General features: G+C 51.2%; 1 protein-coding gene across 5 annotated transcripts; it reads right to left on the bottom strand.

Moving 5' to 3' along the window:
* Window positions 1–980: 980 nt before the first annotated feature.
* Window positions 981–75,754, bottom strand: LOC140732498 (alanine aminotransferase 2-like). Of its 5 annotated transcripts, none has more exons than XM_073055264.1 (11): window positions 75,583–75,754; window positions 56,711–56,803; window positions 45,458–45,566; window positions 38,409–38,542; window positions 33,922–34,165; window positions 33,531–33,610; window positions 32,835–32,971; window positions 23,991–24,165; window positions 16,061–16,216; window positions 7,122–7,234; window positions 981–1,193 (listed from the first exon to the last, which is right to left on the bottom strand). In XM_073055264.1, the coding sequence occupies exons 1-11, from the start codon at window positions 75,631–75,633 to the stop codon at window positions 1,103–1,105; spliced, it is 1,383 nt and encodes a 460-aa protein (XP_072911365.1). In that variant the 5' UTR covers window positions 75,634–75,754; the 3' UTR covers window positions 981–1,102. The 5 variants fall into 5 exon arrangements, with proteins under 5 accessions (XP_072911365.1, XP_072911367.1, XP_072911366.1 ...); XM_073055266.1 differs by having other exon boundaries at window positions 16,061–16,174; XM_073055265.1 differs by having other exon boundaries at window positions 56,711–56,800; window positions 75,583–75,753.
* Window positions 75,755–121,896: the final 46,142 nt, after the last annotated feature.

Raw genomic sequence — 121,896 nt, 5'->3', positions numbered from 1 at the left:
AAAAATTGACAAAGGTGTTGCTGGGACTGGAGGACCTGAATTTTAGGGAAAGATTGAATAGGTTGGGTCTTTATTCCTCAAAACGGAGAAGATTGAGGGGAGATTTGATGGAGGTACACAAAATTATGAGGGTAAATGCAAGCAGGGTTTTCCCATAGAGGTCAGGTGGGACTACAACCGGAGGTCATGGGTTAAGGGTGAAAGGTGAATTTTTTAAGGGGAAACTTCTTTACTCAGAGGGTGGTGAGAGTGTGGGATGAGCTGTTAGTGGAAGTGTGATTGTTTGCAACATATATATTCATTCATTCTTTTGTTTTCCTGTTTATTTACTTATTTTCTTAGCAATAGTACATGGTAAACAGTTCCTTCCAGTCTACTGAAGCCACACAGCCCAATTACACTCGTGAACAATTAACCTGCTAACGTGCATGTTGCTAGAATGTGGAAGGAAACTGAAGCACCCGGAGGAAAGCCATGCGGTCATTGGAAGAACAAACCAATTCCTTACAGATGGAGATGGGAATTGAATCCAGTTTGGTGGCACTGTAAGGCGTTACAGTAACCGCAAAGCCACCATGCCACCCTACGCTCCAAAGTTTGGACAAATATATAGATGGGAGGGGTATGGAAGGCTATGGCCCAGTTGTGGGTACGAGACAGACTAAGAGTTTCAAAAAAGCTGGATGAACTCAGCAGGCCGGGCAGCATCCGTTGAAACGAGCAGTCAACGTTTCGGGCCGAGACCCTTCGTTAGAACTCGACCTGAAACGTTGACTGCTCATTTCAATGGATGCTGCCCGGCTGCTGAGTTCATTCAGCTTTTTTGTACGTCTTGATTTGACCACAGCATCTGCAGTGTACTTTGTGGAGACTAAGAGTTTGGCAGGAACTCGATAGACCGAAAGGCCTGTTTCTGTGCTAGGCTGTTCTATGACTCTAAATGGGGCTGTGTTGGTAATGCTGTAGTGAAAACCACCAACAACGTGTAAATAGTTTATTGCAGGTAGGTGTGGGCAGTCAGTGCGCTGGGCAGGGTCAGAGACATGCAAGTCCCATTCCCAGGTTGGCTGGTGGTTTTGACGCCCGTTCCCAGTCCTGGCGTTCAGGAGAACTCGGCTATGAACCTCTGGTGGAAATCCGCGATCTTCTCCAGGGCAAGCGTCAGTTCCTCGATGGGAAGGGCAAAGGTCATTCTGGATGGACAAGAGAGAGATGGACAACATTGGGTTACACAATGCTGGAGGAACTTACAGGTGGAGGGTTAAAGTTTTGTTTTAGATTAAAGATAGAGGGGAGATGGCCAGCATAAAGATTAGCATTGAATTGAATTGACTTTATTACATACATTCTTCATACACATGAGGAGTAAAAATCTTTACTATAATTGCACATTTGAAAGGAGATGTAATTTATAATAAATTTTATGTACAACAGGTTAGCCAATGTAACATAGAAATACAATTGTATCAGCATGAATTAATCAGTCTGATGGCCTGGTGGAAGAAGCTGTTTCGGAGCCTGTTGGCCCTGGACTTTATGCTGTGGTACCGTTTCCCGGATGGTAGCAGCTGGAACAGTTTGAGGTTGGGGTGACTCAGGTCCCCAATGATCCTTCAGGCCCTTTTTACACACCTGACTCTGTAAATGTCCTGAATAGTGGTAAGTTCACATCTACAGATGCGCTGGGCTGTCCGCTCCACTCTCTGTAGAGTCCTGTGATTAAGGGAGGTACAGTTCCCATACCAGACAGTGATGCAGCCAGTCAGGATGCTCTCAATTGTGTCCCTGTAGCAAGTTCTTAGGATTTCGAAGCCTATACCAAACTTGTTCAACCATCTGAGGTGAAAGACGGTTTTTCACCACACAGCCGGTATGTACAGACCACGTGAGATCCTCAGTGATGTGGATGCTGAGGAATTTAAAGCTGTTCACCCTCTCAACCCCAGATCCATTGATGTCAATAGGGATTAGCCTGTCTCCATTCCTCCTGTAATCCACAACCAGCTCCTTTGTTTTTGTGACATTGAGGGAGAGGTTGTTTTCTTGACACCACTGTGTCAGGGTGATGATTTCTTCCCTGTAGGCCACCTTGTTACTGTTTGAGATTAGGCCAATCAGTGTAGTGTCGTCAGCAAATTTAATTAGGAGATTGGAGTTGTGGGTGGTGGCACAGTCATGGGTATACAGGGAGTAAAGGAGGGGGCTTAGGATACAGCCCTGAGGAGCTCCTGTGTTGAGGGGCAGAGGGGCAGAGGTGAGGGAGCCCACTCTTACCACCTGCCGGCAATCTGACAGGAAGTCCATGATCCAGCTACACAGGGCAGGATGAAGGCCGAGACTGACGGTGGGAGGGAGATGGCCAGCATAAAGATTAGATTAGTTTTAGACTGACGGTGGGAGGGAGATGGCCAGCATAAAGATTAGATTAGTTTTAGACTGACGGTGGGAGGGAGATGGCCAGCATAAAGATTAGATTAGTTTTAGACTGACAGTGGGAGGGAGATGGCCAGCATAAAGATTAGATTAGTTTTAGACTGACGGTGGGAGGGAGATGGCCAGCATAAAGATTAGATTAGCATTAGACTGATGGTGGGAGGGAGATGGCCAGCATAAAGATTAGATTAGCTTTAAACTGACGGTGGGAGGGAGATGGCCAGCATAAAGATGAGATTAGTTTTAGACTGACAGTGGGAGGGAGATGGCCAGCATAAAGATTAGATTAGTTTTAGACTGACGGTGGGAGGGAGATGGCCAGCATAAAGATTAGATTAGTTTTAGACTGACGGTGGGAGGGAGATGGCCAGCATAAAGATTAGATTAGCATTAGACTGACGGTGGGAGGGAGATGGCCAGCATAAAGATTAGATTAGCATTAGACTGACGGTGGGAGGGAGATGGCCAGCATAAAGATTAGATTAGCATTAGACTGACGGTGGGAGGGAGATGGCCAGCATAAAGATTAGATTAGTTTTAGACTGACGGTGGGAGGGAGATGGCCAGCATAAAGATTAGATTAGTTTTAGACTGACGGTGGGAGGGAGATGGCCAGCATAAAGATTAGATTAGTTTTAGACTGACGGTGGGAAGGAGATGGCCAGCATAAAGATTAGATTAGTTTTAGACTGACGGTGGGAGGGAGATGGCCAGCATAAAGATTAGATTAGTTTTAGACTGACGGTGGGAGGGAGATGGCCAGCATAAAGATTAGATTAGTTTTAGACTGACGGTGGGAGGGAGATGGCCAGCATAAAGATTAGATTAGTTTTAGACTGACGGTGGGAGGGAGATGGCCAGCATAAAGATTAGATTAGCATTAGACTCAACACGAGGAAATCTGCAGATGCTGGAAATTCAAACAACACACACAAAATGCTGGTGGAACACAGCAGGCCAGGCAGCATCTATAGGGAGAAGTGTTGTTGACGTTCTGACAAAGGGTCTCGGCCTGTGTTCTACCAGCATTTTGTGTGTGTTATTAGCATTAGACTGACAGTGGGAGGGAGGTGGCCAGCATAAAGATTAGATTAGCATTAGACTGACAGGAGGGAGGTGGCCAGTATAAAGATTAGATTAGCATTAGACTGACAGGAGGGAGGTGGCCAGTATAAAGATTAGATTAGCATTAGACTGATGGGAGGGAGATGGCCAGCATAAAGATTAGATTAGCATTAGACTGACAGGAGGGAGGTGGCCAGCATAAAGATTAGATTAGCATTAGACTGACGGTGGGAGGGAGATGGCCAGCATAAAGATTAGATTAGCATTAGACTGACGGTGGGAGGGAGATGGCCAGCATAAAGATTAGATTAGCATTAGACTGACGGTGGGAGGGAGATGGCCAGCATAAAGATTAGATTAGTTTTAGACTGACGGTGGGAGGGAGATGGCCAGCATAAAGATTAGATTAGTTTTAGACTGACGGTGGGAGGGAGATGGCCAGCATAAAGATTAGATTAGCATTAGACTGACGGTGGGAGGGAGATGGCCAGCATAAAGATTAGATTAGTTTTAGACTGACGGTGGGAGGGAGATGGCCAGCATAAAGATTAGATTAGTTTTAGACTGACGGTGGGAGGGAGATGGCCAGCATAAAGATTAGATTAGCATTAGACTGACGGTGGGAGGGAGATGGCCAGCATAAAGATGAGATTAGTTTTAGACTGACGGTGGGAGGGAGATGGCCAGCATAAAGATTAGATTAGCATTAGACTGACGGTGGGAGGGAGATGGCCAGCATAAAGATTAGATTAGCATTAGACTGATGGTGGGAGGGAGATGGCCAGCATAAAGATTAGATTAGCATTAGACTGACGGTGGGAGGGAGATGGCCAGCATAAAGATTAGATTAGTTTTAGACTGACGGTGGGAGGGAGATGGCCAGCATAAAGATTAGATTAGTTTTAGACTGACGGTGGGAGGGAGATGGCCAGCATAAAGATTAGATTAGCATTAGACTGACGGTGGGAGGGAGATGGCCAGCATAAAGATGAGATTAGTTTTAGACTGACGGTGGGAGGGAGATGGCCAGCATAAAGATTAGATTAGCATTAGACTGACGGTGGGAGGGAGATGGCCAGCATAAAGATTAGATTAGCATTAGACTGACGGTGGGAGGGAGATGGCCAGCATAAAGATTAGATTAGCATTAGACTGACGGTGGGAGGGAGATGGCCAGCATAAAGATTAGATTAGCATTAGACTGACGGTGGGAGGGAGATGGCCAGCATAAAGATTAGATTAGCATTAGACTGACGGTGGGAGGGAGATGGCCAGCATAAAGATTAGATTAGCATTAGACTGACGGTGGGAGGGAGATGGCCAGCATAAAGATTAGATTAGCATTAGACTGACAGGAGGGAGGTGGCCAGCATAAAGATTAGATTAGCATTAGACTGACGGTGGGAGGGAGATGGCCAGCATAAAGATTAGATTAGCATTAGACTGACGGTGGGAGGGAGATGGCCAGCATAAAGATTAGATTAGCATTAGACTGACGGTGGGAGGGAGATGGCCAGCATAAAGATTAGATTAGCATTAGACTGACGGTGGGAGGGAGATGGCCAGCATAAAGATTAGATTAGCATTAGACTGACAGGAGGGAGGTGGCCAGCATAAAGATTAGATTAGCATTAGACTGACGGTGGGAGGGAGATGGCCAGCATAAAGATTAGATTAGCATTAGACTGACGGTGGGAGGGAGATGGCCAGCATAAAGATTAGATTAGCTTTATTTGTCACAGTTACATTGAAACATGCAATAAAGTACGTAGTTTGCATCAATGACCAGCACAGTCCGAAGATTACACTGGGGCAGTCGTATCTCCATCCTATTGGTGCTCACAAGTTATTAACCCTAACAGGCATGTCCATGCAATATGGGAGGAAACCTAAATGTTTGGAGGAAACCATAAACACAAGATTGTGCAGATGATGGAAATCCAGAGCAACACACAAAATGCTGGAGGAGCTTAGCGGTCAGGCAGCACCACTGGAAATGAATGAACAGTCGAAGTCTCAGGTGGAGACCTTCCCTCAGGACTGGAAAGGAAGAGGGAAGATGCCAGAACACGAAGGAGGGGGAGGGGAAGGAGGACAAGCTAGAAGGCGATTGGTGAAGCCAAGTGGGTGAGGAAGGAAACTCGGTGGTTAATGGCGGGAACATACAAACTCCTTACAGACAGTAGCAGCAACTGAACACAGATATTCCTATCAGTGGCACTGTAAAGCATCGTGATAACCACCTTCAGGGTGAGAGAACTGGCTGGTGACCGATGGATCCGGGGGGGGAAGGTGATAGACTGCACTAACGGGGGTGTGGTGCATGAAGTTTGAGATGTGCGTGTTTGAGAATGCCGTTGCATTGCAGATACCCAGGGAGGGGGTTATAAGGTGTCATACTCAAGGTTCAGTTCAGATTATTCCCAACTCTAACAGCACACCCCACTACTGCCCTGCCTGGCCTCCCAGCAGCACCAATTTCCGTGTTATTCTGGACATCAGGATAACACCAAGACCCAGAGAAGCAACCAACCAACACTCCAGACAAAGTATCTTCCAACATCTGAGGTCTGACTGCACACTCTCGTAGCTCCCTCCACCGTCCCATCACTCTCCCTCCACCGTCCCATCACTCTCCCTCCACCATCCCATCACTCTCCCTCCACACCGTCCTATCACTCTCCCTCCACCGTCCCATCACTCTCCCTCCACCATCCCATCACTCTCCCTCCACACCTTCCCATCACTCACTCCCTCCACACCGTCCCATCACACACTCCCGGGGTCAGACACATAGTGAAACTCCCTCCACACCGTCCCATCACTCACTCCTAGGGTCAGACAGAGTGAAACTCCCTCCACACCATCTCATCACACACTCCCGGGGTGAGACACAGGGTGAAACTCCCTCCACACAGTCCCATCACACACTCCCGGGGTGAGACACAGGGTGAAACTCCCTCCACACCATCCCATCACACACTCCCGGGGTGAGACACAGGGTGAAGCTCCCTCCACACCGTCCCATCACACACTCCCGGGGTGAGACACAGGGTGAAGCTCCCTCCACACCGTCCCATCACACACTCCCGGGGTCAGACACAGAGTGAAGCTCCCTCCACACCGTCCCATCACACATTCCCGGGGTCAGACACAGAGTGAAGCTCCCTCCACACCGTCCCATCACACACTCCCGGGGTCAGACACAGAGTGAAACTCCCTCCACAGCGTCCCATCACACACTCCCGGGGTCAGACACAGAGTGAAACTCCCTCCACACCGTCCCATCACACACTCCCGGGGTCAGACACAGAGTGAAACTCCCTCCACACCGTCCCATCACACACTCCCGGGGTCAGACACAGAGTGAAACTCCCTCCACACCGTCCCATCACACACTCCCGGGGTCAGACACAGAGTGAAACTCCCTCCACACCGTCCCATCACACACTCCCGGGGTCAGATACAGAGTGAAACTCCCTCCACCCGTCCCATCACACACTCCCATGGTCAGACACAGAGTGAAACTCCTTCCAAATGGATTAGTGTTGGTGTGCCAGGAGGGATGTGGTGAAGGAAAGGGACAATTTCTCAGCAGTACGGCGGTAAGACTGTGGAGGTACCTGAAGTGTGCAGTGCCGTCCTTTTGACCAAATTCCTCACCGGGACCCAACATGTAACCTGTGTCCTGCAACAGGCGGAGGCAGTAGAAGACATCGGGTGGTTGGCCCAAGGCCTGTGGGAACAATACGTTACACCGAGAGAAGAGTCAGGAGTTACATGGGAGTGAGGGCATCAGGGAATACACTGGCAACAAAGAAAGGGTCAGAGGATATACCAGGAAAAACCAGATGACTCATTTTGGAAGTAATGGGTCATCCCAACAACTACACCTTCATGGGGTGGGGGTGGGGGGGGATGTTTGACCAGAAGACAGAGGAGCTGAATTAGGCCATTCGGCCCATTGCATCTGCTCCACCATTCCATCATGGCTGATTTTTTAAAACCACTCTCAACACTATCCTCCTGCCTTCTCCCCATAACCTTTGACCCTCTGACTAATCAAGACGCTATCAACCTCTACTTCAAATACACCCTGTGACCTGGGCGCCACAAATTCACCACACTCTGGCTCCTCACCTCTGCTCAAAATGGACATCCCTCTAGTCTGAGGCTGTGCCCTCTGGTCCGAGATTCTCGCACTGTCGGAGTTGGAGAGAGCTTGGAGCAGAGTGGTTTCGGAGTCCATAGCGAGATAGGATCCATCTAATCACTGGGCCGATTTGGAAGCATCGAGTACAGGCGAGGACAGAGCGTATCGCTGCAGTGGGGCCCGGGTCCTAGTGCGGGGGGCAACCCGGTGCTGAGACGATTTAAACACCAGGACAGATGGACTGAAAAGGCAGGGTGTGAGGCGAGGGTTGGGGCCTGATTTACTCTGCTCTCCTTGGCACTGAGACCAAGGCCGTGTCGAGCAGTGGTCGCTCCAGGCTTGAGTGTCAGTGAGTTCCGCAGTGATTAGCTCCACTGTGGAACCAACTGAGACCGAGGCTATGGGCCTACTCTGGCTGTTTGGGGTTTTGGTTTATGGACTCAATTTCGTTCCCAATGCTGATGCTTCTGTTGTTTGCATGATTTCCCCCTCTCCCCCTCTCCTCTCCCCCTCTCCCTCTCCCCCTCTCCCCCCCCCCCTCTCCCCTCTCCCCTCCCCATTGAGTTTTGGTCTCTTTTTCAAAATCAGGTTCTTTTGGGTGTCGTGTGGCTGCCTGCAAGCAGATGGGTTCAAGGTTGTATAGTTTATGCATAGTTTGATAGTAAATATACTGTGAACCTCCTCTGGATCTTCTCACATGCCAGCGCATCCTTTCTTAGACAAAGGGACTCAGATTGCTCACAATACTCTAAATGCCGTTTAAATAGGAGCGTGCGTTTTTCTCATCTACTCCACGAGTACAGACGTACACTCTCCAGTTGCTCTCGTTGAGACACCAGAGACAATTGCTGAGGACACGTTAACCTCCCGCCCCAACCCCACGTCTGCACCGGCGATAGGCATCAAACTGGGCCGTCTGGGTTCAGGCCTGAGCAACTGACGTGAAAGCTGTGACACAGCACAAGAACACAAGACCCAGGAGCAGAATGAGGCCATTTGGCCCACTAACTCTGCTCCACCATTTCATCATGGCCGATCTATTTACCCCTTGGCCCCAATCTCCTGCCTTCTCCCTGTATCCCTCCATGCTCCAGTCAATCGAGAATCTATCAACCTCTGCCTAAAATTTATATACAAGCTTGGCCTCAAATTCCACAGATTCACCACTCTCTGGCTAAAGAAATTCCTCCTCATCTCTGTTCTACAAATATGCCCCTATATTCTGAGGCTGTGTCCTCTGGTCTTATGCACCCCCACCATAAGAAACATCTTTTCCACATCCACTCTATCAAGGCCTCTCACCATTCAATATATTTCAATGAGTCACCCTCATTCTTCTGAATTCTAGTGAATACAGGCCCAGAGCCATCAAACACTCTTCAAATGACAAGCCATTTCAATCCGGGAATCATTTTCATGAACCTCCTTTGACCCCTCTCCAGTTTCAGCACATCCTTTCGAAAGAAAGGGACCCGTAACTGCTCACAAGTGAGGCCTCCCCATGCTTTATAAAGTCTCAACATTACATCCTTTTATATCCCGTGTTGTGGCCCCATTTCAAAGCACACCACATTCCACAATCCCAGGAAGAAGTCTGGGACTGCTGCGCACACATCCCCAGACGCTGGCAAGAGATAGGCACAGACCAAAGCCCTGGCCTGTATCTCTGCTTTTCTTGTCCTTTTGGTGTCAGAATCATCCTGCTGGTGCTCAGAACTGGTTTGTGTATTATCAGTAACGAAGGCCCAGATGCAACTGGGGTTGATTCTCCCCTACCAACAGGTTCAGCTAACTTTCAAGCTAACAGCCCATCAAGGTGCTGCCAGCACATGGGCAGAAAGTGCCAGGCTTCTCACATGTGCCAACGATGAGTCCTGGCACACTCCCTCATAATGGATAGGTACAATTGCTCTGCCCAAGACGCTAGAAACTGCAGAGTGTGGACAACGCAGGAACTAGCCTCCCCTCTGTGCATTCTGTTTATGCTTCCCCCTGCCTCAGGAGAACGTCCACCTGCCCCGGCCGTTCTCCCTTCCCCTCCGACAGAAGTTATGAAAGCCTGAAAACACGTCCCATTAGGCTGAAGGACTGTTTCTGTCTCACTGGGAGAGTCCAAGACCAGAGGACACAGCCACAGAATAGAGGTGCGTCCTTTCAGAATGGAGATGAGGAGGAATTTCATTAGCCAGAGAGTGGTGAATCTGTGAATTCTTTGCCACAGGCAGCTGTGGAGGTCAAGTCTTCATGTATATTTAAGGCAGATAGATTCTTGATTGTTTAGGGCATGAAGGGATATGGGGAGAAGACATGATATTGGGGCTGAAAGGAAAATTTGATCAACCATGATGAAATGGCAGAGGAAACTCGATGGGTCAATGACTTAATTCTGCTCCTATTCTGCTTGAATGATCCTCTAGTATGATAAGACAGACTTTTAATCTCACCATCTACCTTGTTATGATTGTGCACCTTATTGTCTGTGTTTTCTCTGTACAGTGTGTATATAAAAAATTCAACCCCCCCAACATTTTCAGGTTTTATTGTTTTACAACATTGAATCACTGTGGATTTAATTTGGCTCTGTTGACACTGATCAACAAAAAAGTCTCTTCATGTCAAAGTGAAAACAAACTTCTACAAATTGGTCTAAATATACTACAGTTATTTTGTGTTTAATAACTGAATGCATAATTACTCATCCCTTCCAAGTCAGTATTTAGTAGATGCACCTTTGGCAGCAATTACAGCCTTGAGTCTGTGTGGATCGGTCTCGATCAGCTTTGCACACCTGGACACTGCAATTTTTCCCCATTCTTCTTTATAAAACTGATCAAGTTCTATCAGATTTCATGAGGATCATGAGTGAACAGCATTTTTCAAGTTCAGCCTCAAATTCTCAATCCGATTGAGGATTCTGACTCTGACTTGGCCACTCCAGGACATTAACTTTGTTTTTTTAAGCTATTCCTGTGTAACTTTGGCTTTATGCTTGGGATCATTGTCTTGCTGGAAAACAAATCTTCTCCCAAGTCACAGTTTTCTTGCAGACTGCATCAGGTTTTCGTCCAGGATTTCCCTGTATTTTGCTGCATTCATTTTACCCTCTGCCTTTACAAGCCTTCTGGGGCCTGAAGCAATGAAGCATCCCCACAGCATGATGCAGCCACCACCATGCTTCACGGTAGGGATGGTGTGTTTTTGATGATTATAGAAATCTACAGCATATTACACCACACCTCTCACTTCTGATACCCCCTTGTACCTACTTCCTTATGTTAAAGCTATGCCCCTCATGTTAGCCATTTCTGCCCTGGGAAAAGGCCTCTGGCTATCCACATGATCAATTCCTCTCATCATCTTGTACACCTCTATCAGGTCACCTCTCATCCTCCGTCATTCCAAGGAGAAAAGGCCGAGTTCACTCAACCTATTCTCATAAGGCATGCTCTCCAATCCAGGCAACATCCTTGTAAATCTCCTCTATTCTTTCCATAGTATCCACATCCTTCCTGTAGTGAGGTGACCAGAACTGAACACAGTACTCCACGTGGGGTCTAACCAAGATCTTATATAGCTGTAACATTAGCTCACAGCTCTCGAACTAAATTCCACGATTGATGAAAGCCAATACACCATACACCTTCTTATCCACAGAGTCAACCTGCGCAGCTGTTTTGAGTGTCTTATGGACTTGGACCCCAAGATCCCTCTGATCCTCCACACTGCAAAAGGTCTTACCATTAATATTATATTCTGTCTTCAAATTTGACTTACAGAAATGAACCACTTCACACTTAATCTGGGTTAAACTCCATCTGTCACTTCTCAGCTCAGTTCTACATCCTATCGATGTCCTGCTGTAACCTCTGACAGCCCTCCACACTATCCACAACACCCCCAACCTTTGTGTCATCATTAAACCCAGTAACCCACACTTCTAACTTCCTCATCCAGGTCTTGTGATATGTGGATTTCACTTATGCCAAACATAGCGTTTAGTCTGATGGCCAATAAGCTCAGTTTTGGTTTCTTCAGACCATAGAACATTCTTCCAGCTGACTTCAGAGAGGTTTCATCTCACTCTATTTTCCCCCAAAAGTGACTTCCTCTTTGCCACTCTCCCGTAAAGCTGCATCTGGTGAAGCACACAGGCCACAGTTGTCTGCAGTCTCTCCCATCTCAGCCGCTGAAGCTTGTAGCTCCTCCAGAGTTGTCGTAGGTCTCTTGGTGGCCTCTCTCACTAATCTCCTTCTTGCACGCTCACTCAGTTTTTGAGGATGGCCTACTCTAGGCAGATTTACAGCTGTGCCATATTCTTTCCATTTCTTCATGATCGACCTAACTATGGTCCAAGGAATATTCAGTGACTTGGAAATTTTCTTGTATTCATCTCCTGACTTGTGCTTTTCAATAACCTTTTTGCGGAGTTGCTTGGAGTGTTCTTTTGTCTTCATGGTGTAGCTTTTCCAGGCTAGTGACTCACCAACAGTTACAGATACAGGTGTATTTCAAAGGTATCATTTAAGGTCAGAGAAATGTATACAATATACATCCTGAAATGCTTTTTCTTCACAACAGAGGAGTGCCCCAAAGAATGAATGACAGTTACATGGTAGAACCCCAAAGTCTCCCCCAGCTCCCCCCTCCCGCATGTAAGCGGGAGACAAGCAACAATTCCGCCCTCCCTCCCCCCCATCAGTAAGAAAAAGGCATCAGCACCACCACTGAGCACTCAGCCACGAGCAAAGCAACAGCAAAGACACAGACCTTGCGGTTTCCCCAAAGACTTCATGTTTCACCCGGCATTCAGCATACCGCAGGCTCTCTCTCTCGCTCCCTGAGAAGGGAGAAGGAGGTGTCTCCATTTTCCCAGCGAGCGGGGAGACATAACAAACAACTCGCTGGTCTACGATGTTAAAAGTCCGTTACGTCGCTTTTTTGAGCTCTGTGCCTGAAGACCGCAAAGATCCTGGGTCCCCAGGCACACAGCAGATATCCCGACTCCCCCAGCGACACACGGGTCTCCTGTCGTGACACTGGCCCTCGATCCAGCCGTCTCCAGAGCCCAGAGATCATAGGCTTTTGAATCCGAGCCTTTGGTGTGCAGAACAACGGCCAGTCCTGAAACCCTGAGAATGGGTCCCATTCCCACAAAGAACCGAAGTCAGTGTGCAACTCCGGGCCAGGGTCTTCGAAAGGGAAATTAAAGATGGAAGCCGAGCTGTTTCTGAAGATGCAAACAAAGGAGTCGCCATCTGGTACCATTAACCCTCCTAAGCTCCAGCTTCAATTTTACTACAATCAGCTGAAACACCTCGACTGTACACAGGTCTCCAAAAGCAGATCCCCATTTAACTGATTGACTCCTAAAACCAATTGTCTGTACCACTGCTGATTTAGTGTGTCACATTCAAGGGGGAGGGGTGAATACTTATGCAATCGATTATTTTGTGTTTCATATTTGTAATTTAGATCACTTCGTAGAAATCTGTTTTCACTTTGACACAAGAGTTTTTTTTCTGTTGATCAGTGTCAAAAGAAACCCTGCCAAAGGGTCTCGGCCCAAATCGTCGACTGTACTTTTTTCCAATGATGCTGCCTGGCCTGCTGAGCTCCCCCAGCATGTTGTGTGTGTCGCTGGGATTTCCAGCATCTGCAGATTTTCTCTTGTTTCCAAATTAACGTTGTGATTCAATGTTATAAAACATGAAAACTTCTGGGGGCGGGGGAATACTTTTTATTGTCATTGTATCTGTTACTCTGTTACTGTTTTACCTTGTACGCCCCCAATGCACTGTGGAAGTGACGGAATGGACGGCATACAGAGCAGGGTTTATATTTCGAAAAACTCATAATTCCCACACCCCGCACCACTTGCTTTTACCTCCTCCCCAAGATCCATAAGCCTGACTGTCCTGGTAGGCCCATAGTTTCAGCCTGCTCCTGTCCCACCGAACTTGTATCTGCCTACCTCGACTCCATTTTGTCACCCATAGTTCAGTCCCTCCCTACCTACATCCGGGATACATCCCATGCCCTCCACCTCTTCAATAACTTCCAGCTCCCCAGTCCCGACCTCTTCATTTTCACCATGGATGTCCAATCCTTACACACTTCCATTCCCCATCAAGAAGGCTTCAAAGCCCTCCGCTACGTTCTAAACAATAGACCTCACCAGTTCCCCAACACCACCACACTCCTCAGGTTGGCGGAACTGGTACTCACACTTAATAACTTCTTCAGACCTAGGGTGTAGCTATGGGCACTCGCATGGGTCCCAGCTATGCCTGCCTCTTCGTAGGTAATGTGGGACAGTCTATGCTCCAAATCTATACTGGTACCGCTCCCCAACTTTTCCTTCGATACATTGATGACTATATTGGTGCTGCTTCCTGCACCCATGCTGAGCTCATCAATTTCATCGACTTTGCCTCTAACTTTCACCCTGCCCTCCAATTTACTTGGTCCATCTCGAACACTTCTCTCCCCTTTCTCGATCTCTCGGTCTCCATCTCTGGAGACAGACTGTCCACTGACATCTTCAATAAACCCACTGACTCCCATAACTACCTTGATTATACCTCTTCCCACCCTGACAAATGCAAAAATTCTATTCCCAGTTCCTCTGTCTCTGCCGCATCTGCTCCCAGGACGAGGCTTTCAGTTCCAGGACATCTCAAATGTCCTCTTTCTTTAAGGATCGTGGTTTCCCTTCTGCCGTCATCGATGCCCTCACCCGCGTCTCCTCCATTTCCCGCACTTCGGCCCTCACCCCATCCTCCCGTCACCACAACAGGGATCGAGTTCCGCTTATCCTCACCTACCACTCCACCAGTCTCCAGATCCAGCATATTATCCTCTGCAACTTCCTCCACCTTCAACAGGACCCCACCACCAAGCACATCTTTCTCTCTCTACCCCTTTCCACTTTCCGCAGGGATCGTTCCCTCTGCGACTGCCTGGTCCACACGTCCCTCCCCACAGATCTCCCACCTGGCACTTATCCCTGCAAGCGTAAGTGCTACACCTGTCCCTACACCTCCTCTCTTACCCCCATTCAGGGCCCCGGACAGTCCTTCCAGGTGAGGCAACACTTCACTTGTGAGTCTGTCGGGGTAATCTGTTGCATCCGGTGCGGCCTCCTCTACATCGGCGAGACCCGACGCAGATTGGGGGACCGCTTCGTCGAGCACCCCCACTCCATCCGCCACAACAGACAGGATCTCCCGGTTGCCACCCACTTCAACTCTCCCTCTCATTCCCATTCGGATATGTCCATACATGGCCTCCTCTACTGCCATGATGAGACCAAACTCAGGTTGGAGGAGCAACACCCCATATACCGTCTGGGTAGTCTCCAGCCCCTTGGCATGAACATCGAATTCTCCAACTTCTGGTAATTCCCTCCCTCTCCCTTCCCCATCCCACCTTCACTCTGTCTCCTCTTCTAGCTGCCTATCACCTCTCGTGACTCTGCCTTCTTCTACTACCCATAGTGCTTTCCCCTATAGATTCCTTCTTCACCTCTCCTGCCTATCCCCTCCCTCACCCCTTGATCTTTCCTCTGATTGGTTTTTCACCTGGCACATTCCACCCTCCCCCCACGTTTTTATAGGGCCCCTGCCCCCTCCTCCTTTAGTCCTGACGAAGGGTCTCGGCCCGAAACGTTGACTGCTCCTTTCAACGGATGCTGACCGACCTGAGTTCATCCAGCTTTTTGTCCGTCAGGGTTTATACTGGTACATGTGGACCGCTCGAAAACTCTCATCTGAAACCCCCGCTGCCTGGCGGTTTTACCCATCCATGGAGAAGGCTTCGGGGGTTACATCGAGGAAATCTGAAGTTGTCATCCCCCAGGCTGATTGGCAACCCACGTGACGTAGTTGGAGGCAATCTGTATCAATTTCTGCCGTTCTTTGGATTTGCTATTCGTGTGGAGAGGGGAATCCCGCTGCTCGCTCTCCATATGGGACTGCTCAGGCTTCAGTATACAACGTATTTATTTTATTTCGAGAAAACCCGTGGATTTCTCCTTCTACCCCAGCATTCCCCGACTCGAACCCTAACTATAAACGGGACAATATGTTTTTGGACTGTGGGAGGCAACCAGGGCAGCGGGGAAAACCAACGCATTCCACGCAGAGGGGTTACAGACGAAGGGCTTGAAGTCCTAAGCCTGTCGCGCTCACCGTGGTGTCCTGGACAGGAACGTAATATCCATGGTCGACCCAGGTCAACGGAGGGCCTCGGTACAACCGATTTACTAGAACCTCGCTACTGCTTCTGAGCTCAGCTCCTTCCCACACCCCCACCAAGGTCCCTCCCACCCACCTGCTCAGATCAGGAGTGGCACAGCGAGATACCTCCACCCCTGCAGCCTGCCCCAGACACTGGTGAGGTGGGACTTACCGCAGACACTTCTCTGGCTCTGGCCGGGAGCTCGATCCTCGGGAAGGCATAAATGCCGCTGCGGATGGGGGTACAGTGCACTCCGGGGATGCGGTTCAGCATTTCTTCTGTCAGCTGGGATTTAGCGGACAACTTTGTCACAGACTCCTGCTTCTCCTATCAAAGTTATAACCATATAACCATATAACAATCACAGCACGGAAACAGGCCATTCCAGCCCTCCTAGTCCGTGCCGAACTCTTAATCTCACCTAGTCCCACCTACCCGCACTCAGCCCATAACCCTCCACTCCTTTCCTGTCCATATACCTATCCAATTTTACCTTAAATGACACAACTGAACTGGCCTCTACTACTTCTACAGGAAGCTCATTCCACACAGCTATCACTCTCTGAGTAAAGAAATACCCCCTCGTGTTTCCCTTAAACTTTTGCCCCCTAACTCTCAAATCATGTCCTCTCGTTTGAATCTCCCCTACTCTCAATGGAAACAGCCTATTCACGTCAACTCTATCTATCCCTCTCAACATTTTAAATACCTCGATCAAATCCCCCCTCAACCTTCTACGCTCCAATGAATAGAGACCTAACTTGTTCAACCTTTCTCTGTAACTTAAGTGCTGAAACCCAGGTAACATCCTAGTAAATCGTCTCTGCACTCTCTCTAATTTATTGATATCTTTCCTATAATTCGGTGACCAGAACTGTACACAATAGTTAAATATGGAAAGTCCTGCAAATAACTCAGTGAGCCATCATAACACATAATTTTAAACATTCCAACTATCTGATCCATCCACCTTAACATCCCACCGAATACATCACGCAATTTAAATATCCTCCAGATCTCAAACCCCGCCCTCACATATCAAACCCCGCCCACACTGATCAAACCCCGCCCACACTGATCAAACCCCGCCCTCTCTGATCAAACCCCGCCCTCACTGATCAAACCCCGCCCTCACTGATCAAACCCCGCCCTCTCTGATCAAACCCCGCCCTCTGATCCATCCACCTTTTCAGTTTAATTTAGCAATTCACCAACAATCAGCATAAAGTTCATTGTCACTGTTATCTGTAACTTTTTTGCTTTGTGACTGTAGTAGAGTTTGAAATACAAAATGGCAGAAATAACTAGCGGGTAAATGAACAGTGCGGTCGTACTCGCGGCGGGAGCACTGAACTGGGATTCATGGATTCTTGGACCGTCCAGTAATCTGATGGAGAAGAGGACGAGGCTGTTCCTGAACCGTTGAGCGAGGGGCTTCAGGCTCCTGAGGCCGGTAACGAGAGGCATTCCGTGCTCCAGTCCCTCCTTTACAACAAATCCACCTTAACGTTTCTTTATAACACCTGAACTCTGCAATTCGTAGAATTTAGCAGCAGTCTACCTTAACGGACTGTCACAGCACATTTACTCATTTAAGGAAAGAGCGCGAATTTACAGCGAGCACCTACGCTCCATTCCTCCAGCATTGTGTGTGTGTTGCGCGGAGCAGAATCTTCCAGCCCAACGAGGCGCTCCACCCAGCGACCAACATATTCAATCCTCGCCTATGTGTGAGTGAGGCCTCGCATGGATATTGCGGTCCGAACTGTCGAGATACGCAAGCCTGGGCAGTACGATACGGAGAGCCAGCTGTTGCCCGCGTAGCAAGCTCCCCCTCTCCACACAGCTGATAAGCCCAAAGGAACGGCAGAGACCGATACAGTTTGGTACTATAAGACCATATGATATAGGAGCAGAAGTAGGCCATTTGGCCCATCGAGTTTGTCCTGTCATTCAATCATGGACTGATTCAATTCTTCCAGTCATCCCCACTCCCCTGCCTCTCGTGGCAACAAATTCCACAAATTTACCATCCTTTGACTAAAGTAATTTCTCTGCATCTGTTCAATCCTGAAGTCATGCCCTCTTGTCCTAGAATCCTCTACCATGGGAAATAACTTTGCCATATCTAATCAGTTCAGACCTTTTAACATTCAGAATGTTTCTATGAGATACCCCCCTCATTCTCCTGAACTCCAGGGAATACAGCCCAAGAGCTGCCAGACATTCCTCACACATTCCTGGAATCATTCTCGTGAATCTTCTCTGAACCTTCTCCAATGTCAGTATATCCTTTCTAAAATAAGGAGCCCAAAACTGCACACAACACTCCAGGTCTGGTCTCACGAGTGCCTTATAGAGCCTCAACATCACATCCCTGCTCTTATATTCTGTGCCTCTAGAAATGAATGCCAACATTGCTTTCGACTTCTTCATAACCAAATCAACCTGGAGGTTAACCTTTAGTATATAGAACATAGAATAGTACAGCACATTACAGGCCCTTCGGCCCACAATGTTGTGCTGACCCTCAAACCCTGCCTCCCATATAACCCCCCACCTTAAATTCCTCCATATACCTGTCTAGCAGTCTTTTAAATTTCACTAGTGTATCTGCCTCCACCACTGACTCAGGCAGTGCATTCCATGCACCAACCACTCTGTGAGTGAAAAACCTTCCTCTAATATCCCCCTTGAACTTCCCTCCCCTTACCTTAAAGCCATGTCCTCCTGTACTGAGCAGTGGTGTCCTGGGGAAGAGGCGCTGGCTGTCCACTCTATCTATTCCTCTTGATGTCTTGTACACCTCTATCATGTCTCCTCTCATCCTCCTTCTCTCCAGTGAGTAAAGCCCTAGCTCCCTTAATCTCTGATCATAATGCATACTCTCTAAACCAGGCAGCATCCTGGTAAATCTCCTCTGTACCCTTTCCAATGCTTCCACATCCTCCCTATAGTGAGGCGACCAAAACTGGACACAGTACTCCAAGTGTGGCCTAACTAGAGTTTTATAGAGCTGTAACATTACATCGCATCTCTTAAACTCTATCCCTTGACTTATGAAAGCTAACACCCCATAAGCTTTCTTAACTACCCTATCTACCTGTGAGGCAACTTTCAGGGATCTGTGGACATGTACCCCCAGATCCCTCTGCTCCTCTACACTCCCAAGTATCCTGCCATTTACTTTGTACTCTGCCTTGGAGTTTGTCCTTCCAAAGTGTACGACCTCACACTTCTCCGGGTTGAACTCCATCTGCCACTTCTCAGCCCACTTCTGCATCCTATCAATGTCTCTCTGCAATCTTTGACAATCCTCTACACTATCTACAACACCACCAACCATTGTGTCATCTGCAAACTTGCCAACCTACCCTTCTACCCCCACATCCAGGTCGTTAATAAAAATCACGAAAAGTAGAGGTCCCAGAACCGATCCTTGTGGGACACCACTAGTCACAACCCTCCAATCTGAATGTACTCCCTCCACCACGACCCTCTGCTTTCTGCAGGCAAGCCAATTCTGAACCCACCTGGCCAAACTTCCCTTGATCCCATGCCTTCTGACTTTCTGAATAAGCCTACCGTGTGGTACCTTGTCAAATGCCTTACTAAAATCCATGTAGATCACATCCACAGCACTACCCTCATCTATATGCCTGGTCACCTCCTCAAAGAACTCTATCAGGCTTGTTAGACACGATCTGCCCTTCACAAAGCCATGCTGACTGTCCCTGATCAGACCATGATTCTCTAAATGCCCATAGATCCTATCTCTAAGAATCTTTTCCAACAGCTTTTCCACCACAGACGTAAGACTCACTGGTCTATAATTACCCAGACTATCCCTGCTACCTTTTTTGAACAAGGGGACAACATTTGCCTCCCTCCAATCCTCTGGTACCATTCCCGTGGACAACGAGGACATAAAGATCCTAGCCAGAGGCTCATCAATCTCTTCCCTCGCCGTGTGGAGCAGCCTGGGGAATATTCCATCAGGCCCCGGAGATTTATCCATCCTAATGTATTTTAACAACTCCAACGCCTCCTCTCCCTTAATATCAACATGCACAAGGACTTAATATCTTAATATCTTGCACAAGGACTCCCAAGTTCCTTTGCATCTCTGCATTTTGAATTCTCTCCCTATCTAAATAATTGTCTGCCCATTTATTTCTTCCACCAAGATGCATGACCATACACTTTCCAACATTGTATTTCATTTACCACTTCTTTGCCCATTCCCCTAAACTATCTAAGTCTCTCTGCAGACTCTGTTTCCTCAACACTACCGGCCCCTCCACCGATCTTTGTATCATCAGCAATTTTAGTCACAAATCAATTAATCCCATAGTCCAAATCATTGACGAACATCGTAAAAAGCAGTGGTCCCAACACCGACCCCTGTGGAACTCCACTGGTAACTGGCAGCCAGCCAGAATAGGATCCCTTTATTCCCACTCTGTTTTCTGCCGATCAGCTGATGCTCCACCCATGCCAGTAATTTCCCAGTAATTCCATGGGCTCTTATCTTGCTAAGCAGCCTCATGTGCGGCACCTTGTCAAAGACCTTCTGAAAATCCAAGTACACCACATCTACTGCATCTCCTTTGTCTACCCTGCTTGTCATCACCTCAAAGAATTGCAGTAGGTTTGTCAGGCAGGATTTTCCTTTCAGGAAACCATGCTGGCTTTGGCCTATCTTGTCATGTGCCTCCAGGTACTCCATAATCTCATCCCTAACTATCGATTCCAACGACTCCTGTCAGTAGAAACAGTTCTGTTGGGTTTAGTAGCTGAGCCACACGTGAAGGCCAGGAGCTGGACTTGGTTGTCAGAGGCTGTTTGAGGTGCATGCCATTGGGAGCGTTTAATAGGCAGTGAGAGCTTGTCCCCATTACCACCCCCGGCTGTAACAACCTTAAGCATCGCTAGTCTAACCACAGGACAATTTACAATGACCAATTGACCTACGAACTGCAACGTCTTTGGATGGTGGGAGGAAACCGGAGCACCCAGAGGACACTTGTGCGGTCACAGGGGAGAATGGACAGCAGTGGAATCGAACTCCAAACTCAGAGCTGTTACAGCATCGCGCAAACCGCTGTTCTCACCCACATCAAATTCACGTTATCTCGGTTGTCCGCCCTAATTCACAATATTTGCTCCTGTAGTGATTTAACAGTACAGTTCTTTCTGATAGCCTGCACACAGGGTACAATCTGCCCTAACTCCACATTCCACCAGAACAGTCTACTTTAACCTGTTAATCATCAGTAACTCATCAGCCTTCCTCACGGCAACAATCACAAGAAAGGAGAAATTGGGCTGATCCACTGCCCTTGCCCATGGCCACACTATCTAGGCAGGAAGTGGGGGGCTCCGGCGGAGGGAGGGGCTCGATTGATCTCAGAGTTACACACCCGAGGGCTGTCGTGTTCAGTGTTTGTTTAATTACAGTAATGCTGATGCACTAACAAGTTGGACAGAGCAATCACAGATGGAACAAAATGCTGTGAACTGTGATTTGGGCATGTTACACCCTGTTGGACCCCGGAGGGCATTTACACCATACCAGGGGGTAAAAGCCCATAGAAGTGGCACAGAACAGGTAGATAAGGTGATGAAGACATCTGTCTTCCTGAAATCACACAACCCGCTTCCTCGGGAAGTGAAAGAAATTCACACATGCTCGTGGACCCTTGCCAGCTATCCAGATACGTCAGGGCTCCGTTCAACAACTGCTCTGCCCGTGACCATGAGAAACTGCAGAGAGGTGCGAAAACAGCTCAGCTCAGCACAGAAATCGGTCCCCCTCCCTCCACACACCGTCTATACTCGTGACTGCCTTTGTTAAGCACTAACACACCTCCCAGCGGGCAAAAGATACAAAAGCCTGAGGGCACAGGCTGAAAGACAGCTGCTACCCCACTCCCACTGTTATACGGCCATTGAATGCAGGGGTTTTATGCCGCGGACCCCCTACCATTTACCAAGGGGTCTGCGGACTGCAGGTTGGCAACCCCTGAGTTAAATGGACTCTTCACCTATGTGATCTTGCCTGCACTGCACTTTCTCTGTGGCTGTGACACTTTATTCTGCACTCTGTTACTGTTTCACTGCTCTGCGGATGTGACAGCTGCAGAGAAACCCTCCTCACCATCGAGGATACCTTCAAGGGGCTGTGCCTCCAGAAGGCGGTATCCACCCCTCTCCCCACCACCCAGGACATGCCCTCTTCTTATTGATACAATCAGGAGCCTGAAGACACACGTACAACGTTTCAGGAACAGCTTCCTTCCTTCCGCCATCAGATTTTTCTGTCAAAACAACCATTTTCACAATACAGTGTATGTCGGTGATAATAAACCTGATCTTGACTCTCATGGTCCTCAGACTCCAGCACGGATGGCCCCAAATCCGAGGCTGCCAGAGGAGGAGGGTTGGGCGTGGGGCTAGCAGCTACATCCCTCAAAACTCAGAGCTGCACAAATGCCAGCAGACGTTCCAAAGAGCTCATCGCTTGGAGAGGGAAGGGCACAGCAAGAAGATGGGCTACAGCCGGCGACTACCTGAAAGGCTCGCCAGACGGAGGACTCTGTCGAGCTGCTTTTGGCGGCCTATGGCCCAGTACAGGCGAAGGGCTCTGCTCCTGAAGAAACCTCTCCCCCCTTCCCATTGTCACAGAGAACGCAGACGGCCCTTCAGCCCAGGATAGGCAAGACAGCCTGTACAGAGTCACCATGTCTAATACCAGAAGGCCTAGGGTGAGAGGTGGTACTTTCAAAGGGCAGCAATGAAAGTCCTCCATCTCTCTGTCCTTGGTCACACACAGATGTAGAAGGATTCTTCATTGCTGTTTCTCTAACAATAATTTTGACCAGTCAGGGTTGTTAGCTGAACCCCCGAACCTGGAGGACTGGTGGACCACTCTTAGTCTGGCCTCTGCCCTTTCACCTGTCCGGCATGGGTGACCCTACCAACAGTCAAAGCATAAATTCTGACCCCAGCCAACTCCAGGTCATTGAGGCATGCAAGCCTCCAAATCCCATGATGAGGTTATGGTCCTCTTGGAGGACAGAGTAGTGGGTGCCTGGCGTGCACTGCCTGGGGTGTTAAAGAGGCTCTTTGGTGAGAGCATGAAATGCAGGAAATGCAGGGATACAGTCATTGTGCAGGACCAAGGATCAAAGGTCAACGTTATATGGGTGCAGAGTGGAGATATGCTTCTACCAAAGACCCTCCTTCCCTCCGCTATCCTGCAGGTCACCCATGGACAAGGTGTAGCACCTGCTTAGCCCCCAAGCTGGGTCACGAGAGGCCATAGGAGCAGGTGGTGGACGGTCGTATGAGCATCCGGTGCAGATCACAAGTCCTGGTCATGTGACCACCGACACCAGGCAGACAATCTCTGAAGAGTATTGATAATGGCTGGGGGTCACCCGTCTTGTAAAGACACTGCCCCAGAAGAAGGCAATGGCAAAGCACTTCTGTGGAAAACTTGCCGAGAACTGTTTTGGGAAGACCATGATCACATACATCATACGACATGGCACATAATGATAATGCTTTACATGTATTGAGAGCTTTTGCAATATTCAAAAATATTAAACAATTCTTAAGAATAGCTAATGAACTAAAATAATGTTGGAAACCCAGATATGGAATAAAATGTATATAGCACATAAATACCAGCATGGGCTTACAGTGTAAAGAACTTTATAAACAGTGGTCAAAGTGCTCAGTCTTGGGCAGCGAATGAGGTGATAGTTAGAGGAGGGTGTGGGGGGAGCTAAGCAGAATGGTTAACTGTCTGTGGGAAGAAACCTTGATGATGGCATGAAGTCTTTGTTTTAATATCCTGAAAACACTTTTTAGAAGGGAGATTTAGGAAAAGACAGTTTGCTGGTCTGCAATGAATTTTCCCGTCTGCTTATTTATCCTGCACACATATAGGCAGAAGCGAGTAGTTTAGTGAGGTGTTTGATCATGAGTCGAATTAGTTTGGCTGAACATGGTGGGCCGGAGGCCTAACCCAGCGCTGCAGTGCTCTCTGCTTCCTGCATGGACTTCTCTCTCTCTCTCAGATTGTTAGACTCACAGCCTGGAAGAGCGGGTACGAGGGGTCTCCAGGATCAGGTGGGTTGGTGGCCACCTCCATGGCGATCTGAGACGGCAGCGAGCACGAGACAAATGTGCCCACCATCTGTCTGAAGTAATACTGCACGGCAGGGTCCATGTTCAGCACCTCCACGAAACAACCCCGTACACCCGACCTGTCAGCACAGAGAGAGGGGGAACTGATTAACGTCACAGCTTATTCCTGATAGAGCAGTTAACAGGTCACGTGATGTGCATGCCCTTCTGAGTTAAAGGAATGAGACCCAAAGTCAGGAAATGATGTTACAGCTTTATAAACATCTGACAGGCCGTATTACAAACAGTTCTGGTCACTCTATCATAGGAAGGATGTCGGGGCTTTGGAGAGGGAGCAGAAGGGGTTCACCAGGATGCTGCTTGGATTAGAGGGCGTGAGCTATAACAAGAGGTTGGACAAACTTGGGTTGTTTTCATTGGAGGCTGAGGGAAGATCTGATGGAGGTTTATATGACTATGAGAAGCATAGAGAGAAAGGACAGACAGTATCTTCTCCCCAGAGTTGAAATGACTCAGGCCAGAAGGCGTGCATTGAAGGTTGGAGGTCACAGAGAAGGAGATGTACAGGGCAAGTCCATTTACTCAGATTGGTGAGCTTCTGGGTGGAGCTGGACACAGATACATTAGGGATTTCTAAAAATGATGATAGGCACAAGAATATGAGGAAAATGGAAAGGCATGGGCAGTGTGCAGGCAGAAGGGATGAGTTAGCCATTTCATGACTGATTTAAATGGTTCGGTATGGTATGGTAGGATGAATAGACTGTACCTGTGCTATACTGGGTTAAGATCTATGAATCACCCAAAAGCCGGGGCCAAAGTCAGAGGCAGGTTAATATTCATCTGCACAATTCCATGTGGTACTGGTGCAATGAAAAAACTTCTATGCAGCAGCATCAGTGGCACAGAGCATCAGATCAACAGCGCCACAACACTGATCATCAGATAATCAGCATCATCACAGGAATAGAGCATCAGATAATCATCATCATCACAGGAATAGAGCATCAGATAATCAGCATCATCATCACAGGCACAGAGCATCAGATGATCAGCATCATCATCACAGGCACAGAGCATCAGATGATCAGCATCATCATCACAGGCACAGAGCATCAGATCATCAGCATCATCATCACAGGCACAGAGCATCAGATCATCAGCATCATCATCACAGGCACAGAGCATCAGATCATCAGCATCATCATCACAGGCACAGAGCATCAGCATCATCATTACAGGCACAGAGCATCAGATGATCAGCATCATCATCACAGGCACAGAGCATCAGCATCATCATCACAGGCACAGAGCATCAGCATCATCATCACAGGCACAGAGCATCAGATCATCAGCATCATCATCATCATCACAGGCAGCAGTTAATAAGTATTTATGAGAGAACTACTGATAAATTCAAAATTATGCACAAATTGAAGGAAAGTATGAGTAGAAGAAAAAAATTGAAATCAGTTTTATTGGAAAGTGGTCACAGTCCTGCCATGTGCAGAAGTTCGCTGATGACACGGCCATAGTGGGGTGTGTCAGGAATGGACAGGAGGAGGAGTATAGGAAACTGATACAGGACTTTGTGATATGGTGCAACTCAAACTACCTGCGTCTCAATATCACCAAGACCAAGGAGATGGTGGTGGACTTTAGGAGATCTAGGCCTCATATGGAGCCAGTGATCATTAATGGAGAATGTGTGGAGCAGGTTAAGACCTACAAGTATCTGGGAGTACAGTTAGACGAGAAGCTAGACTGGACTGCCAACACAGATGCCTTGTGCAGGAAGGCACAGAGTCGACTGTACTTCCTAAGAAGGTTGGCGTCATTCAATGTCTGTAGTGAGATGCTGAAGATGTTCTATAGGTCAGTTGTGGAGAGCGCCCTCTTCTTTGTGGTGGCGTGTTGGGGAGGAAGCATTAAGAAGAGGGACGCCTCACGTCTTAATAAGCTGGTAAGGAAGGCGGGCTCTGTCGTGGGCAAAGTACTGGAGAGTTTAACATCGGTAGCTGAGCGAAGGGCGCTGAGTAGGCTACGGTCAATTATGGATAACTCTGAACATCCTCTACATAGCACCATCCAGAGACAGAGAAGCAGTTTCAGCGACAGAAGGTTACTATCGATGCAATGCTCCTCAGACAGGATGAAGAGGTCAATACTCCCCAGTGCCATTAGGCTTTACAATTCTACCGCCAGGACTTAGAACTTTTTAAAAGCTATTATTAATGCTTTTTGAGATAGTGATTTAGATGCATATCATATTTTTTTTTTACTGAGTTAAGTATTGTATGTAATTAGTTTTGCTACAACAAGTGTATGGGACATTGGAAAAAAGTTGAATTTCCCCATGGGGATGAATAAAGTATCTATCTATCTATCTATCTATCTATCAGTGTCGTAATTCTCAGTTGGTGATTTGGTTTGTGCTGTTTGGTTCAGGAACCGGATGGTTGAAGGAAACTACCTGTTCCTGAAACAGGTGCTGCGGGTCGTCTGCCTTCATTACCCCCGCCCAGGGTGGAGCTCAGTACCTGGGGGTGTGGGATGTCCAGTCTCAGGACCTGGTGGTGTCGGATGTCCAGTATCAGTACCTGGTGGTGTCGGATGTCAGGTCTCAGGATCTGGTGGTGTGGGACGGATGTCCGGTCTCAGGACCTGGTGGTGTGGGACGGATGTCCGGTCTCAGGACCTGGTGGTGTGGGACGGATGTCCGGTCTCAGGACCTGGTGGTGTGGGACGGATGTCCATTCTCAGGACCTGGTGGTGTGGGACGGATGTCCGGTCTCAGGACCTGGTGGTGTGGGACGGATGTCCGGTCTCAGGACCTGGTGGTGTGGGACGGATGTCCGGTCTCAGGACCTGGTGGTGTGGGACGGATGTCCATTCTCAGGACCTGGTGATGTGGGACGGATGTCCGGTCTCAGGACCTGGTGGTGTGGGACGGATGTCCGGTCTCAGTACCGGGGGGTGTGGGATGTCCAGTCTCAGTACCTGGTGGTGTGGGACGGATGTCCGGTCTCAGTACCTGGTGGTGTGGGATGTCCGGTCTCAGTACCTGGTGGTGTGGGACGGATGTCCGGTCTCAGGACCTGGTGGTGTGGGACGGATGTCCGGTCTCAGTACCTGGTGGTGTGGGACGGATGTCCGGTCTCAGGACCTGGTGGTGTGGGACGGATGTCCGTCAGTACCTGGTGGTGTGGGACGAATGTCCGGTCTCAGTACCTGGTGGTGTGGGACGGATGTCCAGTCTCATTACCTGGTGGTGTGGGATGTCCATTCTCAGGAGCTGGTGGTGTGGGACGGATGTCCGGTCTCAGTACCTGGTGGTGTGGGACGGATGTCCGGTCTCAGTACCTGGTGGTGTGGGATGTCCAGTCTCAGTACCTGGTGGTGTGGGACGGATGTCCGGTCTCAGTACCTGGTGGTGTGGGACGGATGTCCGGTCTCAGTACCTGGTGGTGTGGGACGGATGTCCGGTCTCAGTACCTGGTTTTGTGGGACGGATGTCCGGTCGCAGGACCTGGTGGTGTGGGACGGATGTCCGGTCTCAGTACCTGGTGGTGTGGGACGGATGTCCGGTCTCAGTACCCTGGTGGTGTGGGGACGGATGTCCGGTCTCAGTACCTGGTTTTGTGGGACGGATGTCCGGTCGCAGGACCTGGGTGGTGTGGGATGTCCGGTCTCAGTACCTGGGGGTGTGGGACGGATGTCCGGTCTCAGTACCTGGGGGTGTGGGACGGATGTGGGATGGATGTCCGGTCTCAGTACCTGGTTTTGTGGGACGGATGTCCGGTCTCAGTACCTGGTGGTGTGGGACGGATGTCCGGTCTCAGTACCTGGTTTTGTGGGACGGATGTCGGTCTCAGTACCTGGGGGTGTGGGACGGATGTGGGATGGATGTTCCGGTCTCAGTACCTGGTTTTGTGGGGACGGATGTCCGGGTCTCACTACCTGGTGATGTGGGATGTCCATTCTCAGTATCTGGGGGTGTGGGATGTCCAGTCTCAGTACCTGGTGGTGGTGGGACGGATGTCCGGTCTCAGTACCTGGTGGTGTGGGGACGGATGTCCATTCTCAGGACCTGGTGGTGTGGGACAGATGTCCATTCTCAGGACCTGGTGTGTGGGATGGATGTCCAGTCTCAGTACCTGGTGGTGTGGGATGTCCGGTCTCAGTACCTGGGGTGTGGGATGTCCAGTCTCAGGACCTGGTGGTGTGGGACGGATGTCATTCTCAGGACCTGGTGGTGTGGGACGGATGTCCTGTCTCTTGACCTGGTGGTGTTGGACGGATGTCCGGTCTCAGGACCTGGTGGTGTGGGATGTCCAGTCTCAGTACCTGGGTGGTGTGGGACGGATGTCCGGTCTCAGGACCTGGTGGTGTGGGATGTCCGGATCTCAGTACCTGGTGGTGTGGGACGGATGTCCAGTCTTGGACCTGGTGGTGTGGGACGGATGTCTGGTCTCAGTACCTGGTTTTGTGGGACGGGAATGTCCGGGTCGCAGGACCTGGTGGTGTGGGACGGATTGTCCGGTCTCAGTACCTGGTGGTGTGGGACGGATGTCCCGGTCTCAGTACCTGGTGGTGTGGGACGGATGTCCGGTCTCAGTACCTGGTTTTGTGGGACGGATGTCCGGTCGCAGGACCTGGTGGTGTGGGGATGTCCGGTCTCAGTACCTGGGGGTGTGGGACGGATGTCCGGTCTCAGTACCTGGGGGTGTGGGACGGATGTGGGATGGATGTCCGGTCTCAGTACTGGTTTTGTGGGACGGATGTCCGGTCTCAGTACCTGGTGGTGTGGGACGGATGTCCGGTCTCAGTACCTGGTTTTGTGGGACGGATGTCCGGTCTCAGTACCTGGGGGTGTGGGACGGATGTGGGATGGATGTCCGGTCTCAGTACCTGGTTTTGTGGGACGGATGTCCGGTCTCACTACCTGGTGATGTGGGATGTCCATTCTCAGTATCTGGGGGTGTGGGATGTCCAGTCTCAGTACCTGGTGGTGTGGGACGGATGTCCGGTCTCAGTACCTGGTGGTGTGGGACGGATGTCCATTCTCAGGACCTGGTGGTGTGGGACAGATGTCCATTCTCAGGACCTGGTGGTGTGGGATGGATGTCCAGTCTCAGTACCTGGTGGTGTGGGATGTCCGGTCTCAGTACCTGGGGGTGTGGGATGTCCAGTCTCAGGACCTGGTGGTGTGGGACGGATGTCCATTCTCAGGACCTGGTGGTGTGGGACGGATGTCCGGTCTCTTGACCTGGTGGTGTTGGACGGATGTCCGGTCTCAGGACCTGGTGGTGTGGGATGTCCAGTCTCAGTACCTGGTGGTGTGGGACGGATGTCCGGTCTCAGGACCTGGTGGTGTGGGATGTCCGGTCTCAGTACCTGGTGGTGTGGGATGGATGTCCAGTCTTGGACCTGGTGGTGTGGGACGGATGTCCGGTCTCAGTACCTGGTGGTGTGGGACGGATGTCCATTCTCAGGACCTGGTGGTGTGGGACGGATGTCCGGGTCTCAGTACCTGGTGGTGTGGGACGGATGTCTGGTCTCAGTACCTGGTTTTGTGGGACGGATGTCCGGTCGCAGGACCTGGTGGTGTGGGACGGATGTCCGGTCTCAGTACCTGGTGGTGTGGGATGGATGTCCATTCTCAGGACCTGGTGGTGTGGGACAGATGTCCATTCTCAGGACCTGGTGGTGTGGGACGGATGTCCGGTCTCAGTACCTGGTGGTGTGGGATGGATGTCAGGTCTCAGTACCTGGTGGTGTGGGACGGATGTCCGGTCTCAGTACCTGGTGGTGTGGGACAGATGTCCGGTCTCAGTACCTGGTGGTGTGGGACGGATGTCCGGTCTCAGTACCTGGTGGTGTGGGACGGATGTCCGGTCTCAGTACCTGGTGGTGTGGGACGGATGTCCATTCTCAGGACCTGGTGGTGTGGGACAGATGTCCATTATCAGGACCTGGTGGTGTGGGACGGATGTCTGGTCTCAGTACCTGGTGGTGTGGGATGGATGTCCGGTCTCAGTACCTGGTGGTGTGGGACGGATGTCCGGTCTCAGTACCTGGTGGTGTGGGACGGATGTCCATTCTCAGGACCTGGTGGTGTGGGACGGATGTCTGGTCTCAGTACCTGGTGGTGTGGGACGGATGTCCGGTCTCAGGACCTGGTGGTGTGGGGACGGATGTCCGGTCTCAGGACCTGGTGGTGTGGGACGGATGTCCGGTCTCAGTAGCTGGTGGTGTGGGACGGATGTCCGGTCTCAGTACCTGGTGGTGTGGGACGGATGTCCATTCTCAGGACCTGGTGGTGTGGGACGGATGTCCATTCTCAGGACCTGGTGGTGTGGGACGGATGTCCGGTCTCAGTAGCTGGTGGTGTGGGACGGATGTCCGGTCTCAGTACCTGGTGGTGTGGGACGGATGTCCATTCTCAGGACCTGGTGGTGTGGGACGGATGTCCATTCTCAGGACCTGGTGGTGTGGGACGGATGTCCGGTCTCAGTAGCTGGTGGTGTGGGACGGATGTCCGGTCTCAGTACCTGGTGGTGTGGGACGGATGTCCATTCTCAGGACCTGGTGGTGTGGGACGGATGTCCGGTCTCAGTAGCTGGTGGTGTGGGACGGATGTCCGGTCTCAGTACCTGGTGGTGTGGGACGGATGTCCATTCTCAGGACCTGGTGGTGTGGGACGGATGTCTGGTCTCAGGACCTGGTGGTGTGGGACGGATGTCCGGTCTCAGTACCTGGTGGTGTGGGACGGATGTCCATTCTCAGGACCTGGTGGTGTGGGACGGATGTCCGGTCTCAGTACCTGGTGGTGTGGGACGGATGTCCGGTCTCAGTACCTGGTGGTGTGGGACGGATGTCCATTCTCAGGACCTGGTGGTGTGGGACGGATGTCTGGTCTCAGGACCTGGTGGTGTGGGACGGATGTCCATTCTCAGGACCTGGTGGTGTGGGACAGATGTCCATTCTCAGGACCTGGTGGTGTGGGACGGATGTCCGGTCTCAGTACCTGGTGGTGTGGGACGGATGTCCATTCTCAGGACCTGGTGGTGTGGGACGGATGTCCGGTCTCAGGACCTGGTGGTGTGGGACGGATGTCCGGTCTCAGTACCTGGTGGTGTGGGACGGATGTCCGGTCTCAGTACCTGGTGGTGTGGGACGGATGTCTGGTCTCAGGACCTGGTGGTGTGGGACGGATGTCCATTCTCAGGACCTGGTGGTGTGGGACGGATGTCTGGTCTCAGGACCTGGTGGTGTGGGACGGATGTCCATTCTCAGGACCTGGTGGTGTGGGACAGATGTCCATTCTCAGGACCTGGTGGTGTGGGACGGATGTCCGGTCACAGTACCTGGTGGTGTGGGACGGATGTCCATTCTCAGGACCTGGTGGTGTGGGACGGATGTCCGGTCTCAGTACCTGGTGGTGTGGGACGGATGTCCGGTCTCAGTACCTGGTGGTGTGGGACGGATGTCCGGTCTCAGGACCTGGTGGTGTGGGACGGATGTCCGGTCTCAGTACCTTGTGGTGTGGGACGGATGTCCAGTCTCAGTACCTGGTGGTGTGGGACGGATGTCCATTCTCTGGACCTGGTGGTGTGGGACGGATGTCCATTCTCTGGACCTGGTGGTGTGGGACGGATGTCCATTCTCTGGACCTGGTGGTGTGGGATGTCCGGTCTCAGTACCTGGTGGTGTGGGACGGATGTCCGGTCTCAGTACCTGGTGGTGTGGGACGGATGTCCAGTCTCAGTACCTGGTGGTGTGGGATGGATGTCCATTCTCAGGACCTGGTGGTGTGGGACGGATGTCCATTCTCTGGACCTGGTGGTGTGGGATGGATGTCCATTCTCTGGACCTGGTGGTGTGGGACGGATGTCCATTCTCTGGACCTGGTGGTGTGGGATGTCCGGTCTCAGTACCTGGTGGTGTGGGACGGATGTCCATTCTCAGGACCTGGTGGTGTGGGACGGATGTCCATTCTCTGGACCTGGTGGTGTGGGACGGATGTCCATTCTCTGGACCTGGTGGTGTTGGACGGATGTCCATTCTCAGGACCTGGTGGTGTGGGACGGACGTCTGGTCTCAGTACCTCTTGCCCCAGTAGAGCTGGCCCTGGATTTTATTTTATTTTGAGATATGGTGTGAACCAGATCCTTACAACCCCATGATCTTTGCCACCCAACAGACCATCTGTTTAATCCTAGCCTGATCACAGGCGAATTAACGATGTCCGATTAACCTCCTTACCGCTTTGTCTTTGGACTGTGGGAGGAAACCAGAGCACCCGGAGGAAATCCATGCTGTCATTGGGAGAACGTGCAGACGGAATTGAAGCTCGATGTTTCGGGCTCTAAAAGCATCGTGCTGTTGTACAGCCCATGGGTCACTTGTCTCCAATTATTGACCAGTAGACCAGCCAGAGAGCTGGCTGGTGCCCCTATAATTACCCGCCCAGCCAGTCTTTGCCCCTCCCTCCACCCCGGTGATCTGCTGTTAGGACCATGGTGCTCCTTTGGACGAACCGCTAGAGACACAGACTGTCTCCAGTGCGGAGTTGGCCCACTACTCAGAGATGCAGCGAGGCGAGTAGGAGGGGTCAGGGCAGCAGCGAACACGAGTGAGGAGTGAAAGGTATGTGGAGTACCATGGGGGTTGGATTGAGACATCCGGGCCAATGGGTGGGGACTGGCGCATGGATCTCATCTGCGCTGTAACACCATGACCGTTCTCCTGGAATGGGGTGAAGCAAACGGGTAGTGCTACCTACTCCCCAATGTGTCCCCTGGAGACAGAGTTAAAGGAGATAAACTCCACCACACTGGAGAACTCCGGGCCCATCTCGTGCAGGACTTTCTTGTAGGATAGCAGCTGGAGGTTCCCACTGTACACATCCTCTGGGTGGCCCTGCAGGTGAGAAACACCAGAGAAAAAAAAACTGAAGAGCAGTCGTCTCAAGGTCAGAGACAAGAAAACAACAAAAGCCCTCAACGGAAGGTGAGCTGATCCCAGAATCCACTGATTAGAGTGAGTTGGGAAGTGTGGGGCTCTGTTGGGATGAGTTTGGGTTTGGAAGGTTGGCTTAAGATGAATTGGGTTGTATAGGAATTGTTGAGAAGGGATGGGATGGGATAAGTTGTATTGGGATTGGATTTTTGGTGGGATGTCATAGTTTGGGTTGTGTTCGGCAGGTTTTGTTGGGATAGCATGGGATGGGATGGGATGAGATAGGGTGGGATGAGATGAGTTGCGATGAATTGGAATGCGATAGGAAGAGTTTGGTTGAGTGTCATTTTTTGGGATGGGCTAGGTTCGATTGGGATGTGTTTTGTTTGGACGGGTTGGGATGGCCTCAGCTGAGATGCATGGGGATGGGCAGGGTGTACTGGTTTAAACTGGGCTGTATGATGCCTGACAAGTGGCCCAGCTCACGATAGTTGCAGACAACCAATCATCACTTGCTCACCTCCTCAGCCAATAACAGGAGCCTCTCACTAGCGGCGAATCGGATTATCCGTTCCATGCAGGCTCTGTCCATCACGTGCCCTGTCAGCAAGCAATGGCAATGGGATTCAGGTGAATCGAGACGGCGAGATGAAGAGGAATAGGAAGAATGACGAACAGCGAAGGGCGCACAGGACCGTTTCACGTGAGCACAGATCGTGAAAAGCTCGGGATGAAAGCTCGCCCCTTCATCCAGTGGGTGGGAGGCAGATTTGATCACAGAGTGCGATGGTGTTAGTGCAGGAATATGGCGCCGATTTTGGTTTGGTTACGTTGAGCAGCAGGCTAGAAAGGCTGAGTGGCCACTCCCCCCCCCCCCCCCCCACGTGATCCGCGCATGTCCTGGTTGCTACCTGTGAGACTGCCCGGGTTAACGACACACAGCGCCATAGGACAGCAGGACCCGCAACCTTCCTTCAGCACTCTCCTCAGCTCTTCGGACCGCACCATCCAGCCGCTCTCCTCGTCCAGCTGGTAGGGCAGGGCCACCCCGTCCAACAGTGTAATGAAGCGCCAGCCATCCGGGCTACTGGGTGCTGGAACCAGGATGCCCATCCTCTTGGAGTTGCCCTTCATCATCAGAAAACTGTAAATAAGCTAGCAAGAGGGTACACAGGAGTTACAGGGCATCGTGCTAAAACAGAATCCAGTTCAGTATCACCGGCATTTGTCTATAGTAACCACGTCCTTCCTGTAGTGAGGTAACTGTACTCCAAGTGGGATCTGACCAAGGTCTTGTATAGCTGTAACATTACCTCACGGCTCTCAAACTCAATCCCACTGTTGATGAAGGCCAACACACCATACGCTTTCTTAACAACACTGTCAATCTGCGTAGCAGCTTTGAGTGTCCTATGGACCCAGACCCCAAGAGCTCTCTGGTTATCCACACTGCCAAGAGTCTTACCATTGATATTATATTCTGTCTTCAAATTTGACCTACCAAAATGAACAACTTCGTACTTATCTGGGTTGAATGCCATCTGCCACTTCTCAGCCCAGTTTTGCATCCTATCGATGTCCCGCTGTAACCTCTGACAGCCCTCCACACTGTCCACAACACCTCCAACCTTTTTATCTGTCAAGGTCCAGTCCGGAACAGCGTTCCGGGTTTTGATCCGGTCCGGGGGCTCCGGACTCCGGGTCCTGCAGTTGTCCCTCCCATCACCCGTGATCTAGTTAGGACCCTCCTGGTTCAAGGAGGCACACCTGTAACTCATTGAGCTGCAGGTGTTTATAAGGGGCCTTGGGACTGGGACCAGGGGGTGGTTGTTTTGTTCTGTTTCCCGTTTCTCTGCCGGCTCCGAACTCTGCTTTGCATTCTGTGATTCCGCCCGGGTTCAGATCTTCTCTTCATCATGCTTCTCTGCCCCGTGCCTGTACTACCAGGTTGGTCCGCTCCCCCACCTTTCTTCCCATGTGCTGGTCCCGCTTCTCCGCTCGTTTGTTTTTCGCGCAGTCGCTCTGTCTGCTGGCCGTTTCCGAATTTCCCGTTGTCATGACTGTTGTGTTGGTCACCCTGGACCTATGCCCGTTCCTATCCCTTGCCTCCATTGGGCAGGTCCGGCCGACCTGCCCCTGCTCGGCAGTGGTTCTGCCCGTTCCTATCCCTTCCCTCCGTCGGGTAGGCCGGGCCGGTCTGCCGCTGCCCGGCAGGGATTCTGCCCCGTCCTCCTCTTCCGCCCGAACCCTGGAATAGTGCCCCGCACCCGCCTAGGGGTTCGCGCCTTGCCCAAGCCTCCGGTGTTTCTGCCTGGGGGGCGTCCCTACCCGGGATATATGCGGCCCGCACAGGGAGGGCTCTCCGCCAGCTTATCTAGCCTGCCTGCCTGAACCTCGAGGACCTGTCTGCCTGCCTGAACCTCGAGGACCTGTCTGCCTGCCTGAACCTCGAGGACCTGTCTGCGGGAGGCCGCTCCGCTCCGCCTGCCTGAACTCCATCTACCTGAACCCCAGTTCTACCCTTACATGCCATGGCATCCCCATCCTGTCCTCCCCCTAGTACTTCAGTGTCTGCGTCCTGCGTTTGGGTCCATCCGGCCCCCCCTGACAGTGTCATCAGCAAACTTACTAACCCATCCCTCCACTTCCTCATCCAGGTTATTTATAAAAATCACAAAGAGTAAGGGTCCCAGAACAGATCCCTGAGGCACTCCACTGGTCACCAACCTCCATGCAGAATATGAACCGTCTACAACCACTGTTTGCCTTCTGTGGACAAGCCAATTCTGGATCCACAAAGTAAAGTCTCCTTGGATCCCACGCCTCCTTACTTTCTGAAGGCCCCGTGCATGCCTTACTGAAATCCATATACACTACATCCACTGCTCTACCTTCATCAATGTTTTTTGTTACATCCTCAAAGAATTCAATTAGGCTCATTAGGCACGACATGTCCTTGACAAAGCCACACTACTATCCCTGATCAGATATATCTCTCCAAATGTTCATAAATCCTGCCCCTCAGGATCTTCTCCAAAAACTTGCCCACCACTGAAGTCAGACTCACTAGTCTATAATTTCCTGGGTTATATCTACTCTCTTTCTTAAACAACATTTGCAACCCTCCAATCCTCCGGTACTTCTCCCATCCCTATTGATGATGCAAAGGTCATCACCAGAGGCTCAGCAATCTCCTCCCTCACTTCCCACAGTAGCCTGGGGTATGTCTCATCCGATCCATGTGACTTATCTAACTTGATGCTTTTCAAAAGCTCCAGCACATCCTCTTTCTTAATGTCTATACACTCAAGCATTTCAGTCCTTTGTAAGTCATCCCCGCAATTGCCAAGGTCCTTTTCTCTGGTGAATAATGAAGCAAAGTATTCATTAAGTACCTCTGCTACCTCCTGCCACTCCATGCACATGTTTCCAATATCATACCTGATTGGTCCTATTCTCACACAACTCATCCTTTTGCTCTTCACATACTTGTAGAATGCCTTGGGATTTTCCTTAATCCTGCTCACCAAGGCCTTCTCATGGCCCCTTCTGGCTCTCCTAATTCCATTCTTAAGCTCCTTCCCTGCAATCTTGTAATTTTCTAGAGCTCTAACAACTACTGGTTTCTTGAACCTTTCGTAATCTTTGCTTCTTAACTAGATTTTCTACATCCTTTGTACACCATGGTTCTTTTATCATTCCATCCTTTCCCTGCCTCAGTGGAACATACTTACACAGAACGCCATGCAAATGTTCCCTGAACATTTGCCACATTTCTTCTGTGCATTTCCCTGAGAACATCTGCTCCCAATTTATCTCCCAAGTTTCTGCCTAATAGCATCATTTTTCCCCCACCCCAATTAAATGTTTTTCCCAGATTGTCTGCTCCTTTGCCTCTCCAATGCCATGGTGAAGGAAATAGAATTGTGATCACTATCTCCAAAATACTCTCCCACTGAGAGATCTGACACCTGACCAAGTTCATTTTCCAATACCTGATCAAGTACAGCCTCTCCTGTAGTTGGCTTATCTACATATTGCATCAGAAAACCTTCTTGAACACATGTTTCAAATTCCACCCCATCTAAAATCCTTGCTCTAAGGAGATGCTAGTCAATATTAAAAAAGTTAAAATCATCCATCACAACAACCCTATTATTATTGCAAAATCCAGAATCAGTTCCAGAATCTGCCTCCCCATCTGCTCCTCAATGTCTCTGTTACTATTCGGGCGGGGGGGGGGGGGGGGTCTATGAAAAACACCCAGTAGAGTTGTTGCCTCCTTCCTGTTTCTGATTTCCACCCACACTGACTCAGTAGACCATCCCTCCATAACTTCTGGCTTTTCTGCAGCCATGATACTATCCCTGATTAGCAATGCCACGCCCCCACCTCTTTTGCCTCCTTCCCTGTCCTTTTTGAAATGTCTGTTACACTCAGCAGCCATTCCTGTCCCTGAGACATCCAGGTCTCTGGAATGGACACAACATCACAGTCCCATGTATTGATGCACGCTCTAAATTCACCTGCCTTGTTTATGATACTCCTTGCATCTCAAACCATCAGGCTGAGTGCATCTTTGCTCTATCATCTGCCTATCCTTCCTCACAAACTCCCTACAAACTGTCACCACTTGTGCACCAACCGTCCCATCCTCTGCCACTCCTCCCTGAAAATCTATTTTAAACTCTCCCCAGTAGCATTAGCAAACCTCCCTCCCAGGATCACCTCCAGTTCAGGTGCAACCCGTCCCACCTGTACTGGCCACCTCTTCCCCAGAAAAGGTTCCAATGATCTACAAATATGAAACCCTGCCCCTTACATCATCTCCTCAGCCACTCATTCATCTGCACTATCTTCCTGTTCACACCTTCCCTGGCTTGTGGCAAATCAAACACAGACAGCACAGGAGCCTACATGTCTGTGCCCACCTCGATGCCACTCTACCTGATCCCATCTCCCTGTATGGAGCCCATTTCCAGAAGATATAGGCCACTCGGCCCATCGAGTCTACTCTGCCATTCCAACAAGGTTGATTTATTGTCCCTCTCAACCCCATTCTCCTGCCTTCACCCCATAAACTTTCACACCCTGGCTAAGCAAGATCCTGCTTTAAATATACCCCACGACTTGGCCCTGGACAATCTGGCCTCTACAGAGTTTGGAAGGCACAGATCAAGTGGGTAGCCTGAAACTTTCCTCCAGGGTGGAACTGGCCAAAATAAGGGGACATAACTTTAAGGTGATTGGAGGAAAGTGCAGGACGGCTCTCCAAAACAGTTTTTTTTTCAATAGAGAGTGGTGGGGTGTCCCGCCAGGATTGTTAGTACAGGCAGACACATCAGATGCATCCAGCAGGCACACTGCCTGTTCACCAGTATATCGAAATGATACGTACAGCAAAGGCACGCAATGTCCCATTGAAGAGGAATATGTTCTCGGGATCTGCTGGGATCCCTCCATCTCGTCTTTGCAGGTAATTTGCCACTGAGTTTCTAACCATGCGGATCCCCGCTGGCTCTCCGTAGCAGCCTAGAAGACAGATACAGAGTTACACGGCAGGGAATCAGGCCTTTCGCCCCAACGCATTCAAACCTACCAAGTTCACCATGCAAATTTGCCCCATTTGCCTGCAGGTGAACCAACTCCCTCTAAACCTTTCCCATACGTGTATCTGTCCAAGTAGGAGAATCGGACTCAGAACTGGGATTGATATCATGTGGTGAAATATGTTGTTTTGCTGCAGCGATGCAGTGCATTGCGTAGTAAACAGTGCGTAGAAACATCGAATACCGTACACAGGGGTAAGTATCATCATTTGTTAGCTGCTGTGTTGCATGATGCAGGCCATCACGGTCTTTCCATGACCACAATTGTTCTGGCAATTTTTTCGACAGAAGTGGTTTGCCATTGTCCTCTTCTGGTCAGTGTCTTTACAGACAGATGAGGCGGCCATTACCAATGCACTTCAGAGATTGTCTACCTGGTGTCAGCGGTTGAAAACCAGGACTTGTGATCTGCACCGGCTGCTCGTATGACCGTCCACCACCGGCTCCCATGGCTTCGCCTGACCCTGATCAGGGTGGGGGACTTAAGCAGGTACTACACTTGCCCAAGGGTGACCTGCAGGCTAGTGGAGGGAAGGGGGGAAGAGGGGCTTACACCTAAAGTGAGGTAGGATTCACTGTCCATTCAGAAATCTGATGGAGGGGAAAAAGCTGCTCCTGAAATGTTGAGGCTCCTGTACCTCCCCCCTGCATCAGTGAGAAGAGGGCATGTCCTGGGGGATCCTTAATGATAGATGCTGCTACTTAAGCATCTTTTCATCTTTTAAATGTTAGTGTAATTGCCTGATGACTTCATCTAGCAGCTCTAGATGAAGTAATTCCCCTTGGGCCACTTTAAATCCCTTCCCTCTCTCCTAAACCCATACCCTTTAGTTGATGATTTCCCAAGCCTTCACCATTGTGATTATAAGATCACCCCAAGACACCAACAGTCTGAGGTAGTAAGTCCTAATCTGCCGAGTCATTTTTAGTCCTGTGAATCCCAGTAACATACTCATGAATCTCCTCATCACTCTTTCCAGCTTAATAGCACCTTTCCCATAGCAGGGTGACCAAAACTGAGCACAATACTCCGGGTTTAGACTTATCAACATCTTGTACAGCTTTTGATTGATTTATTTATTTAGAGATACCGTGTGGAGCAGGCCCTCCCGCCCCAATGAACCTCAGCACCCAGCAACCCACCAACTTAACCCTAGCCTAATCACAAGACAATTTATAACCTACCAACTGGTACTTCTTTGAACTTTGTGGGGGGGGGGGGGGGGTGGAGAATGGAGCACCAGAGCAAACCCATGTACACAGGGAAAGAACGTACAAACTTCCTTTCAGAAGAAGCCTCCAAACTCCAGCATCCTGATCTGGAATATCCCATTACTACAACTCCGTGGTGCCCAACATCCCACCTTCTAGACTGGAGAAGGCCAGTGTTCTAAATGTCGTCTTCAGCACCATGACTACCTGTGTCCCTACTCTCAAGGAACCATGTACCCATGCCCTGCTTTGACACCCCCTCACCCCAAAACATAACACCACGCACTTATCTGAACTGAACGCTGTATCTATTCCTCGGCCCACTTACCCGACAGATCAAGGGCCCCCTGTAAGTCTTGATAATATCTTCTCTGTCTATGACACCAACCATTTTAGAGTTAATGGTCCCAGCTGTTGCTGGTCCTAGGTCCAACGCCAATGTTGCCACACAAGTTGACAGGTGGTGAAGAAGGTTGGCCCTCATTAGTCGAGGGGTTGAGTTCAAGAGCCACGTGGTAATGTTGCAGCTCCGTAAAACTGGTTAGATCACACTTGGAATAGTGTGTTCAGTTCTGGTCGCCTCATTATAGGAAGGATGTGGAAGCTTTAGAGAGGGTGCAGAGGAGATTTACCAGGATGCAACCTGGATTAGAGAGGGTGCTGAGGAGATTCACCAGGATGCTGCCTGGATTAGAGAGGGTGCAGAGGAGATTCACCAGGATGCTGCCTGGATTAGAGAGGGTGCTGAGGAGATTCACCAGGACGCTGCCTGGATTAGAGAGGGTGCAGAGGAGATTCACCAGGACGCTGCCTGGATGAGAGAGGGTGCAGAGGAGATTCACCAGGATGCTGCCTGGATTAGAGAGGGTGCAGAGGAGATTCACCAGGATGCTGCCTGGATTAGAGAGGGTGCAGAGGAGATTCACCAGGATGCTGCCTGGGTCAGAGTGGGTGCAGAGGAGATTCACCAGGATGCTGCCTGGGTCAGAGAGGGTGCAGAGGAGATTCACCAGGACGCTGCCTGGATTAGAGAGGGTGCAGAGGAGATTCACCAGGACGCTGCCTGGGTTAGAGAGGGTGCAGAGGAGATTCACCAGGATGCTGCCTGGGTCAGAGTGGGTGCAGAGGAGATTCACCAGGACGCTGCCTGGATTAGAGAGGGTGCAGAGGAGATTCACCAGGATGCTGCCTGGATTAGAGAGGGTGCAGAGGAGATTTACCAGGATGCTGCCTGGATTAGAGAGGGTGCAGAGGAGATTCACCAGGATGCTGCCTGGGTTAGAGAGGGTGCAGAGGAGATTCACCAGGATGCTGCCTGGATTAGAGAGGGTGCAGAGGAGATTCACCAGGCTGCTGCCTGGGTTAGAGAGGGTGCAGAGGAGATTCACCAGGATGCTGCCTGGATTAGAGAGGATGCAGAGGAGATTCACCAGGATGCTGCCTGGATTAGAGAGGGTGCAGAGGAGATTCACCAGGATGCTGCCTGGATTAGAGAGGGTGCAGAGGAGATTCACCAGGATGCTGCCTGGATTAGAGAGGGTGCAGAAGAGATTCACCAGGATGCTGCCTGAGTTAGAGAGGGTGCAGAGGAGATTCACCAGGATGCTGCCTGGGTTAGAGAGGGTGCAGAGGAGATTCACCAGGATGCTGCCTGGATTAGAGAGGGTGCGAGGAGATTCACCAGGATGCAACCTGGTTTAGAGAGGGTGCGAGGAGATTCACCAGGATGCAACCTGGGTTAGAGAGGGTGCAGAGGAGATTCACCAGGATGCTGCCTGGGTTAGAGAGGGTGCAGAGGAGATTCACCAGGATGCTGCCTGGATTAGAGAGGGTGCAGAGGAGATTCACCAGGTTGCTGCCTGGATTAGAGAGGATGCAGAGGAGATTCACCAGGATGCTGCCTGGATTAGAGAGGGTGCAGAGGAGATTCACCAGGATGCTGCCTGGATTAGAGAGGGTGCAGAGGAGATTCACCAGGATGCTGCCTGGATTAGAGAGGGTGCAGTGGAGATTCACCAGGTTGCTGTCTGGATTAGAGAGGGTGCAGAGGGGATTTACCAGGATGCTGCCTGGATTAGAGAGGGTGCAGAGGAGATTTACCAGGATGCTGCCTGGATTAGAGAGGGTGCAGAGGAGATTCACCAGGATGCTGCCTGGATTAGAGAGGGTGCAGAGGAGATTTACCAGGATGCAACCTGGGTTAGGGAGCATTTCTTATGAGAATAGTTTGAGTGAGCTGAAGCTTTTCAGTTTGGAGCGAAGGAGGAAGAGAGGGGACTTGTACACGATGAGAAGAGCCACAGACTGAGTGAACAGCCAGAGACTTTCCCCACAGTGGAAATGGCTAATACAAGGGGCATAATTTTAAAATGATTGGGAGAAAGTATAGGGGGCATGTCCGAGATGGTTTCTTTTCACAGGAAGTGGTGGGTGCGTGGAGTGTGCTGCCAGGGGTGGTAGAGGCAGACATGTTGTGGACAGTTAAGAAGCTCTTAGTTAGCCACATGGATGATAGAAAAAACTAGAGAGCTATGTGGGAGGGAAGGGTTAGATTGATCTTAGAGTAGGTTAAAGGGTCGGAACAACATTGTGGGCTGAATGGCCTGTACTGTGCTGTAATGTGCTATGCTCGTTCTTTTATTTTCTATGGGCAAATGAACTACCTTGCATGGGCATCTTGGTCTGCATGGACCAGTTGAGCCAAGGGCCTGTGTCTGTGCTGTATGACTCTGTGCCCGGGGGGAGTCGGTAAGAATGGAAAGAGGGGCAGGGGGTCTCTCACTACTGGGCCAGTGCATGGATCAACCCGCTTCCCCAGTCAGCATGGTTTCCTCAAAGGAAAATTGTGCCTGACAAGTCTGTTGGAATTCTTTAAAGACATAACAAGCAGGATAGACAAAGGAGAATCGATTGATGTTGTGTACTTGGATTTTCAGAAGGCCTTTGACAAGGTGCCACACACGAGGCTGCTTAACAAGCTACGAGCCCATGGTATTACAGGAAAGATTCTAGCATGGATAAATTAGTGGCTGATTGGCAGGAGGCAAAAAGTGAGAATAAAGGGAGACTTTCTGGTTGGCTGCCAGTTACTAGTGGTGTTCCACAGGGGTCTGTGTTGGGACAGATTCTTTTTACATTATGTGTCAATGATTTTGGATGATAGAATTGATGGCTTGGTTGTAAAGTTTATAGACAATATGAAGATAGGTGGAGGGTCAGGTAGTTTTGAGGAAGTAGAGAGGCTACAGAAGGACTTAGACAGATTAGGAGAATGGGCAAAGAAATGGCAGATGGAATACAGTGTCGGGAAATGTATGGTCGTGCACTTTGGTAAAGAAAGTGAAAGAATTGACTTTTCTAATTGGAGAGAAAATACACAAAACTGAGGTGCAAAGGGATTTGGGATCCTTGTGCAGGATTCCCAAAAGGTTAATTTGCAGGTTGAGTGTGTGGTGAGAAAGGCAAATGTGATGTTAGCATTCATTTCAAGTGGACTAGAATATAAAAACAAGGATGTAATGTTGAGTCTTTATAAAGCACTGGTGATGCTTCACTTGGAGTATTGTAAATAGTTTGGGGCCTCTTATCTTGGAATTATCTTCTCAATCCTGATAGAGAAGTTGCAGAACCCGGGCCTCTGTACCTCCCTCTGCAATTGGATCCTTGACTTCCTAACCTGAAGACCACAATCTGTGTGGATCGGTGATAACATATCCTCCTCACTGATGATCATCGCTGACACACCTCAGGAGTGTGAGCTTAGCCCACTGTTCTACTCTCTATATACACATGACTGTGTGGCTAGGCATAGCTCAAATACCATCTATAAATTTACTGACAATACAACCATTGTTGGTAAAATCTCAGGTGGTGACGAAAGAGCATACAGGAGTGAGATATGCTCTTTTGAGCTGATTGTGGACTTCAGGAGGGGTAAGATGAAGGAACACACACCAATCCTCATAGAGGGATCAGAAGTGGAGAGAGTGAGCAGTTTCAAGTTCCTGGGTGTCAGGATTTCTGAGGATCTAACCTGGTCCCAACATATCGATGTAGATATAAAGAAGACAAGACAACGGCTATACTTTATTAGGAGTTTGAAGAGATTTGGCATGTCAACAAATGCACACAAAAACTTCCATAGTTGTACCGTGGAGAGCATTCTGACAAGCTGCATCACTGTCTGGTATGACGGGGAGAGGGGGTGCTACTGCCCAGGACCGAAAGAAGCTGCAGAGGGTTGTAAATCTAGTCAGCTCCATCTTGGGTACCAGCCTACAAATTACCCAGAACATCTTTGGGGGGCGGTGTCTCAGAAAGACAGCGTCCATTATTAAGGACCTCCAGCACCCAGGGCATGCCCTTTCCTCCCTGTTACTATCAGGTAGGAGGTACAGAAGCCTAAGGGCACACACTCAGCGATTCAGGAACAGCTTCTTCCCCTCTGCCATCTGATTCCTGAATGGACATTGAACCCTTGCACACTACCTCACTTTTTTTTAATATACAGTATTTCTGTTTTTGCATGTTTTTTTAATCTATTCAATATACATAATTGATCTAATTGGTTATTATCATTATTTTTATTTTTTTAGATAGATTATGTATTGCATTGAACTGCTGCTGCTAAGTTAACAAATTTCACATCACATGCCAGTGATAGTAAACCCGATTCTGAAAGGATATGCTGAAACTGGAGAGGATTCAAAGGAGGTTCGTGAACATGATTCCAGGATTGAATGGCTTGTCAGGTGGAGAGCGTTTGAAGTTCTTGGCCTGTATTCACTGGAATAATGAGGAGTGACCTCATTGAAATCTATCAAATGGTGAAAGTCCTTGATAGAGCGGATGTGGAGAAGATGTTTCCTTCAGTGAGAGAGTCTAAGACCATAGGCCACAGCCTCAGAATAGAGGGGCTTCCTTTTAGAACAGAAATGAGGAGGAGGATGGTGAATCTGTGGAATTCCTTGCCACAGGCAGCTGTGGAAGCCAAGACTTTATGTGTATTTAAGGCAGAGGTTTATAGATTCTTGATTAGTCAGGGCATGAAGGGATACAGGGAGAAGACAGGAGATTGGGGCTGAGAGGGAAAAATGGATCAGCCGTGATGAAATGGCCAAGCAGACTCAGTGGCCTAATATAGCTCCTACATCTGATGGTCTTTTGGTAGTTCACCCAGACTCTCCTGTTGACCAATGTCTCTTCCATCACCCTGGCCTGCCCTGCTCATCATCTCCTCCATCCTAAGCCATTCATTTGTGCCCCCTCTACCCAGCACACTGCTTCATTGCCACCCAGCCAATAACCCTGTTCTACATCCTTCCCTCCCACTACCCCCCATTCCATCTCCCTACTCCTTGTTAGGTGCTGCCCCTTCTCTCCTTACCCTCCCTACCCACCCGCACCCTCGTCATGCCCCCCCACCCCTCGTCACCCATGCCCCTCCACCTCTTTGGTCCCTCTCCTTCCCCATGCTTTCCACCTGCCCCTGTTCCTGCCCTCAGCACTTCTCCCATCCCCCCCGTCTCCCTGCCTCCGTTCCCTGCCATCTCTGTTCCCCCCACCCTCCACCTCCTTCTTCCCCCTCTGTCCCTCCCCCACCATTGCAGCCCTTCCCGATACCCACCGATGCTGTTGTAAGGGCAGCTGGCCAGGATGCTTCGAGCTCTCTGCTTGACATCGCTGGGCAGATTTGGATCTTTGAGTAGCGGGGTGTAAGTACAGGCCGCAGACACCTACGGTAAGCAGAGGACAGTGAGATCCCCATCCCTCCCTACCTGTTCCCACAATCAACGCACTCCGCTCCCACCCCACTCGGCGGCACAGACCACACTGGGAATATCCTGAGCATCTTTGGGCTCCGTATGTAGGGAAGGATGTGCTGGCTCTGGGAGGGTTCCAAAGGAGGTGCACAGAAATTACCCTGGGATTGAAAGGGTTAACATGTGAGGAACGTTTAATGGCTGTGGGCCTGTACTTGCTGAAGTTCGGAAGGGTGAAGTTGGAGGGAGTCCTGATTGAAAGTTACCGGATTCTGAAATACCGGAATGTGTTGGACATGGGGAGGATGTTTTCTGTGGTTGGGGAGTCTAGGACCAGAGGACAGCCTCAGAACAGAGGGACATTCCTTCAGAAGAAAGATGAGGAACAATTTCATTAGCCAGAGAATCTGCGTAATTTGTTGCCACAGAGGGTGGTGGAGTCTAAGCTTGCACCTCATTGTCTGCCTGCACTGCTCTTCCACTGTAACCGTGCTACCTTATTCTGCATTCTGTCACCGTGCCCTTGTCACGATCTGTCTGAACAGTATGACAACCATGAACCAATTTCCCAAACGAAGCAGAGCTTTTCTGGATTGTACTGCTGTACCAGCCCCTGTCTTGTACAGAGGGTGGTGAGCACGTGGTCCGACCAGCCAGAAAAGTGGTAGAGGCAGCTACATTAACAACATATAAAGTTCAAGGTAAATTTATTAACAAAGTACATGTATGTCAGCATATACAACCCTGAGATTCTCCTGCTGGCATACTCAACAGATCTACAGAATAATAACATAACAGAATCAAAGAAAGACCATATTTACTTGGGCATTCAACCAGTGTGTAAAAGACAACAAAATCTGCTCATCGCCTCCCTCTGATGCTCCTCCCCCACCCTTGTCTTTCTTCCGTGGCCTTCTGTCCTCTCCTATCAGACTGCCCCTTCTCCAGCCCTGTATCTCTCTCACCAATCAACTTCCCAGCTCTGTACTTCACCCCTCACCCTCCTGGTTTCACCTATCATCTTGTGGTTCTCCCTAACCTCCCCCCACCTTTTAAATCTACACCTCAGCTTTTTTTTCCAGTTTTGCCGAAGGGTCTTGACCCGAAATGTCGACTGTACTCTCTTTTCATAGATGCTGCCTGGCCTGCTGAGTAGGGCTTTGGCTCAACGGGCTGAGGCAGTAACGGGATGAGGCGAGGTAGGAGGTATGTGTGTGAGTCCAGTTTTTTATGCTCGGTGTCAGACGTGGGAGGGTCCTGGAGTCTCTCAGCCTCCCGGACGGCCATATCTGCACCAGGTGTGTCGAGCGGCAGCTCCTGAGGGACCGAGTTAGGGAACTGGAGATGCAGCTTGATGACCTTCGCCTGGTCAGAGAGAGAACAAGGAGGTGATAGAGAGGAGTTATAGGCAGGTGGTCACACCGGGGTCACGGGAGACAGACAAGTGGGTCACAGTCAGGAGAGGGAAGGGGAAGAGTCAGGTACTAGAGAGTACCTCTGTGGCTGTACCCCTTGACAATAAGTACTCCTGTTTGAGTACTGTTGGGGAGGACAGCCTACCTGGGGGAAGCGACAGTGGCCGTGCCTCTGGCACAGAGTCTGGTCCTGTGGCTCAGAAGGGTAGGGAAAGGAAGAGGAAGGCAGTAGTGATAGGGGACTCAATAGACAGGGGGTCAGACAGGCGATCCTGTGGACACAGGAAAGAAACTCGGACAGTAGTTTGCCTCCCAGGTGCCAGGGTCCAGGATGTTTCTGATCTCGTCCATGATATCCTGCGGTGGGAGGGAGAACAGCCAGAGGTTGTGGTACATATTGGTACCAATGACATAGGTCGGAAAAGGGAGGAGGTCCTGAAAACAGATTACAGGGAGTTAGGAAGGAAGTTGAGAATCAGGACCTCAAAGGTAGTAATTTCCGGATTACTGCCTGTGCCATGCGACAGTGAGTATAGGAATAGAATGAGGTGGAGGATAAATACATGGCTGAGGGATCGGAGCAGGGAGCAGGGATTCAGATTTCTGGATCACTGGGACCTCTTTTGGGGCAGGAGTGACCTGTGCAAAAAGGATGGGTTGCACTTGAATCCCAGGGGGACTAGTACCCTGGCGTGGAGGTTTGTTAAGGTTAGTGGGGAGAGTTTAAACTAGAATTGTTGGGGGGTGGGAACCGAACTGAAGAGACTGGGGAAGAGGAGGTTGGTTCACAAATAGAGAAAGCTTGTAGCCAGTGCAAGAGGGAGGATAGGCAGGTGATAGAGAAGGGATGATAGAGATAGATAGATAGATCTGTTAGATAGAGCTCTTATAGATAGTGGGGTCAAGGGATATGGGGAGAGGACAGGAACGGGGTACTGATTGTGTATGATCAGCCATGATCACAGTGAATGGCAGTGCTGGCTAGAAGGGCTGAATGGCCTACTCCTGCACCTGCTGTCTATTGTCTATTGACGAAGGTTTGAGATGTGTCTATTTTAATGCAAGGAGTGTTGTGAACAAAGCGGATGAGCTTAGATTGTGGATCAGTACTTGGAGATATGACAGTGCATAGTTCCCTGAAGGTGGAGTCTCATGTAGATAGGGTGGTGAAGAAGGCTTTTGGAACGCTGGCCTTTATAAATCAGAGCATTGAGTACAGAAGTTGGGATGTAATGTTAAAATTGTACAAGGCATTGGTAAGGCCAAGTTTGGAATATTGTGTACAGTTCTGGTCACCGAATTATAGGAAAGATATCAATAAATTAGAGAGAGTGCAGAGACGATTTACTAGGATGTTACCTGGGTTTCAGCACTTAAGTTACAGAGAAAGGTTGAACAAGTTAGGTCTCTATTCATTGGAGCGTAGAAGGTTGAGGGGGGATTTGATTGAGGTATTTAAAATTTTGAGAGGGATAGATAGAGTTGACGTGAATAGGCTGTTTCCATTGAGAGTAGGGGAGATTCAAACAAGAGGACATGATTTGAGAGTTAGGGGGCAAAAGTTTAAGGGAAACACGAGGGGATATGTCTTTACTCAGAGAGTGATAGCTGTGTGGAATGAGCTTCCTGTAGAAGTAGTAGAGGCCAGTTCAGTTGTGTCATTTAAGGTAAAATTGGATAGGTATATGGACAGGAAAGGAGTGGAGGGTTATGGGCTGAGTGTGGGTAGGTGGGACTAGGTGAGATTAAGAGTTCGGCACGGACTAGGAGGGCTGGAATGGCCTGTTTCCGTGCTGTGATTGTTATATGGTTATATGATGTGGTGGCCATTACAAAGACTTGGATGGCTCAGGGACAGGAATGGTTACTTCAAGTGCCGGGTTTTAGATGTTTCAGAAAGGACAGGGAGGGAGGCAAAAGAGGTGGGGGTGTGGTACTGTTGATCAGAGATAGTGTAACGGCTGCAGAAAAGCTGGACGTCATGGAGGGATTGTCTACGGAGTCGCTGTGGGTGGAGGTTAGGAACAGGAAGGGGTCGATAACTATACGGAGTGTTTTTTATAGGCCGCCCAATAGTAACAGGGATATTGAGGAGTAGATAGGGAAACAGATCTTGGAAAGGTGTAATAATAACAGAGTTGTCATGATGGGAGATTTTAATTTCCCAAATATTGATTAACATCTCCCTAGTGCAAAGTGTTTAGATGGAGTGGAGTTTGTTAGGTGTGTTCAGGAAGGTTTCTTGACACAGTATGTAGATAAGCCTACAAGGGGAGAGGCTGTACTTGATTTGGTATTGGGAAATGAACCTGGTCAGGTGTCAGATCTCTCAGTGGGAGAGCATTTTGGAGATAGTGATCATAATTCTATCTCCTTTACAATAGCATTGGAGAGAGATAGGAACAGACAAGTTAGGGAAATGTTTAATTGGAGAAAGGGGAATTATGAGGCTATCAGGCAGGAAATTGGAGGCTTAAACTGGAAACATGGTCTCAGGGAAAAGTACAGAAGAAATGTGGCGAATATTCAGGGGTTATCTGTGTGGAGTTCTGTATAGTCCCAATCAGACAGGGAAGTTATGGTATGGTACAGGAACTGTGGTGTACAAAGGCTGTAATAAATCTAGTCAAGAAGAAAATAAAAGCTTACAAAAGGTTCAGAGAGCTAGGTAATGTTAGAGATCTAGAAGTTTATAAGGCTAACTAGGAAGGAGCTTAAGAAGGAAATTAGGAGAGCCAGAAGGGGCCATGAGAAGGCCTTGGTGGGCAAAATTAAGGAAAACCCCAAGGCATTCTACAAGTATGTGAAAAGCAAGAGGATAAGACGTGAAAGAATAGGACCTATCAAGTGTGACAGTGGGAAAGTGTGTATGGAACCAGAGGAAATAGCAGAGGTACTTAATGAATACTTAGCTTCAATATTCACTATGGAAAAGGATCTTGGTGATGTAGTGATGATTTGCAGCAGACTGAAAAGCTTGAGCATGTAGACATTAAGAAAGAGGATGTGCTGGAGCTTTTGGAAAACATCAAGTTGGATAAGTCACCGGGCCCGGATGAGATGTACCCCAGGCTACTGTGGGAGGCAAGGCAGGAGATTGCTGAGCCTCTGGTGATGATCTTTGCATCATCAATGAGGATGGGAGAGGCTCCGAGGATTGGAGGGTTGCTGATATTGTTCCCTTATTCAAGAAAGGGAGTAGCAATAGCCCAGGAAATTATAGACCAGTGAGTCTTACTTCAGTGGTTGGTAAGTTGATGGAGAAGATCCTGAGAGGCAGGATTTATGAACATTTGGAGAGGTATAGTATGGTTAGAAATAGTCAGCATGGCTTTGTCAAGGGCAGGTCATGCCTTACGAGCCTGATTGAATTTTTTGACTAAACACATTGATGAAGGAAGAGCAGTGGATGTAGAGTATATGGATTTCAGCAAAGCATTTGATAGGATACCTATCAAAGGCTTATTGAGAAAGTAAGGAGGCATGGGATCCAAGGGGGCATTGCTTTGTGGATCCAGAGCTGGCTTGCCCACAGAAGGCAAAGAGTGGTTGTAGACAGGTCATATTCTGCATGGAGGTCGGTGACCAGTGGTGTGCCTCAGGGATCTGTTCTGAGACCCTTACTCTTTCTGATTTTATGAATAACCTGGAAGAGGAAGTGGAGTGATGGGTTAGTAAGTTTGCTGATGACACAAAGGTTGGAGGTGTTGTAGATAGTGTGGAGGGCTGTCAGAGGTTGCAGCAGGACATTGATAGGATGCAAAACTGGGCTGAGAAGTGGCAGATGGAGTTCAGCCCAGATAAGTGTGAAGTGGTTCATTTTGGTAGGTCAAATATGATGGCAGAATATAGTATTAATGGTAAGACTCTTGGCAGTGTGGAAGATCAGATGGATCTTGGGGTCCAAGTCCATAGGCCACTCAAAGCAGCTGCACAGATTGACTCTGTGGTTAAGAAGGCATATGGCGTATTGGCCTTCATCAATCATGGAATTGAATTTAGGAGCCGAGAGGTAATGTTGCAGCTATATAGGACCCTGGTTAGACCCCACTTGGAGTACTGTGCTCAGTTCTAGTTGCCTCACTACAGGAAGGATGTGGAAACCATAGAAAGGGTGCAGAGGAGATTTACAAGGATATTGCCTAGATTGGAGAGCATGCCTTATGAGAATAGATTGAGTAAACTCGGCCTTTTCTCCTTGGAGCGACGGAGGATGAGAGGTGACCTGATAGAGGTGTATAAGATGATGAGAGGCATTGATCATGTGGATAGTCAGAGGCTTTTTCCCAGGGCTGAAATGGTTGCCACAAGAGGACACAGGTTTAAGGTGCTGGGGAGTAGGTACAGAGGAGATGTCAGGGTAAGTTTTATACTCAGAGAGTGGTGTGTGCGTGGAATGGGCTGCCGGAAACAATGGTGGAGGCGGATGTGATAGGGTCTTTTAAGAGGCTTTTAGATAGAGCTTAGTAAAATAGAGGGCTATAGGTAAGCCTAGTAATTTCTAAGGTAGGGACATGTTTGGCACAACTTTGTGGGCTGAAGGGCCTGTATTGTGCTGTAGGTTTTCTACGTTTCTTTGCACTGAGGTTGGAGGTTGTGTGTTAAGCGTGAAGGATGTCGATGACTATATGACCTCATTCTTGGGACTGTGATTGGCAGAACCCAAATCGATACATAGAGGTGCCAGAAAAGGGCCAGTAACATCACACACCTTGCTCACAGACTGTTTGTCCAGGTCCCATCAGGGACGAGCTACGTAGAATCCACACCAGGTCCATCAGATTCAAAAGGAGTTACTTTCCCCAAGCAGTGAGGCTGATCAGCACCTCCACTCAGCAACACCCCACTACTTCCCTATTTCCAATCAGTCAGTGCACGTATGGCCTAGTGTCACTCATGGACATACGATCAGACTCGGTATGTACTGTTTGCCATTGTGTGTGTTTATATTTATTTTGTGTCTGTGCTTTTGTTAATGTTATTGTGTTAAGTTTGTGTTTTTTGTGTTGCATCAAATCCAGAGTAACAATTATTTTGTTCTCTTTACACTTGTATATTGGAAATGACTTTAAAGAATCTTGAATGATTACAGTAAATTCCTCTTCTTCTTAAGCCCAGAGGCCAGCAAGAGCAGCTCGGCTAAGTCCCATCTCCTCCGGCGAAGGTTAATCTCCACTTTCACCACATGACTTGATAGATCTTTTCTCTTTGGAGCTTCTGGGTTTTTACAGGATGGGGTTGCTAGCCCCATACCCAACCCTCCTCCTTTTGCAACTGGGAATGGGGAGTTGGAGTTAAATTTTGGAGTTCAACTCCATGTTGGAGTTAAATTTGTCTCTGTGCCTGTACTCGAACTCTCTATAGCTGGCTGAGGATGTGGGTTTGGAAGGTGCTGTCAAAGGAGCCTTGGGGCGTTTCTATTCCCCATGGGTGAGGATACCCTGGAAGAGCAGACATGCAGTGACAAACTGCTGTACACGTTCCTTACTGCCAGCTGAAACTGCCCAGTAACATGGTAAATCGGTTTACTCTTCATAAGAGTGCTCCCCTCCAACCCACAGGAACTTTTCCACACCACCACAACTTCAGAGACTGAATCGATTTATTATCGTTATGAGTACTGAAGGACAGCTCTGTCAGACCATTTCATTACTGTACATCAGTACATTGAGCTAGTTGGAAGGAAGATAATAACAGAATGCAGAATAAAATACGGACAGTGCAGTGTGGTGCCTGCATACTAGACCTTCCCCCTTCTCCCCCTTCGCTTTGGGCAGAACATAGCAAAGCCTGAAAACACGTCCCCCTCAGGCTCAAGGACAGCTTCTACCCCTCTGTTATCAGACTACTGAATATCTTCTCGATAGGTGGAATCTCGACCTCTTGTGAAAGGGAGATTTACCAGGATGTTGTCTGGACTTGAGGAACTGAGTTTTAGGGAAAGGCTGAATAGGTTAGGACTTTAAGACCAAAGGAGAATGAGGGGAGATTTGATAGAGGTGTGCAAAATTATGAGGGATTTAGATAGGGTAAATGCAAGCAGGCTTTTTGCCACTGAGGTTGGGTGGGACTACAACCCGAGGGTGAAAGGTGAAAAGTTTAAGGGAACATGAGGAGGGTGGTGAGAGTGTGGGACAGGCTGCCAGTAGAAGTGGTGGATGCGTTTTAATTTCAGTATTTGAGAGAAGTTTGGATAGGTAGATGGGTGGGAGAGGTTTGGAGGGTCCTGGTCCAGGAGCAGGGCAGTGGGACTAGGCAGGTAAAACAGGACAGCATGGACTAGACTGGGCGGAGAGCCTGTTTCTCTGCCGTTGTGTAAAATGTGACTCGATGACTATCTACCTGATTATGATCTGTCACTTTATCGTCTACCTGCACTGCACTTCTCTGTAGCTACTACTCTTTAGAGAAGTACAGCACAGAATCAGGCCCCTTGTTCCATCTAGTCCATGCTGAGAGCATTTAAACTGCCTACTCCCATCGACCTGCATTGGCTCCATACCCCGACGATCCATGTACCTTCCCAATGCCTCTTAAACATTGAAATCGAGCTCGCATGCTCTGCTTGTGCAGGCAGCTCGTTCCACACTCTCCCCACCCTCTGAGTGAAGCTCGTTCCACACTCTCCCCACCCTCTGAGGGCAGCTCATTCCACACTCTCCCCACCCTCTGAGTGAAGCTCGTTCCACACTCTCCCCACCCTCTGAGGGAAGCTCGTTCCACACTCTCCCCACCCTCTGAGGGCAGCTCGTTCCACACCCACACCACCCTCTGAGGGCAGCTCATTCCACACTCTCCCCACCCTCTGAGGGCAGCTCGTTCCACACTCTCCCCGCCCTCTGAGTGAAGCTCGTTCCACACCCACACCACCCTCTGAGGGCAGCTCGTCCCACACTCTCCCCACCCTCTGAGGGCAGCTCGTTCCACACTCTCCCCACCCTCTGAGGGCAGCTCGTTCCACACCCACACCACCCTCTGATTGAAGCTCGTTCCACACTCTCCCCACCCTCTGAGGGCAGCTCGTTCCACACCCACACCACCCTCTGAGGGCAGCTCGTTTCACACTCTCCCCACCCTCTGAGTGAAGCTCATTCCACACTCTCCCCACCCTCTGAGGGCAGCTCGTTCCACACTCTCCCCACCCTCTGAGGGCAGCTCGTTCCACACTCTCACAACCCTCTGAGGAAAGAAGGTTCCCCTCATTTCCCCCTTAAACTTTTCACCTTTCACCCTTAACCCATGATTTCTGGTAGTAGTCCTACCTAACCCTAGTGGAAAAAGCCCGTTTGCTTTTACCCTCTCTATGCCACTCATAATTTTGTATCCCTCTATCAAATCTCCTCGCAGTCTTCTCTGTTGTAAGGAATAAAGTCCGAACCTATTCAACGTTTCCTTATGACTCGGGCTCTCCAGGCCCAGCAACAACTCTGTACTCTGTCAACATTATTTATGAAACCCCCTTTTACTGGACATCTCTGGAAATGCCCCTCGCTAACAGCCACTGGATTCGCGGCAAGAAACCCACCTTCCTCCGGTTTCATAAGTCTAGGAGGTTAATGACTTTGGTCCCGCCAAATCAGTGAGGTTGGGATGTGTTGCACACCCCAAACCCCGGTTTGTGTGAATGCTAAGTGATTTACTGTCCTCTGCAATCACCTGTCACCAAGACAAAACAGATCGTGCACTGCATACAAGCAGATGTCTGTTTAAGAATGTTAACTTAAGCAAATGGTTATTAAAGGATAGAAAGAAAAACACAAGAAGGACCCATTATACTTAAACAGTCTAGGACCTTCTCCCAATTCTACCATCCTGGTTGGGTGACTCCACATTCATAAGTTGAACAACAAATCCTTTACCTCAGCTCAAACTCAAACAAGCTGAAAGCAAAACAGACGACTCTTACACAACTGCTAGAATGAAACATAGCAGTAAAAATCTTAACCAGGACCATCATTATTTATGAAGAGTCCTCATGCAAGACTCCCAGAAGGTTAATTCACAGGTTGAGTCTGTGGTAAAGAAGGCAAGTGTAATGTTGGCATTTATTTCAAGCAGAATAGAATATAAAAACAAGGAGATAATGCTGAGCCTTTTAAAGACACTAGTTAGGCCGCACTTAGAGTATTGTCAACAGTTTTGAGCCCAATATCTCAGAAAGGATGTGTTGTCATTGGAGAGAGTCCAGAGGAGGTGCACTAGGATGATTCTGGGAATGAGGGGGCTAACATACGAAGAGGGTTTGGCAGCTTTGGGCCTGTGCTCACTGGAATTCAGAAGAATGTGGGGGATCTCATTGAAACCTACTGAATGTTGAAAGGACTAGATAGGGTGGATGTGGAGAGGATGTTTCCTATGATGGGGGTATCCAGAACAGCTTCAAAGTTGAGCGGTGACCTTTTAGAACAGAAGTACCAAGGAATTTTTTTAGCCAGAGAGTAGTGAATCTGTGGAATGCTCTGCCACAGACTGCGGTGGAGACCCAGACCGTGGGTATATTTAAGGTGGAAGTTGATAGTTTCCTGATCTGTCAGGGCATCAAAGCATATGGCGAGAAGGCAGGTGTATGGGGTTGAGTGGGATCTGGGATCAGCCACGATGGAACGGTGGGGCAGACTCGATGGGCTGAATGGCCTAATTCTGCTCCTATGCCTTATGGTCTTTCCTGCAGGTAGGTGACCAAAACTACACAATGCTCCAAATTAGGCCTCACCAATGCCTTATACAACTCCAACACAACATCCCATCTCCTGCACTCAGTACAGAATTCTGCATTCTGTTATTTTACCTTGTTCTACCTCAATGCACTGTGTAATGATCTGATCTTTTGAGCAGTTTGCAAGACAAGATTTTCACTGCCCCTCAGTACACGTGACAATAATAAACCAATTCCAATTCCAATAAGGTAGATTGTGTGCTCAAGATTCCGTCTTCCTCTACCAGGGAACCAACCTGATAACAGCAGAGTAGATGCTGTCCTTGGTGCTTCTGTGACCTGTCCGATGGGAGAGGGGGAGAAGAGAGAGGCAAGGGCACCAGTGTTGTGAACAGCAATATTTCCAATCCCTCTCAGTGACAAGAGGAAGAGCAGAGCTGGCAGGGTCCGTAGGTACTGGGGTGGGCTCCCCTATCACCAACACTACCCCTACTCCCTCCACGCCTCTTCCCTGAGGACATTCACAAGACTGATCCCAGGAATGAAAGGGTTAACCTTTGAGGAGCATTTGATGGCTCTGGGGCTGGACTTGCTGGTGTATAGAAAAATAAGTGGAGATCTGGTTGAAACCTATCAAATGTTGAAAGGCCGAGGCAGGGTAAATGTTGGGAGGACGTTTCCAACAATGGAGGAGTCTAGGACCAGAGGGCACAGACTCAGATTAGAGGGGTGGTCCCTTTAGAACAGAGATGAGGAGGAATTTCTTTAGCCAGATGGTGGTGAGTCTGTGAAATTCATTGCCACAGGTGGCTGTGGAGGCCAGGTCATTGGGTATATTTAAACTAGAGGTAGATAGGGTGGTGGGGAGAAGGCAGGAGAATGGGGCTGAGATGGATGATAAATCCTTCCCCTCCCTCACTTCTGGTGAGGGGTCTTTGACCTGAAACCTTGATTGCTCCTCTCTCCATACACCACCCCCCACCCCGACCCTGCCCAGTCAGCTCAGATCTCTGCTGTCTCGCCACCGTGAAGGGCATGAGGCTTACCTGTCGGAGGAAGGTGATGGGCTTCTGCCCCATGGCCTGCACGTCTCCAGTGTGGAGTTCTAGCACCTCAGCAAAGGGCATCTTCAGACCCTGCTGAGCAACAGTGTGTTAGAGACCAATCAGCCCAGCAAGCCCCTGCTATCCCTGTGACCACCTGACAGGCAGAGTGTTTGCAGGCCAGTCGCTAGTGAGTTGACACTGTCCATCACTCCTGCGATCAATGACCAGAGGGTCAGTGTGGCTTGGGGGTTGTGTGGTTGGCCATTTGGCCACTCAGCAGCTCTGTTGTTCTATAACTATTGCTGCTCCAGGCTTGGATACAGCACCTTCACCACAAACCTTCACTGCCAAGAACATCAAATACCGAACAGCAAGCACAGAACATTGAATAGAGAACATTAAACACAGAACATTAAACATAAATCATCAAATACTGAACATCCAACACAGAACTTTAAATAAAGAAATCAAACCCAGAACATAAATCATAGAACATCAAACACAGAACATAAAACATAAATAATTGAACACAGAACATTAAACATAAACCATCAAATACCGAACATCGAACCCGGAACATAAAGCATAGAACATCGAACACAGAACATTAAACATAAAACATCAAATACCGAACATCCAACACAGAACTTTAAATAAAGAAATCAAACCCAGAACAGGTTCCGGCAGATTGGAAAAATGCTAATGTAACTCCTTTATTTAAAAAGGGCAATAGACAGAAGGCTGGGAATTATAGGCCAGTTAGCCTAACATCTGTGGTTGGCAAAATGTTGGAATCGATAATTAAGGAAACAGTAACAGGGCATTTGGATAAACATAGCTTAATAGGACAAAGTCAGCATGGCTTTACAAAAGGGAAGTTATGTTTGACAAATTTGTTGGAGTTCTTTGAGGACATAACATATAGGGTAGATAAAGGGGAACCAGTGGATGTGGTGTATTTGGACTTCCAAAAGGCATTTGACAAGGTGCCACACCAAAGATTATTACTTAAAGTAAAAAATCATGGGATTGGGGATAATATTCTGGCATTGGCTTTCTAACAGAAAACAGAGAGTTGGGATAAATGGTTTATTCTCAGACTGGCAGTTGGTGACTAGTGGTGTTCCGCAGGGGTCGGTGTTGGGACCCCAACTCTTTACAATCTATATTAATGATTTGGAGAAAGGGACTAAGTGCAAAGTATCGAAGTTTGCTGATGACACAAAGATGGGAGGGAGTGTAATGAGTGCGGAGGACATTGAAACCCTGCAGGGGGACATAGATAGGCTGAGTGATTGGGCAGACATTTGGCAGATGAAATATAATACTGACAAGTGTGAGGTCTTGCACTTTGGAAGGAAAAATAATAGAGCAAGTTATTATCTAAATGGAGAGAAACTGGAAAGTGCTTCTGTGCAAAGGGATCTGGGGGTCCTGGTGCAGGAAACACAAAAAGTCAGTATGCAAGTGCAGCAGGTGGTCAAGAAGGCCGACGGAATGCTGGCTTGTATTGCTAGGGGGATGGAGTATAAGAACAGGGAGGTCTTACTGCAGTTGTACCGGGTATTGGTGAGACCACACCTGGAGTACTGCGTGCAGTTCTGGTGTCCATATTTAAGAAAGGACATACTGGCTCTCGAGGCAGTGCAGAGAAGGTTCACTAGGTTAATTCCGGGGATGGGTGGGTTGATGTATGATGAGAGGTTGAGTAGATTGGGACTCTACTCATTGGAGTTCCGAAGAATGAGAGGCGATCTTATTGAAACATATAAGATTGTGAAGGGGCTTGATCGGGTGGAAGCGGGGAGAATGTTCCCAATGATGGGTGAAACTAGGACTAGGGGGCATAATCTTAAAATAAGGGGATGCCGTTCCAGGACTGAGATGCGGAGAAATTTCTTCACTCAGAGGGTAGTGGGGCTGTGGAATTTACTGCCCCAGAGAGCTGTGGAAGCTACTACACTCAATAAATTCAAAACGGAGATAGACATTTTCCTGGATAAAAATGGCATTGGGGATACGGTGAGCGAGCAGGTAAGTGGACATGAGGCTAGGTTTAGATCAGCCATGTGATCTCCTGGACCAGTTTTCGATAGCCTGGATGGGTCGGAGAGGAATTTTCCAGATTTTTTCTCCTCAATTGGCAACTCGGTTTTTTTTCCCCGGGTGATCACATGGGTTTGGGTGGGATGAATAATAAAATAAAATGGGCGGTATGATGCCCTGTTGGTTGGCACTGTTGCCTTGTGGGATTCGGTGAAAACTAGAGTTAAGATTGGATCAGCCATGATCTTGTTGAATGGCAGAGCAGGCTTGAGGGGCCGATTGGCCTACTCCTGCTCCTATCTCTTATGTTCTTATGTTAACATAAATCATAGAACATCCAACACAGAACATTAAACATAAACCATCAAATACCGAACATCAAACTCAGAACATTAAACATAAAACATCAAATATTGAACATCAAACACAGAACATTAAACATAAAACATCAAATATTGAACATCAAACACAGTGCATTAAACATAGGGCCTCAAACATAACACATCGAACATGAAACATAGAACAATGAACATAGAATGTTGAACAGAGAACCTCAAACGTGGAACATCGAACAGTTCGGCGCAGGATTAGTCCCTTCTGTCCGCAGTATTATACTGAGTTAGCAATCAAATACTCAACTGAACTAAACCCTCTGCCTACACAACATCTCTATCCCTCAATTCTCCACACATTCAGGCAGCAATTAAATGGCACAGTACCCCGTGCCCTTTGAACTTCCCCTTCTCACGTTCAATGCATGCAAGTCGAATTCAAGTTTACCTTCGTTCAATTGTACAGATGTATATGACTGAGTGAAACATCGTTCCACCGGTCCGAGATGCACAACATAGTACTGTACACATAACACATAGGCAATGCAGGAAGTAATACTACCACAATTAAAACATATTCCCGAAAATTGACATTTAATACCAGAGTTAATGGCATGTCTCTCACATTGGACAGTTCCACCCTGGCAAAAAGGATACCAGCTGTCAACACGGCCCAAAATATTCACTGACTCCATCTCCAATACCCTCTGCCGATGAGAACTGAGGGAGGGGCTCAAAGAGGAGATCCCTCCGCGGATGAGAACTGAGGGAGGAGCTCAAGGAGGAGATCCCTCCGCCGATGAGAACTGAGGGAGGGGCTCAAGGAGGAGATCCCTCCGCCGATGAGAACTGAGAGAGGAGCTCAAAGAGGAGATCCCTCCGCCGATGAGAACTGAGGGAGGAGCTCAAAGAGGAGATCCCTCCGCCGATGAGAACTGAGGGAGGAGCTCAAAGAGGAGATCCCTCCGCCGATGAGAACTGAGGGAGGAGCTCAAAGAGGAGATCCCTCCGCCGATGAGAACTGAGGGAGGGGCTCAAAGAGGAGATCCCTCTGCCGATGAGAACTGAGGGAGGAGCTCAAAGAGGAGATCCCTCCGCCGATGAGAACTGAGGGAGGGGCTCAAAGAGGAGATCCCTCTGCCGATGAGAACTGAGGGAGGAGCTCAAAGAGGAGATCCCTCCGCCGATGAGAACTGAGGGAGGAGCTCAAAGAGGAGACCCCTCCGCCGATGAGAACTGAGGGAGGAGCTCAAAGAGGAGATCCCTCCGCCGATGAGAACTGAGGGAGGAGCTCAAAGAGGAGATCCCTCCGCCGATGAGAACTGAGGGAGGAGCTCAAGGAGGAGATCCCTCCGCCGATGAGAACTGAGGGAGGAGCTCAAAGAGGAGATCCCTCCGCCGATGAGAACTGAGGGAGGAGCTCAAGGAGGAGATCCCTCCGCCAATGAGAACTGAGGGAGGAGCTCAAAGAGGAGATCCCTCCGCCGATGAGAATTGAGGGAGGAACTCAAGGACTAGAGAAAATAAGCTGAGGAGTAGATTTGAAGGGTGAGGGGGGAAGTGAGAGAGAAATGCCAGGCGATTGGTGAGACCAGGAGGGTGAGGGATGAGGTAAAGAGCTGGGAAGTTGATTGGTGAAAGAGACAGAAGGCCATGGATGAAGAAAAAGGGGGAAGGAGACAAGAGGAATACGACTGAATATAAGGTGTTTTTCCTCCAACCTGAGTGTGGCCTCATCACGACAGTGGAGGCAGCCAGGGATGGACATATCGGAATGGGAATGGGACGTGGAATTAAAATAGGTTGCTACTGGGAGATCCTGCTTGTTATGACACCACCTCCAACGGGATCCCACCGCCAAGCACATCTTCCCCTCACCCCCACCCCCCACTTTCTCCTTTCCGCAGGGATCGTTCCCTACGCAACTCCCTCGTCCCCACTGATCTCTGTCCTAGCACTTATCCTTGCAAGCAGATCAAGTGCTATACCTGCCCCTACACCTCCTCGGTCACTACCATCCAGGGCCCTAAACAGTCCTTCCAGGTGAGGCGACACTTCACCTGTGAGTCTGTTGGGTCATTTACCGTGTCCAGTGATCCCAGCGTGGCCTCCTGTATATCAGGGAGACCTGACGTGGATTGGGAGACCGCTTTGACAAGCACCTATGGTCCGTCCACCAGAACAAGTGAGATCTCCCAGTGGCCATGCATTTTAATTCCACTGGCATGAACATCAATTTCTCAAGCCTCCGGTAATGTCCCCAACACCCCCTTCCCTTCTCCATTTCCCATCTCCTTTTTCCTCCCTCACCTCATCTCCTTGCCCACCCATCGCCTCCCTCTGGTGCTCCCCCCCCCCCCCATTTCTTTCTTCCATGGCCTTCTGTCTCTTTCAGTAATCAACTTGCCAGCTCTTTACTTCATCCCTCCCCCTCCACCTGTCACCTGGTGTTTCTCTCTCCCTTTCCCCCACCTGAATCTACTACTCAGCCTTTTCTTCACCAGTCCTGCTGAAGGGTTTCGGCCTAAAACATCGACTGTACTTTTGTCCATAGATGCTGCCTGGCCTGCTGAGCTCCTCCAGCATTTTGTGTGTGTTGCCTTGGTATGATAAGAGGAACTCTTGACCTCACAGTCAACTTTTGTTATGATCTGCACCTTATTACCTGTCTAACTGCACATTCTCTGTAACTTGCACTATGTTCTGCATTTTGTTAATGGTTTACCTTGTTCAGCCTCAATGACCTGTTGCAATGAGATGCTGTGCATGGACGGTCTGTACAAGAGGTTTTCACTGGCCCTCAGTGAAGCTACGTGGCAATGATAAACCAATTTACTGAAGAAAATGCCTTCCTGGATTGTACTACCATACCCACCAGTCTTCCACCCGGGGGTGCCACAGACCATAAGACCATAGGACATAGGAGCAGAATTACGCCATTCGGCCCATTGTCTGCTCTACCATTCCATCATGGCTGATCTATTATCCCTCTCAACACCATTCTCTTGCTGTCTTTCCATAACCTTTGAGACCATTACTAATCAAAAGCCTACCAACCTCTGATATATTGACTTGGCAAAAAATTTCCACAGATTCACCACCCTCTGGCTAAAGAAATACCTCCTCATCTCTGTTCTAAAAGGACATCCTTCTATTCTGAGGCTGTGCCCTCTGGTCCAAGACTCCCACCACCCTCTAGCTGAGGAAGTGGGAGAAGTGGGTATAATTACAATATTTAAAAGTCATTTGGACAGGGAAGGTTTAGAGAGACATGGGCCAAATTTGGTCAAATGGGACTAGCTTAGATGGGTGGATTGGTTAGCAGGGATGAGCTGGGCCAAATGGCCTGTTTACCATACTCCATGCAAGGAAGCCAGGAGCAGTCACTGGGATCTCCCCTGGAACTATGCTTGACCCATCTCTCTCTTATGGTCTTACTAAAGCTCAGATTGATAGAATAGGCAAGGCCTCAAAGATTCCAGGGAGAAAGCAGGAGAATGGGGCTGAGAGGATAATAAATCAGCCATGATGGAATGGTGGAGCAGACTAATTCTGCTCCTTCATCGTATGATCTTCCCACCACAGTGGAGGACTTTACCTTTCACTGGTTATATTCCATCAGTCAGACTTTGACTCGCCCACGTACCCTGTCCACGTCCTTCCTCACCCTCATGTCTATCACACAACGCGCTTAACTCCCTGCCAGGACCCTGGAGAGACTGCAGGGGCTGGAACCCGGAGCGGAACAGCATCTCCTTCCCTATAAACGCTGCTGAAACTCCACCCCCACCCACAAAACCTCCATTCTTTGTGAGTCTCACATTCACTGCTAACACTCCCCAATTGCCCAGGAGGGAACAGCTGGGTTAGTTTTCACAGAGACATAGTGTATTAGGACACTACAGCACAGAAACAGGCCCTTTGGCCCATCTAGTCTGTGCCGAACTACTCATCCTGGTAGTCCCATGGACCTGTACCCAGGCCAAAGCTCTCTATTCCCTCCATCCATTTACCTGTCCTAATTTATCTGAAATGTTGAAATCAAACCCACATCCAGCACTTCCACTGGCAGCTCATTCTACACTCTCACCACCCTCTGAGTGAAAAAGTTCCCCCTCAGGTAAACATTTCACCTTTCACTCTTAACCCTACGACCTGTAGTTGTATTCTCAGTGGAAAAAAGCCTGCATTAACCTCCATCTCTACCCCTCATAACTTTGTGTAGTAGTGGGCAGCCGTCGATCCCAGGGGTCATGGGTTTGCCCCTCTGGTGGACTGTGTCCTCTCCAGGGCACAAGCCTGGCTGGGAAGATTTGAAGAACTGGCTGTTGCCCATGCAGCGGGTTCCCCCTCTCCACGCCACTGACGTAGTCCAAGGGAAGGGCAAGTGCTGATACAGCTTGACACCGGTGTCGTCACAAAGGTTGCCAGAGTGAAGATGTAAACAACATCAAACTGCCTTAGGGACCCCGGCTCCGGATTTCTTCCTCGGGGTTTACTCCCGAAGCCTTTCCCATGGGTGGGTATGGCCACAAGGCAGCGGGGGTTTAAAATCAGTGTTTTCCTTCTCCTAGGTGGGCTGCTGTCCAAGGCTGACAGGCCCCACCTGCCCGAAGCAACTGATGTTAAAGTGCCAGTGGTCCAACTTTGCCTCTTTTCTTGTCAGTAGAAACAATTCCACCGGGGCCAGTAGCCAAGCCACACGTGAAGGCCAAGAGTTGGACTTGGTTGTCAGAGGTTGTTAGAGTCGCACACCATTTGGAGCACTTTATAGTGGGAGCTTATCCCCACTACCACCCCGGCTATGACAACTTAGGAACCAAAATTTTGTATAGCTCTATCAAATCTTCCCTCAATCTTCTACATTGCAAGGAATGAAGTCCTAATCTGTTGTGCCTAAACGACTTCATGGAGGAAAGCTGGCTGCAAGGTGACATGGTAGAGATATACAATATTATGAGAGTCTTCTAGTTGTGGATCCACATCCCAGACACTGTGATCAAATGTAAGAGAATTTTATCCAAAATGAAAAAAGAACAAGCCCATGTAGTATATTTACAGGAAACTCATTTAAGTGATAATGAGCATAAAAAACTATAGAGAATGGGCTTCACTAATCTGTTTTTCTCCTCATATAAATCAGGACATAGGAGAGGAGTTGCTATTCTTATCTCAAGTAAGCTAAATTTTGAAAAAGTATTCGAAATGGAAGATAAAGAGGGCAGATATATTCTGGTAAGGGGGAATATAGACAGAAATTCAGTTACTCTTTTGAATATATACGCACCCCCAGGAAGTGATATTGGTTTCTTTCAGATCAGAAAATTACTGATATTATGGTAACGGAAACAGAAGGTCTCCTGATATGTGGGGGAGACTTAAATTTACAATTACAACCAAACAGACTCTTCCAATAGAAAAACCTATGAAACAAAATCGTTACATAAGAAAGTTAATACACTTTTTGAGGGTGTTGGTTTAATTGATATATGGAGGGACCTTTTCCCTGACAGAAGGGATTACACTCATTATTCTGCTCCCCATTCTGTATATACAAGAATAGACTATTTCATAACATTTGGAAAAGACAAAGACAAAATAAACACCTGTGGAATCGGGACAATAGATGTAAGTGACCATGCACCTATATATTTATCTGTTGATTTTGACAAACAACCAAAGAATACTATTTGGAAACTAAATTCAAGTCTACTCAATGATCCGTACTTTAAGGAACAAACTAAAAAAGAAATTGGTCTCTACTTAGAATTTAATGATAATGGAGAGGTTTTACCTCCCATTTTATGGGATACTCTGAAGGCGGTCTTAAGAGGGAAAATTATAGCGATATCTTCACATAAGAAAAAATAAGGAATAAAACATTAGAGGAATTACAATATAGGCTGAAGGAACTAGAGAAAAAACACAAATTGAATTTGGCACAGGATACATTAGAGGAAATTAAAAGAATTAGGAATGAAATAAATAATTGGGCAACACAAGAAATCAGGAAAAACTTAATGTTTCTGAAACAGAGATGTTATGAAAGTGGATCGAAATCTATGAAAATACTGGCGTGGAAAGTGAAAAAAAAGATAGCAGAAAATACGATTTATAGAATTAGGGACCCAAGAACGAAAATGATAAAAAATAAGCTAAGTGAAATTCAAGAAGCTTTTGAAGTGTTTTACAAAACTCTATATTCCAAAGTTCCAGGAGAAGCATAACCCAAATTGACACCTTCTTGAATTCTCTAGAGTTACCCACTTTAAGTGAAGAACAAAATAGAACGATGACTGCTGACATAACTGAAGTTGAAATAAAAGCTGCAATTAGTAGGCTTAAATTAAGCGAGTCACCAGGATCAGATGGGTATACGGCAGAGTGGTACAAAGAATTTAAAAATGAGTTAATTCCTGTTTTACTCCTCACACTGAACTGGGCTCTAAAAAAGGCACAAATGCCACCCAGTTGGAAGGAAGCAATAATCTCAGCTATACCAAAAGAAGGTAAGGATAAAATGGAATGTGGGTCATTTAGACCAACATCTGTTCTTAATATAGATTATAGGTTATTTACCTCCATCATGGCCAAACGATTAGAGGAGTTTCTACCCATACTGATACGTAACGATCAGACAGGTTTTATATGACAATGCCAGACACAAGACAATATACGAAGGACACTTCACATTATGGATCATATACAAAAAAATAAAATTGAAGCAATAGTGATCAGCGTTGACACTGAAAAAACATTTGATTCGGTTAATTGGAATTTTCTTTGCAGAGTTTTACATAGATTTGGTTTCCAAGACACAATTATTAAAACTATACAGACACTATATGACAATCCTACTGCTAGGATTAATATTAATGGATATTTATCAAATAGTTCTACCCTAGAAAGGGGCACAAGACAGTGTTGTGCATGGTCACCGCTACTCTTCGCATTATATCTGGAACCATTAGCTCAATACAGCAGACAAAATGAAGATATCAGGGGAATTACTATTAAAGGGACAGAGCATAAATTGGCTTGTTATGTGGATGACATTTTGATCTATCTAGGGCAACCAACATACTCTTTACCTAAATTGATGCAATCCTTTGAACAATATGATCAATTATCAGGATACAAGATCAACATAGATAAAACCCAATTACTTTCATATTACTATAGCCCACCAAGAGAAATTGAAAGTAGATACCCCTGGGCATGGCACACAGAGTCTTTCAAATATGTGGGCATCATTATGCCAAAAGATTTGGCAAAATTATCAGAATGTAATTATCTGCCTTTATATGAAAAAATTAAGGAAGATGTGGCAAGATGGAACCTGATTCCTTTTTACAGTCTCAGTTCAAAGATTGAGTCTATTAAAATGAATATACTGCCCAGACTGGTATATCTCTTTCAGACCCTACCAATAAAGATTAATCAAAATCAATTCAATGAATGGAACAAGATGCTATAAAGTATACTTGGCAGGGTAAAAGTCCTAGAGTTCGTCTCAAAACTTTGCAATTAGCAAAGGAAAAGGGGGGATGGGGCCTACCTTCTCTTAGAGATTATTATTTTGCAGTACAGTTGAGAACTGTGATATGGTGGTGCAACCCATCATATGACGCTCAATGGAAAAACATTGAGGAGCGGGTACTTCCCATCCCCATACAAGTAATTTTGGCCGATAACAAACTGCAAAGGTACATAAATACTTTTGATAACCCATAGGTGAAATTGATTCTTAAAATATGGAAATCTACTATAAAAGAATACAATCTAGAGGGAGATATTGCAATTCTTAAATGGTGTGCATATGACTCGGATTTTACACCAAATAAATTGGATGCTAGATTGAAGGACTGGACAGCTAAAGGAATAACAGTTCTTTGCAACATAATGAAAGAAGGAACACTGTTCAGTTTTGAAATGCTTAAAGAGAAACACTTATTAGAAAAACAAGATTTTTATCGGAATTTACAGATGCGACAATATGTTAATAAGATGCTTAAAAATGTAACCAAGGCAAGTACATGCTTGATAGAGCTCTTTGGAAAAGCATATAATTCAGATAATGATAGTAGAATCATTTCAAGCATGTATAAGGGGTTGTCAAATCTTAAAACACATTCGACTTCATACATTAAAACAAAATGGGAGAAGGAAGGAGGGATAATTATATCTGAGGAAGAATGGACAACAATATGGAGATATCAGTGGAAGTGTACCAGTTCACAGAAATGGAGGGAGTTTGGATGGAAAAACTTGATAAGATATTTTATTACACCCTCTCAGAAATCCCATTATGATAGTAACCTCCCTGTTTGCTGAAGAAATTGTGGAAATCAAAATGCAAATCATTATCATATTTTTTGGGAATGTCCTGTTATCAAAAACTATTGGAGGGGGATACACAATGCCCTACAAGAGATCTTTAAATGTGAAATACCCTTAGAGAGTAAGACCATATACTTTGGATATATACCTCAAGAATGGTTGAAAAGTGATAAATATTTAATGAATATACTGCTGGAGGCTGGTAAAGAGACTCTTACTAGGAAATGGTTATCACAGGAGAGCCCAACTTTAAATACATGGATGGAAATCACAATGGACATTTACAAAATGGAGAAGATAACAGCATCTGTTAATCATAAGCTGGAACAATTTGATTCATACTGGGGAAAATGGTTTAACTACATAATGCCTCATAGGCCTGATTTTATTCTTACAAATCAATGAATCTGTTGTAAAAAAAAAAGATCACTCCCTACTTGTACATAGTTCTTTCCTTTTGCTTGTTTTTTCTTTCCACTCTTCTATAAGTGTATACCTCAGATAAATACTTTATGGAGATTTGTGATATATATGATTATATGATATATATGTACAATGTCTGAAATACATCTTATGGAAATATTTGTTTGATGATGAACTTCAATAAAAAAAATTGAGGGTCAGCAGGAGATGCTCATGGAGTGAGCACTGTTTCAGATTCGCTCCATAACCTTTACTTTTCTTAACCTATGATCACCTTTATTTAACTTACTTTTACCTACACCAAAAGGTTCTTGCTACTTTTTTGGACTTATCTTTAAGAGTTTATTGTGAATTTTGAAGAAATGAGTACAGAAATGGCTCTGAGATCTAAAGGGCGAGAACCTGGGAAAGATTCTAACGGGAACGGGAAGAAGAAAAAGACCGAACCTAAGCGCACTGAATTAACTTATGAAATGTTATTGGAGGTTTTAAATGAAAAATTTGAAGAACAACGACAAATTTTCAAACAAGATATAAAGGCCTTTCAGGATTATATGGATAAGACTGATTTAGTAGTTAACCAGCAGCAAGCTCTAATCGCAACTTTGCAAGAGGACGCTCGGAAGCGAGACTTGATAATCGAAAAACTGGAACAGAAATTATCTTCGACGATTAAACAGGTGGAAACACTTAAAGCCAAGAGTGTCGACTTTGAGAATCGGTCCAGAAGACAGAACTTACGCATACTTGGTCTCCCGGAAGGTATTGAACAAGGGGACCCCTCAAAGTACTTTGCTCAACTTTTAAAGGATGCGTTCCCTTCTGTATTCCCAGACAGTCCTCCGTTACTCGATTGCGCTCACAGAATTATGCGTCGATCACCAAGCGCTTCAGCTAAACCACTGGTTGTAATTGTCCGATTTCATTATGTGCATGTTAAAGAGCAACTTATTCGTGTGGCTCGCCGTGTAGGGATGGTCAAATTCCAAGAATTCAATTTTCGATTAGTGGAGGATTTTAGTCCAGAAGTAATGAAGGCAAGGCTTCTTTTTAAACCTCTGATGTTCGAATGTTATGAGAAAAATCTAAAACCTGCGCTTTTATACCCTGCGAAGCTCAGAATCCTGCCTCCCAATGGATCACAGCGTGTTTTCTTTTCTACATCTGAAGCGAGAAGTTTTCTGAATGAGAACTTCTCTACTGCTGCGAATTCTCATCTCTAATAAATGAATGATTTTGATCGTTGCAAGATGGTTTTTGTTTCCAAAACCAGATTTTGTTTCTAGCTATTGGTGTAGGTTTACTCTATATTTTATACTCTAGTTAAAGTTTTTTTTTGATGTACTAATCTTTTTATTTTAATTACTTCAATCACTGTACTTTATCTTTGGTCATTATTATTAATCCTTCGAAGGCAAATTTTTTTTTTACTAAGCTGGCAGTTTCTTCTCTAAAATATTTTTGGCTTTTTTTTTGATTTCGCCATTTTTTTTCCTCTCGTCTTCTTCCTATAATGCATTTCTTATCACAGTTTAAATTTTTTTGGGTTTGTTTGGGTTTTAACCCAATTTATAAGTTACTAGTGATTATATTCTTTTTGTTTTTTTTTACTAGCAATTATATTAAGAAGTTTGGTTTTAGTATAGTGATTATTATTTCTTTAGAGTTTGGGTGGTTCTTTTTTTTTATCCTTTATATACGGAGTTGCCTTCTGCTGATATGGGGGTAGATTTAGTTTCTTCTCTTTTTTCCCAGCCTATCCCTGGCTGGGGAGAACTTTTCTCCTCTTGGGTGGGGGGTGGGGGGTCTTTTTCTAAATCTTACATTCTTTACATCAGTTTTTTTTAGTTTTTTCATTTGGGCTGATTTTAAACTACTAAAATGTCCGCGATGCCTTCACTTCTGGGTCCGCCCCTTATTTTTATTCCTCTTCCGGGTGCATGAATTCATAATTTGGTTAACCATTTATATACCAAAGGGTTGATTCCAGAAATATGGCTCAGACCATTAATTTTGTCTCTTGGAATACTAATGGCTTAAACCATCCGATTAAATGGAAAAAGATTTTCAAAGTATTCCAAAGACTGAATGCACATACTATTTTTGTACAAGAAACTCATGTGAGGAAAGAGGATAATTATTGTTTTTTTAGGTTTTGGAGGGATCAACAGTACCATTCGAATTCGAATGCTAAAGTAAAGGGAGTTTCAATTTTTATTGACTCCTCTATTGCATTTGTTCAACACAATATCTTTTCGGATCTGAATGGAAGATTTTTGTTAATTACTGGCTTACTTTTTAACAAAAAGGTTACTATGGTTAATGTTTATGCTCCAAATGTGGATTATCCCAACTTTTTTAAGTCCTTATTTACTTCTCTACCTAATCTAAATGAATATAAGTTAATAATGGGTGGTGACTTTAATTGTTGTTTAAATCCTTTGTTGGACAGATCTACATCTACTCAGACTTTACCTAATAAGTCAGCCACTTATATTAACTCTTTTTTGACTGATAATGGAATTTTTGATATTTGGAGATTTCGGCATTCTAAGGACAAAGAGTTTTCATTTTTCTCACATGTTTATCATTCCTACTCGAGAATTGATTATTTTTTATTGACTCTTGTTTTATTCCATCGGTAATTGGTTGTAATTATGATATTATAGCCATCTCTGACCATGCTCCATTAAAACTTTCTATTAAATTTACGGATACAGCTTCTAGTGCTAGACAATGGCGATTTGATTCTACCTTACTGCAAGATCCGGATTTTATTAAATTTATGAAGGAACAGATCAATTTCTTCTTTTCAACTGATTCCACGGATGATATTTCTTGCAGAACACTTTGGGACACTTTTAAAGCATATATACGTGGACAGATTATCTCCTACTCCATTGGTCTGAGAAAACACATTAAGAAGGAAACTCTTTTATTGGTTGATAAAATTAAAGAGATTGACAAGAAATATTCGATTACTGCTAGTAAGGAGCTTTATAAACAGAGGGTTGAACTTCAAATGGAACATAGTTTATTACTTACATCTTCGATTGAAAATCAATTAATGAAAACCAGATCTGATTTTTATATACATAGTGATAAATCGGGTAAACTGTTAGCTAGTCAATTGAAGAATGCTTTGGTTAATCATCAAATTACTAAGATTCATCAGCAGAATGGGGATCTGACAGTTAACCATGATGAGATAAACAAATCTTTTCAAGATTTTTATACCTCCCTGTATCATTCTGAATTCCCTCATGATTATAATACCATGTGTGATTTTCTTGGGAAATTGAATTTTCCAAAATTATCATCAGATGATCTTTCAATATTAGAAACTCCTATTACAGATGCAGAAATTAAAGGGGTTATTTCCTCTATGAATTCTGGGAAAGCACCAGGTCCAGATGGGTATACAGTAGAATTTTTTAAATGGTTTTCCACTACTCTTTCTCCTTGGTTATGCAGGGTTTTTGAAGAAGCAATTAGATTGGGTAATCTGCCACAATCTTTTTATAGAGCTTCCATTTCTTTAATATTGAAGAAAGATAAAGACCCTACTGACTGTGCATCCTATAGACCAATATCTTTATTGAATGTAGATTCCAAGATCTTTTCCAAGTTACTGGCATCCAGGCTGGAGAAGGTATTACCTCAAATTATCTCGGAAGATCAAACTGGTTTTATTAAAATTCGCTATTCTTTTTTCAATGTTAGGAGATTATTGAATATTGTTTATACTCCTTCACATAGCACTTCAGAATGTGTCATTTCATTAGATGCGGAGAAAGCATTTGATAGAGTTGAATGGCCATACTTATTTACTGTGCTTGAGAAGTTTAATTTTAGTCCGACATTCATTTCCCGGATTAAACTGATATATCATACTCCAGTAGCCTCGGTGCATACTAACAATCAAAGATCTCCCTTTTTTCGTTTATTTCGGGGTACTAGACAAGGCTGTCCTCTTAGTCCATTATTATTTGATATTGATTTAGAACCCTTGGCAATTGCTATCAGAGAATCACAGAACATTTTTGGCATTAATCGTGGGACGGATATACATAAGCTATCATTATATGCAGATGATTTATTATTATTTATTTCTGATCCTGAGAAATCCATTCCTGCAGTTATATCATTGTTGGCTCAATTTAGTATTTTTTCCGGGTATAAATTAAATCTTAATAAGAGTGAATTGTTTCCTTTAAATAGACAGGTTCCAATTTATGGAAATTTACCTTTTAAATTAGTTAATGACTCTTTTATTTACTTAGGGATTCAAATCACAAAAAACTATAAGGACTTATTTAAGGTTAATTTTTTACCCTTAATCGATCAGATTAAATGTTTGTTTACTAAATGGTCACCAGTATCTTTATCTCTGATAGGTCGGATTAATGCTATTAAGATGGTTATTTTACCCAAGTTTTTATATATATTTCAAGCGGTACCAATTTTTATTCCGAAATCTTGTTTTGCTAATGTTGATTCAAAAATTTCCTCATATATATGGCAGAATAAAAATCCTAGATTAGGTAAAAAAATATTTACAGAAGGCAAGGAAGGAAGGTGGATTGACATTGTCTAATTTTAGATTTTATTATTGGGCAGTCAATATCCGATATTTGATATGTTGGTTAAAGGATTGGGATTTATCTTTTAGCCCTCATTGGGTGAACCTGGAAATTAAATCTGTACAAGGATTTGCATTGGGTTCTATTTTAGGGACTTCTCTTCCCTTTGCTCTTTCTAAATTGCAGAAACGAATTGACAATCTGATAGTTAAACATACTTTACGTATATGGTTTCAATTTCGGAAATTTTTTGGATTGACTCAGTTTGTTTTAAATATTCCTATTGTATCCAATTGCTTTTTTTATCCTTCTATTATAGACCAAGCTTATTCAGCTTGGAAGACTAAAGGATTACTACGATTTTCCGATTTATTTTTGGATAATTGTTTTATGTCTTTTGAACAATTATCTAATAAATATAATTTGCCTAGATTTCATTTTTTTAGATATTTACAGATTAGGAATTTCTTAAATACTGTACTTCCTACCTTTCCAAATCTTGTGTCTTCAGGTATTTTGGAGAATTTGTTTGAACTAAATCCTTCTCAGAAAGGGCTAATATCAAAACTCTACAATATAATTATGAAGATACGTTCAGAGCCCTTCTATAAGATTAAAAATGATTGGGAAAGAGAACTTAACCTTACTATCCCTATTGAGAATTGGGATAAAATTCTTCAATTAGTTAATACATCATCTATTTGTGCTAAACATTCATTAATACAGTTTAAGATTGTGCATAGGGCTCATACATCCAAGGATAAATTGGCTCATTTTTATTCCTATATAAATCCTATTTGTGACAGATGTCATTCTGAGATAGCGTCTTTAACTCATATGTTCTGGTCTTGTCTGCTTTGGAAAAAATATTGGAAAGACATTTTTGATATTATTTCCACGGTATTGAACATTGATTTACAACTTCATCCTATTACTGCAATTTTTGGTTTACCAATGATGGACTCACTCCATTTATCCTCTTCTGCTTGTCGAATGATTGCATTTCTTACATTAATGGCTAGAAGATCTATTTTGTTGAATTGGAAAGAAATTAATCCTCCTACCATATTTCATTGGTTTTCTCAAACTATGTTATGTCTAAATTTAGAAAAACTTAGAAGTGTTGGATTTGATACTTCTATTAAATTTGAAAAGATATGGAGACCATTTATTCAATATTTTCATATGATGTAATATGACCCTGTTCCAAGCCTATTTGTTTTTTCCAGTTTTGATTTTACATATGTTGAGAGGATCGGAGTTGACGATACTGATGATTTTGTATTTTTGTTAGATATTATAAACAGCCCTTTTTTCCCTTTTTTCTTTTTTTCATTTTTTTCCTTATTAGTTATTAGATTGTTAGATTAGTTTTTCTTGTATAATTTTTTTTTCTTTTTCTTTTTTCTGTTTTTTTTAATATATATATTATGATATACCTAGATTTGCCTTGTTTATTTGTTACTTGTATCGTCCATGATTTGGGAAGACTCATTTATACTGTAACTATTGCTTATGTATTCTTTCATGTTCAGTTGAAATGTGTATGTTTGTAATCCCATTATCTATGTATCAATTTTATTATGTTGATATTAATAATAATAATAAAAGATTGAAAAAGAAAGAAAAAATATTACAGAAAAAAATCATCTTGATCTCATCTCAGAATCAGAATCAGGTTTATTACCACGAACATATAACATATAACAATCACAGCACGGAAACAGGCCATTCCGGCCCTCCTAGTCCGTGCCGAACTCTTAATCTCACCTAGTCCCACCTACCCGCACTCAGCCCATAACCCTCCACTCCTTTCCTGTCCATATACCTATCCAATTTTACCTTAAATGACACAACTGAACTGGCCTCTACTACTTCTACAGGAAGCTCATTCCACACAGCTATCACTCTCTGAGTAAAGAAATACCCCCTCGTGTTTCCCTTAAACTTTTGCCCCCTAACTCTCAAATCATGTCCTCTCGTTTGAATCTCCCCTACTCTCAATGGAAACAGCCTATTCACGTCAACTCTATCTATCCCTCTCAACATTTTAAATACCTCGATCAAATCCCCCCTCAACCTTCTACGCTCCAATGAATAGAGACCTAACTTGTTCAACCTTTCTCTGTAACTTAAGTGCTGAAACCCAGGTAACATAGAGGAGTGAAATTGATTGATTTGTGGAAATGGTATAGTGTGATACATACAATACTAAAAATTACAATAATACATGTAAATATATCAATTATAATATATCTGTGGATGGCGGTTCTTCACTTGCGAAGATCAGTGGGGAGGAAGAGCGCTCAGGAAGGACAGTACAATCATTGGTGACTGTAGAGGCCAATTCTGGACCTGCCGACTCTGGAGCAGTAGGGACACGGGATCAGCTGGGATGTGGGTGCTTGGGAAGTAGAATCCTCCCTGTGTCTCCTCTTCACTTCAGCAGTCTCTCTAGTGGATTCCTCAGAATTCCGGGCTGCACTGTGGATCAGCGTTTTCCAGTAGTATCTGTCACAAGCCAGCTGCAGCCCCTCGACTCAATACTTGCCTGAGAGAGCTGCTGCCTTCTCACTGCTTCGCTTCATGCCCTGTACAGCCCTGTACAGATTGATTTTTGTGGACAGACACAGCTAGTGGAGGGAAGAAGCTGTTCCTAAAACATTGTGTGTCTTCAGGCTCCTGATGGTAGCAATGAGAAGAGGGCATGTCCTTGGTGATGGGAGTCCTTAATGATGGATGTCATCTTCTTAAGATGCCTTCAATGGGGAGGCTAGTTCCAATCTTATTTTATAAATGGGTGTAGCGTAGTGGTTAGCGAGACTCTATTATAGTCGGGCTTTCGGAGTTCAGAGTTCAATCCCGGCACCCTCTGTAAGGAGATTGTACATGCTCCCCGAGGAAACTGTGGGTCTCCTCTGGGCACTCCCATTCCCAAAGATATACCAGTTAGGAGTTTAATTGGTCATTGTAAATCATCCTGTGATTAGGCTAGGATTAAATTAGTGAATTGCTGGCGGTGCAGCTCGAAGGGTCTATCTCCAAATAAATAAATCAATTGTACTAACTAGTGATCATCTCTGTTCCATTTACCCATCGCACCCTCTCACATCGGGAAGTTCAGAGAACTGGGTTCGACGTCACTCACCTGCTGGATCTGAGACCGAATCTCTGCCCCTCTCCTCAGCAGGAGCTCCATGAAAGGACCGGGCACAGGCCTGGAATGTGAATATCACCTGCGTCTCTCCAAGAGGAACCAGCTGCTGCACCAACCCGTCTCAAGGGGCTGATTTAGAGAATGTCAGCAGGGAATTCTGGACGCTCTCAGATCGTTCAGTCAGCTGTAAATGATTGACTGATGTGAGGGTCAATCCTAGAATAAAGATCAAACCGAATGATAGAGCAATCAGAAATTAACAGCTACGGCACCTGTTTCCATTCATGTCCTCCTGGCTCTGCTAGCTCACGTACAATACCACAAACCATTTAACCCCTCAATTCTGCTCTGTGTAAGTCCCCTTCCCTACCAACTTTCCATGCAAGTTTGCGAGTTGGTCTATTATTGTCACGTGTGCCGAGGTACAGAAACGATCTTTCCTTGCCTGCCATCATTTCATCTCATCCCTGCATTAAGGTTCGCAAGACTCGGGATCGTTCAATGTCATTCCCAGTACACGAGTGGAAAGGAGAACAGTATAATTGTTACTCCGCATCCCATGCAGCTCACGCAAAAGAACAACATGAGGCGGCACGAAGCATAGCAGTTAGTGCAACGTGGTTACGGCACGAGCAACACGGGTTTGATTCCACCCATCATCTGCAGACTTTGTACATTCTCTCAATGATGAATAGGTTTCCCTCAGGTACTGTGAGGAGCGTTTCATAAATCTGGGCCTGAACTTGCTGGAGTTTCAAAGAATGAGGGTGGAATCTCATTGAAACCTATCGAATACTGAAAGGCCAAGATACAATGGATGTGGAGAGGATGTTTCCTTTACTGGGGGAATCTAAGACCAGAGGGCACAGCCTTAAAATAGAGGGTGTCCATTTAGAGCAGAGATGAGGAGGAATTTCTTTAGCCAGAGCGTGGTGAATCTATAGAATTCATTGCCATGGACAGCTGCGGAGGCCAAATCGATGAGTATATTTAAAGCAGAGGTTGAAAGGTTCTTGATTAGTCAGGGTGTCAAAAGAGACCATAAGACACAGGAGCAAAATTAGACCATTCAGCCCATCAAGTCTGCTCTGCCATTTCATCATGCTGGATGATTCTGGATCCCACTCAACCCCATACACCATATCCCTTGATGTCCCAACCAATCAGCAATCTATCAACTTCTGCTTCAAATATACCTCCGGACTTGGCCTCACCACAGTCTGTGGCAGAGCATTCCACAGATTCACCACTCTTTGGCTAAAAAATTCCTCCTTCTGTTCTAAAAGGTCGCGCCTCAATTTTGAGGCTCTTTTGGATCCCCCCACCAGAGGAAACATCCTCTCCACATCCACCTTATCCAGTCCTTTCTACATTCAGTTGATTTCAATGCGATCCCCACACATTCTTCTAAATTCCAGTGAGTACAGGCCCAAAGCTGCCAAATGCTCCTCATAAGTTAACCCCTTCACTCTCAGAATATCCTCGTGAACCTCCTCTGAACTCTCCAATGACACCACATCCTTTCAGAGATATGGGGCCCAAAACTGTTGACAATACTCCAAGTGCGGCCTGACTAGTGTCTTATAAAGGCTCAGCATTATCTCCTTGCTTTTATATTCTATTCCCCTTGAAATAAATGCCAAGATTGCATTTGCCTTCTTTACCACAGACGCAACCTGTAAATTAAGACTCTGGGAGTCTTGCACGAGGACTCTTTAAGTCCCTCTGCACCTCTGATGTTTGTATTTTCTCCCCATTTAGATAAAAGTCCGCACTATTGTTCCTTTTACCAAAATGCATTATCATACATTTCCCAACACTGTATTCCATCTGCCATTTTTTTGCCCATTCTTCCAATTTGTCTAAGTCCTCCTGCAATCGCATTGCTTCCTCAGCACTATCTATCCCTCCACCTATCTTGTATCATCTGCAAACTTTGCCACAAAGCCATCAATTCCATTATCTAAATCATTGACAAACAATGTGAAAAGTAGTGGTTCTCAATACTGACCCCTGAGGAAAACCACTAGTCACTGACAGCCAACCAGAAAAGGCCCCTTTTATTCCCACTCGCTGCCTCCTGCCTGTCAGCCATTCCTCTATCCATGCTAGTGTCTTTCCTGTATCGCCATAGGATTTTATCTTGTTAAACAGCCTCATGTGTGGCACCTTATCAAACGCCTTCTGAAAATCCGAGTAAATGACATCCACTGCCTGTCCTTTGTCCAGCCTGTTTGTTACTTCCTCGAAGAACTCCAACAGATTTGTCAGGCCAGCTTTTCCTTTACAGTATCCATGCTGACTTTGACTTATTTTATCATTTGTCTCCAAGTACCCCGAAACCTCGTCTTTAATAATGGACTCCAACACTTTCCCAACCACTGAGGTTAGGCTAACTGGATTATAATTTCCTTTCTTTTGTCTTCCTCCCTTCTGAAATAGTGGAGTGACATTTGCAATTTTCCAGTCCTCTGGGACCATGCCAGAGTCAGGTGATTCTTGAAAGATCATGACCAATGCATCCGTTATCTCTTCAGCAACCTCTCTCAGGACTCTGAACCAGGTGACTTATCCACCTTGAGAGCTTTCAGTTTGCCTGGCACTTTTTCCTTTGTAATAGCAATGGCTCTCACTCCTCCTCCCTGACACTCACTGACTCATAAAGATCAATCTATCCCTTCCCTCTCACATAACCCTTCAACCCTTTTTCTAGCATCCATGTTTCTAAAATGTCTCTAATGTATCTGCCTCTATCACCACCCTGGTAGGACAATCTATACACACCCTACTCAGTGTAAAAAAACTAACTTTACTTTCCTCCAATCTTAAAATTATGCTCCCTCATATCCGCCTTGGGAAAAAGTCTCTGCCTACTCACTTGATCTATGCCTCTTATCATCTAGTACACCTCTGAAGTCTCCTTCACTCCAATCCCATGCACTGTCAATCTTCAGGCTATGCTACTCAGGGACTTGTGTTTTTGTGACTGTATGTGCTTTGGAACTATATGTGCTGTACATACTGTGTTTTGCACCTTGGCCCTGGAGGAATAGTGTTTCATTTAGCTGTATACATGTGCATGGTTGAAAGACAATTAAACTTGAATTTGAAAGAGAAAAGCGTTACCTTGCTCAACATATCCTCAAAAGTCATGCTCTCCAATCCAGGTAGCATCCTGGTAAATTTTCTCTGCACCCTTTCAAAACCTTCCACACCATTTCTATAATGAGGAATTTTGCCTTTTTCTCCCCACAGGTCCTGTCACCGCACTTGCAATTTACCCAGACGGTCCCTGCCTTCTCTCTGCTTCTAAGGACGGGACCTTGCGGGTGTGGAATGTGGACACGGTGGATCAGGTGGACGAGGTCCAGGTGGGTGTGACGGTCACTCGCCTGGGCACGGAGCCGGGTAAGGACCACATCTTCAGCTGCGCCCAGCAGAGGCTGGACTTCTGGACCATCACGCGCCTGCACATCCGGCACATGGCCATTGGTTATGATGTGAGCTCCATCCATGTTACCAACATTGCCTTGGCTGGCCACTTCCCTGTGCGGGCAGCTTGCTCCTGTGGGGACGGCACAGCCCGGCTGATCTCCCCGGAGGCAGGAGACGTCATCTCCACCCTCTTGCTGGAGCCAGGCCGGCAGGTGGTTGCCCTGGACTATTGCTTGCCCCGGGAGGCTCTGGTAGCACTGACTGACCAGGGAGACCTTCTGAAAGGCAACTCCCTCTCCAACCCCATGGAGGTGCTGATGAAGGTGCCGCATGGTAGACAGGCATCAACTGTCCACTGCCTCTGCATCTACGCACACGTGGACCAGGTCAGCGCTGTTCACTCTCGCTGGCAGCAGGTGGTAACAGGAGGCAGCGAGGAGAAGATCCAGCAGTTTGGTGTGAAGGACAGTGACTGGTGAGAAAGAGGGACCAGCGCTCTTCGTTCAGGCAGGAGTGGCTTTCCAGATAAATCATAAATGCTCTGTTATTGTCACAGTCGGGTTTATGGTCATCGGGGTATATTTATGTTGTTTTATTTAGAGGTACAGAGCAGTATTTTTTAGCCAGAGGGTGGTGAATCTGTAGAATGTGTTGCTGTGTAGTGGAGGCCAGGTCATTAGGTGTATTTAAGGTGAGGTTGATAGATTACGATTGGTCAGGGCATGAAGCGATGCAGTGAGAAGGCAGGAGGCTGAGAGTGAAATGGATTGGCCATGATGAAATGGCAGAGCAGACTTGATGGGGCCCAATTCCCTAATTCTGATTCCATATCTTATGGTCTTATGGAACCATAAGGCCCCTCCGGTCCTTTGAACTGTGTCACCGATTTAACCCCAGCCTAATCACAATGACCAGTTAACCTACTAACCGGTATGTCTGTGGACTGTAGGAGGAAACCAGGGCATCCAGAGTAACCCTACGCTTTCTCAGGGAGGACGTACAAACTCCTTACACGTGACATTGGAATTGAACTTTGAACTCCGACACCCCTAGCTGTAATAGCATTGTGCTGTTACACCAGTGTAGTGCCCAAATACTAACTCACTTTATCCCATCAGCCCTACTAGGGCATAGGCTGCCAAGAACAGCTCACCAGAGCCCATTGTCCTGGGCCAGTCCTTCAAGTTGTCCCCAGGAGTAGCCACCTGCGAAGATCCGGGGATGAGGTATTTGCAGCTTCTGTTTGTGTTTCTGTAGTTGTGGTTTTCTATGGGTTGAGGTTACTAACCCCACGTCCAACCCTCCTCCTTTTGCAGCAGGGTATAACTGCTCACGGCAGTTCCTGTCCTGTTTCGGACGCTTGAATGGGCCTCAGTATCAGCGTGACCACCCCCCCCCACCCCCAATCAATACCAATTTGTGTACAAAACGATAAACATTTGTTTACATCACAAATACTCAAGGTGCAAATATTCGGTATTTACAAGACAGTGAGTAGACTCAGATTAAAATATGATTACCAACGTCTATAAAGCAGTCAATACCCCGTGGGGCCCCATTGCTCCCAGAAATCCCCACTGTACCCATTGCAACGGCATGCTCCCTCTCCAAGGACAGCCGGGCACAGACGTATCCTCGGAAAAGGGGCAGGCAGCACCCTCCACCTTCCACCGCCTAGACCCATGAATGGCCATCTTGGCCAGGCCCAGGAGCAAGCCCACCAAGAGATCCTCCTCTCGCCCACCCCCTCTGATCTGGGTGATCATAAATGAGGAGTGTGGGACCAATGTGCAGCCAGAACCTCAGCAGCTCTCTGAGACACACAAACAGGGGCTGCAACCTCTCACATTCTGTGTACGCATGGTACACTGACTCCCCCCCCGCCCCGCCCCAGAATGGACAGGTGGACAGGAAACCTGCTCAGGGACCTGTTGAACGGGACTGCCCGATGCAACACCTTCCTCCCCAGGTCCCCAGCGTACAGAGACTTCCACTGGGGACCCCCTCCGCTGCCGGACGGTAACTCGGACTGCCAAGGCGAGTCCGGTCGGCAGATGAAGGCGAGGAAGTGGACGGTGTGCTGGAGCAGTCCGTTCAGGAAGCGCCTCGGAGCATCACGGAACGGCACGGTGGGTGTCCCTGCGAGACGGCTCACGTTGTGCAGGACCCTCTCCCACCCGGTCTCCTGAGACCTGGGTCTGACGAGGTGGCGGTGCAGCCGGAACCCCTCCACTTCCCCGACACCCACCGTAATAGGATCAGGATCAGGACCAGTCCCCTCAGCACCATTCCCAATGGCGTAGGAGCACCCTGCCCAGATGAATCCAGACCCTATGCCCTCCACAGTTCCCGGTAGAAGTGGGGTAGTTCCCTCAGAGTAGCTTGGCTGACGCTGTCCGCCAGGATTAGTGTGGCCTCCTGCAGGCAGCGTCCCCAGCACGAGCCATCCTGGAGGGTGGTCACAGTACTGGTATCTCTGCAGGGTCCTGAGACAGAGAGCTGCCAGCTCAGTGTGCACCAAGGACTGGCTGCCCTCCACGATCGGAAGACTCAGGGACAGCTGCAGAGACCCAATGCCCTCTATTGCCCCTGAAGAAGTCCACCAGCCTCTTCCGGGTCCTGGACACAAACACCGTACCACACAATCGAGGCGACCATCTGATTGATAACTAAAGCCCTCCCCCGGTATGAGATCGCACGAAGGAGGCCTGATCAGCGCCCAAGCCAGACAGAGATTTTTGTCTCCAAATCTCGCCAGTTCGCCTGCCAGGTCTCCTCCGTCAAGCTCGGGTAGACCCCCAAGTAGAGGAGGTGCGTGGCGCTCCACCCAAATGGCCTCAGCCCCTCTGGTGAGGAGTCCACCTGTCACTGACCCACCAAGAGGCCCACGCTCTTCTCCCAGTTGACCCTGGCAGAGGACGCAGCCGAGAAGACCTGTTGGCAGTCTCGCATCCTTTGCAAGTCAACCGGGTCGGTGAACATAAGGAAGATGTCATTGGCGTAAGCCAACAGGACAACCTCCATATCTGGTCTGTGCAGAACAAAACCCGTTAACCTCCTGCAGAAAAGGCACAGGAAACCGAATACAACTATCCCGACATGGGGCACCCCCGGCACACCCCCCTCCCAAAGCACAAGGGCACTGTCAAGGACCCGTTGACTTAGCTAGGAACTCCACAGCAGTTGGACGTGGGCCACAAAATGTGTCCCGAGCCTGAATGCTTGCAGATTCCCTGAAAGGTACTTCTGGTCCACCCTGCCAAACGTCTTCTCCTGGTCGTGAGAGAAAGGCCACTGACAGACCAGCCTCTGGGCACAGGTAGATCAGATCCCGGACAAAATGGATGCTGTCCTGGATCAAGTACACTGGGGCTGTGTCAGACTGGTCAGGGTGGACCACTTGTGCCAGCCCAGATAATTGTCCATCGCCCGGACAACAATCCTGTTCTCCGCATTGAGGAGGGATACTGGGCGCCAATTCTGAAGGCAATGGAGATCCCCCTTCTTTGGCAGCAGGACCACGACTGCTCTGCACCAAGAGAAGGGCATCTCACCCATCGCTATGCTCTCCCCCAATGCCCTCACATAATCAGCCCCTAGGATGTCCCAGAAGACCTGGAGAAATTCAACCGTCAACCCATCTAGCCCCGGGGATTTGTCTCTCTTCAGCTGGTTAAGGGGACTGGTCAGCTCCACCAGAGATAGTGGTGCGTAAAGCTGCTCAGCTGACCCTTGGCAAGTCCCCCACAGAGGCTTTCGCGCATCCTCACTGCATGGGTCCAAAGAAGGGAGACTCATAAAAGGAAAGCACTTTCACCACCAGTTCTTGCTGGATCCGTGACGGAGGAGCCATCCTCTGCCAGCAACTCCACCAGCTGCCTGCAGACATCCCTCCCCTTCTCGAGAGTAGAAGGGCGAGGCATGGTCCAGATCCTGCAGCATCTGGACCCACAACCTCACGTAGGAGCCTCAGGACCTCTCGAGCTGCAGATGCCTCAGTGCCTCCTTCCTCTGCTGGTACTCATCCCAGAGGGGCTGGTCACCATTGGTCAGGACCAGCCAGGATTCCAAGTCGACCAGCTCCTTCTCGAGCTGATCCATCCCGAACATCCACCACTTGGTCGACCTGTGCACATATTCCTGGCAGAGCAGTCGGACGTGAGCCTTGTCCACATCCCACCAGAGCCGCAGGAAGGGGAAACTCCCCCGCTCCTCCTGCCAGGATGTCCAGAACAGCCAGAACGAATCCTGAAACCGGGTGACTTCCTAGATATATAGAGTTGGTTGATCCGCGAGCTCTCACCCCTTCTGTATCTCCTTGAGAAAGCACAGAGGTCAGGGTGAAGGCTCCACCAGACATCGACCAAGTCTGAGGACTTGATCAACAGTAACTTCCTCACCCATAGAACCATAGAACAGTACGGTACAGGCCCTTCAGCCCTCCATGTTGTGCCGACCCATAGAATCCTTTTAAAAAAGTACTAAACCCACACCACCCCATAACCCTCCATTTTTCTTTCATCCATGTGCCTGTCCAAGAGGCTCTTAAATACCCCTAATGTTTTAGCCTCCACCACCATCCCTGGTAAGTCATTCCAGGCACTCACAACCCTCTGTGTAAAAAAACTTACCCCGATGTCTCCCCTAAACTTCCCTCCCTTAATTTTGTCCTCTGGTGTTTGCTATTGGTGCACTGGGAAACAGGTACTGACTATCCACCCTATCTATGCCTCTCATAATCTTGTAGACCTCTATCAAGTCCCCTCTCATTCTTCTACACTCCAAAGAGAAAAGTCCCAGCTCTGCTAACCTTGCTTCATATGACTTGTTCTCCAATCCAGGCAACATCCTGGTAAATCTCCTCTGCACCCTCTCCATAGCTTCCACATCCTTCCTATAATGAGGTGACCAGAATTGAATGCAATACTCTAAGGGCGGTCTCACCAGAGATTTGTAGAATTGCAACATGACCTCTCTACTCTTGAACTCAATCCCCCTGTTAATGAAGTCTTGCATCCCATAGGCCTTCTTAACTACCCGATCAACCTATACAGCGACCTTGAGGGATGTATGGATTTGAACCCAAAGGTCCCTTTGTTCATCCACACACTTAAGTAACTGACCATTAATCCTGTACTCAGTCTTCTGGTTTGTCCTTCCAAAATGCATCACCTCACACTTATCCGGATTGAACTCCATCTGCCATTTTTCTGCCCAACTCTGCAGCCTGTCTATATCCTCTTGTAACCTTTGACAACCTGCAGCTCAATCCAACTCCTCCAATCTTTGTGTCATCCACAAACTTACTCACCCATCCTTCCACCTCTACATCCAGGTCATTTATAAAAATCACAAATAGCAGGGATCCCAGGACAGGTCCCTGCGGCACTCCACTAGCCACCGACTTCCAGGCAGAACACTTTCCTTCCACAACTACCCTCTGCTTTCTTCCTTTAAGCCAATTTTTTATCCAAAGCCCATTTTTTATGTTCAGTTGTTCTGAGGACCAATCTGGTCTCTCTTCTGAAGGGTGCAGTTGAAATCACCCCCCCCCCTCCATAATAACGCACTCGCTCTGATTTATGGACCCCAGCAATGGAGGCACCTCTCAGAACAGTACGCCTGCTTTGGGCCGGGCTCAGGAGTGTACACATTGAAAAAGTGCATTGGCACACTGTCCTGACGCACGGCGAGGTGAAGCAGACAGCCTGGTATGAGTTCATGAACCTTCACTATTTCAGGCCAACAAGAGGGTCACCCCACTGGAAGAGGAGCTGAGGTGACTCATGTAGACCCCCCCCCCCACCCCACCATTCCAGGAGCCAAGTGGATTCATCTCCAGGAACAGTGCGGGTTTCCTGCAGGAAGCTCACCACATACCTCCCGTCCCAGAGGACAGAGGGATGATATTAAGGGTCACAACACTCAAATTCACAGTGCTTTTTACTGAGACCCCTCACCAGAGCCCCTGGACGAAGGCACAGAATTCTCCTTCGAGCCCTCTCCTGCCCTCTCCCTGTGACCCTCTCCTGCCCTCTCCCTGTGACCCGTCGCCAGGAGCCTCTTGAACTGACACCGATCCTTACGGGTCACCTCAGCTCCCCTCTCCTTCTTTTGGAGGATCATGTGGATCGACTGGATGACCCCTCCCAGACCCGACCAGCGATCAGTTGCCAATGGGGCCTCGAAAGGTTTCTTTCAGTAATCCACACGAACTGTCGGATCTCCTCCAGAGAGAGACGGGCTGTGACTTGGTGCTGGGGTTGAGGAAGTCGGCCATCTCGGCCTCAAAAAAGTCCTCCTTATGCCCCTCACTGGGTCCAGTTCTCTCATCCCCCTCCAGGTAGCCGTTGTCTACACCTGATGTGACCACCTCACTCCTCACCTTCACCCGACCACAAGCTCTACCTCATCCCTCACTCCTCACCCTCACCCGGCCACGGGCTCTACCTCATCCCTCACTCTTCACCCTCACTGTAGACCCATCCACGGGCTCTACCTCATCCCTCACACCTCACCCTCACTGTAGACCCGACCACGGGCTCTACCCCATCCCTCACTCCTCACCCTCACTGTAGACCCATCCACGGGCTCTAACTCATCTCTCACTCCTCACCCTCACTGTAGACCCGACCACGGGGTCTACCCTATCCCTCACTCCTCACCCTCACTGTAGACCCGACCACGGGGTCTAGCTCATCCCTCACTCCTCACCCTCACTGTAGACCCATCCACGGAATCTACCTCATCCCTCACTCCTCACCCTCACTGTAGACCCGACCACGGGCTCTACCCCATCCCTCACTCCTCACTCTCACTGTAGACCCGACCACGGGCTCTACCCCATCCATCACTCCTCACCCTCACTCTAGACCTGACCACGGGCTCTACCCCATCACTCACTCCTCACCCTCACTGTAGACCCAACCACGGGCTCTACCCCATCCCTCAATCCTCACCCTCAATCTAGACGTGACCACGGGCTCTACCCCATCCCTCACTCCTCACCCTCACTGTAGACCCAACCACGGGCTCTACCCCATCCCTCACTCCTCACCCTCACTCTAGACCTGACCACGGGCTCTACCTCATCCCTCACTCCTCACCCTTACTGTAGACCCATCCACGGGCTCTACCTCATCCCTCACTCCTCACCCTCACTCTAGACCTGACCACGGGCTCTACCTCATCCCTCACTCCTCACCCTCACTCTAGACCCGACCACGGGCTCTACCCCATCCCTCACTCCTCACCCTCACTCTAGACCTGACCACGGGCTCTACCTCATCCCTCACTCCACACCCTCACTGTAGACCCGACCACGGGCTCTACCCCATCCCTCACTCCTCACCCTCACTCTAGACCTGACCACGGGCTCTACCTCATTCCTCACTCCTCACCCTCACTGTAGACCCATCCACGGGCTCTAGCTCATCCCTCACTCCTCACCCTCACTGTAGACCCGACCAAGGGGTCTACCTCATCCCTCACTCCTCACCCTCACTGTAGACGCATCCACGGAATCTACCTCATCCCTCACTCCTCACCCTCACTGTAGACCCGACCACGGGCTCTACCCCATCCCTCACTCCTCACCCTCACTGTAGACCCAACCACGGGCTCTACCCCATACCCCACTCCTCACCCTCACTCTAGACCTGACCACGGGCTCTACCCCATCCCTCACTCCTCACCCTCACTGTAGACCCGACCACGGTCTCTACCTCATCCCTCACTCCTCACCCTCACTGTAGACCCGTCTATGGGCTCTACCTCATCCCTCACTCCTCACCCTTACTGTAGACCCATCCACAGGCTCTACCTCATCCCTCACTCCTCACCCTCACTCTAGACCTGACCACGGGCTCTACCTCATCCCTCACTCCTCACCCTCACTGTAGACCCGACCACGGGCTCTACCCCATCCCTCACTCCTCACCCTCACTCTAGACCTGACCACGGGGTCTACCTCATTCCTCACTCCTCACCCTCACTGTAGACCCATCCACGGAATCTACCTCATCCCTCACTCCTCACCCTCACTGTAGACCCGACCACGGGCTCTACCCCATCCCTCACTCCTCACCCTCACTGTAGACCCAACCACGGGCTCTACCCCATACCCCACTCCTCACCCTCACTCTAGACCTGACCACGGGCTCTACCCCATCCCTCACTCCTCACCCTCACTGTAGACCCGACCACAGGCTCTACCCCATCCCTCACTCCTCACCCTCACTGTAGACCCGACCACGGGCTCTACCTCATCCCTCACTCCTCACCCTCACTGTAGACCCGACCACGGGCTCTACCCCATCCCTCACTCCTCACCCTCACTGTAGACCCGACCACAGGCACTACCCCATCCCTCACACCTCACCCTCACTGTAGACCCGACAACGGGCTCTACCTCATCCCTCACTCCTCACCCTCACTGTAGACCCGACCACGGGCTCTACATCATACCTCACTCCTCACCCTCACTCTAGACCTGACCACGGGCTCTACCTCATCCCTCACTCCTCACCCTTACTGTAGACCCATCCACGGGCTCTACCTCATCCCGCACTCCTCACCCTCACTCTAGACCTGACCACGGGCTCTACCTCATCCCTCACTCCTCACCCTCACTGTAGACCCGACCACGGGCTCTACCCCATCCCTCACTCCTCACCCTCACTCTAGACCTGACCACGGGCTCTACCTCATCCCTCACTCCACACCCTCACTGTAGACCCGACCACGGGGTCTACCTCATTCCTCACTCCTCACCCTCACTGTAGACCCATCCACGGGCTCTACCTCATCCCTCACTCCTCACCCTCACTCTAGACCTGACCACGGGCTCTACCTCATCCCTCACTCCTCACCCTCACTGTAGACCCATCCACGGGCTCTACCCCATCCCTCACTCCTCACCCTCACTCTAGACCTGACCACGGGGTCTACCTCATTCCTCACTCCTCACCCTCACTGTAGACCCATCCACGGGCTCTACCTCATCCCTCACTCCTCACCCTCACTCTAGACCTGACCACGGGCTCTACCTCATCCCTCACTCCTCACCCTCACTGTAGACCCGACCACGGGCTCTACCCCATCCCTCACTCCTCACCCTCACTCTAGACCTGACCACGGGCTCTACCCCATCCCTCACTCCTCACCCTCACTCTAGACCCGACCACGGGCTCTACCCCATCCCTCACTCCTCACCCTCACTCTAGACCTGACCACGGGGTCTACCTCATTCCTCACTCCTCACCCACACTGTAGACCCATCCACGGGCTCTACCTCATCCCTCACTCCTCACCCTCACTGTAGACCCGACCACGGGCTCTACCTCATCCCTCACTCCTCACCCTCACTGTAGACCCATCCACGGAATCTACCTCATCGCTCACTCCTCACCCTCACTCTAGACCTGACCACGGGCTCTACCTCATCCCTCACTCCTCACCCTTACTGTAGACCCATCCACGGGCTCTACCTCATCCCTCACTCCTCACCCTCACTCTAGACCTGACCACGGGCTCTACCTCATCCCTCACTCCTCACCCTCACTGTAGACCCGACCACGGGCTCTACCCCATCCCTCACTCCTCACCCTCACTCTAGACCTGACCACGGGCTCTACCTCATCCCTCACTCCACACCCTCACTGTAGACCCGACCACGGGCTCTACCCCATCCCTCACTCCTCACCCTCACTCTAGACCCATCCACGGGCTCTAGCTCATCCCTCACTCCTCACCCTCACTGTAGACCCGACCACGGGGTCTACCTCATCCCTCACTCCTCAACCTCACTGTAGACCCATCCACGGAATCTACCTCATCCCTCACTCCTCACCCTCACTGTAGACCCGACCACGGGCTCTACCCCATCCCTCACTCCTCACCCTCACTGTAGACCCAACCACGGGCTCTACCCCATCCCTCACTACTCACCCTCACTCTAGACCTGACCACGGGATCTACCCCATCCCTCACTCCTCACCCTCACTGTAGACCCAACCACGGGCTCTACCCCATCCCCCACTCCTCACCCTCACTGTAGACCCAACCACGGGCTCTACCTCATCCCTCACTCCACGCCCTCACTGTAGACCCGTCTATGGGCTCTACCTCATCCCTCACTCCTCACCCTTACTGTAGACCCATCCACGGGCTCTACCTCATCCCTCACTCCTCACCCTCACTGTAGACCCGACCACAGGCTCTACCCCATCCCTCAGTCCTCACCCTCACTGTAGACCCGACCACGGGCTCTACCTCATCCCTCACTCCTCACCCTCACTGTAGACCCGACCACGGGCTCTACATCATCCCTCACTCCTCACCCTCACTGTAGACCCGACCACAGGCACTACCCCATCCCTCACTCCTCACCCTCACTGTAGACCCGACCACGGGCTCTACCTCATCCCTCACTCCTCACCCTCACTGTAGAGCCGACCACGGGCTCTACCTCATACCTCACTCCTCACCCTCGCTCTAGACCTGACCACGGGCTCTTCCTCATCCCTCACTCCTCACCCTTACTGTAGACCCATCCACGGGCTCTACCTCATCCCTCACACCTCACCCTCACTGTAGACCCGACCACGGGCTCTACCCCATCCCTCACTCCTCACCCTCACTGTAGACCCATCCACGGGCTCTAACTCATCTCTCACTCCTCACCCTCACTGTAGACCCGACCACGGGGTCTACCCTATCCCTCACTCCTCACCCTCACTGTAGACCCGACCACGGGGTCTACCTCATCCCTCACTCCTCACCCTCACTGTAGACCCATCCACGGAATCTACCTCATCCCTCACTCCTCACCCTCACTGTAGACCCGACCACGGGCTCTACCCCATCCCTCACTCCTCACTCTCACTGTAGACCCGACCACGGGCTCTACCCCATCCATCACTCCTCACCCTCACTCTAGACCTGACCACGGGCTCTACCCCATCCCTCACTCCTCACCCTCACTGTAGACCCAACCACGGGCTCTACCCCATCCCTCAATCCTCACCCTCAATCTAGACGTGACCACGGGCTCTACCCCATCCCTCACTCCTCACCCTCACTGTAGACCCAACCACGGGCTCTACCCCATCCCTCACTCCTCACCCTCACTCTAGACCTGACCACGGGCTCTACCTCATCCCTCACTCCTCACCCTTACTGTAGACCCATCCACGGGCTCTACCTCATCCCTCACTCCTCACCCTCACTCTAGACCTGACCACGGGCTCTACCTCATCCCTCACTCCTCACCCTCACTCTAGACCCGACCACGGGCTCTACCCCATCCCTCACTCCTCACCCTCACTCTAGACCTGACCACGGGCTCTACCTCATCCCTCACTCCACACCCTCACTGTAGACCCGACCACGGGCTCTACCCCATCCCTCACTCCTCACCCTCACTCTAGACCTGACCACGGGCTCTACCTCATTCCTCACCCCTCACCCTCACTGTAGACCCATCCACGGGCTCTAGCTCATCCCTCACTCCTCACCCTCACTGTAGACCCGACCAAGGGGTCTACCTCATCCCTCACTCCTCACCCTCACTGTAGACGCATCCACGGAATCTACCTCATCCCTCACTCCTCACCCTCACTGTAGACCCGACCACGGGCTCTACCCCATCCCTCACTCCTCACCCTCACTGTAGACCCAACCACGGGCTCTACCCCATCCCTCACTCCTCACCCTCACTCTAGACCTGACCACGGGATCTACCCCATCCCTCACTCCTCACCCTCACTGTAGACCCAACCACGGGCTCTACCCCATCCCCCACTCCTCACCCTCACTCTAGACCTGACCACGGGCTCTACCCCATCCCTCACTCCTCACCCTCACTGTAGACCCGACCACGGTCTCTACCTCATCCCTCACTCCTCACCCTCACTGTAGACCCGTCTATGGGCTCTACCTCATCCCTCACTCCTCACCCTTACTGTAGACCCATCCACAGGCTCTACCTCATCCCTCACTCCTCACCCTCACTCTAGACCTGACCACGGGCTCTACCTCATCCCTCACTCCTCACCCTCACTGTAGACCCGACCACGGGCTCTACCCCATCCCTCACTCCTCACCCTCACTCTAGACCTGACCACGGGGTCTACCTCATTCCTCACTCCTCACCCTCACTGTAGACCCATCCACGGGCTCTACATCATCCCTCACTCCTCACTCTCACTGTAGACCCATCCACGGGCTCTACCTCATCCCTCACTCCTCACCCTCACTGTAGACCCGACCACAGGCTCTACCCCATCCCTCACTCCTCACCCTCACTGTAGACCCGACCACGGGCTCTACCTCATCCCTCACTCCTCACCCTCACTGTAGACCCGACCACGGGCTCTACCTCATCCCTCACTCCTCACCCTCACTGTAGACCCGACCACAGGCACTACCCCATCCCTCACACCTCACCCTCACTGTAGACCCGACAACGGGCTCTACCTCATCCCTCACTCCTCACCCTCACTGTAGACCCGACCACGGGCTCTACCTCATCCCTCACTACTCACCCTCACTCTAGACCTGACCACGGGATCTACCCCATCCCTCACTCCTCACCCTCACTGTAGACCCAACCACGGGCTCTACCCCATCCCTCACTCCTCACCCTCACTCTAGACCTGACCACGGGATCTACCCCATCCCTCACTCCTCACCCTCACTGTAGACCCAACCACGGGCTCTACCCCATCCCCCACTCCTCACCCTCACTCTAGACCTGACCACGGGCTCTACCCCATCCCTCACTCCTCACCCTCACTGTAGACCCGACCACGGTCTCTACCTCATCCCTCACTCCTCACCCTCACTGTAGACCCGTCTATGGGCTCTACCTCATCCCTCACTCTTCACCCTTACTGTAGACCCATCCACAGGCTCTACCTCATCCCTCACTCCTCACCCTCACTCTAGACCTGACCACGGGCTCTACCTCATCCCTCACTCCTCACCCTCACTGTAGACCCGACCACGGGCTCTACCCCATCCCTCACTCCTCACCCTCACTCTAGACCTGACCACGGGGTCTACCTCATTCCTCACTCCTCACCCTCACTGTAGACCCATCCACGGGCTCTACATCATCCCTCACTCCTCACTCTCACTGTAGACCCATCCACGGGCTCTACCTCATCCCTCACTCCTCACCCTCACTGTAGACCCGACCACAGGCTCTACCCCATCCCTCACTCCTCACCCTCACTGTAGACCCGACCACGGGCTCTACCTCATCCCTCACTCCTCACCCTCACTGTAGACCCGACCACGGGCTCTACCTCATCCCTCACTCCTCACCCTCACTGTAGACCCGACCACAGGCACTACCCCATCCCTCACACCTCACCCTCACTGTAGACCCGACAACGGGCTCTACCTCATCCCTCACTCCTCACCCTCACTGTAGACCCGACCACGGGCTCTACATCATACCTCACTCCTCACCCTCACTCTAGACCTGACCACGGGCTCTACCTCATCCCTCACTCCTCACCCTTACTGTAGACCCATCCACGGGCTCTACCTCATCCCGCACTCCTCACCCTCACTCTAGACCTGACCACGGGCTCTACCTCATCCCTCACTCCTCACCCTCACTGTAGACCCGACCACGGGCTCTACCCCATCCCTCACTCCTCACCCTCACTCTAGACCTGACCACGGGCTCTACCTCATCCCTCACTCCACACCCTCACTGTAGACCCGACCACGGGGTCTACCTCATTCCTCACTCCTCACCCTCACTGTAGACCCATCCACGGGCTCTACCTCATCCCTCACTCCTCACCCTCACTCTAGACCTGACCACGGGCTCTACCTCATCCCTCACTCCTCACCCTCACTGTAGACCCATCCACGGGCTCTACCCCATCCCTCACTCCTCACCCTCACTCTAGACCTGACCACGGGGTCTACCTCATTCCTCACTCCTCACCCTCACTGTAGACCCATCCACGGGCTCTACCTCATCCCTCACTCCTCACCCTCACTCTAGACCTGACCACGGGCTCTACCTCATCCCTCACTCCTCACCCTCACTGTAGACCCGACCACGGGCTCTACCCCATCCCTCACTCCTCACCCTCACTCTAGACCTGACCACGGGCTCTACCCCATCCCTCACTCCTCACCCTCACTCTAGACCCGACCACGGGCTCTACCCCATCCCTCACTCCTCACCCTCACTCTAGATCTGACCACGGGGTCTACCTCATTCCTCACTCCTCACCCTCACTGTAGACCCATCCACGGGCTCTACCCCATCCCTCACTCCTCACCCTCACTGTAGACCCGACCACGGGCTCTACCTCATCCCTCACTCCTCACCCTCACTGTAGACCCATCCACGGAATCTACCTCATCGCTCACTCCTCACCCTCACTCTAGACCTGACCACGGGCTCTACCTCATCCCTCACTCCTCACCCTTACTGTAGACCCATCCACGGGCTCTACCTCATCCCTCACTCCTCACCCTCACTCTAGACCTGACCACGGGCTCTACCTCATCCCTCACTCCTCACCCTCACTGTAGACCCGACCACGGGCTCTACCCCATCCCTCACTCCTCACCCTCACTCTAGACCTGACCACGGGCTCTACCTCATCCCTCACTCCACACCCTCACTGTAGACCCGACCACGGGCTCTACCCCATCCCTCACTCCTCACCCTCACTCTAGACCCATCCACGGGCTCTAGCTCATCCCTCACTCCTCACCCTCACTGTAGACCCGACCACGGGGTCTACCTCATCCCTCACTCCTCAACCTCACTGTAGACCAATCCACGGAATTTACCTCATCCCTCACTCCTCACCCTCACTGTAGACCCGACCACGGGCTCTACCCCATCCCTCACACCTCACCCTCACTGTAGACCCAACCACGGGCTCTACCCCATCCCTCACTCCTCACCCTCACTCTAGACCTGACCACGGGATCTACCCCATCCCTCACTCCTCACCCTCACTGTAGACCCAACCACGGGCTCTACCCCATCCCCCACTCCTCACCCTCACTGTAGACCCAACCACGGGCTCTACCTCATCCCTCACTCCACGCCCTCACTGTAGACCCGTCTATGGGCTCTACCTCATCCCTCACTCCTCACCCTTACTGTAGACCCATCCACGGGCTCTACCTCATCCCTCACTCCTCACCCTCACTGTAGACCCGACCACAGGCTCTACCCCATCCCTCAGTCCTCACCCTCACTGTAGACCCGACCACGGGCTCTACCTCATCCCTCACTCCTCACCCTCACTGTAGACCCGACCACGGGCTCTACATCATCCCTCACTCCTCACCCTCACTGTAGACCCGACCACAGGCACTACCCCATCCCTCACTCCTCACCCTCACTGTAGACCCGACCACGGGCTCTACCTCATCCCTCACTCCTCACCCTCACTGTAGAGCCGACCACGGGCTCTACCTCATACCTCACTCCTCACCCTCACTCTAGACCTGACCACGGGCTCTTCCTCATCCCTCACTCCTCACCCTTACTGTAGACCCATCCACGGGCTCTACCTCATCCCGCACTCCTCACCCTCACTCTAGACCTGACCACGGGTTCTACCTCATCCCTCACTCCTCACCCTCACTGTAGACCCGACCACGGGCTCTACCCCATCCCTCACTCCTCACCCTCACTCTAGACCTGACCACGGGCTCTACCTCATCCCTCACTCCACACCCTCACTGTAGACCCGACCACGGGCTCTACCCCATCCCTCACTCCTCACCCTCACTCTAGACCTGACCACGGGGTCTACCTCATTCCTCACTCCTCACCCTCACTGTAGACCCATCCACGGGCTCTACCTCATCCCTCACTCCTCACCCTCACTCTAGACCTGACCACGGGCTCTACCTCATCCCTCACTCCTCACCCTCACTGTAGACCCGACCACGGGCTCTACCCCATCCCTCACTCCTCACCCTCACTCTAGACCTGACCACGGGCTCTACCCGATCCCTCACTCCTCACCCTCACTGTAGACCCGACCACGTGCTCTACCCCATCCCTCACTCCTCACCCTCACTCTAGACCTGACCACGGGGTCTAACTCATTCCTCACTCCTCACCCTCACTGTAGACCCATCCACGGGCTCTACCTCATCCCTCACTCCTCACCCTCACTGTAGACCCGACCACGGGCTCTACCTCATCCCTCACTCCTCACCCTCACTGTAGACCCATCCACGGAATCTACCTCATCCCTCACTCCCCACCCTCACTGTAGACCCGACCACGGGCTCTACCCCATCCCTCACTCCTCACCCTCACTGTAGACCCAACCACGGGCTCTACCCCATCCCCCACTCCTCACCCTCACTCTAGACCTGACCACGGGCTCTACCCCATCCCTCACTCCTCACCCTCACTGTAGACCCGACCACGGTCTCTACCTCATCCCTCACTCCTCACCCTCACTGTAGACCCGTCTATGGGCTCTACCTCATCCCTCACTCCTCACCCTAACTGTAGACCCATCCACGGGCTCTACCTCATCCCTCACTCCTCACCCTCACTCTAGACCTGACCACGGGCTCTACCTCATCCCTCACTCCTCACCCTCACTGTAGACCCGACCACGGGCTCTACCCCATCCCTCACTCCTCACCCTCACTCTAGACCTGACCACGGGCACTACCTCATCCCTCACTCCACACCCTCACTGTAGACCCGACCACGGGCTCTACCCCATCCCTCACTCCTCACCCTCACTCTAGACCTGACCACGGGGTCTACCTCATTCCTCACTCCTCACCCTCACTGTAGACCCATCCACGGGCTCTACCTCATCCCTCACTCCTCACCCTCACTGTAGACCCATCCACGGGCTCTACCTCATCCCTCACTCCTCACCCTCACTGTAGACCCGACCACAGGCTCTACCCCATCCCTCACTCCTCACCCTCACTGTAGACCCGACCACGTGCTCTACCTCATCCCTCACTCCTCACCCTCACTGTAGACCCGACCACGGGCTCTACCTCATCCCTCACTCCTCACCCTCACTGTAGACCCGACCACGGGCTCTACCCCATCCCTCACACCTCACCCTCACTGTAGACCCGACCACGGGCTCTACCTCATCCCTCACTCCTCACCCTCACTGTAGACCCGACCACAGGCTCTACCTCATCCCTCACTCCTCACCCTCACTCTAGACCTGACCACGGGCTCTACCTCATCCCTCACTCCTCACCCTTACTGTAGTCCCATCCACGGGCTCTACCTCATCCCGCACTCCTCACCCTCACTCTAGACCTGACCACTGGCTCTACCTCATCCCTCACTCCTCAACCTCACTGTAGACCCATCCACGGAATCTACCTCATCCCTCACTCCTCACCCTCACTGTAGACCCGACCACGGGCTCTACCCCATCCCTCACTCCTCACCTTCACTGTAGACCCAACCACGGGCTCTACCCCATCCCTCACTCCTCACCCTCACTCTAGACCTGACCACGGGATCTACCCCATCCCTCACTCCTCACCCTCACTGTAGACCCAACCACGGGCTCTACCCCATCCCCCACTCCTCACCCTCACTCTAGACCTGACCACGGGCTCTACCCCATCCCTCACTCCTCACCCTCACTGTAGACCCGACCACGGTCTCTACCTCATCCCTCACTCGTCACCCTCACTGTAGACCCGTCTATGGGCTCTACCTCATCCCTCACTCCTCACCCTTACTATAGACCCATCCACGGGCTCTACCTCATCCCTCACTCCTCACCCTCACTCTAGACCTGACCACGGGCTCTACCTCATCCCTCACTCCTCACCCTCACTGTAGACCCGACCACGGGCTCTACCCCATCCCTCACTCCTCACCCTCACTCTAGACCTGACCACGGGGTCTACCTCATTCCTCACTCCTCACCCTCACTGTCGACCCATCAACGGGCTCTACATCATCCCCCACTGCTCACTCTCACTGTAGACCCATCCACGGGCTCTACCCCATCCCTCACTCCTCACCCTCACTGTAGACCCGACCACAGGCTCTACCCCATCCCTCACTCCTCACCCTCACTGTAGACCCGACCACGGGCTCTACGTCAACCCTCACTCCTCACCCTCACTGTAGACCCGACCACGGGCTCTACATCATCCCTCACTCCTCACCCTCACTGTAGACCCGACCACAGGCACTACCCCATCCCTCACTCCTCACCCTCACTGTAGACCTGACCACGGGCTCTACCTCATCCCTCACTCCTCACCCTCACTGTAGACCCGACCACGGGCTCTACCTCATACCTCACTCCTCACCCTCACTCTAGACCTGACCACGGGTTCTACCTCATCCCTCACTCCTCACCCTCACTGTAGACCCGACCACGGGCTCTACCCCATCCCTCACTCCTCACCCTCACTGTAGACCCGACCACGGGCTCTACCCCATCCCTCACTCCTCACCCTCACTCTAGACCTGACCACGGGGTCTAACTCATTCCTCACTCCTCACCCTCACTGTAGACCCATCCACGGGCTCTACCTCATCCCTCACTCCTCACCCTCACTGTAGACCCGACCACGGGCTCTACCTCATCCCTCACTCCACACCCTCACTGTAGACCCGACCACGGGCTCTACCCCATCCCTCACTCCTCACCCTCACTCTAGACCTGACCACGGGGTCTACCTCATTCCTCACTCCTCACCCTCACTGTAGACCCATCCACGGGCTCTACCTCATCACTCACTCCTCACCCTCACTGTAGACCCATCCACGGGCTCTACCTCATCCCTCACTCCTCACCCTCACTGTAGACCCGACCACAGGCTCTACCCCATCCCTCACTCCTCACCCTTACTGTAGACCCATCCACGGGCTCTACCTCATCCCGCACTCCTCACCCTCACTCTAGACCTGACCACGGGCTCTACCTCATCCCTCACTCCACACCCTCACTCTAGACCTGACCACGGGCTCTACCTCATCCCTCACTCCTCACCCTTACTGTAGACCCATCCACGGGCTCTACCTCATCCCGCACTCCTCACCCTCACTCTAGACCTGACCACGGGCTCTACCTCATCCCTCACTCCTCACCCTCACTGTAGACCCGACCACGGGCTCTACCCCATCCCTCACTCCTCACCCTCGCTCTAGACCTGACCACGGGCTCTACCTCATCCCTCACTCCACACCCTCACTGTAGACCCGACCACGGGCTCTACCCCATCCCTCACTCCTCACCCTTACTGTAGACCCATCCACGGGCTCTACCTCATCCCGCACTCCTCACCCTCACTCTCGACCTGACCACGGGCTCTACCTCATCCCTCACTCCTCAACCTCACTGTAGACCCATCCACGGAATCTACCTCATCCCTCACTCCTCACCCTCACTGTAGACCCGACCACGGGCTCTACCCCATCCCTCACTCCTCACCTTCACTGTAGACCCAACCACGGGCTCTACCCCATCCCTCACTCCTCACCCTCACTCTAGACCTGACCACGGGATCTACCCCATCCCTCACTCCTCACCCTCACTGTAGACCCAACCACTGGCTCTACCCCATCCCCCACTCCTCACCCTCACTCTAGACCTGACCACGGGCTCTACCCCATCCCTCACTCCTCACCCTCACTGTAGACCCGACCACGGTCTCTACCTCATCCCTCACTCGTCACCCTCACTGTAGACCCGTCTATGGGCTCTACCTCATCCCTCACTCCTCACCCTTACTGTAGACCCATCCACGGGCTCTACCTCATCCCTCACTCCTCACCCTCACTCTAGACCTGACCACGGGCTCTACCTCATCCCTCACTCCTCACCCTCACTGTAGACCCGACCACGGGCTCTACCCCATCCCTCACTCCTCACCCTCACTCTAGACCTGACCACGGGGTCTACCTCATTCCTCACTCCTCACCCTCACTGTCGACCCATCAACGGGCTCTACATCATCCCCCACTCCTCACTCTCACTGTAGACCCATCCACGGGCTCTACCTCATCCCTCACTCCTCACCCTCACTGTAGACCCGACCACGGGCTCTACGTCAACCCTCACTCCTCACCCTCACTGTAGACCCGACCACGGGCTCTACATCATCCCTCACTCCTCACCCTCACTGTAGACCCGACCACAGGCACTACCCCATCCCTCACTCCTCACCCTCACTGTAGACCCGACCACGGGCTCTACCTCATCCCTCACTCCTCACCCTCACTGTAGACCCGACCACGGGCTCTACCTCATACCTCACTCCTCACCCTCACTCTAGACCTGACCACGGGTTCTACCTCATCCCTCACTCCTCACCCTCACTGTAGACCCGACCACGGGCTCTACCCCATCCCTCACTCCTCACCCTCACTGTAGACCCGACTACGGGCTCTACCCCATCCCTCACTCCTCACCCTCACTCTAGACCTGACCACGGGGTCTAACTCATTCCTCACTCCTCACCCTCACTGTAGACCCATCCACGGGCTCTACCTCATCCCTCACTCCTCACCCTCACTGTAGACCCGACCACGGGCTCTACCTCATCCCTCACTCCTCACCCTCACTGTAGACCCATCCACGGAATCTACATCATCCCTCACTCCCCACCCTCACTGTAGACCCGACCACGGGCTCTACCCCATCCCTCACTCCTCACCCTCACTGTAGACCCAACCACGGGCTCTACCCCATCCCTCACTCCTCACCCTCACTGTAGACCCGACCACGGTCTCTACCTCATCCCTCACTCCTCACCCTCACTGTAGACCCGTCTATGGGCTCTACCTCATCCCTCACTCCTCACCCTTACTGTAGACCCATCCACGGGCTCTACCTCATCCCTCACTCCTCACCCTCACTCTAGACCTGACCACGGGCTCTACCTCATCCCTCACTCCTCACCCTCACTGTAGACCCGACCACGGGCTCTACCCCATCCCTCACTCCTCACCCTCACTCTAGACATGAACACGGGCACTACCTCATCCCTCACTCCACACCCTCACTGTAGAACCGACCACGGGCTCTACCCCATCCCTCACTCCTCACCCTCACTCCAGACCTGACCACGGGGTCTACCTCATTCCTCACTCCTCACCCTCACTGTAGACCCATCCACGGGCTCTACCTCATCCCTCACTCCTCACCCTCACTGTAGACCCGACCATGGGCTCTACATCATCCCTCACTCCTCACCCTCACTGTAGACCCGACCACAGGCTCTACCCCATCCCTCACTCCTCACCCTTACTGTAGACCCATCCACGGGCTCTACCTCATCCCGCACTCCTCACCCTCACTCTAGACCTGACCACGGGCTCTACCTCATCCCTCACTCCACACCCTCACTCTAGACCTGACCACGGGGTCTACCTCATTCCTCACTCCTCACCCTCACTGTCGACCCATCAACGGGCTCTACATCATCCCCCACTCCTCACTCTCACTGTAGACCCATCCACGGGCTCTACCCCATCCCTCACTCCTCACCCTCACTGTAGACCCGACCACAGGCTCTACCCCATCCCTCACTCCTCACCCTCACTGTAGACCCGACCACGGGCTCTACTTCAACCCTCACTCCTCACCCTCACTGTAGACCTGACCACGGGGTCTACCTCATTCCTCACTCCTCACCCTCACTCTAGACCTGACCACGGGCTCTTCCTCATCCCTCACTCCTCACCCTTACTGTAGACCCATCCACGGAATCTACCTCATCGCTCACTCCTCACCCTCACTCTAGACCTGACCACGGGGTCTACCTCATTCCTCACTCCTCACCCTCACTGTAGACCCATCCACGGGCTCTACCTCATCCCTCACTCCTCACCCTCACTCTAGACCTGACCACGGGCTCTACCTCATCCCTCACTCCTCACCCTCACTGTAGACCCGACCACGGGCTCTACCCCATCCCTCACTCCTCACCCTCACTCTAGACCTGACCACGGGCTCTACCCCATCCCTCACTCCTCACCCTCACTCTAGACCCGACCACGGGCTCTACCCCATCCCTCACTCCTCACCCTCACTCTAGACCTGACCACAGGGTCTACCTCATTCCTCACTCCTCACCCTCACTGTAGACCCATCCACGGGCTCTACCTCATCCCTCACTCCTCACCCTCACTGTAGACCCGACCACGGGCTCTACCTCATCCCTCACTCCTCACCCTCACTGTAGACCCATCCACGGAATCTACCTCATCGCTCACTCCTCACCCTCACTCTAGACCTGACCACGGGCTCTACCTCATCCCTCACTCCTCACCCTTACTGTAGACCCATCCACGGGCTCTACCTCATCCCTCACTCCTCACCCTCACTCTAGACCTGACCACGGGCTCTACCTCATCCCTCACTCCTCACCCTCACTGTAGACTCGACCACGGGCTCTACCCCATCCCTCACTCCTCACCCTCACTCTAGACCTGACCACGGGCTCTACCTCATCCCTCACTCCACACCCTCACTGTAGACCCGACCACGGGCTCTACCCCATCCCTCACTCCTCACCCTCACTCTAGACCCATCCACGGGCTCTAGCTCATCCCTCACTCCTCACCCTCACTGTAGACCCGACCACGGGGTCTACCTCATCCCTCACTCCTCAACCTCACTGTAGACCCATCCACGGAATTTACCTCATCCCTCACTCCTCACCCTCACTGTAGACCCGACCACGGGCTCTACCCCATCCCTCACACCTCACCCTCACTGTAGACCCAACCACGGGCTCTACCCCATCCCTCACTCCTCACCCTCACTCTAGACCTGACCACGGGATCTACCCCATCCCTCACTCCTCACCCTCACTGTAGACCCAACCACGGGCTCTACCCCATCCCCCACTCCTCACCCTCACTGTAGACCCAACCACGGGCTCTACCTCATCCCTCACTCCACGCCCTCACTGTAGACCCGTCTATGGGCTCTACCTCATCCCTCACTCCTCACCCTTACTGTAGACCCATCCACGGGCTCTACCTCATCCCTCACTCCTCACCCTCACTGTAGACCCGACCACAGGCTCTACCCCATCCCTCACTCCTCACCCTCACTGTAGACCCGACCACGGGCTCTACCTCATCCCTCACTCCTCACCCTCACTGTAGACCCGACCACGGGCTCTACATCATCCCTCACTCCTCACCCTCACTGTAGACCCGACCACAGGCACTACCCCATCCCTCACTCCTCACCCTCACTGTAGACCCGACCACGGGCTCTACCTCATCCCTCACTCCTCACCCTCACTGTAGAGCCGACCACGGGCTCTACCTCATACCTCACTCCTCACCCTCACTCTAGACCTGACCACGGGCTCTTCCTCATCCCTCACTCCTCACCCTTACTGTAGACCCATCCACGGGCTCTACCTCATCCCGCACTCCTCACCCTCACTCTAGACCTGACCACGGGCTCTACCTCATCCCTCACTCCTCACCCTCACTGTAGACCCGACCACGGGCTCTACCCCATCCCTCACTCCTCACCCTCACTCTAGACCTGACCACGGGCTCTACCTCATCCCTCACTCCACACCCTCACTGTAGACCCGACCACGGGCTCTACCCCATCCCTCACTCCTCACCCTCACTCTAGACCTGACCACGGGGTCTACCTCATTCCTCACTCCTCACCCTCACTGTAGACCCATCCACGGGCTCTACCTCATCCCTCACTCCTCACCCTCACTCTAGACCTGACCACGGGCTCTACCTCATCCCTCACTCCTCACCCTCACTGTAGACCTGACCACGGGCTCTACCCCATCCCTCACTCCTCACCCTCACTCTAGACCTGACCACGGGCTCTACCCGATCCCTCACTCCTCACCCTCACTGTAGACCCGACCACGGGCTCTACCCCATCCCTCACTCCTCACCCTCACTCTAGACCTGACCACGGGGTCTAACTCATTCCTCACTCCTCACCCTCACTGTAGACCCATCCACGGGCTCTACCTCATCCCTCACTCCTCACCCTCACTGTAGACCCGACCACGGGCTCTACCTCATCCCTCACTCCTCACCCTCACTGTAGACCCATCCACGGAATCTACCTCATCCCTCACTCCCCACCCTCACTGTAGACCCGACCACGGGCTCTACCCCATCCCTCACTCCTCACCCTCACTGTAGACCCAACCACGGGCTCTACCCCATCCCCCACTCCTCACCCTCACTCTAGACCTGACCACGGGCTCTACCCCATCCCTCACTCCTCACCCTCACTGTAGACCCGACCACGGTCTCTACCTCATCCCTCACTCCTCACCCTCACTGTAGACCCGTCTATGGGCTCTACCTCATCCCTCACTCCTCACCCTAACTGTAGACCCATCCACGGGCTCTACCTCATCCCTCACTCCTCACCCTCACTCTAGACCTGACCACGGGCTCTACCTCATCCCTCACTCCTCACCCTCACTGTAGACCCGACCACGGGCTCTACCCCATCCCTCACTCCTCACCCTCACTCTAGACCTGACCACGGGCACTACCTCATCCCTCACTCCACACCCTCACTGTAGACCCGACCACGGGCTCTACCCCATCCCTCACTCCTCACCCTCACTGTAGACCCGACCACGGGCTCTACGTCAACCCTCACTCCTCACCCTCACTGTAGACCCGACCACGGGCTCTACATCATCCCTCACTCCTCACCCTCACTGTAGACCCGACCACAGGCACTACCCCATCCCTCACTCCTCACCCTCACTGTAGACCTGACCACGGGCTCTACCTCATCCCTCACTCCTCACCCTCACTGTAGACCCGACCACGGGCTCTACCTCATACCTCACTCCTCACCCTCACTCTAGACCTGACCACGGGTTCTACCTCATCCCTCACTCCTCACCCTCACTGTAGACCCGACCACGGGCTCTACCCCATCCCTCACTCCTCACCCTCACTGTAGACCCGACCACGGGCTCTACCCCATCCCTCACTCCTCACCCTCACTCTAGACCTGACCACGGGGTCTAACTCATTCCTCACTCCTCACCCTCACTGTAGACCCATCCACGGGCTCTACCTCATCCCTCACTCCTCACCCTCACTGTAGACCCGACCACGGGCTCTACCTCATCCCTCACTCCACACCCTCACTGTAGACCCGACCACGGGCTCTACCCCATCCCTCACTCCTCACCCTCACTCTAGACCTGACCACGGGGTCTACCTCATTCCTCACTCCTCACCCTCACTGTAGACCCATCCACGGGCTCTACCTCATCACTCACTCCTCACCCTCACTGTAGACCCATCCACGGGCTCTACCTCATCCCTCACTCCTCACCCTCACTGTAGACCCGACCACAGGCTCTACCCCATCCCTCACTCCTCACCCTTACTGTAGACCCATCCACGGGCTCTACCTCATCCCGCACTCCTCACCCTCACTCTAGACCTGACCACGGGCTCTACCTCATCCCTCACTCCACACCCTCACTCTAGACCTGACCACGGGCTCTACCTCATCCCTCACTCCTCACCCTTACTGTAGACCCATCCACGGGCTCTACCTCATCCCGCACTCCTCACCCTCACTCTAGACCTGACCACGGGCTCTACCTCATCCCTCACTCCTCACCCTCACTGTAGACCCGACCACGGGCTCTACCCCATCCCTCACTCCTCACCCTCGCTCTAGACCTGACCACGGGCTCTACCCCATCCCTCACTCCACACCCTCACTGTAGACCCGACCACGGGCTCTACCCCATCCCTCACTCCTCACCCTTACTGTAGACCCATCCACGGGCTCTACCTCATCCCGCACTCCTCACCCTCACTCTCGACCTGACCACGGGCTCTACCTCATCCCTCACTCCTCAACCTCACTGTAGACCCATCCACGGAATCTACCTCATCCCTCACTCCTCACCCTCACTGTAGACCCGACCACGGGCTCTACCCCATCCCTCACTCCTCACCTTCACTGTAGACCCAACCACGGGCTCTACCCCATCCCTCACTCCTCACCCTCACTCTAGACCTGACCACGGGATCTACCCCATCCCTCACTCCTCACCCTCACTGTAGACCCAACCACTGGCTCTACCCCATCCCCCACTCCTCACCCTCACTCTAGACCTGACCACGGGCTCTACCCCATCCCTCACTCCTCACCCTCACTGTAGACCCGACCACGGTCTCTACCTCATCCCTCACTCGTCACCCTCACTGTAGACCCGTCTATGGGCTCTACCTCATCCCTCACTCCTCACCCTTACTGTAGACCCATCCACGGGCTCTACCTCATCCCTCACTCCTCACCCTCACTCTAGACCTGACCACGGGCTCTACCTCATCCCTCACTCCTCACCCTCACTGTAGACCCGACCACGGGCTCTACCCCATCCCTCACTCCTCACCCTCACTCTAGACCTGACCACGGGGTCTACCTCATTCCTCACTCCTCACCCTCACTGTCGACCCATCAACGGGCTCTACATCATCCCCCACTCCTCACTCTCACTGTAGACCCATCCACGGGCTCTACCTCATCCCTCACTCCTCACCCTCACTGTAGACCCGACCACGGGCTCTACGTCAACCCTCACTCCTCACCCTCACTGTAGACCCGACCACGGGCTCTACATCATCCCTCACTCCTCACCCTCACTGTAGACCCGACCACAGGCACTACCCCATCCCTCACTCCTCACCCTCACTGTAGACCCGACCACGGGCTCTACCTCATCCCTCACTCCTCACCCTCACTGTAGACCCGACCACGGGCTCTACCTCATACCTCACTCCTCACCCTCACTCTAGACCTGACCACGGGTTCTACCTCATCCCTCACTCCTCACCCTCACTGTAGACCCGACCACGGGCTCTACCCCATCCCTCACTCCTCACCCTCACTGTAGACCCGACTACGGGCTCTACCCCATCCCTCACTCCTCACCCTCACTCTAGACCTGACCACGGGGTCTAACTCATTCCTCACTCCTCACCCTCACTGTAGACCCATCCACGGGCTCTACCTCATCCCTCACTCCTCACCCTCACTGTAGACCCGACCACGGGCTCTACCTCATCCCTCACTCCTCACCCTCACTGTAGACCCATCCACGGAATCTACCTCATCCCTCACTCCCCACCCTCACTGTAGACCCGACCACGGGCTCTACCCCATCCCTCACTCCTCACCCTCACTGTAGACCCAACCACGGGCTCTACCCCATCCCTCACTCCTCACCCTCACTGTAGACCCGACCACGGTCTCTACCTCATCCCTCACTCCTCACCCTCACTGTAGACCCGTCTATGGGCTCTACCTCATCCCTCACTCCTCACCCTTACTGTAGACCCATCCACGGGCTCTACCTCATCCCTCACTCCTCACCCTCACTCTAGACCTGACCACGGGCTCTACCTCATCCCTCACTCCTCACCCTCACTGTAGACCCGACCACGGGCTCTACCCCATCCCTCACTCCTCACCCTCACTCTAGACATGAACACGGGCACTACCTCATCCCTCACTCCACACCCTCACTGTAGAACCGACCACGGGCTCTACCCCATCCCTCACTCCTCACCCTCACTCCAGACCTGACCACGGGGTCTACCTCATTCCTCACTCCTCACCCTCACTGTAGACCCATCCACGGGCTCTACCTCATCCCTCACTCCTCACCCTCACTGTAGACCCGACCATGGGCTCTACATCATCCCTCACTCCTCACCCTCACTGTAGACCCGACCACAGGCTCTACCCCATCCCTCACTCCTCACCCTTACTGTAGACCCATCCACGGGCTCTACCTCATCCCGCACTCCTCACCCTCACTCTAGACCTGACCACGGGCTCTACCTCATCCCTCACTCCACACCCTCACTCTAGACCTGACCACGGGGTCTACCTCATTCCTCACTCCTCACCCTCACTGTCGACCCATCAACGGGCTCTACATCATCCCCCACTCCTCACTCTCACTGTAGACCCATCCACGGGCTCTACCCCATCCCTCACTCCTCACCCTCACTGTAGACCCGACCACAGGCTCTACCCCATCCCTCACTCCTCACCCTCACTGTAGACCCGACCACGGGCTCTACTTCAACCCTCACTCCTCACCCTCACTGTAGACCTGACCACGGGGTCTACCTCATTCCTCACTCCTCACCCTCACTCTAGACCTGACCACGGGCTCTTCCTCATCCCTCACTCCTCACCCTTACTGTAGACCCATCCACGGAATCTACCTCATCGCTCACTCCTCACCCTCACTCTAGACCTGACCACGGGGTCTACCTCATTCCTCACTCCTCACCCTCACTGTAGACCCATCCACGGGCTCTACCTCATCCCTCACTCCTCACCCTCACTCTAGACCTGACCACGGGCTCTACCTCATCCCTCACTCCTCACCCTCACTGTAGACCCGACCACGGGCTCTACCCCATCCCTCACTCCTCACCCTCACTCTAGACCTGACCACGGGCTCTACCCCATCCCTCACTCCTCACCCTCACTCTAGACCCGACCACGGGCTCTACCCCATCCCTCACTCCTCACCCTCACTCTAGACCTGACCACAGGGTCTACCTCATTCCTCACTCCTCACCCTCACTGTAGACCCATCCACGGGCTCTACCTCATCCCTCACTCCTCACCCTCACTGTAGACCCGACCACGGGCTCTACCTCATCCCTCACTCCTCACCCTCACTGTAGACCCATCCACGGAATCTACCTCATCGCTCACTCCTCACCCTCACTCTAGACCTGACCACGGGCTCTACCTCATCCCTCACTCCTCACCCTTACTGTAGACCCATCCACGGGCTCTACCTCATCCCTCACTCCTCACCCTCACTCTAGACCTGACCACGGGCTCTACCTCATCCCTCACTCCTCACCCTCACTGTAGACTCGACCACGGGCTCTACCCCATCCCTCACTCCTCACCCTCACTCTAGACCTGACCACGGGCTCTACCTCATCCCTCACTCCACACCCTCACTGTAGACCCGACCACGGGCTCTACCCCATCCCTCACTCCTCACCCTCACTCTAGACCCATCCACGGGCTCTAGCTCATCCCTCACTCCTCACCCTCACTGTAGACCCGACCACGGGGTCTACCTCATCCCTCACTCCTCAACCTCACTGTAGACCCATCCACGGAATTTACCTCATCCCTCACTCCTCACCCTCACTGTAGACCCGACCACGGGCTCTACCCCATCCCTCACACCTCACCCTCACTGTAGACCCAACCACGGGCTCTACCCCATCCCTCACTCCTCACCCTCACTCTAGACCTGACCACGGGATCTACCCCATCCCTCACTCCTCACCCTCACTGTAGACCCAACCACGGGCTCTACCCCATCCCCCACTCCTCACCCTCACTGTAGACCCAACCACGGGCTCTACCTCATCCCTCACTCCACGCCCTCACTGTAGACCCGTCTATGGGCTCTACCTCATCCCTCACTCCTCACCCTTACTGTAGACCCATCCACGGGCTCTACCTCATCCCTCACTCCTCACCCTCACTGTAGACCCGACCACAGGCTCTACCCCATCCCTCACTCCTCACCCTCACTGTAGACCCGACCACGGGCTCTACCTCATCCCTCACTCCTCACCCTCACTGTAGACCCGACCACGGGCTCTACATCATCCCTCACTCCTCACCCTCACTGTAGACCCGACCACAGGCACTACCCCATCCCTCACTCCTCACCCTCACTGTAGACCCGACCACGGGCTCTACCTCATCCCTCACTCCTCACCCTCACTGTAGAGCCGACCACGGGCTCTACCTCATACCTCACTCCTCACCCTCACTCTAGACCTGACCACGGGCTCTTCCTCATCCCTCACTCCTCACCCTTACTGTAGACCCATCCACGGGCTCTACCTCATCCCGCACTCCTCACCCTCACTCTAGACCTGACCACGGGCTCTACCTCATCCCTCACTCCTCACCCTCACTGTAGACCCGACCACGGGCTCTACCCCGTCCCTCACTCCTCACCCTCACTCTAGACCTGACCACGGGCTCTACCTCATCCCTCACTCCACACCCTCACTGTAGACCCGACCACGGGCTCTACCCCATCCCTCACTCCTCACCCTCACTCTAGACCTGACCACGGGGTCTACCTCATTCCTCACTCCTCACCCTCACTGTAGACCCATCCACGGGCTCTACCTCATCCCTCACTCCTCACCCTCACTCTAGACCTGACCACGGGCTCTACCTCATCCCTCACTCCTCACCCTCACTGTAGACCCGACCACGGGCTCTACCCCATCCCTCACTCCTCACCCTCACTCTAGACCTGACCACGGGCTCTACCCGATCCCTCACTCCTCACCCTCACTGTAGACCCGACCACGGGCTCTACCCCATCCCTCACTCCTCACCCTCACTCTAGACCTGACCACGGGGTCTAACTCATTCCTCACTCCTCACCCTCACTGTAGACCCATCCACGGGCTCTACCTCATCCCTCACTCCTCACCCTCACTGTAGACCCGACCACGGGCTCTACCTCATCCCTCACTCCTCACCCTCACTGTAGACCCATCCACGGAATCTACCTCATCCCTCACTCCCCACCCTCACTGTAGACCCGACCACGGGCTCTACCCCATCCCTCACTCCTCACCCTCACTGTAGACCCAACCACGGGCTCTACCCCATCCCCCACTCCTCACCCTCACTCTAGACCTGACCACGGGCTCTACCCCATCCCTCACTCCTCACCCTCACTGTAGACCCGACCACGGTCTCTACCTCATCCCTCACTCCTCACCCTCACTGTAGACCCGTCTATGGGCTCTACCTCATCCCTCACTCCTCACCCTAACTGTAGACCCATCCACGGGCTCTACCTCATCCCTCACTCCTCACCCTCACTCTAGACCTGACCACGGGCTCTACCTCATCCCTCACTCCTCACCCTCACTGTAGACCCGACCACGGGCTCTACCCCATCCCTCACTCCTCACCCTCACTCTAGACCTGACCACGGGCACTACCTCATCCCTCACTCCACACCCTCACTGTAGACCCGACCACGGGCTCTACCCCATCCCTCACTCCTCACCCTCACTCTAGACCTGACCACGGGGTCTACCTCATTCCTCACTCCTCACCCTCACTGTAGACCCATCCACGGGCTCTACCTCATCCCTCACTCCTCACCCTCACTGTAGACCCATCCACGGGCTCTACCTCATCCCTCACTCCTCACCCTCACTGTAGACCCGACCACAGGCTCTACCCCATCCCTCACTCCTCACCCTCACTGTAGACCCGACCACGTGCTCTACCTCATCCCTCACTCCTCACCCTCACTGTAGACCCGACCACGGGCTCTACCTCATCCCTCACTCCTCACCCTCACCGTAGACCCGACCACGGGCTCTACCCCATCCCTCACTCCTCACCCTCACTGTAGACCCGACCACGGGCTCTACCTCATCCCTCACTCCTCACCCTCACTGTAGACCCGACCACAGGCTCTACCTCATCCCTCACTCCTCACCCTCACTCTAGACCTGACCACGGGCTCTACCTCATCCCTCACTCCTCACCCTTACTGTAGACCCATCCACGGGCTCTACCTCATCCCGCACTCCTCACCCTCACTCTAGACCTGACCACGGGCTCTACCTCATCCCTCACTCCTCACCCTCACTGTAGACCCGACCACGGGCTCTACCCCATCCCTCACTCCTCACCCTCACTGTAGACCCATCCACGGGCTCTACCCCATCCCTCACTCCTCACCCTCACTCTAGACCTGACCACGGGATCTACCCCATCCCTCACTCCTCACCCTCACTGTAGACCCAACCACGGGCTCTACCCCATCCCCCACTCCTCACCCTCACTCTAGACCTGACCACGGGCTCTACCCCATCCCTCACTCCTCACCCTCACTGTAGACCCGACCACGGTCTCTACCTCATCCCTCACTCGTCACCCTCACTGTAGACCCGTCTATGGGCTCTACCTCATCCCTCACTCCTCACCCTTACTATAGACCCATCCACGGGCTCTACCTCATCCCTCACTCCTCACCCTCACTCTAGACCTGACCACGGGCTCTACCTCATCCCTCACTCCTCACCCTCACTGTAGACCCGACCACGGGCTCTACCCCATCCCTCACTCCTCACCCTCACTCTAGACCTGACCACGGGGTCTACCTCATTCCTCACTCCTCACCCTCACTGTCGACCCATCAACGGGCTCTACATCATCCCCCACTCCTCACTCTCACTGTAGACCCATCCACGGGCTCTACCCCATCCCTCACTCCTCACCCTCACTGTAGACCCGACCACAGGCTCTACCCCATCCCTCACTCCTCACCCTCACTGTAGACCCGACCACGGGCTCTACGTCAACCCTCACTCCTCACCCTCACTGTAGACCCGACCACGGGCTCTACATCATCCCTCACTCCTCACCCTCACTGTAGACCCGACCACAGGCACTACCCCATCCCTCACTCCTCACCCTCACTGTAGACCTGACCACGGGCTCTACCTCATCCCTCACTCCTCACCCTCACTGTAGACCCGACCACGGGCTCTACCTCATACCTCACTCCTCACCCTCACTCTAGACCTGACCACGGGTTCTACCTCATCCCTCACTCCTCACCCTCACTGTAGACCCGACCACGGGCTCTACCCCATCCCTCACTCCTCACCCTCACTGTAGACCCGACCACGGGCTCTACCCCATCCCTCACTCCTCACCCTCACTCTAGACCTGACCACGGGGTCTAACTCATTCCTCACTCCTCACCCTCACTGTAGACCCATCCACGGGCTCTACCTCATCCCTCACTCCTCACCCTCACTGTAGACCCGACCACGGGCTCTACCTCATCCCTCACTCCACACCCTCACTGTAGACCCGACCACGGGCTCTACCCCATCCCTCACTCCTCACCCTCACTCTAGACCTGACCACGGGGTCTACCTCATTCCTCACTCCTCACCCTCACTGTAGACCCATCCACGGGCTCTACCTCATCACTCACTCCTCACCCTCACTGTAGACCCGACCACGGGCTCTACGTCAACCCTCACTCCTCACCCTCACTGTAGACCCGACCACGGGCTCTACATCATCCCTCACTCCTCACCCTCACTGTAGACCCGACCACAGGCACTACCCCATCCCTCACTCCTCACCCTCACTGTAGACCTGACCACGGGCTCTACCTCATCCCTCACTCCTCACCCTCACTGTAGACCCGACCACGGGCTCTACCTCATACCTCACTCCTCACCCTCACTCTAGACCTGACCACGGGTTCTACCTCATCCCTCACTCCTCACCCTCACTGTAGACCCGACCACGGGCTCTACCCCATCCCTCACTCCTCACCCTCACTGTAGACCCGACCACGGGCTCTACCCCATCCCTCACTCCTCACCCTCACTCTAGACCTGACCACGGGGTCTAACTCATTCCTCACTCCTCACCCTCACTGTAGACCCATCCACGGGCTCTACCTCATCCCTCACTCCTCACCCTCACTGTAGACCCGACCACGGGCTCTACCTCATCCCTCACTCCACACCCTCACTGTAGACCCGACCACGGGCTCTACCCCATCCCTCACTCCTCACCCTCACTCTAGACCTGACCACGGGGTCTACCTCATTCCTCACTCCTCACCCTCACTGTAGACCCATCCACGGGCTCTACCTCATCACTCACTCCTCACCCTCACTGTAGACCCATCCACGGGCTCTACCTCATCCCTCACTCCTCACCCTCACTGTAGACCCGACCACAGGCTCTACCCCATCCCTCACTCCTCACCCTTACTGTAGACCCATCCACGGGCTCTACCTCATCCCGCACTCCTCACCCTCACTCTAGACCTGACCACGGGCTCTACCTCATCCCTCACTCCACACCCTCACTCTAGACCTGACCACGGGCTCTACCTCATCCCTCACTCCTCACCCTTACTGTAGACCCATCCACGGGCTCTACCTCATCCCGCACTCCTCACCCTCACTCTAGACCTGACCACGGGCTCTACCTCATCCCTCACTCCTCACCCTCACTGTAGACCCGACCACGGGCTCTACCCCATCCCTCACTCCTCACCCTCGCTCTAGACCTGACCACGGGCTCTACCTCATCCCTCACTCCACACCCTCACTGTAGACCCGACCACGGGCTCTACCCCATCCCTCACTCCTCACCCTCACTCTAGACCTGACCACGGGCTCTACCCCATCCCTCACTCCTCACCCTTACTGTAGACCCATCCACGGGCTCTACCTCATCCCGCACTCCTCACCCGCACTCTCGACCTGACCACGGGCTCTACCTCATCCCTCACTCCTCAACCTCACTGTAGACCCATCCACGGAATCTACCTCATCCCTCACTCCTCACCCTCACTGTAGACCCGACCACGGGCTCTACCCCATCCCTCACTCCTCACCTTCACTGTAGACCCAACCACGGGCTCTACCCCATCCCTCACTCCTCACCCTCACTCTAGACCTGACCACGGGATCTACCCCATCCCTCACTCCTCACCCTCACTGTAGACCCAACCACGGGCTCTACCCCATCCCCCACTCCTCACCCTCACTCTAGACCTGACCACGGGCTCTACCCCATCCCTCACTCCTCACCCTCACTGTAGACCCGACCACAGGCTCTACCTCATCCCTCACTCGTCACCCTCACTGTAGACCCGTCTATGGGCTCTACCTCATCCCTCACTCCTCACCCTTACTGTAGACCCATCCACGGGCTCTACCTCATCCCTCACTCCTCACCCTCACTCTAGACCTGACCACGGGCTCTACCTCATCCCTCACTCCTCACCCTCACTGTAGACCCGACCACGGGCTCTACCCCATCCCTCACTCCTCACCCTCACTCTAGACCTGACCTCGGGGTCTACCTCATTCCTCACTCCTCACCCTCACTGTCGACCCATCAACGGGCTCTACATCATCCCCCACTCCTCACTCTCACTGTAGACCCATCCACGGGCTCTACCTCATCCCTCACTCCTCACCCTCACTGTAGACCCGACCACGGGCTCTACGTCAACCCTCACTCCTCACCCTCACTGTAGACCCGACCACGGGCTCTACATCATCCCTCACTCCTCACCCTCACTGTAGACCCGACCACAGGCACTACCCCATCCCTCACTCCTCACCCTCACTGTAGACCCGACCACGGGCTCTACCTCATCCCTCACTCCTCACCCTCACTGTAGACCCGACCACGGGCTCTACCTCATACCTCACTCCTCACCCTCACTCTAGACCTGACCACGGGTTCTACCTCATCCCTCACTCCTCACCCTCACTGTAGACCCGACCACGGGCTCTACCCCATCCCTCACTCCTCACCCTCACTGTAGACCCGACCACGGGCTCTACCCCATCCCTCACTCCTCACCCTCACTCTAGACCTGACCACGGGGTCTAACTCATTCCTCACTCCTCACCCTCACTGTAGACCCATCCACGGGCTCTACCTCATCCCTCACTCCTCACCCTCACTGTAGACCCGACCACGGGCTCTACCTCATCCCTCACTCCTCACCCTCACTGTAGACCCATCCACGGAATCTACCTCATCCCTCACTCCCCACCCTCACTGTAGACCCGACCACGGGCTCTACCCCATCCCTCACTCCTCACCCTCACTGTAGACCCAACCACGGGCTCTACCCCATCCCTCACTCCTCACCCTCACTGTAGACCCGACCACGGTCTCTACCTCATCCCTCACTCCTCACCCTCACTGTAGACCCGTCTATGGGCTCTACCTCATCCCTCACTCCTCACCCTTACTGTAGACCCATCCACGGGCTCTACCTCATCCCTCACTCCTCACCCTCACTCTAGACCTGACCACGGGCTCTACCTCATCCCTCACTCCTCACCCTCACTGTAGACCCGACCACGGGCTCTACCCCATCCCTCACTCCTCACCCTCACTCTAGACATGACCACGGGCACTACCTCATCCCTCACTCCACACCCTCACTGTAGAACCGACCACGGGCTCTACCCCATCCCTCACTCCTCACCCTCACTCCAGACCTGACCACGGGGTCTACCTCATTCCTCACTCCTCACCCTCACTGTAGACCCATCCACGGGCTCTACCTCATCCCTCACTCCTCACCCTCACTGTAGACCCATCCACGGGCTCTACCTCATCCCTCACTCCTCACCCTCACTGTAGACCCGACCATGGGCTCTACATCATCCCTCACTCCTCACCCTCACTGTAGACCCGACCACAGGCACTACCCCATCCCTCACTCCTCACCCTCACTGTAGACCCGACCACGGGCTCTACCACATCCCTCACTCCTCACCCTCACTGTAGACCCGACCACGGGCTCTACCTCATACCTCACTCCTCACCCTCACTCTAGACCTGACCACGGGCTCTACCTCATCCCTCACTCCTCACCCTTACTGTAGACCCATCCACGGGCTCTACCTCATCCCGCACTCCTCACCCTCACTCTAGACCTGACCACGGGCTCTACCTCATCCCTCACTCCTCACCCTCACTGTAGACCCGACCACGGGCTCTACCCCATCCCTCACTCCTCACCCTCGCTCTAGACCTGACCACGGGCTCTACCTCATCCCTCACTCCACACCCTCACTGTAGACCCGACCACGGGCTCTACCCCATCCCTCACTCCTCACCCTCACTCTAGACCTGACCACGGGGTCTACCTCATTCCTCACTCCTCACCTTCACTGTAGACCCATCCACGGGCTCTACCTCATCCCTCACTCCTCACCCTCACTCTAGACCTGACCACGGGCTCTACCTCATCCCTCACTCCTCACCCTCACTGTAGACCCGACCACGGGCTCTACCCCATCCCTCACTCCTCACCCTCACTCTAGACCTGACCACGGGCTCTACCCCAACCCTCACTCCTCACCCTCACTGTAGACCCGACCACAGGCTCTACCTCATCCCTCACTCCTCATCCTCACTGTAGACCCGACCACGGGCTCTACCCCATCCCTCACTCCTCACCCTCACTGTAGACGCAACCACGGGCTCTACCCCATCCCCCACTCCTCACCCTCACTCTAGACCTGACCACGGGCTCTACCCCATCCCTCACTCCTCACCCTCACTGTAGACCCGACCACGGTCTCTACCTCATCCCTCACTCCTCACCCTCACTGTAGACCCGTCTATGGGCTCTACCTCATCCCTCACTCCTCACCCTTACTGTAGACCCATCCACGGGCTCTACCTCATCCCTCACTCCTCACCCTCACTGTAGACCCATCCACGGGCTCTACCTCATCCCTCACTCCTCACCCTCACTGTAGACCCGACCACGGGCTCTACCTCATCCCTCACTCCTCACCCTCACTGTAGACCCATCCACGGAATCTACCTCATCCCTCACTCCCCACCCTCACTGTAGACCCGACCACGGGCTCTACCCCATCCCTCACTCCTCACCCTCACTGTAGACCCAACCACGGGCTCTACCCCATCCCTCACTCCTCACCCTCACTGTAGACCCGTCTATGGGCTCTACCTCATCCCTCACTCCTCACCCTTACTGTAGACCCATCCACGGGCTCTACCTCATCCCTCACTCCTCACCCTTACTGTAGACCCATCCACGGGCTCTACGTCATCCCTCACTCCTCACCCTCACTCTAGACCTGACCACGGGCTCTACCTCATCCCTCACTCCTCACCCTCACTGTAGACCCGACCACGGGCTCTACCCCATCCCTCACTCCTCACCCTCACTCTAGACCTGACCACGGGCTCTACCTCATCCCTCACTCCACACCCTCACTGTAGACCCGACCACGGGCTCTACCCCATCCCTCACTCCTCACCCTCACTCTAGACCTGACCACGGGGTCTACCTCATTCCTCACTCCTCACCCTCACTGTAGACCCATCCACGGGCTCTAGCTCATCCCTCACTCCTCACCCTCACTGTAGACCCGACCACGGGGTCTACCTCATCCCTCACTCCTCAACCTCACTGTAGACCCATCCACGGAATCTACCTCATCCCTCACTCCTCACCCTCACTGTAGACCCGACCACGGGCTCTACCCCATCCCTCACTCCTCACCCTCACTGTAGACCCAACCACGGGCTCTACCCCATCCCTCACTCCTCACCCTCACTCTAGACCTGACCACGGGATCTACCCCATCCCTCACTCCTCACCCTCACTGTAGACCCAACCACGGGCTCTACCCCATCCCCCACTCCTCACCCTCACTGTAGACCCAACCACGGGCTCTACCTCATCCCTCACTCCACGCCCTCACTGTAGACCCGACCACAGGCTCTACCTCATCCCTCACTCCTCACCCTTACTGTAGACCCATCCACGGGCTCTACCTCATCCCTCACTCCTCACCCTCACTGTAGACACGACCACAGGCTCTACCCCATCCCTCACTCCTCACCCTCACTGTAGACCCGACCACGGGCTCTACCTCATCCCTCACTCCTCACCCTCACTGTAGACCCGACCTCGGGCTCTACATCGTCCCTCACTCCTCACCCTCACTGTAGACCCGACCACAGGCACTACCCCATCCCTCACTCCTCACCCTCACTGTAGACCCGACCACGGGCTCTACCTCATCCCTCACTCCTCACCCTCACTGTAGAGCCGACCACGGGCTCTACCTCATACCTCACTCCTCACCCTCACTCTAGACCTGACCACGGGCTCTACCTCATCCCTCACTCCTCACCCTTACTGTAGACCCATCCACGGGCTCTACCTCATCCCGCACTCCTCACCCTCACTCTAGACCTGACCACGGGCTCTACCTCAACCCTCACTCCTCACCCTCACTGTAGACCCGACCACGGGCTCTACCCCATCCCTCACTCCTCACCCTCACTCTAGACCTGACCACGGGCTCTACCTCATCCCTCACTCCACACCCTCACTGTAGACCCGAATACGGGCTCTACCCCATCCCTCACTCCTCACCCTCACTCTAGACCTGACCACGGGGTCTACCTCATTCCTCACTCCTCACCCTCACTGTAGACCCATCCACGGGCTCTACCTCATCCCTCACTCCTCACCCTCACTCTAGACCTGACCACGGGCTCTACCTCATCCCTCACTCCTCACCCTCACTGTAGACCCGACCACGGGCTCTACCCCATCCCTCACTCCTCACCCTCACTCTAGACCTGACCACGGGCTCTACCCGATCCCTCACTCCTCACCCTCACTGTAGACCCGACCACGGGCTCTACCCCATCCCTCACTCCTCACCCTCACTCTAGACCTGACCACGGGGTCTAACTCATTCCTCACTCCTCACCCTCACTGTAGACCCATCCACGGGCTCTACCTCATCCCTCACTCCTCACCCTCACTGTAGACCCGACCACGGGCTCTACCTCATCCCTCACTCCTCACCCTCACTGTAGACCCATCCACGGAATCTACCTCATCCCTCACTCCCCACCCTCACTGTAGACCCGACCACGGGCTCTACCCCATCCCTCACTCCTCACCCTCACTGTAGACCCAACCACGGGCTCTACCCCATCCCCCACTCCTCACCCTCACTCTAGACCTGACCACGGGCTCTACCCCATCCCTCACTCCTCACCCTCACTGTAGACCCGACCACGGTCTCTACCTCATCCCTCACTCCTCACCCTCACTGTAGACCCGACCACGGGCTCTACATCATCCCTCACTCCTCACCCTCACTGTAGACCCGACCACAGGCACTACCCCATCCCTCACTCCTCACCCTCACTGTAGACCCGACCACGGGCTCTACCTCATCCCTCACTCCTCATCCTCACTGTAGAGCCGACCACGGGCTCTACCTCATACCTCACTCCTCACCCTCACTCTAGACCTGACCACGGGCTCTACCTCATCCCTCACTCCTCACCCTTACTGTAGACCCATCCACGGGCTCTACCTCATCCCGCACTCCTCACCCTCACTCTAGACCTGACCACGGGCTCTACCTCATCCCTCACTCCTCACCCTCACTGTAGACCCGACCACGGGCTCTACCCCATCCCTCACTCCTCACCCTCACTCTAGACCTGACCACGGGGTCTACCTCATTCCTCACTCCTCACCCTCACTGTAGACCCATCCACGGGCTCTACCTCATCCCTCACTCCTCACCCTCACTCTAGACCTGACCACGGGCTCTACCTCATCCCTCACTCCTCACCCTCACTGTAGACCCGACCACGGGCTCTACCCCCATCCCTCACTCCTCACCCTCACTCTAGACCTGACCACGGGCTCTACCCGATCCCTCACTCCTCACCCTCACTGTAGACCCGACCACGGGCTCTACCCCATCCCTCACTCCTCACCCTCACTCTAGACCTGACCACGGGGTCTAACTCATTCCTCACTCCTCACCCTCACTGTAGACCCATCCACGGGCTCTACCTCATCCCTCACTCCTCACCCTCACTGTAGACCCGACCACGGGCTCTACCTCATCCCTCACTCCTCACCCTCACTGTAGACCCATCCACGGAATCTACCTCATCCCTCACTCCCCACCCTCACTGTAGACCCGACCACGGGCTCTACCCCATCCCTCACTCCTCACCCTCACTGTAGACCCAACCACGGGCTCTACCCCATCCCCCACTCCTCACCCTCACTCTAGACCTGACCACGGGCTCTACCCCATCCCTCACTCCTCACCCTCACTGTAGACCCGACCACGGTCTCTACCTCATCCCTCACTCCTCACCCTCACTGTAGACCCGACCACGGGCTCTACATCATCCCTCACTCCTCACCCTCACTGTAGACCCGACCACAGGCACTACCCCATCCCTCACTCCTCACCCTCACTGTAGACCCGACCACGGGCTCTACCTCATCCCTCACTCCTCATCCTCACTGTAGAGCCGACCACGGGCTCTACCTCATACCTCACTCCTCACCCTCACTCTAGACCTGACCACGGGCTCTACCTCATCCCTCACTCCTCACCCTTACTGTAGACCCATCCACGGGCTCTACCTCATCCCGCACTCCTCACCCTCACTCTAGACCTGACCACGGGCTCTACCTCATCCCTCACTCCTCACCCTCACTGTAGACCCGACCACGGGCTCTACCCCATCCCTCACTCCTCACCCTCACTCTAGACCTGACCACGGGCTCTACCCCAACCCTCACTCCTCACCCTCACTGTAGACCCGACCACAGGCTCTACCTCATCCCTCACTCCTCATCCTCACTGTAGACCCGACCACGGGCTCTACCCCATCCCTCACTCCTCACCCTCACTGTAGACGCAACCACGGGCTCTACCCCATCCCCCACTCCTCACCCTCACTCTAGACCTGACCACGGGCTCTACCCCATCCCTCACTCCTCACCCTCACTGTAGACCCGACCACGGTCTCTACCTCATCCCTCACTCCTCACCCTCACTGTAGACCCGTCTATGGGCTCTACCTCATCCCTCACTCCTCACCCTTACTGTAGACCCATCCACGGGCTCTACCTCATCCCTCACTCCTCACCCTCACTGTAGACCCATCCACGGGCTCTACCTCATCCCTCACTCCTCACCCTCACTGTAGACCCGACCACGGGCTCTACCTCATCCCTCACTCCTCACCCTCACTGTAGACCCATCCACGGAATCTACCTCATCCCTCACTCCCCACCCTCACTGTAGACCCGACCACGGGCTCTACCCCATCCCTCACTCCTCACCCTCACTGTAGACCCAACCACGGGCTCTACCCCATCCCTCACTCCTCACCCTCACTGTAGACCCGTCTATGGGCTCTACCTCATCCCTCACTCCTCACCCTTACTGTAGACCCATCCACGGGCTCTACCTCATCCCTCACTCCTCACCCTTACTGTAGACCCATCCACGGGCTCTACGTCATCCCTCACTCCTCACCCTCACTCTAGACCTGACCACGGGCTCTACCTCATCCCTCACTCCTCACCCTCACTGTAGACCCGACCACGGGCTCTACCCCATCCCTCACTCCTCACCCTCACTCTAGACCTGACCACGGGCTCTACCTCATCCCTCACTCCACACCCTCACTGTAGACCCGACCACGGGCTCTACCCCATCCCTCACTCCTCACCCTCACTCTAGACCTGACCACGGGGTCTACCTCATTCCTCACTCCTCACCCTCACTGTAGACCCATCCACGGGCTCTAGCTCATCCCTCACTCCTCACCCTCACTGTAGACCCGACCACGGGGTCTACCTCATCCCTCACTCCTCAACCTCACTGTAGACCCATCCACGGAATCTACCTCATCCCTCACTCCTCACCCTCACTGTAGACCCGACCACGGGCTCTACCCCATCCCTCACTCCTCACCCTCACTGTAGACCCAACCACGGGCTCTACCCCATCCCTCACTCCTCACCCTCACTCTAGACCTGACCACGGGATCTACCCCATCCCTCACTCCTCACCCTCACTGTAGACCCAACCACGGGCTCTACCCCATCCCCCACTCCTCACCCTCACTGTAGACCCAACCACGGGCTCTACCTCATCCCTCACTCCACGCCCTCACTGTAGACCCGACCACAGGCTCTACCTCATCCCTCACTCCTCACCCTTACTGTAGACCCATCCACGGGCTCTACCTCATCCCTCACTCCTCACCCTCACTGTAGACACGACCACAGGCTCTACCCCATCCCTCACTCCTCACCCTCACTGTAGACCCGACCACGGGCTCTACCTCATCCCTCACTCCTCACCCTCACTGTAGACCCGACCTCGGGCTCTACATCGTCCCTCAC

Source organism: Hemitrygon akajei, chromosome 8, assembly GCF_048418815.1.
Source record: "Hemitrygon akajei chromosome 8, sHemAka1.3, whole genome shotgun sequence".
Taxonomy (NCBI): Eukaryota; Metazoa; Chordata; class Chondrichthyes; order Myliobatiformes; family Dasyatidae; genus Hemitrygon; species Hemitrygon akajei.
This window is presented reverse-complemented; position numbering and strand designations above follow the sequence as displayed.

Excerpts from the sequence above, each read along its gene's own strand:
- LOC140732498 (XM_073055264.1), bottom strand. The coding sequence starts at position 75,633 with ATGGAGCTCCTGCTGAGGAGAGGGGCAGAGATTCGGTCTCAGATCCAG. Across the intron at positions 56,804-75,582 it reads TTCGGTCTCAGATCCAGCAG|CAGGGTCTGAAGATGCCCTT; the intron begins GTGAGTGACGTC and ends ACTGTTGCTCAG. Across the intron at positions 16,217-23,990 it reads CGTACCCGCTCTTCCAGGCT|GAGAAGCAGGAGTCTGTGAC; the intron begins GTGAGTCTAACA and ends TAACTTTGATAG.